The sequence below is a fragment of the Spinacia oleracea genome, chromosome 6 (assembly GCF_020520425.1).
Source record: "Spinacia oleracea cultivar Varoflay chromosome 6, BTI_SOV_V1, whole genome shotgun sequence".
NCBI lineage: Eukaryota > Viridiplantae > Streptophyta > Magnoliopsida > Caryophyllales > Amaranthaceae > Spinacia > Spinacia oleracea.
The window spans coordinates 67,687,513-67,831,691 of NC_079492.1; the positions used below are offsets into that span (position 1 = coordinate 67,687,513).

Below are 144,179 nucleotides of genomic sequence, written 5' to 3' on the forward strand. Positions count from 1 at the left end.
TTAGTGCGACTTTAAACTCCCCCTCTCCGGCAAGCAGTTCCCCCACGACGGAAGTCACTGGAAATAACATCCACATCTTCGTAACTAACTTCGCTTTCACCCGTAAAGGGAAATACTATAAATAGGGATTAGTGAATTCAAGAAACAAACATCATAATATTTTCTACTTTTTATTAATTTAGCATAGGCGCATAGAATATTTTGGAAATTCTTGTTGAGAAAAAAGAGTGAAAAGTTTAAAGTGAAAAACGTCCCCCATTGGTAGAATATCAAATCATTTATTTATTTATAAATTGGGGTATGGGTATACTTCTTGTAAAATAAATAAGTAGGAAGGGTTGGTGGACATTCTCAATCGCGCGCGCAGGTGAATCCGATTTGGGCGCAGGCCTTGGATGCCTGGGTGGGATTGTGGGATCCAAATATGTAATTAGAATGAAAAACAATTTTTCCCCCTAAAAGTGAAGTAAAAACAAATTAAAGTAAATTCCATTAAACCAAAAGTAAATAACAAAATGTGCAATTTCTTATACTTAAAATTATCAACTTTTAAGGAAGAAAACATAAAGTATCAGCATGACCAACTAATTTTTCAATCTTTTTCTCATAAAATGTCATTTTGGATAAGTTTTTGTTAACTTTATAGTAAAAGTAAATTCAAAACTAATAAAAGTAAATAAAATTAGTCAAAAGTTCAATGAAATTTCATTAAAAGTAAAGGAACTGAGAACTAGTTTGAAAAGTTGCATAAATACAAAAATTTCAATATTAACGACACGGAAATCTTTTGGACCATCCGATTTTGATGATCTAAGAGTCCATATTGGTTCTTAGTTATCATTTTAGGGCGTGCTTCTAACCAGAACCTAATCCTATATTTATAAGTATTAAGGCCGGAAACACGTTGCATATAAGCATTTTATGTTTAAAATATTACATATTTATATACTCCCTAATTCTTGTGTTCCTTCTGGTTAAAAAAATTATTTCGTAGTTTCAGAACCTGCATGTGTACCGATATACTCCCTAAATTTTTTTAATTCATCGCTTGATCCTTATAGATGTTTATTTCAAATGCATCAATTCAATATTTGATATATTTTTACCATATTTTATTATGGAGTACTTATTTCTCTTTCTTTAATAATCACTCACCATATTTTGTTGTTTTATTCAGTTGAAGATCTTTAACTGTTTTACAAAGAGGGCAAGTAGAAGAATTAAACAATATAGTAGGTGATATATACAATTACATTAAAATTATAGGGGGGAACTAAAAACACACTACGGGAATTTTTGTTGGGGGGCGAGCCCACCACGACAATCAAGAAGGTTCGTCCTTGTTTTTATTATCTCTCTCTACCGAATTAAATAATTTGAAAATAGCTTCTCTCACACATGTTATCTATATTATTGTCCCCGGCCCGTTTTTGTTTTACTAGAATAAATAAATCACGTAAGCCATTTTTTGAATTTTGGTAGTGCATATATTTTGTTTTCTACTCATTAATCTTTTGCCAATGAAAAAGATAACAAAACATCTTGTACGCACAAGGTGTATAATAAATTTATTGTACATCACCCTGTCATCAAGATAGCTTTTACCTAGTTGTTTTGTAACTTTTAATATGTTTTGATTACCTTTTATATAAAAAATATTGATAAATCAATATTTTCGAATGTTATATGATTAATTTTACAGTTATTTTAATACATTGTTATTGATATTGAATAAATAATTTTTATTAAACTGAAAATTTTTATCACTACAAATTAAAATAGATAACTTTTACATATATCAGGGTAAAATTTACACATTTTGAATTAACATTTACCTCAGAGAAAAATATTCATTGCATACCGCTTGTAAATAAGAATTTGTGAAAAGATAAGGACAAACCTCAACAAATCTCTCCTTTGAGTAACTTCAATTTTGGTATAAGATATTCTTAGTATTACTAATAATATACTCCATATAATAAGTAAAGAAAAAGTAGCATCAAACTTACACTAAGAATCGAAGCTTATTTTTATACCAAAGAATATTTATAGAAATGGAAGGATAATAATAGTGGATACTTCTTTTTCCAACCAAAGGAATATTTATAGAAATGGTGTATGTATAGAATATATCTTGCCATCAGATATTGAAATTATTAACTAAAAAAATAATGGAAAATAGAAAAAAGGATGCAAACAAATTGCGAAAGTACTAGACACGTTAGAGTTGTTACAACTGAAGATTGTACACATGTATGTAGGTTATCATAGGTTCGAATCTCCTCTTCCATTTGTACTCCCTCCGTCCCTTAATACTCGCACCGGTTTAACCGGTGCGGAGTTTAAGACACTTGAATTGACTTATTAATTTAATAGGTGTTAGTTGATAGTGAGGTATTTTTTATTAATATAGTTAGTGGGAAATGTGTCAGGAGTGGGGAATGGTGAATTGGGGGTGTGAATTTTTAAATGATTTTTTGCAGGGAGTAGGGGTGTAGGTGGGTTAGTAGGTAAGTGTGAAAAATAATATAATATTGCTAAAAATTTCCATTTATAGTAGCGGTTCAAGTGTTAAGGGACAACCCGAAAATGAAAGCGGTGCGAGTATTGGATTTGTACCTCACTCGACCAGAAAAACATATTTATAGAGATATAAGAAACATACTTGTGCCTACATATATACCTATCCATTTTTCCATTTAACAATAATTTTGCAGGAGCCTCCTATAACCATGTAACATGAGAAATGCATTTAAAAAACCAGAGGGAGTATAAGTCTAGTTAATAGAGGAAATAGCCAAAACAAAAATTAGAGAAAATTTAAAGATGAAGAATTGTCACAATATTTTCTCAAGAAGTCAAGAACAAATTATACACAATATTTGTCAAGGATTGATGAAAATGCAAACTAGTTGATATAAAATATATTGATGAGCATCTTGGTATTATGCATGCAAATGCATAACAGAATAAATGGAATGGGACCTTGTTCTTATCTGAATGCATATATAAAGTATGCATACACATGACGAATAAATAAGTGGTGGGCATGACGGACCACCAGAATATGTTCGTGTGTGGTGAGTTGGTGATTCAAATGTGTGTATATATATGAAGATATCTGGCCTCCTCAATTACAACACACAACAACTTAGTTCCTACTTACTTGTACCACGTACTAATACAGAAGCATCAATCTCACCTTTTCAAACTCAAGAAAATGGCTCAACTTGCCGCTCAGGTATCGTATTCAATCACTTACTAGAGTTTAGAAACTAAAAAAATATTCTTTGTACGACAAAACTAGGATTAGGATAAAGAAATATGTACACGACGATCCGAAACAGTTAGGTTGATTTTTAAATTTTTTTTATCTATCCCAATATAAAAATGATGCACCTTATTCTACAACATAAAATTCAAATAAAATTAGTGGATAGTATTAATAAACTTTCCCTTGTAAATACATAGATTTTAATCAATTTCACCCCTCATAGTTAAGTATTCTGTATCTAATTGTATGCCATTAAGTTTTACTCAATTTGTTTTGATTTACACGGAGTTAGGGTGTTGAGAAATACGGGCCTTATGGGTGTCAGACTGGGCAACCATGGTCTATGATGCTTGAACCATGTGAAAGTTTATGTGAATTAATCATAAAACTGGTGCTGTTGTTGATTCAATTACGTTTTTCACCACAAAGTGTCGTCAAAAGTTTGGCGGTAATGGCGGAAATGCTGAACACAAGGTCACATTTTCTCTTCACTTTCATTATTATATTCACTACCTAATTCATATACTCGTTTTATCTTATTTAACATGTATGCAATAATTTATTGGGACATTTAATTAATCTAGTTATAATTGAGACATTTAATTTATACAGGTTACACTCCAATGTGGCGAACATGTAACCAATATAAGTGGGGCTATTGGGGAATGGCACAAAATGTTGACGTAACCAAGTTAAAGATTCATACTAACTTGTGTAAGGATGGTTATGGACCTTATGGAGGTGGACCATACACCAAGTATTTGTATGATTTTAGCTCAGAAGTACCATCAAATGGACGTGTTGTCGGATTCTTCGGAACATTGGAAAACAACTACGTTCAGTCCATTGGACTCTACGTCAAAAATGTACATTATTGATACACAAACTATTTTATTTTTTATTTCCATTCCGAATAAGTTAGTTTTCAAATGAAAGTAACTGCCTTGTCCATAACCATAAACAGTATCGACCACGAAATGGAGGATAAAGTATTTCATATTTACTTAAGGGTTTTTTTTCCAACAACTATCGCCCCTATTTTGTAGCTAATATATATTTTTTGGTTTTCATGTTCAATATTTGACCAGGAGTGCTAATGCTCTAAACTTCTTGCGGATGTTGCTCAAGTCTTTGGCTACCTTAAAAGCCATATGCTTTCTGCAAAAATACAATAGTCCGCATGTACTACGTACTACCTAATGTACTACTAATAATTTATGTACTGCTTTATTAATTAGCTTCTACGATGATCAATATGTATGTTCCGTGGAATTTCTTTGCTTTCAATAAGCCACATATCATGTACACTACAAAGTGGCATCTCTCCTCAAGTGTGGTTGTTTCTAATCGCGAACATGAGTGAGTGTGTTGCATCTGTATCGTTTCAGTTATAATATAATATTAGCTTTTCTTTACGTGATGTGGCGATGTCGCTATGGAATTTAGAATTAAAATAAGCCAACTTTAAACTCCCCCTCTCCGGCAAGCAGTTTCCCCACGACGGAAGTTACAGGAAATAACATTCACATCTTCGTAACTAACTTCGCTTTCACCCGTAAAGGGAAATACTATAAATAGCTATTAGTGAATTCAAGAAACAAACCTCATAATATTTTCTACTTTTTACTAATTTAGCATAGGCGCATAGAATATGTTGGAAATTTCGTGTTGAGAAAAATGAGTGAAAAGTTTTAAGTGAAAAACGTCCCACATTGGTAGAATATAAAATCATTTCTTTATTTAAATTGGGGTATGGGTATACATCTTGTAAAATAAATAAGTAGGAAGGGTTGGTGGACATTCTCAAACGCGCGCGCAGGTTGATCCGGTTTGGGCGCAGGGCTTGGATGCCTGGGTGGGATTGTGGGATCCAAATATGTAATTAGAATGAAAAATAATTTTGCCCCCTAAAGTAAAGTAAAAACACATTAAAGTAAATTCCATTGAACTAAAAGTAAATAACAAAATGTGCAATTTCTTATACTTAAAATTATCAACTTTTAAGGAAGAAAACATAAAGTATCAGCATGACCAACTAATTTTTCAATCTTTTTCTCATAAAATGTCATTTTGGATAAGTTTTCGTTAATTTTATAGTAAAAGTAAATTCAAAACTACTAAAAGTAAATAAAATTAGTCAAAAGTCAATGAAATTTCATTAAAAGTTCCTCATTGTTATTAATTTCCATTTATAACCGAACTTCCTTGTGTTTGGCCGAACTACCCCAAAAAGTTGCTCATTGTATGCTTGGGATTCTCCCTAATCTTGGATTTCTGATTTTATTGTCATTAATTTCTGATTTTTCTTACTTTTGTCTCTTATTTTCTCATTAATAAAAAACCCCCAAAAATAGGCACTTTTATATTTTTCCTTCCTACTTGTTTGATTATTTAGCTTTTCCTAATCCTTTATGATTAGAATTATTAGCTTCTTTGCTATTCTTTTAAGATTTGGTGATTTTGATTGTATTGTTGATGATGGTTTTGCTTATAGATTTTATTGCCATGATGAAATTAGGTTAAACTATTTGGTTAGAGACTTTTGCCTTGATTATTCAGAAATGCAAACTCCTATTGAATATATCATGTTGAAATTTATGGTCAATTCCATGAGTGAGTAATCTTCATCTAGGTGTTTGGGTGTAGCCTAGGGTTTCCATGTATGGGGATTTAAGGTAGGATTTATTAGTTTTTGCAATTAAATGCATAACTTGGGGTGTTCCTTGTTGCTTGCTTGGTTAGACGTAACTTCGCTTGATCAATGGAATACGATGCATTGATTTGGCAAGGGATTGTGAGTCATTGCGTTGTATGATTTCGATCGGATTTATTTTGATTGATTCTTAGCCCTTGGGTTGATGCGGAAGCACGATTCATTGTTTTAGAGTATTAAAGATCGATTCCCCTTTTCAATTTGTCTTTGCAAGTCTAGTTAATCCCCAAATCCTTAATCCCCTATTGCATGTACCACTTGGTGAACCCCAATTCCCTAGTGTTTTTAATCCTTGTTTATCATTCTAATCGTTTAGTTTGAATTTTCTTTATCAACAACCAAACCCATTTCGAACTAGCTTATATTAGCATTTCTATCGACGAAACTTGAAATTCTCTGTGGATATCGACCCTTTGCTTGCCACTCTACTTGGTTCTAGTGGTTAGTTTAGGTATTCGGATTGATTTAGGTGTAAGACTAGCAACGACCTAGTTTTTCCCTTTATCAAATTGGCGCTGTTGCCGGGGAGGTGCGGCTAAGTTTAGTAGCTTTTAGTGTATGAGTCTAGTTCTTTTAATTTCTTTTCTTTTCTTTATTTTTTTTTATTGTCAATGCTAATGTTTGCTTGAGTGTGCATGCCAAGAATTCCTAGAGCCTCTCCCCTCATTCCTCAAGATCCAGAAATTGAGCGGACATTTCGTGTTAGGCGACGAAGCATGCAACGAGCATCTAACAACATTGATCATCAAGAGGAACACGATTTTCCTTTTGTGCACGAAGAACTAGAAGATTTGGACGGAGAAACGGAAAGTCTCCGATCTTTCAAAAGTAGTTCAAGTGATATATTTCTAATGGCGCATGATTTGAGGAGTTATGGTGCCCCCGGGGCCTATGAGGCAAAAAGTTCCATCTCACTTCCGGCCTTAGAGGCTACCGACTTTGAGTTACGGTCGGCACTTATTGGGATGGTTCAAATGAGCCAATTTACCGGGTCGAGACTTGAGATTCCTAGGGAGCATCTAAAGACTTTTGTCGATTATTGCTCCACGGTGAAACACAATGGGGTAACCCAAGAATACATACGCATGGCACTCTTCAAGTTCTCCTTGATCGGTAATGCAAGAAAATGGCTCGATGTCCTCAAGGAAAACTCCTTAACCTCTTGGAATGAGGTGACGGAGGCATTCATCAACAAATACAGTATCCCCGCGCAAACCGCAAACTACCTCTCCAAGATGATGACATTCAAGGAAAGGACTGATGAAACCCTTCAAGAGTCGTGGGAAAGATTCAATGAGCTTCTTCGCCAATGCCCACATCAGTGCATAGAGATGGGGGTGCTTCTCCATTGCTCCTACCATGGGATTTCTAAGGCCTCTAGGATGGCCCTAGATGCGGGAGCCGGGGGGCCAATCATGAAGAAGAGCTTGGAAGAGGTTTTTGACATCATTGATGATGTGGTCTGAAATTGTGAAGATTGGAACGATGATAGAAGAGAATGTGACAAGAAAGGAGGAAGGTACGACCTTGAGCCTTGAGCTCCAAGTTTGATGCTCTCATCACACAACTTCAAAGGTCCAATTGTATCCCTCCTTGTCCTTCTACTCCCCAATCCCCTTCTAGTGTCATGTCTTGTGCTTTGTCTTGTGATTATTGTGGTTTATTTGAGCATCCCTCTTCATATTGCTATCCTTTCGACCAACCCATGGAAAAAGTTAATGCTTTCAATAATGCAAGCAACCAACGGTTTGATCCCTATTCTAACACCTATAACCCCGGTTGGAGGCACAACCCAAGGTTTAGTTGGAAGGATGATCAAACCCAAGGTCAAAACCAATATCAAAACCATGGGAATGGTCGAAATCAAGGCAACTATGAGGGAGGAAGTTCAAACTATTATGGGGGTCCAAGGAATCAAAACTATGCCCAAAATTTTCAAAATCTAGGCCAATCCTCAAACTTCCAAAGACCACCACCACCACAAAGCTATCAAAGTCAAGGGAGTTACCAAGGTCAATCTTCCTCTTCTTCTCAATTTCAAAAACCGCCTCCACCACAAAGCTTTCAAAATCCCCATCCCGGTTTTCAAAGACCACTCCTCAATGCTCCACCTCCTCAAGAGTCCAATATTGAAACAATGTTGAAAAAATTCATGACTCAAGTCAACCAAAAGTTTGATTCCATGGCCACCCATAATAAAATACTTGAAACACAAATTGTGCAATTGTCATCCTCTAATGCTTCAAGAGTCCCCGGTTCTTACATCCTCAAGGGGTAAGTCCCAGTGAGACCCATCAAGCTAATGCTATTGTGACAAGAAGTGGGAAAAACCTTGTGAATCCAACTACTAAGAGTCCAACTCAAGGAGAGAGTGAGCCCGTTGATGAGAGTGAGCCCGTTGATGAGAGTGAGCCTATTGTTGATACCACCATAGATGAGGAAGAGGTTGTGGTGAGTGAGCCAATGGTTGTTGAAGTTCAAAAGAGAGTGGTCCCTCCTTACAAGCCCAAATTTCCTTTCCTATCTCGTTTTTCCGGAGCTAACCTTGATGACCAATTTGCAAAATTTCAAGAAGTACTCAAGAACCTCTATGTGAACATTCCTTTTGCCGAAGCCCTTAGGATAATGCCTACATATGCTAAGTTTTTGAAGGAGATCCTAACCAAGAAGAGGGTTGTGGATGTGGTTGAGACCATTAGCCTACCCGAAAGTTGTAGTGCCATTATCCAAAACAAGTTGTCCACCAAATTGAAAGATCTCGGGAGTTTTTCCATCCCTTGTGAAACTGGGAAACTTGTCATAGATAAATCCCTATGTGACTTGGGAGCAAGTGTGAGTGTAATTCCATTCTCTATTTTTCAAAGGTTGAATGTGGGAGAGTTGAAGCCTACCCAAGTGTCCCTCCAATTAGCCGACCGTTCGGTGAAGCTTCCATTGGGAAAGGTAGAGGGTGTGCCTATGAGGATCAGGAAGTTCTTTATTCCCGTAGATTTTGTGGTCTTAGAAATGGAGGAGGACCCTAATGTCCCAATCATCTTAGGAAGACCTTTTCTTGCCACCGCGGGAGCAATCATAGATGTGAGAGGTGATAGACTATCCCTTAGTGTGGGGGATGAGAAAATTGAGTTTTAACTTAACCAAATCATGAGATGCCCCTCCCATATGGAGGATTGTAAAAGGATTGATATCCTTGATGAGATTGTCAATGTGTCTATAAGCATGCATATGCATTCTACTAACGATGTTCTTGAGTATGTTCTTGTGCATGATCCCAATGAATGCAATGCCACCATGGAGACTCAAGAGATGCTTTTAGCTATGGATTGTGAAGAATCCTTGGTGTCCGTTGAGACCACCAAGGAAGTAAGCAAGCTTGAACTCAAACCCCTCCCCTCTACTCTCAAATATGCTTACCTTGATGATGCGAGTCCGGTAATTGTCAATGCTAAACTCAACGATGAAGAGCTTTCCAAACTCTTGAATGTTTTAAAAAAACATAAAAAGTCCATTGGGTATAGCATTGGTGATTTGGAAGGGATTAGCCCGGAATTTTGCATGCATCGAGTTGTTCTTGAAGAAGGTCATAAACCTTCTATTGAGCCTCAAAGGAGATTGAATCCCAATATGAGGGAAGTGGTATGGAAGGAAGTGGTAAAATTATTGGATTAAGGAATTATTTATCCGATTTCGGATAGGAAGTGGGTTTCCCCCGTCCAAGTAGTACCCAAAAGGGGGGAATAACCATCATTAAGACCAATAATGATGAGTTGATCCCCACTAGGGTTGTGACCGGTTGGCGCATGTGCATAGATTATCGCAAACTAAACACCGCCACCCGAAAAGAACACTTCCCTCTACCCTTCATAGATCAAAGGTTGGAAAGGCTTGCCAAGCACAAATACTTTTGTTTCTTGGATGGATATTCGGGATTCTTCCAAATTCCCATCCATCCAAGTGATCAAGAAAAGACAACATTCACATGCCCAATTGACACCTTTGCATATCGAAGGATGACGTTTGGGTTGTGCAGTGCTCCGACAACCTTCCAACGATGCATGATGGCAATATTTTCGGAATTTCATGAGAAAATCATGGAAGTATTCATGGAAGACTATAGTGTCTATGGAGAAGACTATGATTCATGCCTAGTCAATCTAGGAAATGTATTGAAAAGATGTGAAGATGTGAACCTTGTTTTGAATTGGGAAAAATGTCATTTTATGGTAGAGGAAGTCGTTGTCCTTGGTCATGTGATTTCAAGCAAGGGAATCCAAGTTGACAAGGCCAAAATAGAATTGATTGAGCAATTTCCTCCCCCAATCAATGTCAAGGGGATTCGTAGTTTCCTTGGTCACGCCGGTTTCTACCGGCGGTTTATCAAGGATTTCTCAAAAATTGCTAAACCACTATCTAGTTTGCTTGTTTTTACTAATGAATGCCTTGAGTCTTTGAATAGGATCAAACAAGCTCTCGTCACGGCACCTATTATTCAACCCCCCAATTGGGAGCTACCCTTCGAGATCATGTGTGACGCTAGCGATTATTTTTCCATTGGGGTGGTGCTTGGGCAAAGAGATGGTAGGGACCTTCATGCAATTTCTTATGCAAGCAAGACTCTTGATGACACGCAAGCGAACTATGCCACTACGAAAAAGAGCTTCTTGCGGTTGTCTATGCCTTGAAAAAGTTCCGTCCTTACCTTCTCGGTTCCAAAATTGTCATTTACACAGATCATTCGGCCTTGAAGTACCTTCTTACCAAGAAGGACGCCAAGCCAAGACTTATTCGTTGGATCCTTCTCCTTCAAGAATTTGATATCGAGATCAGTGATAAGAAGGGAACCGGGAATCTAGTGGCGGATCACTTGTGTAGGTTGGAAGTGAAGGGAAGTGGTGAAAATCTCCCCATTGATGAGACTTTTGCGGATGATCACCTCTGTGCTATTCAAACCAAGGCCACTCCTTGGTATGCCGATATTGTGAATTTTCTAGCTTGTGGGGCGATTCCTCCGGACTTCACCCCCCAACAACGGAGGAAGTTGAGGCATGATTGCATGCACTATATTTGGGATGATCCGTGTCTATTGAAACGAGGTGTTGATGATCTCTTGAGGAAGTGTGTTCCGGATGATGAAATTCAAGGTGTTCTTCATATGTGTCGTTCGTCACCTAGTGGTGGTCACATGGGTGCCTCCAAAACCGCGGCAAAGGTTTTGCAATCTCTTCTATGGTGGCCATCTCTTTTCAAGGATGCTTGTTTTTGTGAAGACTTGTGATAGGTGTCAACGAGATGGGAATATCTCCAAGAGGGATGAAATGTCTCAAAATCCCACCCTTGAGCTTGAAATTTTCGATGTATGGGCTATTGACTTCATGGGGCCTTTAATATCTTCGCAATGGAACACTTAAATACTTCTAGCGGTTGATTACGTGTACAAGTGGATTGAGGCCATTGCCACCCCTACAAATGATGCTAAAGTGGTCATCCAATTCTTCCAGAAGGTGATATTTCCTAGGTTTGGGATGCCCAAGGCAATTATTAGTGATGGTGGGTCTCATTTCAATGGTCTCAAACCTTCTCTCCAAATATGGTGTCATCCAAAGGCGAGGCTTATCTTACCATCCTATGACAAGTGGTCTTGCGGAGGTCTCCAACCGCGAGATAAAACTCATTCTTAAGAAAACGGTAGCCTCGAACAGCAAGGATTGGGCTTGGAAGCTTGATGATGCCCTATGGGCCTATAGAACGGCCTACAAGACTCCCATTGGAACAACGCCCTATAAGCTTGTATCTGGGAAGAGTTGCTACCTTCCGGTAGAGATGGAATTCAAGGCCTCAACTGCCATCAAGCATATAAACTTTGATCTAAAGAGTGCGGTGGAGAAGAGGCTCCTAGACTTGCATGAGCTAGAGGAATTGTGCATGAACGCATATGATTCGGCAAGTATCTACAAGGCCAAGTCTAAGGAATATAATGACCGGAAAATCACAAAGAAGGACTTTCAAGAAGGTGAGAAAGTCCTATTCTTCAACTCGAAGTTCAAGCTTTTTCCTGGAAAACTCAAATCCCGGTGGAGCGGCCCCTTTGAGGTAAAGAAAGTGTTGCCTTATGGTTCATTGGAGCTTTGGAACAAAGATAAGTGCGACTTCTTCAAGGTTAACGGTCATAGAGTGAAAAAGTATTTCGAAGGAGCCCACATTAGGACGGTTTGCACAACACATCTCCAAGCAATCACTTGATCTTCTCCGTGAAGATACGCCAAGCTAGTGACGTTAAAACAGCGCTTTCAAGGAGGCAACCCGTGATCTCTAACCCTTGTCCTTTAATTTTTTCTTTCATTTCTTTACTTTTCGGTATTTTTGGTGTTTGGTGAGCTGTTGTTAGTCATCAGTTTTTGAGTATATGATGCATGGCATAAATTGAGAAGGGAAGGGGAAATTTTTTTGTGATCCAGGTCAAGTTCGGCCAAACCATGGAGTAGTTCGGCCGAACCAGTCAAAAAGTTCGGTCGGACCACCTCATGGTTCGACCGAACTAGGTGGGAATCAGGAACCCCAAAAATATGGGTTCGGCCGAACTTTTCCTTAGGTTCGACCGAACTTGAAGAAAAGTTCGACCGAACTCCATCTTGTTCGGCTGAACATTCAAGAGGATCAGGAACTCCAAAAAAGTGGGTTCGGCCAAACTTTTCCTTAGGTTCGACCGAACTTGAAGAAACGTTCGGCCGAACTTCATCTTGTTCAACCGAACTTTAAGGAGAATCAGTAGCTCAACAATTATGAGTTCAGCCGAACTTTGCCCAAGGTTCAACCGAACTTTGAGCAAGTTCGACCGAACTACGTCAATTGTTCGGCCGAACTTATCGGGAATCAGAAGCCCTCATTTTGCCAGTTCGACCGAACTTCACAGAAGGTTCGACCGAACCTTAAGGAGTTCGGCCGAACTCTCTTAATGTTCGGCCGAACCGGCTGCGAATTTCGGCCTCTTTATTTATTTTGTGCCCGATTCTCTCTCCTCACCTTCAAAAATTTCGACCCCTCTTTTCTCTCCACTACACCACAATAAGCTTTTAATAGCGTTTTTTTCAATGAAAGACAGCGCTTTAAAAGCGCTGTTAATTAGCAGCGCTGTTAAAAGAATAACAACGCTTTTAAAAAGCGTTGTAATATTGCCTAATTTAGCAGCGTTCAATATATAAGCGCTATTGAAGCTCTAGTTGTTAGGTTATGATACATATGACAAAACATAAATCATGTGGAAAACCTTAATGCCAGAAAAATATTATTTACACATAATCATTTAGCATAATTCAGATGCATACACTTTGTAGCGTGCCCTCCCTAGCTGCGCCCGAACCGAACAAGAACAAGTCTTTAGGACTCCAAGTGTCATCCCTCCGTAGATAGTCCACAGCACGTCCGGATTCGCCTTAAGATTGACCAACTAGAATCGCCCTTAAGGTACTATAAATTTCGGCTATTATGGGGCAAGAAAGTGACTGATTTTTCTGCTCAAAAATCACTGTTTTATTGTATGAATACTTATTGAAAACTCGTGCCTAAAATTATGACCCTAGGCATATATTTATAGGACTATGGAAAAGGAATTCGAATCCTGTTAGAATACTAATTTATTAATTAGAATCCTATTAGATCTCTAAATAACAAAATTAATCTTTTAGGATTAGGATTTAATCAATGCACGAATTCCGATAGCATTAGGATTCGTCACGCACACGAGCAGCGCACAAGCACCGCACGCCCGCACGCAAGCCTTGCGGCCCACGCCGAGCGCACAGCGCTGAGGCCCATTCTCGCAGCCCATCGCTGAGCTTGTCGCGCGCCAAGGCTTGGCTGGGCCTGGCCTTGCGCTGGGTCTGGTCGAGCACTTGGCGTGTTGGATGCGTGTAGCTTGCTGGGCGTCGGCCTGGCTTCGTGTTGGGCATTCGTCTAGCAAGCCTCGTCCGATGCTAATTCGTACGATACGCTTTCCGATTAAATTCCCGATTCCGGAATTCATTTCCGATACGAACAATATTTAACATTTCCGATTGCGGAATTAATTTCCGTTTCGCACAAATATTTAATATTTCCGTTTCCGGAATTATTTTCTGATTCCGATAATATTTCCGATTCTGACAATATTTCCGTTTCCGGCAATATTTCCGATTCCGGTAATATTTCTATTTCCGATAATATTTTCCGATACGTACCATGTTTCCGTTTCCGGCAACATCTACGACTTGGATAATATTTATATTTCCGATACGATTTATATTTCCGTTTCCGGCAATATCATCGTTTCCGGAGTATTCATTTCTTGCCTTTGACGATCTCAGTTCCCACTGAAACCAAGATCCGTCGATTTCGAATATTCATAGATGGAGTATTTAATGCCATTAAATACTTGATCCGTTTACGTACTATTTGTGTGACCCTACGGGTTCAGTCAAGAGTAAGTTGTGGATTAATATCATTAATTCCACTTGAACTGAAGCGGCCTCTAGCTAGGCATTCAGCTCACTTGATCTCACTGAATTATTAACTTGTCAATTAATACTGAACCGCATTTATTAGACTTATCATTAAATGCATACTTGGACCAAGGGCATTATTTCCTTCGGTCTCCCACTTGTCCTAAGGGACAAGTGTGCATTTCCTAATTCCTTTGTCGCTCGATGCTTGCTTTTGAACATAAGGTAAGAGTTGTCATCCTTATTACGTCCAGAGGTGTTTCTCGGTTTCAGAGTTCAACTGATCAAATAAACAGATAATCATAGCCTATGATTCATCTGAGCACGGCCATGCATTTTACAGTTTCTAGCTCTCCGAGTGGCCTTGTACAACTTTTAACCATCTCATCCCGATTTATGGGAGGACAATCCCAATCTTGCGATCTTGAGATTAGACTTCGTTTGATAGGTGATTACCTGAGCGTTGCCTTTATAGCCTCCTTTTACGGTGCGATGGTTAGTCAACGTCAAAGTAAGCAGTTCTCAAACAAGTAATCTCAAATCACTCAGGTATTGAGGATTAGTGTCTAATAATTTTAATGAAATTTACTTATGACAGATTTTCATCTCTTATAGTAAAGTTTCATAGGTCTGTCCGATACTAGTCTTCCCAAAGTAAGTATCTATGCAAATGATTACGACATTTCCATGTCCACATAATTCAAGAAACAGAACTACTAGTCATCTTGCAATTTAGTCGTCTAACGTTTTCTATGCGTCCATCTTTATAGAAAACTCCGACCAGGGATCATTTTCAACTTTTGACATTCAAGTTCACTTGATAGACATTTCTTAGTCACAGGACTGGTCCTGACAGTCTATCTTGAATGTTTTGTCAAATTGAAGGGACTCATCATTTAATACTAAACCAAGATTAAACGGAATATGAAAATACGTTTCATATATGATAAATGTTCAACCCCAATGTTTTACAACCATGGGCCTCAAACCCATTTTTATAACAGTTCATGGAATTTAAAGCTATGCTTGATTTCCAGTGCTACAATGTGAGTGTTGCCTCTCACTTGTTGCATAGGTTTAGTTATCATGATTTGCTAATCTTAATATAATTTTCATCGAATGTTCTTTGAGATAGGATGATAAGAGAGTTTGTTTATTGTGTGATCTAGTCTTTCTTACTTCAATAGTGGTTCTACGCATTTTGCAATAAAGAACCATTAAGTCAACAGACATGTGATCTACCCAAGTTCAGTGAAGAACTCTTTATGTAAACAATTTTGTTTCATTGCTTCTTAGGCAATAAGTACTTTTACTTCAATTGTATAGGTTGCCAGTGATGCTTTGTTTGGATTTACCTATCCAAGCAGTTCACGGAGATGTGGAAGACTTTCCAGCTGTATCTTAGAACATAGAAATTATTATTTTAATTTCCCACGCAACAACTCATGGTCTCCAATCCATGTTGCCATTTCAAAACACGATGCTCTATAGCTCGTCCTTGCCAATGGTTAACTCCAAAGGGATCTTGCTTGATCCTTTGCCAGTGTTTATGCGTGTAGCATCAATATTTAGCATATCTTTATTTCCTTAAATCAAGAGCTACTCTTATGTACCTTTTCAAGTACCATGAGTTTTTCTTGATCTCAATCTAGTTGATCTTTACTTAGATCAATAGAGACTGGTATATGTTCGTCATGCCTAAAGCCATACGACACATTTTTGGCGATCCTCATATTATATCACACATGATAAATTCGTTTGCAGAATAATTCCCAATTGAATTCTATTCATGTACCTTTAGCTCATTCTAGTTTCAGTAGATACTAAATCCAGCTAAATTCTTTGACATATAATATAGGTGAAGAATCTCATTTATACTCTTTGATGTTTAACTTAGTAAATGCTTATACATAGTTCAAACATACATTACTTAGATTTATTCATATGGGGTCGAATGTCTCCAATGGAGTCTTTCGTGTTTAATTTAGTAAATGCCATTACTTAATCCAGAACAATATTATAAGATATTTGTGAATGGATATTAATACCCATTATGCACTAAGTTTCGCCTTGGTCCGTCATTGATGGATAATTTTCAAATCTAAGTCATTAGCATTTGAATGTTATTTCATAATAGAGAGATATGTGTATGCCACACATAGGACCAATTAAGTTTTATGTACTCCCACCAAAATTCTTATATATCTATAAGAATCATGTCCATTTTCTGAAACTAAAATACTTATTAGCTTCACTAAAATACAATTCCAATTCCCAATTGCTTGCTTAAATCTGTACTTAGATTTCATAAGCCAGCATTCATTTCAAGCATTATTTGAATCCACAAATCCTATGACATGCCATGTACATAGTTTTCTTCCAACATTTGATTGAGGAATACGTTTTGTCATCCAATTGCCATATATACCAATATGCAATCATTGCTTGAATTATAGACTTAGTCATTACGATTTTGCATGAGGTTTCAACACAATCCACACCGTGAATTTTCTTGTAACCTTTAGCAACTAATCTAGCTTTGTGTGTGAACACAATTTCATGTTTGATGGTTTTTATCCTTAAAACAAACTTGCAACCAATAGGTGTGAAACTATTCTTGCAAATCAACAAAATTTCAATTTTGTCATCAAAACATTGAGTATATTTTATGGCCTCTAACCATTTAAAACATTTGAGTCTATATATGGCCTCTAACCATTTTAGGGAATCTGGGTTTCGTCATAGCTTTCTTACAGGTCACAAACTCATTAATCTACATGATAATAGTTTGACTGCAAGTTGTAGGTTTCTTTACTATCTAATAGAAGAATCGCATTGTTTCAGTGACCTGAACTCCATGTTTCTTCACTATCTAATAGAAGAATCTCATAGTTTCAGTGACTTGAATTCTATGCCTACTTGGGTATAGAACATCAAACAATAGAATATCAATAGCCACTTGAAAGTCCTTTGAATATTATGTTCTCCTTGAAGCCCTTGTAAAGTCTTCTAAGAGATGTCTATTCTTTAAAGCCACTTCTAAAGTCCTTAAGAATAAGTGTTCGGATTTTCTGAAGAACTTCAAAAAGCCTCCGGAATGTCCGTTTATGTTTGTTGTTCGCCTCGAAGACTTTCGAGGTCTATTTTCTCCCACTTGTCATTTTGGAAACGAATCTCCAAAAGGACATCATTTCGAGCAAACAAACATTATGTTCTCAAAAATTCGTGGTAGAAAAAAATACCCTTGTGTCTCATTTGAATAAATCACAATGAAACATATATCTATACTTGGGCCTTAGTTTGTTGAATAACAAACACGAAGCTCCCACTGAGTTTAGCAACTCTTTAGATATATAATTATGAAAAGATATTCTGAAATTACTTTTCAATAGCTTTGACAAATTTGGTTTAGTTTGGTGGTAGTTGAGCATTTTGTTTTAGAAATTATAGGAAAAGTTTTTATGATTCATCATTGATCGAATCAAGTACTAATTGACTTCGATCATTCCACTTAGATATGCCATATCTCATGGAGCTAGATTGTGAAATTACAACACACAATCATTGATGATCATTTTTGGTCTGAAGCAATCATTAACATGATCTATCCTAGATTTTTGTGATTTCTTACCAAGTGGGATTTATACTTCTGAATCTTTGGGCTAGCCAAACAGATTCAAACTTATATCACATTGAGTAAATAAACCTATATTCACTCAAATCTATGTGAAATAATAAAGTCATAAAACCTTTCTTTAGCTTTGAACTCTATCGTCTAGGCGTTTTAACAATAGTTCATATCTTTTGTTACTTTCAACAAGTAAGACTAGCTTGTCTTGAATTGATCTAGAAATCAATCAACTTTCAAAAGTCCATCAAAATAGAGCTTATGAATGTTAACTTGTTGATATGGTCTAAGCAACAATGCCAAAGATTAGTGGAACTCAAATCAAGGGTTTGATTTGAACCTAGTAAAGTTTTTATTGTTAAAGAGTTGTTTGTTTTAATCAAGCATATTGACTCATCCCGTTAATGACCATTTCATTCAAATAAACAAAAAAACATTGTTTTTGTTCTTCTGAATGCGAGTCTTTCTGTGTTTGAAAACAGAAATTTAGGTATGCTGATTGTGGAACAAAATAGCCATTAACTTCCAGCCTTTGAAAGGACCTAAAACAAACTAGATGACCCTACAACTAATGTAGCATTGCCATGCTTTATTTCCCACTTGTAGGTCAATAGTGTAGCCTAGATTCCATTGTTTGAGTTATTATCGAAGTAAAAACCTCAAGCGGTATATGATACCAAGGAAGTTTGAATGCTAGGTCACTTCTCTTTAAACATAAACTTATAGGTAGAAACAGAATCGTAAATTCCTTTCATTTGTTCCTTGTTTTCCTATTTCTTGTACCCTTTCTTATAGTCTTAAGAATTGAATTCTGTAGTGTTGACTTTTATACTTTGTTAGACATGTCCAATGTCACTCCAACAAGGTTCTTACCATTTTATGTTGAATATTAAGTTTCAACTAGATGATCTTACCAGAAACTTCTAAAGTTCTCTAAGCATCGATCTATTCGAATGTCTAGGGACTATACTCATTTGAGAATTAAATGGACAAAGATATTAGGTTGTTAACCATTGGTTAAGCTGAGCGTTTAAACTCAATGCTTTATGATCTCAAAACTACATTGTATTTTTGAATTCACAAGAACCAATCGGTTTGCCATTCGACTTTGATACTCGAAAACAACCATAAAAGTCTCTAAAAGAAACGTACATTTTATATTTCTCATTTTCTCTCATTTCCGTGAATCGTTCCTGGATTCACTACCAATCGAGGAAATTTACTATTACTTTTCTAAAAGGATTTATTGCAGTGCAAGATATTTAATTATAACCAATAATTAAAACATACATTGAAGCATGCAAAGTCTAAACATTTATCATGAGTAATAACTTGAAAATTAAAGCATTCATGCAATTTAAACAAGTCATTAGCATTTTATTCGAATTTATTGTTCCGACGGGTGTGAATAAAATGATTCCAAGACCCTAAAATCATTGAAGAATTAAGCATATTATGTATTTTGACTCAATTCTAAAATATTTTAGGTAAGCAAAAGCCTTTTGCTAATAGTCTAGAAACTACTCTTGGTTGATAGGTACGTCTAAGAACTTATTAGGTAAACCTATCGAATTTGCCACGACATAAAAGGACTCCTTACTTATATCGTTGAGTTTCACCAAAACTAACATGTACTCACAATTATTTGTGTACCTTACCCCTTTAGGATCAATAAGTAACACCTCGCTGAGCGTAAAACTATTACTAGATTGATGTAAAGGTTATCCAAGTAAGTGTTATTTTGGCATGACACCTTTTAACTCAATTTTTAAAGTTTGGAACTTAAGGCTCTTACTATGTTGGTTAGATTTTAAGTAAACTAAAATCCTTAATCATGCAACATAATCAAGCCACAATCTCATGCATAATTAAGACATATTTAAGAGCAATAAATAACTTAAAGCATGCATAAGAAAAATGTGATCTAGTATGGCCCGACTTCATCTTGAAGCTTCAACTTCAAAGTCCATCTTGAAAATGGATTGGAAACTCCGTCTCGAATTTCACCATGGGAGGCGCCATTTTCTTCAAATAGGATAAGCTATAATTAACCTAATTACAACTATTTGATGGTACGCAAACCATATTTGAATTTAAAAACAAACTTTGGTGCATCAGACCAATTACATTCAAATTAATGGCGCAGACCATATTTTCTATCCTATTTGGGCCATACTAGTCACTTCATAACCTGCAAAACAGTACATATCAATATATACCATTCACCCATTCATTATCATGAATGGCCCACATAGCTAGCTGGTAGTAAAACACATGTTATGCATCACATAAATATTTGCAGCAATTAATCAAGGGCACCAATAATCTATCAATTATTCAGTCCTTATTAATTCTAATCAAGTTGTTTTGACCTTAAAGGATTTGTAGACCTAATCAAGAGTTTTATGACTAAAATTGCTCCGACTTAAACCAATAACTTTATATGCTTTACTAATTTTAAACATAAAAATGTATTTCTAGTCTAACCGGAAACATATAAGTTTAATTAAAATTTAAAGCTCATATAAAATTATAATCGAATCCATTTATTTAATTTATTTTTCAGTTGAATTAAATGAATTTAAATTAATTCAAGGTTTAATTTTAGTAAAATAATTAGTATAAATTAAAATTTATAATAATTATAATATTCAAAATTAAAATCCGAGAAAACAATTTAAATTATTAATTTTAAAATTAATTAAAATTATTTCCAAACTGAAAATTCAAATTAAAATTCAGAACGACTCAATCGTAACACGACGAGCACTAAGGCTTGCGCCCAAGCCCCATCGAGTGCACGACCGACCGCACGTCCATGGCACATCGCAGCAGCAGCCACACGCAAACGCAGCAAGCCAAGCCACGCTTGCGCGAAGCCTGCTCGCCCGCATGCATCCCAGCAGCTACCGAAGGAGTGCTCGCTCGCTAGGCGCAAGCAAGCCCTCGTGGCGAGGCAGCGCTCGTTGGTGCGCAGAGCAGCTATCGCTGGGCGACCCAGCTCTCGCCCTCGCGCGCGCGCCTCTTCATGTGCCACGCCCATCGCCCTTCGCCCATAGCACATAGCACACACGCCCAAGCTCCCTTGCCTCGTGCGCGCGCCATATGCTTGGTTGCTCTCTCCATTCGTACCGCACGGGCGACGAGCTCCCTTGCTCGTCGTCGCGTGCCCGCACTATACAACACCCCTTAAGGGTAACACGTAGCTTCCATTGCTTTGTGCGTGCAACATTTATGGGCGTTTTTCAAAAAAATTTAAATTTTTAATTCAAAATTAATGACAAATTAATAAAACATATTAATTTCATAATTTTAGGGCGAAAAATCGAAAATTTATTAATCAATTAATTTCCGATTAACATGGATTCAAATCTAGGTCATAAAAATTTAAAATTTAACATAAATTAACAATTTTTATGGTGGTTTTTAATCATGGATACCTAATTAAATTATTAATTAATTATGAAAAACAAATCAATTCTAAATTATTCGAATTTTAACAAATTAATCATAATTACAAATTAGGTTGTATAATTAACAAGTCTAGGCATTCAAATTTGTTAAACATATACAGTAGGTCAATAAAAAATTTAATATTTATCAACAAGAATCGCAAATATTCAATTTAACATCTTAAATTTACAAACTTTTGCGTTCGAACAACTAAAACCTCCGAAAAGTCATAGTTAGGCTACGAAATTTTAGAATGCCTTTTACATGCGGAATTGACACAAAAATCACTCGATTTGGATGAGTAACGAAGAAACTGCCGAAAAACTGCGTGCATATAATTAAATAAATGCAATTTGCAATTAATTAACAATTACGAAAATTAATCACCCCTTTTAATTCTTTGCAAATTTGTAAAATTTAACCATGTCATGCAATTTAGATTATGAAAATAATAAGAGGCTCTGATACCACTGTTAGGTTATGATACATATGACAAAACATAAATCATGCGGAAAACCTTAATGCCAGGAAACATATTATTTACACATAATCATTTAGCATAATTCAGAAGCATACACTTTGTAGCGTGCCCTCCCTAGCTACGCCCGAACCGAACAAGAACAAATCTTTAGGACTCCAAGTGTCGTCCCTCCGTAGATAGTCCACAGCACGTCCGAATCCGCCTTAAGATTGACCAACTAGAATCGCCCTTAAGGTACTATAAATTTCGGCTATTATGGGGAAAGAAAGTGACTGATTTTTCTGCTCAAAAATCACTGTTTTATTGTATGAATACTTATTGAAAACTCGTGCCTAAAATTATGACCCTAGGCATATATTTATAGGACTATGGAAAAGGAATTCGAATCCTGTTAGAATACTAATTTATTAATTAGAATCCTATTAGAACTCTAAATAATAAATTTAATCTTTTAGGATTAGGATTTAATCAATGCATGAATTCCGATAGCATTAGGATTCGTCACGCACACGAGCAACGCACAAGCACCGCACGCCCGCACGCAAGCCTTGCGGCCCACGCCGAGCGCACAGCGCTGAGGCCCATGCTCGCAGCCCATCGCTGAGCTTGTCGCGCGCCAAGGCTTGGCTGGGCCTGGCCTTGCGCTGGGCCTGGTCGAGCACTTGGCTGGGCGTCGGCCTGGCTTCGTGCTGGGCCTTCGTCTTGCAAGCCTCGTCCGATGCTAATTCGTACGATACGCTTTCCGATTAAATTCCCGATTCCGGAATTCATTTCCGATACGAACAATATTTAACATTTCCGATTGCGGAATTAATTTACGTTTCGCACAAATATTTAATATTTCCGTTTCCGGAATTATTTTCCGATTCCGATAATATTTCCGATTCTGACAATATTTCCGTTTCCGGCAATATTTCCGATTCCGGTAATATTTCCATTTCCGATAATATTTTCCGATACGTACCATGTTTCCGTTTCCGGCATTATCTACGACTTGGATAATATTTATATTTCCGATACGATCCATATTTCCGTTTCCGGCAATATCATCGTTTCCGGAGTATTCATTTCTTGCCTTTGACGATCTCAGCTCCCACTGAAACCAAGATCCGTCGATTCCAAATATTCATAGATGGAGTATTTAATGCCATTAAATACTTGATCCGTTTACGTATTTTTTGTGTGACCCTACGGGTTCAGTCAAGAGTAAGCTGTGGATTAGTATCATTAATTCCACTTGAACTGAAGCGGCCTCTAGCTAGGCATTCAGCTCACTTGATCTTACTGAATTATTAACTTGTCAATTAATACTGAACCGCATTTATTAGACTTATCATTAAATGCATACTTGGACCAAGGGAATTATTTCCTTCACTAGTATTGCAGAAAATTTTGTGCACCCAAAAACTAATATAATTTTAATTAATTACTAGCATTTAACTGAAAAGCGCAGCTATTAGAGAAGGTTTTTAATTTTTTCTAAGTTTTTTTTTAAAATTTTTTAATTATTAAATACCTGTAATAAATAAATAAAAACATTTTAAAGCCTATAGTATAATGTAAGAGTTGAATATTATGTCGCTCCCCAACAAAAAAATAAGAAAAAAATTGAATAATATGATCCAATTTAATTTCTATCATATCAAATAAACTTGTCGATGTCTCATAACTTAAAAGCATATACAATGTTGCCTAAATTAAACACACAAGAAAAAAATTACTATAAAAAGAAATAATTATCCTTCTTTTAATTTCAAATCAATACACTAAATTAGAACGTTGTAAACAATTTTCAGTCCAAAAATATAATTAATCCATCACAATAGTCACACGAGAAGAACATGAGGCGTCCTTTGAACTTTGACTTCATCAATTTGTTCTTGATTATAAGCCGGTATGAGCAGGGTTGTTGTAGGTGCACCAAAGGGGAAACGTCGCAACACCAACAGTGCTGATACACTAATGTAATGCACTAAACAATACTTGTATGTTCTACGGAAGAGCATGCATGCAAGAGCTTGTCCTTCTTAGCAAGGAATATCTGTGATTGGAAAAAATAAGCAGGTAATGATACTAAAAGCCAAGGCTCCAAGAAAATCGTGAGGGGCCATGTGAATAAAACCTGGTCAGAAACTTTATAATGACAACCAAATGTGGCTATTAGATATCAACTTTGCAGTGCCAAACCACACCAATGAACACTAACCAGGGTTGTTGTAAGTTCTTAACGAGATAAAACATTATACTAGAAATATCTTATCTATAAATTAAGAAGCATATAATCAAAAACCGTAACATAACCTGCACAGAATTCTGGAGGATAGCAGAAACATTATACACACAATTACAGAGAAAACACAAATATTGTCCTTTCTTCATCAAGTCCTTTGCCCAAAAATAATATTACGACAACCCTCTGAACCACAAAAAATGATAACAATATGAAAACATATGTTCTACAAGGCTGCATAGAAGTGACGGGACGCAAGAGATATGGAGCTGACCATATCTCTTTCCTATTTCTGAAAATGCAACCATCTCAAAACATCTATGATGCTGTATCGTTATTAATTAGCTAGAAGGGAACATGTTCTATACGTAAAACATGATCATAAAAACCAACATAGAAACCTCCAAAACAAGAGGTCACCATTTAGAATTTCCCAAAAAGGAAATGTATACCATAATTTTACTTCTAAACTTAAACACCCGTGAACATAAACACCCGTGTTGTTTGTTTTGTGGCTTTCGCTTTTTCCCTCGTTTGTTTTTCTTATGGTGATTCTCTTTCATTGCCAAATAAATATTAGACACATATCCTCTACTTGTATTTTTTTTCCTGCACAATACTCATTCTTGGAATAAACTACGCCCATTTCCCTTTCATTTATGGCTATAGGATAGATATTTAGATAACCATTTCTTCCTGGATTTTTCCTCTGTTAGGTCGTGAGGTCAAACAAAACCGCGAATAACACATTGGCCACAACAAACTTATATTTTTTGTAAGTCTATTTATAAAGTCTAATAAAGGAAGAAGAATGGGAAGAGACTGCATTTGCATAAGAAAAGTCATCCATAAAACAAGAACCCAACAATAATATACAAAACACACCTTGCTTTAGAAACATGAACGCGAAAATGATTCCGGCCAAGAGAAAGGAAAGACCTATAGGAACTTACTACAATAAGAAAAGCCATCAGATCATTACAGTTTAATGGACTGTGTCTGACAAAAGGTTAAAAAAGTGGGAAGAGGCACATAGGGAGAAAATGTAGCAATTGAATTCTAGCGATAAAGTCGTAGCAATCACTCACAGTTATAGCCTCAAGGCATCCTTTTAGAGGTAGTGTGGTCATATCTCGACTTACGGAAGCAATAAAATGTCCGTGCACCATATCAATAGCATCCTGCAAACATGACAACAACAATTAAGGGATCCAGTTTAAGGAATGTTTTACATGAGCATAAGAAATCAGAAAATGAAAAGAATTGATATGCAACTTCAAAACATGAGATATGATGATGTTGGATAGTTAAATGAAAAAGAGACAGCAGGAACTAACGGATACAACCAAACTTATTTAAACTGAAATGAATGACATATTATTGAGTACAAAGAAAAAGATTTCAAGAGAATATATCATGTATAAAGAATTTATTTATTTATTTTTTGAAAAGAAGGCAGAAATAGTACCACTCGATAATGCGCATAGTGATATATACTTAAATGTACTACCCAAAAATTATCAAATACAACTGTAGAAGGCAACTGAACTACTGATGAACAGTATGCATTAGCTTATACTCCTTAATACATCAATTATTTAATAGATCTTAACCTGCTTTAATTTCAAATTTGTCTAATCCTCAGTAGTTGTCCACTTTTCTTTTAGAGCAACATGCTACTCATTTCTTATCAAATCAAACTCAAAATCACACCAAAAAACTCACTTCTATAAAAGGAAAATTATTTATGCAGGAAGAATGCAGGACACACATCTAACATATATTACGTATCAATTGATTAGATACTCAACGAGCTACAAGGAAATGTATTACACCTGTTTTGTTCCATCCAAAAAGCCATTGAGTTTCCAAGAAGAAGAGAGAAAAAAGCCAGGTGACTTGGTTCTATGGGATCCCTAGAAAGTTTTGGTGCATCCCCTCAAAGAATTTACCAATTAAGTTAGCTTAGATGAACAATCACATATAGCAGCATAAAGCCTAGTTTGAGAGATTATCACTACATATAGAGACAATTACAGATACCAACATTGAAATAAATATCAAAGTGAACCCCATGTTGAAAGTATTACATGAGAAGGGAATAGACAATCACCTGACAGTCTGGTCAGTATGGATTCCAACAAGAAAATCTCGTAGTTTCCGAGCAAGCCGTAATACCTATGAGTCAAAGAATGAGCACTATTCAAGTAAGCATATAAAATCCAAATGTATACAACAACAAACTAAAGAATGCAAACTGGAATAACAATGTACTCTATTCAACTTAATGTGATGGACTCGACTAACCCATGAACTATTCCCATTGTCTACCGTAGGAGGCCCAAAAAGACTGGCCCATATGTTACACCAACTCAAGGACATGAAGGAAAGCAGACAGCAGAGAAGACTACAGCACTAAAGCAGACAACAACACCAACATCACCAAGTGAATCCGTTGCCACTACCTGACAAAGAAAAGCAGTTGCAGCAATTAATGGTTGTACTTGCAAGGAGAGAGAACAGTAGTATAAGTAAAGAAGGAGAGGAAAGAGAAAAGTGTGCATTTTTAGTATGTATTAAGAGTTGTGACCTAAAGTCACTAGCCTAAGAGATTGGTATAACCTCAAGTTACTGCCTTTGTATTCAGCCACTTTGAGTATCAATTCCAGAAAAGTTTTCTTCTTCCATATTTGTTGTGTTTGGCCTTGCTGTTATTGTTGTGTGTAGCGGGTGCATTACAATTAATTTGTCCTATTTAGATCATTTCAGTTTGGTTTCGCAGTATCTAGTTTAATTTAGCATATTCAGTAGCGTGTATGAGTCATACAAGTCACAGGGTACAATATCTAAATCCAGTTGCACATATTAGTCTTTTAAATCATATAAGTCATTCGATACAATAATCAAATTCAGTTGCACATAAATAAGCTTAGAAAGTCTGGACCTCAAAATAAGTCATAATTCAGTTGCAAGTATAAGCTTAGAAATTACATATGCAAGTGAGACAAGTTAAATACAAATACCACCAAACAACTTAAAATCAAGTTAAGTAATCATTCGATGAATCGACAATCATAATCTACTGATACACAACAATACTCAATCTTATTTTTTGCCCCAATTTCTTCCTTAAATCGTAGATCAAGACTTTTTTCTAATGAAGAAATACCAAAGAAAAGTACAGAATTAATTAACATGCCTTCCTAAATTTAGCATCACAGGAAAAAGAAAAAAGGAAAAACAATCTAATCATTATATACAAGAATGTTGTAGTCGCATAAAAATGGAAGCTCTGAAACGTAGTTCTTACCTTGTGCAGGACACTCGATTAAGAAGGTCTGAGATGCTGAACAAACTCCTAAAACGGTAATAGTGGGAAACCCTAATGAACAAAATGAACATAATTTGAGAATAGTCCGGTACAGATTAGTTCAAACCCTAAATAACGCAAATAAAAGTTGGGGGAAAACCGCAAAGAACAGTAAGAAACCTTAAACAATTGATAATTCAAACTCACAATTGATAATTCAACTACGCGCAGCTGGGAAATATCTTCGTCAGATAATAATCGTTGTCGATAAACCTTCACCGGAGAAGAAGCTAAATACCAAAATATTTGGATTCGGATTGAAGGGAAATCTGTAAATTTGGATTTGAGAAATTTCGGCTTGAGTTAACTTGGATTGGGATTTAACTTTTGAATTCAAACTGGGATTGAACTCTTGAATTTGATTGGGAACTCGATCCTTAACCGTGTAAATCGTGGTGGGAGAAGGAAGGGAGATGGAGAAGGTGGGAAAAATTTTAGGTGGTGCTGATCCTAAAATGTGGAACGGTTTTGGTTTTAGCGACAGGTGAAAAATATTAAAATATCTATTGCGGAGCATTTTTGATAAATACTATAGTTATTAATCACAGCATAAAGAAAAGTGCTTTATTATATTAAGTTAAAAGTCAGATTGCTTTCTTTAACAGCAATGTAAAAGAAAGTGTTGTTAATTCATACAATTAATAGCGCTTTTTGATAAACGCTAATAAATAGGCGCTGTTAATTAATGCTTTTGTTGTAGTGCTCCTCTCTCATTTCCTCTCATCCTCCTACTCCATTACAACTCCAATCCAACTCTTCTCCATACTCCATCACAAATCCTTCTCCTTCCACTCACAAATGAACTCCACAACAACAAAATCTACATTCAAATACCCAAAATCTTCAAAAAATTTGATCTTTTTCTCAACATTGCTAGTTTGGGGGAATTCATCAATGTGCTCAAATTCTTCAAATTGGTTGCAAGTAAGGTTGTTTTATTGTCTTATTCATCTCTCTAATGATTTTGAGTAGTCTAATTTGCATCATATTACTTGTTCTCATGCTTTAATTTCCGAAATTCATATGTTAGGGTTTGAGAAATTGTTGATTGTGAATTGAGAAGTTATTGATTTTTACTTGCTTTATTGATGGATTATGTGTTATTGGTGGTTTGTATGTGTTGTTGATGGATTATTGTGTTTTTATGGATTGTGTTTCTACAGATGTGGTTGTAGTATTTGGAGGTTGAGTTGAATTTTGTTGTGGGTGTGTTCTTAGAGTTGATAGTTGGTTCTATTATTGGGGATTTGTTGTTGTTGTTATTGGTAAACCATTAGGACTTTGTGGAGTAACCTTTGAAACCTCTACCGAACCTTTGAACACATTATGCCTCCTAAGCCATCAAAGAAGAGAAGGGGAGGAGATGTTGGTTCTTCCTCACAAATCACCCCACCCACCAATGTTACAACCTATCGCATCATATTTGAGTCCCAAAAGCATTGGGACAACTTTGAGCAGCTCTCCTCTCGAAAATTCCGACCCACAAAATTCTATCATAAGCCTACTCTCGTTTCACTTGGGCTTAAAGAAGAAGTGTTGTTATTGGTTGAGAACTTTGGATTGAAGGAGTTCATAAAGCTCAATTGTGGGACCTATCCTAGGCTCACTTTAGAGTTCCTCTCCTCGATAGAGACAACTTCATCGGATGATGGGTTGCAAGTGCAATTCCGGCTATTCAACGAACCCCATGAGATAAGCTCCATCGAGTTGGGTGCACTATTTTGTTTCCCCCAAGATGGTGATGCCCACACCAACTTAGCCACCACTTTAGTAGCCAATGGTCTTGCATACAATGAGAGCGATTAGTGGAGCCAAATCACCGAACATGCCCACTTCCAAACCAATCAATCAAAGGCTTCGGAAATCATCCACCTAGCCCTCCGGTATTTCTCCCGCATGCTTTCCTATTCCATCTTCTTCAAGGCAAGTTTAGGAGTCATGATTAAGGATGAGGTTGCTAGTCTATGGTTGGCCGACAAACCACGGCCACATTTCCGCTATGATTGTGTAGCATCATTCATCAACCGATGCTTGGGGACTAGGGATGAGACCTTGAAAGGAGAAATCCACATGGGAGGCATGGTGACCCTCATTGCCAAGATAATGAACAAAGGGAAACTTGCGGGGAGGTTGAATGGTCTTGTTAGCATTGGCACCTCGGATGACAAGTTTCTCAACATCACGGCCCTCCAAAGCCAAAGGTTCATCAACTACACCAAAAGGAAGGATGCTAGGTGGATTGCCGTGGTATACAAGGAGCAAGAATGGTATGTCCTCCCCATCTACAACCTCACAAAGATGGACCGCAACAAGCCTCGCCCATGGGCCATCGAGCCACAAGACATCCCGGATGGTCTAAGCTTGGTGGTAACCGACCCACCACAACAAAGGGTGATAGTGTCCCGCCAACAAGCTCCCCAAGTGGAGCAAGGTATGTCATCTTCCTCTACCCCCTCCCCATTTAGTTTTGAGGGTATTAAAAGTACCCTTAGTGATATCTTTCAAGGGCAAGATCATTGGGGGTACTATGCACGGGCGAACTATGATGTGAATGTGAGGAACAACCTTATTGACCCGTACTTGAACTACCCTAACCACCCGCCCCAAGAAGGGACAATTCCTCGTTAGGGGGGAGATGGCACACCACTCTCCTATCCATACTATAGTGGCCATGTTCCCCCCGAGAAGAGAATTGCCCCTCCCCCTCCATATGATTGGACTAGGTCGGGCGGGGCGGACTTTGCGTATGATCCAGCATGTCCCGATGTTTACCCTCCCCGTTCTGAAAATTGGGGGGCATGTTGGGGGAAATACCAAGCACCATCCATGTTGGTTTTCCCCACCGCCCCTAGGTATGATTGGCCACCCTACACCGCCACCTCCGGGCCCGATGTGGATGGCTAATACAACTTCTCCCCGACCCCGTCCGAATATGTTAGTCCATACGATCCATCGGGCATCTATTATCCCTACCAACCTCCTCAAGAGGAAGGTGATGATCGTATGGACGATGCTTGAGTCATTTGCCCCCTATTTGTGCCTTGATTAGATTATGTTGCTGGAGGACGAGCAAAGGGTTAGCTTGGGGGAAGCTTTTAGCTAGCTTGGGGAGATGTTAATTTGGGAGCATGTGGTGGGTTGGAAGGGGCAGGGGTAGCTTTTGGTAGTTGTTGCTTGTTGGTTGTTGGTTGTTGGTTGTTGGTTGTTGGTTGTTGGTGTTGCTCGTTTGGAGTTGTTTGGTGGTCGGTCTTGCTTGATTGATTGATTTTGCTTGTCGTTTGCTTGTCATGAGTATGGTTGGTATATGTTCGTGGTGATTGGTTTGTGCTTGATTGGTATCCTTGGTGGATGATCGCTCCCAATTCTCAAAATCCAAAATGGCTAACAATTTTTCTCATTTGAGTTTTCTTTTCTGAATTTTTGTTATTTTCTTTTCACTTTCTTTTCTTAATTTTTGTTAATTTATTTTCTTAATTTCTAAAAATTAAAATTATAAAAAGATTTTCATTTACTATTTTTGTTTTCCCTTTTTATTCAACTTTCGAAATTTCTTTTTTGTAAATAAAAAAAATAAAAAATAAAAAATTAAACGTCTTTTTTTGTTACTTAATAAACGGTAAAAAATGCCCAAGGACGATGCCCAAATGATGAAATCTAATGTGGTTCCCTTTTTAGGCCTTTGTGGTAATTTGTAGGAGTTGTCCTCGGAAAAATGTATGTTAGAGTTAGGGTGTTCTAGGAGTCGCTTAATCTCTATTGCTCCTTGTACCACTAAAGTTAGTCTTCAACCATGCAATTGCCATCTAGCTTGAAAATTTGTCTAATTTGCTCATCATTGAATAAAAGTAGCCCAATTTGTGGTCCCTTGAGCCCCTAAGTGTACCCTTATTCCCTCCAAAGCGAAACTCTACAAAAGACTTAGTTCTACCTTCGTATCATTCAATAAGTGGCATCATAAGCCACAAGTGTATTTTTCATTTTCTTTGTTCAAATAAAGTTATTCTTGTAAAGAGAAATTCCTATAATAAGGGGAAAAAAGCCAAAAACAGTTAAAAAAGGCGTGAAAAAAAGAAAAAGAGAAAAAAAAAAAGTCTAATAAGAGGTCAATTTGTGGATGTCTCCCACGCTTAGTGTAGGGGGTGTTTTTGAGTTCGCATCGCAAGTATGCTCTTTCCCTACAAGGGGGCGGTTTTTTAGAAAACCATTGTATTTTTGTACCTTGAAGGAATCGCCACCAAACGTATTTTAAAGTCTCGTTTGGAAACAGCGCAAGTGACTCTATTTTGGATAAGGCTTTGAATCCTCGAAACGGATGGGTGAGTTCCGGGCACGGGAACGAGATGCTTATTCCGCGAGCTTTAGAAATTATTCGAGTACGTGACATAGCATTTTTGAAAATATACCCTAGATTAGACTATGTGGGTTTGAAATTTAGGGCAAATAGAATCTCTAATTGTATGGTGGTCACTTTGCTTTAAAGATAATTTAAGGGAACCTAAGATCGGTTTGTCCAAGAAATTATCTTTGTTAAGCGTGATGTAACCTTGCATTTTGTTGTATTTAGCATGTATGGTGATGAAAGCAATAAAGCAACATCACAATTTTAAATGAGTGCGGAATTAGTAAATACAAGACCCCCTAGAAACGGACTAGGGAATAGGTCCACATTGCCTAGAGGGACTAGGCAAGTAAAGGTGCGGAATTGAAATGCGGAATTGAAAGTGCGATATTGAAATTGCGGAATTGAAAATGCGATATTGAAATTGCGGTATTGAATGGTGCATAATTGAAATTGCAATATTGAAAGGTGCATAATTGAAATTGCGGTATTGAAATTTGTACTTGGGCACATGAGATTCGAACGCCAAACGACTCCTTAAAAATAAGTGCACCCGACACGAATTCAAAGACAAAAATATCAACTTGGGAGAAGTTGCTCATCTTAAAGTATCCTAGATTTTGCATATAGAACTTGAACTTGAAAGTTTGAATCTTGAAATATTGAACTTGAAATAATTGAACTTGAACTTGAAATATTGAACTTGTACTTGAAATATTGAAATTTAAGAGACTTGAATCTCAAAGATCGGGCCTTTTAATGTTGAAAAGGTTAGATCTTTGATGTGCTCTTACTTTGAAAGGATCCTAGTTTAGGGAAGTAGTCATGAGCAACCCTAAACATTGTGGGATCTTGAACTTGTATATATTGAAAAATGGAGTCTTGAATCTCAAAAGATTAAACCTTTAGAAGCTAAAAAGGTGTCATTTTGATTACTCCATAATTGAAAGAGATTATAGTTCAAAGAAGTGATTGCAAACAACTTTGAACATACTTGAATCTTGAAAGTTTGCATTTTTGTATTTTGAAAAGTTTGGATTTTGAAAAGATGTATGATTGTTGCAAGTGACATTTTTAGTAGTAAAAATGCCAACTTGCTAATAATTTTTGAAATAGGAAAATCAAAGAAACATGATTGAATATTGTGGGATTCGGAATTACCTATTTAGGTTTAGGCAAGAATTCTTTTTAAGAGCTCCCAATTGCTTAGAACTTGAAGTTTGTATGTGTTTTTGAAGGATTTTTGGACTTGAATATGAGGCGTAATTTTTGTATTACGACGTTGTATATTGAAGTTGCCTACCTAAATGCTGAAAATTAGGGGGTATTTATAGGAAAAATGGCTGGAAACCGCCAGCCAGTGCCAGCGCAGCACGCCAAACCAGCGCTGGGAACTGGTGATGTGGCATGCGTGCTGCCAAAATCAAGGACACGGGCTCCGACCTTGATTTGTCTTGTATTGATGGACCTTCGTACGAATAGTACGATTCTTGGCACGTAGTGCTTTCTTGGAGGTTAAGACTTGATTTTGCGTAAAAAAACAAGCCGTTGCGGGTTTTGAATTTCGGTTGTACGGACGGGGCCCGGCTTGCTCGGTTTTGTGGGTCGGCACCTGAATTTGACTTGTCTTATATGATTTGAGTGGAAAAGTCCTAGTAAAACCAATGGAATAGTCTACTAGATGAGATTGTACTTGGATTTTGAAATTGTTTATTGAGAGTTGTATTTTGTACCGAGTTCCGGGAGGGGAACGGTCTCGGGGATTGGATTTTGGATCTTGTATTTTGGAGATGTTCTTAGCAATTTGGATTTCTGCACAGAGTTATTCCAACCGCCTAGTAAGGATAATGGTATCGTCATCATCCCAGAGGGGAGACACAAATTTGGTGTCTACAGAAGCCCCCACTTTGACTGAGCGTTCGGTTAGGAAAGCGCAAGTCAAAGTATTTCAAAATGGACGGAGAATGATCAATATGTTCTGCAATCAAGACCATTCTTTGTACGCCGGTACCTGCACAAAACAGGCGTTAGAAAAATAAGATAGAGTCTACCTCTGTTCGGCTGTGACGACTCCGGTTTGTACTTGTACTGTTCTTCCACCATCGGTTCGGACGGAGCTTGGCATCAAAAAATTTAAATCTTGAATTTTTGAATTTTGAATACCCGGAGTTGATCCGTTGGGGATGTGCTTTGCTGGGGATAAGAGCTTTTTACTGGCTCTTAAGATTTTAAAATTTCGGCTGACTTTCCTGGAGCTTGGGTCCGTTAGGAGTCGAACGCCTGAGTCGTTGTATTTTTTGGACTTTGTATACTTGAAATATTTATTTGTTTGTACTTAGAGATACGGGTGTATACCCGCATTTTCAATGGATGGCCTGATGCGACGTTTGATGCTTGGTACGGAAGACCGTAGCAGTAAAGGACGTGCAATCAGCACAGGAGACCGCGCGCGGCAGAATCTGCGCATGCAGCAGGCTGCGTCCAGGGCGGGGCTGTGCTATAAAAGCACCCCTTGCCGTGCCATTTTTGAGGCACATTCCCTTGAAATTTCTTGCTCTTTCTCTCAAAGGTTGATCAAGCTCTTCCCTTGGTCTTGGTCTTGCCTTGTCCATGTAAGTATTTCATGTTTTTGCTTATGAAATAACTCTAGGATTGCATGTAGTTTTGATTTTCTTGCACTTTGAAATGATGTTTACATGATAGTAGGCTTCTTGAATCTTGTAGAAAATTGTTTGATAGCCACTCGAACTTCAACTGTTGGAACTTGTAAACACGAATTTTTTTGAAAAAATTCTTGAATGTTATACCTGGTATTTGTAGATCTTGGTCTCACTGGTGACCTTGCGGGGTCTCAGGTAGAGAATAGGCTAGGATACCTAAATGTTGTTTGTAGAGTTTTAGAATGCGGGCTTCGGCATGGGTAGCCTAGGCGTTGATGTTGAACTTGTATACCTGCTTCGGCGTGGATAGCCTAGGCGTTGGTGTAGAACTTGTATACTTGCTTCGGCGTGGATAGCATAGGCGTTGGTGTAGAACTTGTATACCTGCTTCAGCGTGAATAGCCTAGGCGTTGGTGTAGAACTCGAATTTTGAACTAGAGGCCCCTGGCTGGATTAGCACTGGGGATTTTTGAATTTTTGACTTTGTATAGGCTAGGATAGGATAGCCTTTTGAATTTCGATTTTGCATGGGCTAGTATAGGATAGCCCCCAGTTTAGAATTTTGACATTTTGTACTCCACTTGATTTAGTATGCCTCGTTACACTCGGAGGAAGCTCGCCGAATGTTCGATGGTTCGAGCTGCTGAGGAGGATGCTTCGGATGATGAAGTTGCTGCGATAAATGCGCCGGATGGGGGTATGATTCCCCGGGGTACACCTGTTTTTGTTGTTACTGGGTGGAGTCCTTCCGACCGGGTATTTCGACCGGAGTTCCACTTGTCTCAGCGGCCTCGCGCTGGCTTGGTGAGTCTTGTACTTATGTTTTGAATTTGTATTTTGTACTTGTATAGGTTTTGAGCTGACTCGTTCACCTGTAGGCCGATGGAAAGTCGTTTCGCACTTTCTGGTCCTTGGCGGAGGTTCCGAAGGCCTTTAAAGCCCTTCGTGCTGATGAGGAGTGTGAGGGGGTCGAAAAAGCACGAGGCTAATGCGTGACCTCGTCCCTCGTGGGTGTGACGATTCTTTTTATTCAATCAAGTGTAATTGGATTTCCTGTGAGTTTACACCCAATTGACTAGTAATATAGGAGTCGCCATTCAGTTTTTAACGATAATGAGAAAAACTGACAAAACCCGGTTATCGTGACATAAAGGGAGTGCAATTATGTTTGACCACGACGGCCGTAGGTTCCCTTGTGATCCCTGGTGTGGGGATCTCTCAACATACACCCGCAAGGTAAAGATTGAGGGTTCGGGGGACTGTAACTACCGAGAGGAGTACTTCGCTCGTCGATAACTCCAGAGGCAGGATATCCTTACTAGCTCAGCATAAATAATTGAAGGGACATGCGTTAACTATTAAACTAATCTGAGTTGATTTTAGCAATATGCAACATATAATACTAATTCGATCGTGATTATCTGATTTAAGTAGCATTAAGGGACCTAACATGATAATCCGATTTCCCAAAAATATTATATTTATTAGGCGTGATAGAACAATCAGATTTAGTTAGTTTAACAGTTCATAAAAAGGGCCAGGAAAGCAGTTAAATCATCGAAAAGGGACACATTACGACGCACCCTTGAGAGGTGCGTCACGGTTCTCAGAAAACTAACCACTTTGACTTTTCTATTTCTCCTTTTTATTTAACGAATCTCAATTATGGGACAGGATACGTTCTGTTTGATTTATGGATCGATTGCGACAGAACGCGTGAACAGTTTTGCAGCGTGAGGCTTAGGCTAAGGGCTGGAGTCAATACTCAGAATATAATCGTGTGTTGTGTGTGTTCTTTTCACGTCGAATTTAGGGGTCTATTTATAGGGAAGAGTTCGTGGAAAGATAGAATTGCAGAGTTCTAATCCACAAAGAATTAGGAAAAAACACGTACCCAGGTATTTTCAGCGCCCAGGCCTGGGCGCCGAAGATTTCGGCGCCCAGAGCCAGGCGTTGAAAATAGGGTCTGGGCTGTTTTCTTTAGTCAGATTCGGATTCCTGAAATCCGTAGAGTTTGAGATTAATTCGAGTCTTTTAGCGCATATCAATTTTATGACGGAATGCGTCTGGGCCCGTTACGAACTCTAGGCTCGTTAGGATTTTAATTAATACGTAACTCTTATTTCCGAATCATATTAGGAATAGGATTCTTGCAGTTTTCTATTTCATTTAGGATTTATGTTGGAATGCAACACCTAATTCTGACAGGTTTCTATCCTTTATGATTTGCCACTTTCAGAAGCTACCTTTTACGGCAGTTACTATTTTTAGCAGGTTCCCATAAATAGCAGGTTTCGGGTGAAATGAAATGGGGAATCGAGATTCGTTTATTTTATAGGAGATGCGTTGTCAAGTGGAGATTTATGCTTTCATCATCGAACCTTTCCCTTTCGGGAATGGGAACAAAAGTGGAGATTCGTTTATTTTAGTGCAATATGCCTTACTCCATTTTTAGACTTGTACCGTGGGACGGTTGAACTTATGGTGCGACGTAGGCTTGTGTGGCCTAACGGCGTGTCTTAGAACATTCCTCCAAGTGTTGGGATATAACATTATTATTTTTTGCATTGGAGTACTTCATCACGCCTCGTTCAGGTGTTCGAACAAGCGTAGCACCTTCTGCGTGGGTTTGCACGGCTTATTACTTCGTTCGATGCGAGATTTCATAGGTGTTTCTTTCTTATTTTTATATCTGGGCAAAACTTGGCTAGCAGAAAGATTCAGCGCCCAGGCTGGGGCGTTAAAGATATCGGCGCCCAGCTCTGGGCGTTGATAATTATTTCTGGGTATATTTTGACAGTTCTTATCCTTGATTTTTTTCTTTCGCTTTTGCTTTGGAACGAGGTAGACTGTGTAACGGGCGCTTGTAGGGCGAGCATTATGTGCAGTAGTTTGATCGGAGTTTTGGTGACTCGCGATTTTCAGTTACCCTTGTTAGTGGGGTGACTTTATATATTCTAAGTAGTGCTTAGAATTTGGGAGGGGTTGTAGCCATTCTAAGGTTCTTTTTACACGATCAAACCTTATGATTGTGCCCCTATGATGTATGTATAGCATTAGGGTCGAGAATTTGCGATAAAATCGTCATTTCGAGCATTTTTAGAGTGTTTTTCTCAAGCCCCCAATTGTAGCTACGGGATTGGCTTGGTGCTATAATGCTTGGCATACGTTTTTATGCATTGATGGTGACATGGATCATGAATAGTTTGAACCAGACTCGTTTAGTGCGAGGTACGTTCGAGTAGTGATTTGCTACTTCTTTTGTAAATGTCGTATTGTGCGACATTGCCATGGTCAAGGTAGTCACATGTTGAAGTGTGCCTTGACCAAAAGCTAGGTGCCTTTCTTTACCCATAATCGTATATAGAAAATTTTTGACTCACTTGTAACATCGAGATAAACACATACTTAGATTAAACCAACGACTCTTTATTATGTTCGAAGAAGTCTTTTGAAAATTATTTGAAATCCGGGTCCTACTGTATACAATCCGAGGTGTCCTAAGTAAGTTTGACTTATAGAAGGGTTCGTACATGCGTGAATCAAGATACTGTTATGATTTTTGGAATGCTGTCTAAGGATTTGCTGGAAGCCAGGGTGCAGGCGTCAAGATATTACTTGTGCCCGTTCGGCATATGCTTTAGGCTTTTAGGGCCATCTTTTCCAGAGTTGCGGGAATATAAACCGTTTTCAAATTGACTTAGATTTACTTGGTGTATGTCTGTACAAAAGGTCAAGGTATATTTAGTTCTTCCCTTAGCTCTTCCATTTCAATTTTTAGCCCCCAGTTGCTATTATGTCTTCCCATTAATGATGCTTTTAGATTTCGATTTTTAGATGTCCGTGTCATATGTCTGAGTATGGTGAGCCTTGGTTAAGTGCCAAGTCCTATTGACAATGTCTGTTTTTTTTTTCAAAGGGGATTCGCAAACATTTGAATTACCATGAACGGGTGCCCTGATTTCGAAGGAACGATGGGGCAATGCCGTAGAACAATTCTCTTTTTTGCAAGCATACTGCCTTTACTACTTGTCGGCGACTATGACTGTGTCTAGGGGTGAAAGAAGGTCTTTAAGCGTACGACTATGTCTAGTGGTGAAAGAAGGTCTTTAAGTGAGTTAGTTCTCTTTAGGGAGGGTCAAGTCGAGTACTTTAGGGGTCATGGACGCTTGCGCTAGCCCCCATTCAATTGAGGCAAAGCGATCTTTTGAGTCTTGGCTAAGTGCCTAGGAGTGTGAGTGCTCCTTCTGGCAAGGGTACATGCACTTATTATTTTTCGATGTGTGCTCATTTTGGCATCTTGATGACTTGGATTCTTCCTTTGATTTAAATTTTTCTTTCGACTTGGATTGCAAGTAATTAAATTTCAATAAGGGACTTCTATTTTTTATTCTTGTTTTTCTATAGGCTTTGATATTTTTGTAAATTGGTTGGACCGAATCATGGATTGCCTACGTATCCGCCTTAAATAGATTTAATTTGGAATCAGGTCTTGCGTAGTTCTTAGCCTAGAAAATGGTTTCTTAGAATGCCGATTTTAAACAAGTATGTTATAAGGTGGAAACATATTATTTGAAACGGTAGAATAAGTGAAGTTTATTATTATTTTAATCTACTGCTTTGCCGTAAGCCAAAAATTAATTTTATATATTTTTTGAGTACATGTATTTTTTGGTGGTACGTATGTCTGAATACGTGTCGTACCCCTCCAAGTGTTCGTTATTTTTCCGTGCATGTGCGGATAAAATGACGAGCACTTCTGGACAAAATTTTAGCAAGCAGAGAGATTCAGCGCCCAGGCAAGGGCGCTAAAGATTTCGGCGCCCAGCTGTGGGCGCTGAAAATTATTTCTGGGCGGATCTTTTTTTGGTGCGCTAAATGCTTCTTTATTTTTCTTTTTAGACTAACTTTAGAGGCGCTTTTGCAAAGTTTCTTTTTTATTATTCACATTTTATTTTTTATTTTGCACTTTTCATTTGTTTCCATTTTTTTTGTTTGTGACCCAAGACGGCTTGAAAAATGGGTTGAATAAGATAGGAGAATTTGTATAGGTGTTGGTCAAGCATGAGGATTATATCTGCTAGGGCTCACAATTTGCAGCTTCGTGCTAGTGTCACAACTTTACATCAACCAAGGCCAATGAGTAGCATGGGGACGGCTCAAGGGTATATCAACAGGATGTATCCACACAAGTTATATGGTCATTATGCTAATGGTCGTATAAGAGCAGGTTTTGGAAATAATGGGTATGACGCACGTGTCAATGGCCGTGCGTGGTTTGCGGTTGATAACAAGTTCAAAAAACAAGAGTTGAGGTAATGGTTTCTTGGGTTATGGCAATGAGAACATGGATGGGTTAAATGAGCTAAACAGGGACCCCGGAGCGAAGGCGTCTAAGAGCATAAGGATTGGAAAGGGTAGACATCGTAGAATTTTATGATTTGGATTCGTTGACTCAATTCTTTTCCTTCGTTTTACTTGTGTAAATTTCGCACTTTGGGAGGTACGGGCTAAGTATTTCATGGCTCGCTCTTTTCTCTCTCCCTTTTCTCTTTCTCTTTTTTTTTTGCTTGGGATTTCTCCTCAACATAAATCCTTCAATCAATTTGGGCTAAAAGGTAGATGGTTGTGGTCTTTGAGTCACGAGGCGAGACTGAGTGAGCCTCGTTTGGTAGGCCTATAGTGGACCTTTAATTTTAGTAGGCCTAGGGCGGACCTTTAATTTTTGTTGGCCTAGGGTGGACCTTTAAATTGTCTTACTTTGCAAGCGTATTTAGTCGTTTCTTAAAATGTGCAAATAACATAGATTCAAAATGTTATTTTTACCTTATTGAAATTTAACGAAAGAATTACATCGAAGATAATTTTTTGCTTCTTTTCAGATTCCGGTTTCCGGGATTTAAGTGGAAGTTGTGATTTAGACTCAAACTTTCATTAATCTTTCTGGTTATAACCCGTGTATGAATACAAGGAGGTGGCCTAGACTCAAAATAATGACGTGGCGTAAGCCTATAATACTTGACCAAGCGACTCTCAGACTTAGGCTAATTGGACTCAGACTTTCGTTGGTTGACACTTTAGATTTTAACCCTTGGGTGTTCATTTGTCATGCGCCATTTTGCTTAATGTTGGCAAGGTGGTTAATTGGGGAGATCGAATTTTCATTTTTGCAAGACTAGAATCATTAGTGCGGCTTCTCTCTTAGTGTGTGTTGCTTTTACCCCAATGGTAGCCTTATGGTATGCCGATTTGGGTATTTTCATGGTTGGTCATGTAGCATTCATGGAAAATCTTTTAGTCCGTACTTAGTAGTATTTCAAGGAGGGAGTGACTCGAGAGGACTATGATAGTCGTGACCCAATGTGATCCTAAGCCTTGAGGCTATTAATTTTTTGCTAACGGTATTGACACCTTAGGTTCACTTTAGGGTTTGTGCGACTATGGGGGAATGATTTTCAGAATGTGACCGTTTCCATTTTGCAAATACTTGAATTAAATAATATGTTCTTTTTATTGGTGAGAGAGAGTATTGAGGCCGTAGACTCTTAGCAAGGGATGACAATTACATATGGGTGCTTATTGATTTAAATGTTAGGAAGGGAGACTCAACATGGTTTAACCTTTTAACGTGCAGAACGACACCAAGCATTAGGACCGATTCTATGGATAAGACAACTAAGACTTAGGATTTGGATTGTATTTTGGCATAGCCTAGTCTAGACTCGGATTTATTTGAACATTTATTTTTTTTCTTGAAGACTTTATTCGAACATTATTTTTTTGAATATTTTGCCTATGTGACATTCAAGGTCGTTTAATTAGCATGCTCGGTTTTGGTGCCGAGCATTGTCGTCGTACGAGGCCTAACAACGACACAAAGAGTTATTTGTTTTTTTATTTTTTAGTCGCTTTTAGAGTCAAGTGCCTTTTCATACGTCCCTGCAGCAATTTTTACGAAAAGTTTTTTTTTGCTACGTATATTTTTTTATGCGCGGGCACCGAGGCTGCTGTGCCTGACCAAAAGGCCAGGCAGCAACTTCAGCGCCCAGCAGTGGGCGTGAGAAATTTTGGCGCCCAGCCAGGGGCGTTGAAAATGCGTCCCTGGCTGGTTCTCGTTTTCTGTTTGCGCAAATTTTTTGTTTATGCGACTTGATTTTGCGCGCTTGCCTTATAACGTCCTTTACGCGTTGTACAACGTTTGTGGGATTCGTTATGGGCCACTCCAAGCGTCGCTTATTTTTGTGGCGATCGTTCGGGTTTGCGGAACGCGTATTTCGGTATAACTCTTTGGAGAATTGGTTTATGAATGTTTGGGCAATTTTTAAGGTCGTTGGTTTTTCTAGGACAGTTTGTCACACACAATCATATATTTCGCTACACATAACTACATTACAAACATGGATTTAAAAATTAAATATGTCACGTAGTTTATGATAGGCTTCTATGGGTAGTATTTGCGCCTGGCTTGGTACCGCTTCTATCGTAGATCCAACACATGCCCCGGTCGAGGTAGTGTCTTCAACAGACGAATTTCGCTCAAGAGGCCAACCCGCAAGTGCAAGCCAAGGGGGCATGCAGGCGAGAGGGACCTAATGAGCGAGTGATTGGGTTCGGGATAGGTGTACTACCTGTACAAGTACCGAGTGGGCAACATGCGCGACGTATGCACCCCCCTATTGGCGAAAAAAGGTATCCTTAGTCCCAACTCCCGAGGGAGCCGAGATTCGCTATGTTGTTCTGCCCGTTCACATTAATACGCTGATTTTCAGGTCGTCCCAACTTGATGGGGAAATAAACGCGGGGTAGGATCGTTTCACCCTTCGGCTATTTTGATTACCTACAAGCACGAGTATTTCCTTCACTATCCCCAGTGGATTCGCCACTGTGAGGGGGTCGAAAAAGCACGAGGCTAATGCGTGACCTCGTCCCTCGTGGGTGTGACGATTCTTTTTATTCAATCAAGTGTAATTGAATTTCCTGTTAGTTTACACCCAATTGACTAGTAATATAGGAGTCGCCATTCAGTTTTTAACGACAATGAGAAAAACTGACAAAACCCGGTTATCGTGACATAAAGGGAGTGCAATTATGTTTGACCACGACGGCCGTAGGTTCCCTTGTGATCCCTGGTGTGGGGATCTCTCAACATACACCCGCAAGGTAGAGATTGAGGGTTCGGGGGACTGTAACTACCGAGAGGAGTACTTCGCTCGTCGATAACTCCAGAGGCAGGATATCCTTACTAGCTCAGCATAAATAATTGAAGGGACATGCGTTAACTATTAAACTAATCTGAGTTGATTTTAGCAATATGCAACATATAATACTAATTCGATCGTGATTATCTGATTTAAGTAGCATTAAGGGACCTAGCATGATAATCCGATTTCCCAAAAATATTATATTTGTTAGGCGTGATAGAACAATCAGATTTAGTTAGTTTAACAGTTCATAAAAAGGGCGAGGAAAGCAGTTAAATCATCGAAAAGGGACACATTACGACGCACCCTTGAGAGGTGCGTCACGGTTCTCAGAAAACTAACCACTTTGACTTTGCTATTTCTCCTTTTTATTTAACGAATCTCAATTATGGGACAGGATACGTTCTTTTCGATTTATGGATCGATTGCGACAGAACGCGTGAACAATTTCGCAGCGTGAGGCTTAGGCTAAGGGTTGGAGTCAATACTCATAATATAATCGTGTGTTGTGTGTTGTGTGTGTTCTTTTCACGTCGAATTTAAGGGTCTATTTATAGGGAAGAGTTCGTGGAAAGATAGAATTGCAGAGTTCTAATCCACAAAGAATTAGGAAAAAACACGTACCCAGGTATTTTCAGCGCCTAGGCCTGGGCGCCGAAGATTTCGGCGCCCAGAGCCAGGCGTTGAAAATAGGGTCTGGGCTGTTTTCTTTAGTCAGATTCGGATTCCTGAAATCCGTAGAGTTTGAGATTAATTCGAGTCTTTTAGCGCGTATCAATTTTATGACGGAATGCGTCTGGGCCCGTTACGAACTCTAGGATCGTTAGGATTTTATTTAATACGTAACCCTTATTTCCGAATCATATTAGGAATAGGATTCTCGCAGTTTTCTATCTCATTTAGGATTTATGTTGGAATGCAACACCTAATTCTGACAGGTTTCTATCCTTTATGATTTTCCACTTTCAGAAGCTACCTTTTACGGCAGTTACTATTTTTAGCAGGTTTCCATAAATAGCAGGTTTCGGGTGAACTGAAATGGGGAATCGAGATTCGTTTATTTTATAGGAGATGCGTTGTCAAGTGGAGATTTATGCTTTCATCATCGAACCTTTCCCTTTCGGGAATGGGGACAAAAGTAGGTGTCTACAAGGAGGCCATGGAGATCTGGTCACAGACGGGCCTGGCCGATTTCTGGCGTGCCATGGGAGGCACTTCGAGGAGAACGGGGATCAAACCCCGGCTATGGCCTTTGTTAGAGCGGTGGTGGGATACCAACAACACCTTCCACATGACCTGGGGGGAGATCACCATTACCCCCTTTGAGTTTGCTATGATTACGGGTCTTCCTTTTTTTGAGAGGAATGTGACCTTTAATTCGGAGCTGACGTGGCGCTCGGCCGCTGCCAGGGCCTTGCTCGGCCCTGTTGTCGACTTGTCAGAGGACGACACCCATGCTTCCGTGACAGTGATTGTGGATGCTATCTGTGGTGTGGGTGTGTCCAAGAGCAGAGGGTTAGGCTCTTTCTCTTGGCTCTGGTGAGTAGGGTTGTGGCCCCGAGCAGGAACAGTCGGGTGCACATTAGATTCCAGTCAGGTTTGCAGGACTTGAGGGTTGTTTCGAGCTACAACTGGGGTGGTTTGGCATATAGCCACCTCTTGTATGAAATGAAGTGGGCTTCTCGGACTGCGCCGGAGAGTGAGCCGAGCATGTCTGCCCTGTGGAGTGTGCTGGAGGTATTGAAGACTCCTTGTACTTTGTGCCTTGTACTTGTATGTTTGTATTTGAACTTGACTGATGTTTTGCTTGCTTTTTGAAAGATTTGGATATATTAGCACTTTCCGACTTTGGCGCCGGATCGTACTGGAGTTGGGGCTTACCCGTATGCTGCCTCTTGGATAGGAGCGGTGCGCAGGAGGGTGCCTCTGGCGGCCTCCCGCAGATCTTGGAGAGTTCTACCTGCTGATGAGGTAATCTTTTTGTACTGTTTGCTCTTCTTGTATCTGTATAGCTGCCTGAGTTGTCTGCTTTACTGGTGGTGTGGCGTCCTTTTCCCAACGCGCATGTACCTGCCTCTGCTGTTCGCGCCTATTTCTTGTCTGGACAGCGGGTTTTGCTCCCAGGGGTGTACCGCCATATGTGGTATTTGGGGGAGCGAGTGTCCCTTCAGCACCATTCGGGAACAGGTTTGTCCCCAAGGACCCGCCGGAGTCCATGCTGGCGCCGGATGAAGATCTTGCCCGGCACTATGTGAACGCTAGGGGCGATGCTGTTTGCCGCTCTTGGAGGGATTTTGTACAAAGGAAAGGTAGCTATGACGACTTCCTGAGGAGGCTGGCTCCACCAGTACGCTTCGTACTGCCGGTGAGCTTTTGAACTTTGCATCTTGTATTCTTGTATTCTTGTATTCTTGCATTCTTGTATGATTGTATGTAGGAGGAGGAGGTTGATCCTGAAGACATTCCTCATGCTGATAGGATCCTCCGCTATGAGAACTCGGACGGGGAAGAGGTGGAGGTAACCATTCCTGTAGCTTTTCCTCCGTACCGGAAATCGTATGATGCTGTACCTGAGCATTATGCCGTTGTAAGTACTGTTGCATTTTCTTGAAACTGATTGTAATCTTGTATCTGGAAATTGATCTTGAATTTTGTATGCAGGCGCCTCGGGCGAGAGTGCGTCGTTGGATGCTCTTGATTGATTCCTGGAAGAGGCATTGTGCCACGCTGACCCGGAAGCTTTCTGGCCGGGACAGAGAGGTGCTTTACTTGATTTGAAATTTGTATTCTGGAAATTCGAACTTGGATGTTGATTCTTGAAATTTTTATCTCGTATAGGAGCGTCGTCGAGATCGCAGAGGATCCATTGACAGGGAGCCCCACAGAGAGACTTTCTCGAGGAAGGATGGACTGAGCTTGGACCTAGGACAGGGGTCCGATGCTGGAGCTCACCAGAGGCATTCGGATGCTGATCAGCGGGCTGCCTCTTTTGTACATGTTGATCCTACTAGGCATTCGTTTGGAGGAGCAAGCAGCTCGAGGCCCTTTGTTTCTCTTCCCGGTTACTACTTCGGAGGGAGTGGTCCTCAGCCTTGGGGTGCAGATTCATGGGCTTACTATGCGGAGATGGAGAGGATGTGTCAGGCTCAGATGTTTTTGCCGTACCAGTACATGGCGATGCCGCCGCCTTATGAGTATCCTTCTCCTCAGCAGGGAGTTCATCCCTCTCCTGGCACTCTTCGTATCTCGGAGCAGGATCCTAGTACCCCTGGGACGGAGCTGTACCAGGATCTGGAGCGTCTTAGGAGGCGAAACAGGGACAAGGCGCCTGTGGTTGACGTCACCGCTGATAATGACTCAGACTAACCCTGCATGGTAGCGAGTTCCAGCTTGCCTGGGTTGATTTTGTATAGGCTTGAGTGTATCTGTATGGATTTGTATGGTTTGGAACTTGAATTTTTGTATGGTTGTATGGCTTTGAACTTGAATTGGTTTGGAAAAAAAAATTGAAGAATGGCTTTTGTATGTTTGAATGTTTGATCTTGTATGCGTTGTGTGTGCCTTGGAATTTGTAGCTATATGCATGTATGATAATTTTGCAAAAAAATTTGAAAAAATTGCCCATTTTTTCGGGTGTATATACCCACTATAAGCCCCCACTTTGACTGAGGTTTTTTGGTTAGGAAAAGCGCAAGTCAAAGTATATTCAACTTTTGTTATGCATATGCAGACTCGACTTAGGACGCCGATCTAGGACTAGAATGCTTGAATTTTGAATAGTTGAAACCGAAATCTGCCCGAAGAGTTGATCCGGACTGCTTGAATTTGCGGAGCTTGCGGCTTTGGAATCTTGAATAATGGAGGTTTGTACTATGATGCCCGAAACACTAAAGAGTGTGTACTCGGAGTCATAAAAGAGGATGGTGGCCTCGTCCTTTGTGCAGGCCCCTGCGCCTAGCGTAGGACATGGCCCCTGGCGCCAGTATGCTGTCGTGCAAGCCGACTCTTGTATAAATATGGAGTGTTTCGGATCATTTCTTGCATCAATCCTTCCTTGCTATTCCTTGTATACTGTGTCCTCGCGAAAAAAAAAAAGAGAGAACATGGCTATGTCCTTTGAAAATGCCTTGAACTCGTGGCTTGGTTCGCTAGGCAGATTGGAGAAAAGGGAGCTTGATGGCATACATCTTGGGGTGCTCGCCTCCTTCCGGTTTGTAAAGATGGATGTGCACTTCATTCTTGCTGCTTGAAGGCTTGGGATTCGGATCATCATGTCTTCCGCTTTAGGAATAATGAGGTATGTCCCCTCCCTGAAGAGTTTAGCGCCATATTGGGGTGGCCCATTATGCCGGAGCCATGCATGCCCAGTGTTGAAGAACACTTTTTCTTGAGTTTTGAAAGATATTTGGGCTTGAAGCCCCCACTTTTGAGTGTCATTGTATATGGCAGAGGGGTGGATTTGTCCCTCCTTGTCACCTACTTTGCTGGGCTTGATGTTCCCAAAATTTTCCGCTTGAGGGCCTTGAGTTTTTGTATCTTTGCTCGCTTCCTCTTTTCGAAACAGGGATTTGGCAATGGTGATGCCTCCCTAATAGAAATGGTAAAGCAGTTTGCTAATGGGCGGGACCCAATGCCGCTTGTGATTGGCGAAACATTGCTGGGCCTTGACTTGCTGAAGTCGGACCCCTCTTCTTTGCCATCGGGAAGTCCGGTATTACTCCAAGTAAGGGTCTGGAGCTTTCCTGTATTTTGAATTTGTACTTGTATTTGAATTTTGATTGTTGAAATGCATTTCTTGTATACTCCCCAAGGTTTGGCTTATGGAGAGGCTCATGCTGGTGGCACCACCGGAGAACATGGAGAGTTATAATAGAAAAGGGTTCACTGTGCGGCCCATGACATATGGCCGGCTTTCCTTGGACGAGTGGCGATGCGTACTCTCTGGAATTGGATTTTGTATAATGTGGGTAGTTCCTTGGTGGGGAATTGCTGCCAAGAGACATGTCCCTGATTCTACTGCTTTGAGGGTACCAAGCCTCACAATGCTGGTCTTCTACTCGCCTACTCGAGTGATGAGACAGTATGGCTTGAAACAGGAGATCCCAGACTGTGCTGAAGAGAACCAGAAATCCGTGGCGCTGAATGCCAGTGGACTTGAAGTTTGGAGGCGGTATTGGATCGCCAAACCATTCCTGAGTATCTAGTTTCCACCTGAGTCAGTTACTCTGTCTGCGGGGTACATTGTATGGATGAGAGGCCTAAGCCAAAGGGACGTTTCTCTTTCCGGGCCAGCTAGACTCCGGGGTTCTAGAGCTAGATGTCCTGCATCAACTGACTTTGAGGAAGGTGACGGAAGCGTGGCCCATCCGGTGCTTGACCGTTCGGAGTCCAAAGGAGGTTCGTCGTCCTCCCGTCTTGGAAGGCTAGAAAGTTCCTTCTCCCACCGCTTGGGCAAGGGGAAGATTGATGATTGATTGCGGGAGGAGTCAGGGGATAGTACTCAAGGTCTTTGTATAGTCGCCCGACCCTAGATCTTTGTAGGCAAAATGTGTTTGAAATTGTATTGGAAGAAATTGTGTTTAGAATGTGTTTGGAAAATGTGTTTAGAAAATGTGTTTAGGAAGTGAAAAGGCTTTGACCTTTGCTTCACTTGATCCTGACTTTGTATTTGAATTAGCTTTGAAGGCCTTAGAGCCAAATAAAGATTTATTGTGTCAAATTCCGTTTGAATACGCTTTGCTTTGAATTGGCATATTTGGAATAAAGACAACAACAATTGAGTTTTGAAATTTGATTTGATTTTTAGGATGCCCTTAATTGAGGAAATTTTGAATTTTTTTGTATTAAAGTGGTCGGGCCTCGAAATGAGGTTGCCTACGTGTCCCGTTAAGGAATCAGGTCGGACGTAGTTCTGACTACCTTACAGGACTTTGAATTGGATTCTTGAATTTGAACATGGAACTTAGACATAGAACTTCTTGAGTTGATCGAGGTTGGTCAGAAATCTGAATTCTGTTCCATCGACGTCTGTTAGTTCGACTGCTCCCCCGGAGAGGATCTTCTTGACAATGTATGGGCCTGCCCAGTTGGGTTTGAATTTTCCCCTTGGGTCCATGGTGCTTTTGCGAAGGGCTTTCAGGACAAGCTCGCCTTCTTTGATGTTTCGGGTTCTGACCCTTTTGGTGAAATGTCTGGCCACTCGGCGCTGATAGACTTGTACATGGTGAGCGGCTTGAAGCCGACGCTCATCGAGCATGACTAGCTCGTCATATCTTGCTTGTACCCATGCAGCTTCTGGGATTTTGCTTTCGAGGACTATCCTTAGAGAAGGTATCTCCAGCTCGATAGGTTGTGCTGCTTCCATTCCATAGACCAATGAAAATGGAGTTGCACCAGTTGAAGTGCGAATTGAAGTTCGATACCCCCACAATGCGAAATGCAGCTTCTGGGGCCAGTCCTTGTAATTGGTAGCCATTTTCGTGATGATGGTCTTGACATTCTTGTTGGCTGCTTTGATTGCCCCATTGGTTTATGGGCGATAAGGCGAAGAGCGATGATGTTGAGTCTTGTACTCGGTGAATAGATCTTCACACTCTCCTTGAAAATGGGTTCCCTGGGCACTGATGAACTCGTGAGGAACGCCGTATCTGCATATGATGTTTTCTTGTATGAACTGGGCCACTTGCTTGGAACCCAACAGTTTGAATGATCTGGCCTCGACCCATTTGGTGAAGTAGTCGATAGCAACTAGTATGAACTCATGACCCCCGGTGCCCGTTGGAGTGACTTTGTCGATGATGTCGATACCCCAGGCTGAGAATGGCCATGGTGATGACTGAGAGTATAGCAATGATGAAGGAATGTGCTTCAGATTCGCACACTTTTGGCAGGCAGGACATTTCTTGACAAAGAAGTAGCAATCCCATTCGAGGGTAGTCCAGTAGTATCGAGCCCTGATGATCTTGAGGGCTAGCATCTTCCCGTTCATGTGGGTGCCACAGACTCCAGCATGTATGTTGTCCATGACTCTTTGAGCTTCGTGCTTGTCAACACATCGGAGGTTAGGACCGCCAAGGGACCTTTTGTATAGAATGTCGCCTTCTATGAGGAAGTTGGCTGACTGTAGTCGTAGAGCCCTTTGATTCTTACTTGAAAAGTGCGGGGGATACTCTGAATTTTGTAGATATCTTTGAATGTCTGTAAACCAAGGTTCGTCTCCGTCTTGCTCGACGTCGTCAATAGCATGGACATATGCTGCTTCTTGACGTGTTTCAATTGTAAGTGGCATTTCGGCCATGCCATTTGGGATGTTGATCATTGAGGCCATCTTTGCCAGTGCATCGACGAATTGGTTTTCCTCTCTCGGGAGGCATGTATAGAGAAGCTCTTCTATTTCCTCAGACAGCTGCTCAAGGTAGGACTGGTATGGAGCCAAGCTCTCGCTCCTTACTTTCCATTTGCCGGAAATTTGATTGATGATTAGGGAAGAATCCCCGTACATTCGAAGTTTCTGGACACCCTATGCTAAGGCGGCTTCCAGGCCCATTATGCATGCTTCATATTCTGCTGCATTGTTTGTGACGTTGAATTGCAGTTTTGCTGATATATAAATGTGAGTGCCATATGGGGCTACTAGAATTACTCCAACACCACACCCGTTCTGATTCGAAGCACCGTCGAAATGCATTGACCAACTGTCATCACTGGTCATTAAGATTCGCTCGTCGGATAAGTAGTTATCCTCCTCTTCTGCCTCGACAGGATAGTCGGCTAGGAAGTCTGAGACTGTTGAACCCTTGATAGAATTCTGCGGGATGTATTTGAGATCGAATTCTGCTAACATGACCAACCACCTGGACAACCGTCCGTTGAGAGCTGGTTTTTCGAATAGATATTTGAGAGTATCGGCTTTGCTAATCACATGTACTGTATGGGAGAGCATGTAGTGCCGTAGTTTCTTTGTGGCCCAAACCAAGGTGATGCTGAGTTTTTCGAGCTGAGTGTACTGGGTCTCGTACTCGATCAGTTTTTTGCTTATGTAGTATACGGCGTTCTCCTTGCCTTCAACTTCCTGGGCGAGCATAGCCCCTACTGCTGAATTTGTGGTTGTGAGGTAGAGCCTGAGGGGAATCCCTGGCATGGCTGGCTCTAGTACTGGTAGGTTGGAAAGGTAATCCTTGATAGTGTCAAATGCATGCTGACAGTCGTCATCACACATTTTGGGCTCGCTTTTTCGGAGCTTTCGAAATACCGGTTCACAAATCATCGTGAGTCTTGAAATGAACCTACTGATATATTGTAGTCTGCCGAGAAAACCCCGAATTTCCTTTTCATTTGTTGGTGGTTGCATCTCGAGATTTCCCTTGATTTTCGAACGATCGGGCTCTATGCCCCGAGAGCTGATAACATATCCGAGTAACTTGCCTGACGTTACCCCGAATGCACACTTTTGCGGATTGAGCCTCATGTTGTATTGCCTGAGCCTGTTGAAAAACTTTCGAAGTACTGAGGTATGCTCGTGTCGCTCTTTGGATTTAAAAATCATGTCGTCGACATATACCTCAATTTCCCTGTGAATCATATCGCTCATGATAGTTGTGGCTGTTCTTTGATAGGTTGCTCTTGCGTTCTTCAGTCCGAACGGCATAACTGTATAGCAATATGTCCCCCACTGAGTGATGAAGGTTGTCTTCTCCATGTCCTCCTCTGCCATGGGAATTTGATTGTAGCCTACATACCCGTCCATAAAAGAGAGTAAGGCATGATTTGCGGTGTTGTCGACCAGGATGTCGATGTGGGGTAATGGAAAACCGTCTTTAGGGCTAGCCCTGTTAAGATCTCTGTAGTCCACACACATTCGTACTTTACCATCCTTCTTTGGAACTGGGACGACATTTGCAATCCATTATGGATACTTTGCTTCTCGAGTAAACCCGGCCTCTAGCTGCTTGGAGACCTCTTCTTGAATTTTGAAGGAAACGTCTGGCTTCATGCGACGGAGCTTCTGCTTGATGGGCTTTGAACCTGGAATAACGGGAATTGTATGCTGGCTGATGCTTGGATCAACCCCTAGCATATCATGATAGGACCATGCGAAGACGTCTATGTACTCTGAAAGTAGCTTGATAAGATCATCCCGCTCTGCTTGAGATAGAGTTAAACCAATCTGAACTAGTTTTGAATCACTGTTGTTAGAAAGGTTGATTTTTTCTGTTTCCTCAATTATGGGCGTCCTATTTTCATGATTTTTGATAGCTTTTAGAATTTCAAAGTCATTTTCTTGTGAAGCAAAGTTGTTTGGATTATGATTGTGTTTTGAATTAGAACTCGAAGAGTAAGTAGAAATTGAAGTGTTATTGAAATCAGCAATCATTACATCGACTGTTTTGACTTGAAGCTCGGCCTTTAGAGGCTTTTGGTTGATGCAAGACTCTAGTTCTAGACTCTTAGACTCATTGCTAGACTCGAAAATTGAAAGACAGACTCTGGATTTGGACAAAGGCACTAATCGTAAAGATAGTTCTCAGGGTATTCCCAGATATCCACATCATTGTCATAATCATCGTAGACGGGGCTACATGCATAGATCTTCAAGGCTTGATCCCAGACCTGGTCCAACGTGCTGTAAGAAAATGCGGCGAAGCTGCCCTTGCATGAAGTGTTGAGCCCCAGAAGGAACATTCTCACCATTTTTCCCTCTGGCAGCTCGGGCTTGATTGTACGAGCGAAGGTTGCCCATCTGTAGTAGTATTCTTGAATGCACTCATCTTTTTCCTGGTGTACAGCCGGATTTTATTTGATGGAAGTGTCTCGGAAGCTGGAACCTTTGAGGGTGAGGCAGGCAGGGCCATCCAATATTTCCTCGAACCACGGTTCTCCGAATAGTAGGTCGAAGTTGGCAGATACATCGACAACTAGGAATTTAGCATTGCTATGATAAGTATCGAAGGAGAAGACTTGTTCGAGGACTCCCAGGACCTTTTATGTGCCCTCCTGGAGTTTGACAGTTTGTTGAGCATTCAGCATGAGATCGTACTCAGAGAACCCCAAATCCTTCAAGGTGGCGAGAGGGCAGATGTTCTCTTGAATGTCGGTGGTTACCCTCGGTTCGGGGATCACCCAGTTTTGAGTACTTGGAAGGAGATGGCAAAAGCTTGGGACCATCAATTCGTAACCTGGCTTATTTATTGTAGAGATCAAATTGCATGGAAATTCCTCCTATTCATCTTCACAGTCACAGGAGATGGCTTGGACCGAAGGAGTTTGTTTGGCTCCGGGAGGTAGGGGTAAGGTCTTGTTGTCGACCATGCACTAGTGGAAAAAATACCTGTTGAGGGGGGCATTTTGGGTTTATTGAGGCGAACAAGGCCCGCTGCGACAGACGTAGCTTCAACAGCTCAGTGATCTGTTGAGGCGGGCTTTGTTCGCCTCAACAGGTGATCTGTTGTGGGGGGCTTTCAAAAGCCCGCCTCAACAACCTCTACAAAAACGCGAAAAATAAGGACCTGTTGAGGGGGGCATTTAAGAAGCCCGCCTCAACAGCCTCCTCTGTTGAGGATCACTTCTTAAATGCCCCCCTCAACAGGTCCTTATTTTTGCGCCATAAAATTGTTGAGGCGTACATTAAAAGCCCCCTTCAACAACATTAATTTTTTTTTTCCCAAATTCTTTTAAAATATAAAATAGGTGGAAATAACCAAATCTATATATATACACCATTGAGTATTGAAACATGTACACCAATCAACACCAGAATAGCAAAGGTATGAATCTGCTTATTTTTTATTAATAAATCATTAAATTAACTTCATTTATATTAACCCAATAGAGAAAAGCGTATAGTACGTACGTTTACAATTTTTAAACACCTAGCTAGCTAGTCTAACAAATTAAAACTAATATTAACAAATAAAGACAAAAGGCTAGAGAGCTAGTCTAACAAATTTCTCTAATCTGGCCACTTAGCTCCCTTTAGATCATGCATTACAAACCTTAATTAAGGCCGTGTTGACTTTCTTCCAATCGACTCGATCCCTGCAAGATGGAAGGAAAATATATGAGTACCAAAGTTTACACTAACGATATTATCTTTACATTCCATTGGATCATAAAAAGATATAGTTGCAGACTATAGAGATAATTAAATTGTTCAAAACCATGCAGCTAAACTGTACTTGTAATTGCTCTGTGAGCATTAAAGTGTCCACGAAAGCTGATGCCTGTCAAACCATGATTAGTTGGTTAATTTGAATATGTCGTGGTTTGTAAATCTAGGGCCCCCAAGTGAAGCCCTTCCTTAACGTAGACGGCAAACAAATAATACTGCTAGCTTCCTGATACTATTACGTTTAAAGGTCTCATTCATTCGAGGTTCGTACATTCAGAAAACTTAAAGTGACTAACAGATAATCTATCAACCAAAATTTGATGATGATATATATGAAACCCGAAGTTTCTCATACTTCCTTGGACTGACTGTGCTGTGAAATCGCTGTCAGTATTAGATAAAAAATCTGAACACAATTAGTTATTCAGAAACATACATGATCAGTAGATCAATGATTTTGGCGGAAACTGTCTTCATACCTAATCCAAATTATTGGAAGAGTATGAGAATACTAATCTTTATATAAATGTATATTTGATTACAAAGTGAGAGTGTACTGACAGCTAATCAGAATACTAATTTGTATTAAACAACTAATCAGAGTGTACTGTTAGGAGAATGTTGTTTTCAGAGATAAGTTCCAACATTAGTTTCTAGTCTAATAAACTACTCTAGATGGATTCTGCACTTAGCTAGCTGAATACAGTAATCCTGCAGACCAATGTCCAATAGTTCGACATCGGATACGTGTACGTGTTCTACTGTTAAGCATGGAAAATGACAGCAATTTCAATGAGATTTATGACCTAAGAGTGCATGTTATAGCATCAGCTGAAAGATTATGTGAATTCATGGAAAATAGGAAAGCGAGGAAGAGAATAGAGTTAATTACATGAAATAGTGGAAGAAAAGAACATATATAAAATATTACCGTTATTGTGCCCCCCACATAACATTTTCATCTATTTTCCTATTTTCCAGGTGGTAAAAAACAATTTTTTTAAAAAAATTAGGTGGTAAAATACAAGTTTTAGTTTTTTAGGTGGTAAAAAACAATTTATCCAAGACAATAACGAGCTAAGTAAATAGATTCCCCACTGTAACAACAATATGTTCTAGCTAGTTCTAATCAGGAAGCTAAAGTGTCCTTACCTTGATGTCTGGATGAGTTAAAATATACACTCCAAGAGATGGATCTAGAGTGAAACCATTAACACCGCTTCCAGTACTCAAAACAAGCTGTAAAAACAACAAAAACTGCCATGTTTTAACCACCTCAATTTAAACAAAGAAATAAATGAGAAAAAGAAAGAAAACAGGAGGAGGCTGCCATATAATTTGATTTCTACAATTTTGCAAATTCAAACAGATAAAACAATTCAACACAATGACGGACCAAGCAAGTACGAAGGAAACAGTTAGCACACAAAATGATAATATTTTTTTTCCTTGCTTTGCTGCTATAGTTTACCAATCTGCTATACTTAGCACCAGAATACGTGGGCATCACCGGCAGTATATCTTGAGATCAGCTGAGGCAACATAACCTCACTCACAATAGACAACATTAATGTCCTAAATCACAGGTTTCGATTAGAAAGAACTAGCTGTTTACTGCAAAGGAAACTTCAACAAACACACAGAATAATTTCCTTCAATAAATGTAAGAGCAAACCCATTTTCTGCACTATAGTTCTCAAGCAGCAGAAAACACTAGCGCTCTGAAATACACAAGTCCAACATGAATACACTTAATCACATCATACAAATAACGATCTGCTTTCTGCAATACGTCCAAAGTTTTAACAAAACCTAGAAAACGGATCGAAGAAGAAACTACTTCGATTTTATCAGATCGAAACAACAGCAACACATCATCATATACCATCCCAAAGAAACCCCTTGACGTCTTTCCACATCATACACCATTCAGACTTCAATACCAGCATTATTAAGGCAGAACCTTGATAAATAATGCTATTCAGGAATATAAATAAGGCAAAATGAAAGAGCACGTTTATACATCACTGCTCAATCTGAACTTATCGAAAAATGGGTTATAGTAGTGTTAAGTTAAACTGAACTTATTGGAATTCAACTGAGAAAAAGTGAAATTCTAAAGAAAAATAAATAAAAATAAAACATGGGATAACATTATTATTGGTGACATTAAGATTTCATTAAATTGTTACATTTAGTTCCTGTGAATATATATTAGTAGGAGTAGTACTGTAGTAATATATAGGTCTCTAGTCTCTAGTAGTATATTAGTAGGAATAGTACTGTAGTAATATTTAGATTTAATTAAATTGTTCATTTGGCCAGAGACACGACTCTGATTTGTAAACAATAGCAAAAGGCTAGACCTTGCAGTATCTCGTCCTCACTCCTCAGCCTATCAAGTCTAAATCAGAAACCTTAAATCAACAAAATAAGGCCAGTGTAAACATATAATTCCATCTGGAAGAAGCATGTTAATTAGAAGATTAAAGAATATCCTTAACCAAACACAAGAATGCAAACATAGAGGCAATTTTGAAGATCTTCACAACCATCGGTGATACCCTCCCCGCCTGAACCAAATAGAAAAAGGACTCAACGACCAGACAACCCATAATAGTATAATACTCAATGTGAGCACGACAAATAGAACAACCTAGTAATGGCTATGAAAGCTGCAACATACATGAATCTCTAAAAAGCAGTAATGGCTATGAAAAGGACTAACTTGAAATTCGGGATTGAAGCCTATACCAATCAACAACAACTTCTGGTCAAATCTGTTCAAAAGAGTAACTTATCATATGTGCCAACTAGAACTTGATGCATTGGAGCAACTATAAGTTCAAACGTGAAAGCAACAAAATATGTATTGCTAGAAACAATAGGCTAGTAAAACACTCAACAGACCACCAAATATATAAGGAACAAACTCGCAATTTGTAACAAAAAGTTAAAACGGACAAAAATAAAAAAAACAAGATAAAACCATGGATTCAAATTTCAAAATGGGCAAGTCGACAAGAAATTCCAAGTTAATATCCAATATTGATCAATGTCACACACACGAACAACAAAAGTCTAATCTCACACAAGTTGACAACTCCACAACCAGGATTACAAAAAACAATCAGATAATCTACATAACGTACCTCAGAGCCATGCTCCATATGGAACGTCTCTTGTACTCCACCAGGCACTATGATACAACTGTAACCTGAAGCCAGACGAGATTTAAAATTCTTTCTAGTTGCTGGAGATAGACCCAACCATGTCCATATATGCCTCAAAAAAGGAGTGTAGAATATCTAGCCATCAGAAAGAGGTAAGACTAATGATAAGAGAGAAAAATAGGAGGTCAGAAAATTTAGGACTTAGGCATGTAGGACTTACAACAGTACTAGCAAAGACGTTAATTTTCGAGAAAGGAAGAAAAACTGTAAGATCAGCAAGAGAAACAACACCAATTGGCAACACCGAATGAGGCTCATAGCCAAAAACTGCATATAGCAAGGCACATAACTTTAGTTTAGTGCCTTAAAAAGGATAACTGTGTTGCACATGCAATCAACCTCAATCCAGCAATACAGCATACCTAATATCCCGAATGGACCATAACAACCATCTTAAAGTGTACATAAGTGGTTAAGGAACAAAATCAATGAAAAGTCAAAACCTTCTCTTTTCTGTATGAAATCTAATATACTCTAGACTGGTAGGATTACAAAACTTTCCTGGCAGCATCAGTTCTAGTCAATGATCACCTTATTCTGAACATATACAAGCACATAAGTTCATAACCACTAAGAATGACTTTGTTTGTCAACGCGGGTCACGCAAGTGAAATTCATATCCGATAATGATCAATCTCACGCAAACGAACAACAAAACCGCTAACTCGCTGACACAAACTATCAAATACTCATCAGACAGATTAACATCAAAACAACAATCCTAAACCCAAAATAATGGACAAACAAAGTTTGAAATAGAAGATTGAAACAAGTAGAGTAGTTTGAGGAGTGTTACCCAAAGGGAGACGATAGTATCAAGAACCCAACCGAGTTGGCCAATGAAAGTAAGATAAGTCAATCCCACAACTACCATCATCTCATCATACAAAAAAAGCAGTAATAAAAGAAGACCCCATCCACCCAATCCCCATCCCCGGCCAGAACAAAAACAAAAAAGAATCAATTATAAACTAACAATTGAACTAGAAAACCACAAATATCAAACCCTAATTTGTAAATTCATCCAATATTGGAACATTAGCCTAAACTTTCTGCATAATCAACTCATTATGCTCAACTAATTGAAGGGAAACTGAATTTTAAGACCAAGCAAAACAAGAATCAATTAAAAGCTCACCTTGACAGATTGCGTCACTGTGTGAAACAGAGTCAACCGAGATAGGGAAGACGACGGTCGGGGGCGACTACTATGGAAGAGGAGGCGAGGAAGGTGGTGGTGGTGGTGGAGGCGCGCGGTGAGGAGCGGTGCGAACTCGCCTGCAGATTGCACTAGAAGCGTACTTGCTTTGTTTGAATATAGAGATTTGAAGGGATTGTTTTATCGGTTTGGCGATGAGAAGCTATGTTTTTATTGTTTTAAATTTCGTGAATATCGGTTGAAGAGAACAAAACAAAGCCCGCCCCTTTAGACTAGTATCTATTGAGGCGGGCAATATAAAGCCCCCTCCAACAAGTTCTATTGAAGCGAACTCTAAAAAAGCCCGCCCCAACCTGTTAGTAAATTTTTTGACCCGTGTTGACTAAGTGGTTGTTGAGGCCCACTTATATATGCCCCCCTCAACAAGGGGGCTACAACAGGGGTTTTTTCCACTAGTGATGTTCTGGATCAAGTGCTTAAGCTTGTAGCAGTCTTCAATGTCATGACCTTTCCCTTGATGGTACTTGCAATGGGCGTCCGGATCCCGCTCTGATAGGACCATGCGAAGACGTCTATGTACTCTGAAAGTAGCTTGATAAGATCATCCCGCTCTGCTTGAGATAGAGTTAAACCAATCTGAACTAGTTTTGAATCACTGTTGTTAGAAAGGTTGATTTTTTCTGTTTCCTCAATTATGGGCGTCCTATTTTCATGATTTTTGATAGCTTTTAGAATTTCAAAGTCATTTTCTTGTGAAGCAAAGTTGTTTGGATTATGATTGTGTTTTGAATTAGAACTCGAAGAGTAAGTAGAAATTGAAGTGTTATTGAAATCAGCAATCATTACATCGACTGTTTTGACTTGAAGCTCGGCCTTTAGAGGCTTTTGGTTGATGCAAGACTCTAGTTCTAGACTCTTAGACTCATTGCTAGACTCGAAAATTGAAAGACAGACTCTGGATTTGGACAAAGGCACTAATCGTAAAGATAGTTCTCAGGGTATTCCCAGATATCCACATCATTGTCATAATCATCGTAGACGGGGCTACATGCATAGATCTTCAAGGCTTGATCCCAGACCTGGTCCAACGTGCTGTAAGAAAATGCGGCGAAGCTGCCCTTGCATGAAGTGTTGAGCCCCAGAAGGAACATTCTCACCATTTTTCCCTCTGGCAGCTCGGGCTTGATTGTACGAGCGAAGGTTGCCCATCTGTAGTAGTATTCTTGAATGCACTCATCTTTTTCCTGGTGTACAGCCGGATTTTATTTGATGGAAGTGTCTCGGAAGCTGGAACCTTTGAGGGTGAGGCAGGCAGGGCCATCCAATATTTCCTCGAACCACGGTTCTCCGAATAGTAGGTCGAAGTTGGCAGATACATCGACAACTAGGAATTTAGCATTGCTATGATAAGTATCGAAGGAGAAGACTTGTTCGAGGACTCCCAGGACCTTTTATGTGCCCTCCTGGAGTTTGACAGCTTGTTGAGCACTCAGCATGAGATCGTACTCAGAGAACCCCAAATCCTTCAAGGTGGCGAGAGGGCAGATGTTCTCTTGAATGTCGGTGGTTACCCTCGGTTCGGGGATCACCCAGTTTTGAGTACTTGGAAGGAGATGGCAAAAGCTTGGGACCATCAATTCGTAACCTGGCTTGTTTATTGTAGAGATCAAATTGCATGGAAATTCCTCCTATTCATCTTCACAGTCACAGGAGATGGCTTGGACCGAAGGAGTTTGTTTGGCTCCGGGAGGTAGGGGTAAGGTCTTGTTGTCGACCATGTTCTGGATCAAGTGCTTAAGCTTGTAGCAGTCTTCAATGTCATGACCTTTCCCTTGATGGTACTTGCAATGGGCGTCCGGATCCCAGCTTTTGGACCTCTTGTCGACTGGAGGATCGGGTGTTGGGCCGATTGGTGTTATGACTTGTTTCTCAACCAACCAATCGAATGCCTCGCTGTAGGACATCCCGAGGCTTGTAAAGACCCTTTGTGGTCTGCCTTGATAGTTGCGTTGGTTAGCATTGTTCTTGAAATTGTTTGACTTTGGACCTTGAGGAGCCTCTAGGGCATTGACCTAATGAACTTTGTGTGTTGCTTCAGGTCTCTTGCCCTTCCACTTTTCAGCTTGTAGAGCCGGGGCTGCTGGTGCCTTCATCAGGTCATCTTCTATGTCGACCCCGATGTCGTAAGTTCTCTTAAAGCTTTCCAAGCCTAGGTACTTCATGTGAGTATTGTATTTCGGAAGAAGACCAGCGATAAAGATCTTGACTAGTTCTCTCTCGGAGGGTCGAGTCATCATCTGGGATGCCATTTCTCTCCACCGGTTGAGGTAGGTAGTGAAGCCTTCCTGAGGCCCTTGCCTGAGAACCTCTAGCTCCCTTAGAGTGGTTTGAAGTTGAATGTTGGGTTGATATTGCTCCATGAATGCTCGAGCGACTGCTTCCCATGTACATGTTTGATGTTCCTTGAGTGAATAGTACCATTTCTGGCAGACTGGTTCCAGAGACATGGGGAATACCACAGGATATAGCTCAAGTTCGACCCCCTTGATGGCCATTATAGCTCTAAAGTTCTTGAGGTGGTATTTAGGATTGTCGGTGGATTTGAACTTTGGAATATCATTGGCGAAGAATTTTTCCGGCAGATTCGCCCTCCCCTTGAGTTTGTCTTCCATTGAGGTGTCAAACTAGTTCTCTTGATTAGTGACCTTACTGACCAGACTCTTGATCTTCTTGGTTAAGTCATCAGTAGGCGCGCCCTGCTCCACAACACCCAGTCGGTTGCTTATGTTTTCCACATTGGCGCTGAGGCTGGTGAAAGCTGCTAGGAGTTGAGTGAGTTGATCAGAGGTAGAAATTTGGACTGATTCTTGAAAGGGACTGGAAGTTTGATTTGTAGGAGATGAACTGGCTGTTCGTTCGTTGCCGGCTATGAGGGAGGCTAGGGCTGATGGATTTCTTTTCAACCTCTCTCCTCTTCGGTGAACCCACAGGATCCTCGGACTCCTATTTGGGACACACCACATGATTTAGAACTTGGACTTCCCGACACATGATATGATATGCATGCAATGAATGAGACCTAGACTTGACTCTAAGTTCCACTCCGAAGATTCGAGATTTTGGATTTTTGTACTTGTATTCGGGATTTGCAACCCGTTGGAAGTGTTTGAGAGGAGCCTTCATTCTTTTGTGGAAGTTGACTCTTTGTACTAGAATTTGGAATGTCGAAAAAGAATATTTCGACCTTTTTGGAAATTGAACTATTTTAGGGGAATTTCAACCCATTGAGAATTTCGAAATTGGACTCGTACTAGGAGATTGAATTTTGTATTATTTCAAGGGAATTTTAACCCGTCAATATTTTAGGGGAATTTCAACCCGTCGGATTTGGAATATTTGAAGGGAATTTCAACCCGATACAAAGGGAATTGATTTTTTATTATTTCGAGGGAATTTCAACCCGCCAATATTTTAGGGGAATTTCAACCCGTGGATAGGACTTGGAATATTTTAGGGGAGTTTCAACCCGGGAATAGGATGCGAAATTTGAACTTGTACTATTTCAGGGGATTTTCAACCCATTGGAAAAAGAAGGTTTTGAACTTGTATTATTTCAGGGGATTTTCAACCCATTTGAGAATTGGACTTGTATTATTTCAGGGGATTTTCAACCCATTTGACAATTGGACTTGTATTATTTCTGGGGATTTTCAACCCATTGATAGAATGTGGAATTTGAATTTGTACTATTTCAGGGGATTTTCAACCCATTGGAAGTGTTTTGAGGGATCGAATTTGTATTATTTCAGGGGAGTTTCAACCCATGAATAGAACTTGGAATATTTTAGGGGAGTTTCAACCCAGTGGAAATGTTTGGAATTTTGAATTTGAGAGCAATGGAAGGCAAGGATTTGCAGCTCGAAAATGAGTTTGAAGTTTTAATTTGATTCGAAGTTTGAACTTTGAACTGGAAAGGACGCACTTTTGCATATGGAATGTGAGGCTTTTAATATGGAAAATCCGGCATTACGCCGCCATGAATTTGAGACCTTGAATTTGGGAATTTGAAAGTCCGGCATTATGCCGCCGTAGACTTGGAATTTTGAAGTGTTTGAAAATGAGATTGAATGAGGGCGATTATGCCATCATGGATTTGGAATCGGAAGCTTCGAATATAGGACTTGAGATTTGAAGGTTTGGAATTTTTGAACTTCGAACTTGAGGTTTGAAATGTGGAATGGAAAAGTAGGCATTACGACGGTATGAATTTGGAACTTGAAACTTTGAGCATAGGACTTGAAACTCGAAAGATTGACATGGGTTTAGAGGTTTGAAAGTTGGAGTTGAAAAGGTTGGCATTACGCCGGTCATGAGCTTAGACATTTGAACTTGAGGTTTGGAGACTTGAATGTTTGAACTAGAGAATCCGGCATGACGCCGTTGGATTTGAGCTTTGAACTTGAAATAGGAGTTTTGACTAGAAAATCCGGCATTATGGCGCCGTTAGATTGCGTCTTGACTTGAAACTCGAAATTCGAAATTTGAATTGGAAAAAATCCGGCAGTATGACGCCGTTGGATTTGGATTTGGAAATTGAGGTTTGGACTAGAAACTCGAAATTTGAACTAGAAAATCCTGCATTATGACGCCGTTGGACTTGAACTTGAATTTGAAATTTGAGGTTTTGAAATGGAAAAAATCCGGCATTATGACGCCGTTGGATTTGAACTTGAATTTGAAACTTGAGATTTGAAATGGAAAATCCGGCATTATGACGCCGTTGGATTTGAACTTGAATTTGAAACTTGAGATTTGAAATGGAAAATCCAGCATTATGACGCCGTTGGATTGCATTTTGAATTTGGAACTTGGAATTTGGACTCGAAAATCCGGCATTATGACGCCGTTGGATTGAATTTTGAATTTGACATTTGTGCGTGAGGCGTGTTTAAGGGTTTTGAATCAAATGGAGTGGCACTCCTAAAAGACCTTTAATCGGCGATTTAAGATGCATATGAGGTTTGAATGATGCTCCTAGGGGTTTGGTTTCCTAGTTGGAGGCTAATTGGTTTTGGCAAGCTAGAACTCGAGGTTAGTCATTCACGCGTGCAAAGACGCCCACACACTGCACAAATAGCACGTTGTCACACTAACATGAATATGAATGCGACATGAAAAGTTCTCAACCTAAGGTCGGTCTAAGTTTTGTATGATGCAAGTGGTCGGCTTAGGGTGTCAAAAAGGTACTTGACTAAGAGACGGATCCGGCGACAACTTGCACATCCGCCTAAGGGACGTTTGTGTCGGCAGACGGCATCCATACTTGACATCGGGAATGTCAAGCAAATGCCAAGTTTCGGTAGGCGCGGAAATGGTCACACACATTGGTCGGGAACCGTATGGAGAGTCACCATTTCGTTGCCCCCGGGGCTAGCCCGAATGTAGAACACATCCGTTTGGGCAAGGTAGAAATTCATTTTGCACAAATATGGTTTTCGACAAATGCATGAAATGCCTAGAAATTGAAAATTGAAATCGTACTCAAATTTATATTTGTAAATCTCGTTTTTCGACATTCGTTCACGAGGTTTGGGAGCGTCCTTCCAGATTCAAAAATAGACTAACTCCCAACACAAAAAGTTGAGCAAAAGTGGGCCACGAGCCACTGTGAGCCACTGTCCTGGATGCAGGCAGCGGCGTTGGGCGCAGGTGGCTGCGCCTGGCGCCAGTGCTGGCATCCAGTACTTAAGCAGATCAGTGGCTTTTGCTTGAAATCTGCTCGCATTTCCGAAATTGAAATTAGAAATTCCCCAGTGGAGTCGCCAGAATTGTAGGGGGTGTTTTTGAGTTTGCATCGCAGGTATGCTCTTTCCCCTACAAGGGGGCGGTTTTTTAGAAAACCATTGTATTTTTGTACCTCGAAGGAGTCGCCACCAAACGTTATTTAGAGTCTCGTTTGGAAAGACCGCAAGTGACTCTATTTTGGATAAGGCTTTGAATCCTCGAAACGGATGGGTGAGATCCGGGCACGGGATAGAGATGCTTATTCCGCGAGCTTTAGAAATTATTCGAGTAAGTGACATAGCATTTTCGAAAATATACCCTAGATTAGACTATGTGGGTTTGAAATTTAGAGCAAATAGAATATCTAATTGTATGGTGGTCAATTTACTTTAAAGGTAATTTAAGGGAACCTAAGATCGGTTTGTCCAAGAAATTATCTTTGTTAAGCGTGATGTAACCTTGCATTTTGTTGTATTTAGCATGTATGGTGATGAAAGCAATAAAGCAAATAAAGCAACATCACACTTGTAAATGAGTGCGGAATTAGTAAATACAAGACCCCCTATAAACGGACTAGGGAGTAGGTCCACATTGCCTAGAGGGACTAGGCAAGTAAAGGTGCGGAATTGAAAGTGCGATATTGAAATTGCGGAATTGAAAATACGATATTGAAATTGCGGTATTGAAAGGTGCATAATTGAAATTGCAATATTGAAAGGTGCATAATCGAAATTGCGGTATTGAAATTTGTACTTGGGCACATGAGATTCGAACGCCAAGCGGCTCCTTTAAAATAAGTGCGCCCGACACGAATTCAAAGCCAAAAATCTCAACTTGGGAGAAGTTGCTCATCCCAAAGTATCCTAGCTTTTGCATATAGAACTTGAACTTGAAAGTTTGAATCTTGAAATATTGAACTTGAAATAATTGAACTTGAAATATTGAACTTGTGCTTGAAATTTTGAAATTTAAGAGACTTGAATCTCAAAGATCGGGCCTTTTAATGTTGAAAAGGTTAGATCTTTGATGTGCTCTTACTTTGAAAGGATCCTAGTTTAGGGAAGTAGTCATGAGCAACCCTAAACATTGTGGGATCTTTAACCTGTATATATTGAAAAATGGAGTCTTGAATCTCAAAAGATTAAACCTTTAGAAGCTAAAATGGTGTCATCTTTGATTACTCCATACTTGAAAGTGATTCTAGTTCAAAGAAGTGATTGCAAACAACTTTGAACATCCTTGAATCTTGAAAGTTTGCATTTTTGTATTTTGAAAAGTTTGGATTTTAAAAAGATGTATGATTGTTGCAAGTGACATTTTTAGTAGTAAAAATTCCAACTTTCTAATCATTTTTGAAATAGGAAAATCAAAGAAACATGATTGAATATTCTGGGATTCGGATTACCTATTTAGGTTTAGGCAAGAATTCCTTTTAGAGCTCCCGATTGCTTAGAACTTGAAGTTTGTATGTGTTTTTGAAGGATTTTTGGACTTGAATTTGAGGCGTAATTTTTGTATTACGACGTTGTATATTGAAGTTGCCTCCCTAAATGCTGAAAATTGGGGGGTATTTATAGGAAAAATGGCTGGAAACCGCCAGCCTGTGCCAGCGCAGCACGCCAAACCAGCGCTGGGCGCTGGTGACGTGGCATGCGTGCTGCCAAAATCAAGGACGCGGGCTCCGTCCTTGATTTGTCTTGTATTGATGTACCTTCGTACGAATAGTACAATGCTTGGCACGTAGTGCTTTCTTGGAGGTTAAGACTTGATTTTGCGTAAAAAAACAAGCCGTTGCGGGTTTTGAATTCCGGTTCTACGGGACGGGGCCCGGCTTGCTCGGTTTTGTGGGTCGGCGCCCGAATGTGACTTGCCTTATATGATTTTGAGTGGAAAAGGCCTAGTAAAACCAAATGAATGGTCTACTATATGAGATTGTACTTGGATTTTGAAATTTGTTTTTGAGAGTTGTATTTTGTACCGAGTTCCGTGAGGGGAACGGTCTCGGGGATTGGATTTCGGATCTTGTATTTTGGAGATGTTCTTAGAAATTGGGATTTCCGCACGGAGTTATTCCAACCGCCTAGTGAGGATAATGGTATCGTCATCATCCCAGAGGGGAGACACAAATTAGGTGTCTACACTTAGTTTTCACTCGTTCATGTCTTGAGTAGAGGGAAGCAAAAGGGGGTCTAATAGTGCATTTGGGGGAGGTGGATCATTATTCTTGGATTCTTTTAGCCCAGTAGAGCTTATGAAACCTTTTGAATAGCTAGATGTGCTCTAGCAATTTAGATTAGTCCTCACATTTACCCCTAACCTTGGCATACATTTGGAAGAAGCTTTTCCGAGAAGTCACTCAATTGTCTTAATTTATGGACCACTTCTGTGATGGGTTGACTTGGGCATGACCGTGTAGTTAATTTTCTTTATTTCTCTTTTCATTTGAGTTATGGGTAAAACTCGAGGAAAACCCTTGCGAGATCTCACTCGCCCTCTAGAATGACTTAGGGATTTAAAGAGCTTATTGCATGTGCTTAAATGCAATCGTGATTCCTACGACAGTGAGTTAGTGTATATTCTCACCCCCATTTTTCCTTTTTGTTTTGTTTGAATAAAATCTTGTCTTTCCTTCGTTCTTCTCTTGTTTTGCTTGAGGGCAAGCAAAAGTCTAGCTTGGGGGAGTTTGATGAGTGACATTTATGTTACTCTTAGGATAGTACTTTGCCTCTTTTTTTTCTTGTTTTTGTTCGTTTTCTTCCCCTTGTATGCTTATTTTAGTCCCTTTTACTTTTACTTGCTTAGTTGACTCGGTTTTTCCTAATTACCGTCCCTTCGCCTTGTTTTTATTTTCTTTTGTCAAGCTTTTTCTTTTCACGGGTTTGTTAATGTGTAGGAAAACAAGTAAAACGGGAAAAGTCAAAGGAAGTCAATGGTATCCCAAGGAAAGGTCGAAGTGGAAAAAGGCAGTCAAGGAATCAAGGACTCAAGATGTTTGGCCGAACTTCAGAAGTGTTCGGCCGAACCGAAGCAGAAATGCCTGAAGCATACAAGCCCAGAGTTCGGCCGAACAATTCTGAAGGTTCGGGCGAACTTCCTTGTGTTCGGCCGAACTTCCCCAAAAAGTTCGGCCGAACCTCTCTCTGAGCAGTTCCTGTTTCCCCTCAAGTTCGGCCAAACAACAAAGAAGTTCGGTCGAACCTGCCTCTTAGTTCGGCCGAACTTCTTTGTTGTTCGGCTGAACCTGTTGCCAGCGCTGAACCGTTTTTTCGGGACTATTTAAAGCATTTTGGGAACTTTTAGAATACCTAGGTTTTTACAAAAGTAGTCAGAAATTTATTTTAGAGATAGAAAGGAAGAGAACTTCATTCATTGCTCATTGTATGCTTGGGATTCTCCCTAATCTTGGATTTAAAACTTCATTGTAAAATTCTCAACTCTTATTTCCATTTATTGTCATTAATTTCTTATTTTTCTTACTTTTGTCTCTTATTTTCTCATTAATCAAAAACCCCCAAAAATAGGCACTTTTATATTTTTCCTTCCTACTTGTTTGATTATTTAGCTTTTCCTAATCCTTTATGATTAGACTTATTAGCTTCTTTGCTAATCTTTTAAGATTTGGTATTTTTATTGTATTGTTGATGATGGTTTTTCTTATAGATTTTATTGCCATGATGAAATTAGCTTAAACTATTTGGTTAGAGACTTTTGCCTTGATTATTCGGAAATGCATACTCCTATTGAATATATCATGTTGAAATTTGTAATCAATTCCATGAGTGAGTAATCTTCATCTAGGGGTTTGGGTGTAGCCTAGGGTTTCCATGTATGGGGTTTTATGGTAGGATTTATTAGTTTTTGCAATTAAATGCATAAGTTGGGGGGTTCCTTGTTCCTTGCTTGGTTAGACGTAACTTTGCTTGGTCAATGGAATACGATGCATTGATTTGGCAAGGGATTGTGAGTCATTGCGTTGTATGATTTCAATCGGATTTATTTTGATTGATTCTTAGCCCTTGGGTTGATGCGGAAGCATGATTCATTGTTTGAGAATATTAAAGATCGATTCCCCTTTTCAATTTGTCTTTGCAAGCCTAGTTAATCCCCAAATCCTTAATCCCCTATTGCATGTATCCCTTGGTGAACCCCAATTCCCTAGTGTCTTTAATCCTTGTTTATAATTCCAATCGTTTAGTTTGAATTTTCTTTTTCAACAACCAACCCCATTTCGAACTAGCTTATATTAGCATTTCTAGCTACGAAACTTGCAATTCTCTGTGGATATCGACCCTTTGCTTGCCACTCTACTTGATTCTAGTGGTTAGTTTAGGTATTTGGATTGATTTAGGTGTAACACTAGCAACGACCTAGTTTTTCCCTATATCAGGAGTACTTATTTCTTTTTCTTTAATAATCACTCACCATATTTTGTTGTTTTATTCAGTTGAAGATCTTTAAGCGTTTTACAAGGGGGACCGGTAGAAGAATTAAACAATATAGTAGGTGATATATACAATTATATTAAAATTATAGGGGGGGAACTCAAACACACTTTGGGAATTTTTGTTGGGCGGGCGAGCCCACCACGACGATCAAGAAGGTTCGTCCCTGTTTTTATTATCTCTCTCTACCTAATTAAATAATTTTAAAATACCATCTCTCACACATGTTATCTATATTACAGTCCCCGTTTTTGTTTTACTAGAATAAATAAATCACGTAAGCCATTTTTTGAATTTTGGTGGTGCATATATTTTGTTTTCTATTCATTAATCTTTTGTAGATGAAAAAGATAACAAAAGATCTTATACGCACAAGGTGTATAATAAATTTATTGTACATCACCCTGTCATCAAGATAACTTTTACCTAGTTGTTTTGTAACTTTTAATATGTTTTGATTACCTTTTATATAAAAAATGTTGATAAATAAACATTTTCGAATGTTAAATGATTAATTTTACAATTATTTTAATACATTGTTATTGATATTGAATAAATAATTTTTATTAAAATAAAAAAATTTATCACTACAAATTAAAATACATAACTTTTACATATATCAGGGTAAATTTTAAACATTTTGAATTAACATTTACCTCAGAGAACAATATTCATTGCAGACCGATTGTAAATAAGAATTTGTGAAAAGATAAGGACAAACCTCAACAAATCTCTCCTTTAAAAAACTTCAATTTTGGTATAAGATATTCTTAGTATGACTAATCATATACTCCATATAATGAGTAAAGAAAAAGTAGCATCAAACTTACACTAAGAATCGAAACTTATTTTTATACCAAAGAATATTTATAGAAATGGAAGGATAATAATAGTGGATGCTTCTTTTTCCAACCAAAGGAATATTTATAGAAATGGTGTATGTAGAGAATATATCATGCCATAAAATGTTGAAATTATTAACTAAATAAATAATGGAAAATAGAAAAAAGGATGCAAACAAATTGCGAAAGTACTAGACACGTTAGAGTTGTTACAACTGAGGATTGTACACATGTATGTAGGTTATCATAGGTTCGAATCTCCTCTTCAATTTGTACTACCTCCGTCCCTTAACACTCGCACCGGTTTGACCGGTGCGGAGTTTAAGACACTTGAATTGACTTATTAATTTAATAGGTGTTAGTTGATAGAGGGGTATTTTTTTTAATATAGTTAGTGAGAAATGTGTCAGGAGTGGGGAGTGGTGAGTTGGGGGTGTGAATTTTTAAATTATTTTTTGTAGGGAGTAGGGGTGTAGGTGGGTTAGTAGGTAAGTGTGAAAAATAATATAATATTGCTAAAAATTTCCATTTATAGTAGCGGTGCAAGTATTAAGGGACAACCCGAAAAGGAAAGCGGTGCGAGTATTAAGGGACAGAGGGAGTATTTTTTTGTATTGCATTTGAACCTCACTCGTACCAGAAAAACATATTTATAGAGGTATAAGAAACATACTTGTGCCTACATATATATTATCCATTTTCTCCATTTAATAATAATTTTGCAGGTGCCTCCTATAACCATGTAACATAAAAAATGCATTTAAAAAACCAGAGGGAGTATAAGTCTAGTTAAGAGAGAAAATAGCCAAAACAAAAACTAAAGAAAATTTTAAGATGAAGAATTGTCACAATATTTTCTCAAGAAGTCAAGAAGAAATTATACACAATATTTGTCAAGAATAGATGAAAATGCATACTAGTTGATATAAAATATATTGATGAGCATCTTGGTATTATGCATGCAAATGCACAACAGAATAAATGGAATGGGACCTTGTTCTTATCTGAATGCATAAATAAATTATGCATACACATGACAAATAAATAAGTGGTGGGCATGACGGACCACCAGAATATGTTCGTGTGTGGTGAGTTGGTGATTCAAATGTGTGTATATATATGAAGATATATGGCCTCCTCAATTACAACACACAACAACTTAGTTCCTACTTACTTGTACCACGTACTAATACTGAAGCATCAATCTCACCTTTTCAAGCTCAAGAAAATGGCTCAACTGCCGCTCGGGTATCGTATTCAATCACTTACTAAAGTTTAGAAACTCAAAAGTTTTTTTGTCTTTGTATGACAAAACTAGGATTAGGATGAAGATATATGTACACGACGATCCCAAATAGTTAGGTTGATTTTTAAATTTGTTTTATCTATCCCAATATAAAAATGATGCACCTTATTCTACAACCTAAAATTAAAATAAAATTAGTGGATAGGATTAATAGTCTTTCCCTTTGTAAATACATAGATTTTAATCAATTTCACCCCTCATAGTTAAGTATTCCGTATCTAATTGTATGCCATTAAGTTTTACTCAATTTATTTTGATTTACACAGAGTCAGGGTGTTGAGAAATACGGGCCTTATGGGTGTCAGACTGGGCAACCATGGTCTATGATGCTTGAACCATGTGAAAGTTTATGTGAATTAATCATAAAAACTGGTGCTGTTATTGATTCAATTACGTTTTTCACCACAAAGTGTCGTCAGAAGTTTGGCGGTAATGGCGGAAATGCTGAACACAAGGTCACATTTTCTCTTCACTTTCATAATTATATTCACTACCTAATTCATATACTCGTTTTATCTTATTTAACATGTATGCAAAAATTTATTGGGACATTTAATTAATCTAGTTATAATTGAGACATTTAATTTATACAGGTTACACTCCAATGTGGCGAATATGTAACCAATATAAGTGGGGCTATTGGAGAATGGCACGAAAATGTTGACGTTACCAAGTTAAAGATTCATACTAACTTGTGTAAGGATGGTTATGGACCTTATGGAGGTGGACCGTACACCAAGTATTTGTATGATTTTAGCTCAGAAGTACCATCAAATGGTCGTGTTTTCGATTCTTCGGAACATTGGAAAACAACTACGTTCAGTCCATTGGACTCTACGTCAAAAAGGTACATTATTAATACACAAACTATTTTCTTTTTTATTTCCATTCCGAACTTCTAACTGCCTTGTCCATAACCATAAACAATATCGAGCACGAAATGGAGGATAAAGTTTTTCATATTTACTTAAGGGTTTTTTTTCCAACAACTATCGCCCCCATTTTGTAGCTAATATATATTTTTTGGTTTTCATGTTCAATATTTGACCAGGAGTACAATTTTATTGAAGAAATGCATAAAATTCCTTTCGCGATAATTGCTCAAAGATAGTATAGACTTAGAATTAAGGATATAAGAAGGAATTCTAGATTTTATTACTTCAATGGAAAAAGATGATACATCCTTTGGATCGTACTTTATTCGGAAACCACAAAACTGAACTACTAAAACCATGAATAGTAGTGTACTACTTTATTGCTTCACTAAACCTAGGCACTAGCTATTACAAAAGCTTAAAATGCTACTCTACTATCCAACCACCTCTACAAACTGGTGAAGAGTGCTCATGGTCTTTAAAGTCATCAAAGTCTTCCTCCGGATCAGACTCATACTCCATATCCTCATTGTTTTGCTGTAGCACACTGTTCACTTCATCATTGTTGATTTCAGGCTCAATTTCTGTGTCACTGGAGATCTCAATAGTGGGTTCAGGAATGATAGGATTAGGGTTCTCAATCTCAACAACATCATCATCACTATCCTCATCCATCTGAGTCTCTATATCATGGTCTAACCCCGTAAGGTTCATGTTCTCTATAGTCTTACCATCATCAAAGCATTCCTCCGCAAGTTCTATAATTGTAGTCATAATCTCCAAATCGTACCTCCATCTACCATCTGGAGTACCATACTTGTAGTAATTAGGAATACCATTTTCCATATGCATGTCCCGAAATTGGTTCTTAAGCTCTATGTATGGGTTCTTGGAAGGTAAGCAATGAATAACCATCTCTGCCATAACATCTTTCTTCCTTAATTCAGGTAGGTTCTGCACTGTAGCAAAGTAATTGCAGGCAAACTCAATCTTCTTGACATAAATGTGTGAGGTCTCACAGTCTAGCTTCTCTAGGTTCCCTAGATTTGCGTACTTTGAAATCAACATCTTAATCCTGAAAGTCAACAACTACAAAGTCTTACTAAAGTGTTCCAAAAACAAAGTAAGTTCGTTGAGTCATACAATTTCAATGCACAAGTACATGCTTAATCATGAATCGTGATGCAATTAATCACATAAAGCAAAACAAAACATGATCAAACTTTAATTAAAAGATCACAAAAATCAAGGCATGATCACATAAACACTTGATTAGAAAGGCATACTTACACAACACATACTTAGACTAATTATACCCTTCTTATTCTACTCGTTCCTCACTTAGAGAAGAAATAAAAAATTTCGAATTTAAATAAATAACTTCAAATATACGCGAAATTGTTAAATTAAAATCGAAAATAATTAATCGAATAATTTAATTAATTCGATTATTTTCAAAAATAATTAAAGGAATTAAATAAATATATAAATAAATAATTCGGAATTTTCGAAAAAATAATTTTTTTTTTTTTTTTTGAAAAATTCGGAAAATCCGAAAATAATTAAAAGATTTTTTTTTTTTTTTTTTGAAAAATCCGAAAATATTTCGGAATTTCGAAAAAAAATTCGAACTTTAAAAATAATTTTCAAATGCTTGAAATAATTGGTATTTGGCTTTTCAAAATTTTGAGTACTCAAAAACAACATTTTGACTTTAGGAAAATAGTTTTCGAAAATCCTAAAGTTCCGCAATCGTAGTTTAAGGATTTACCACTTTGCACTATTAATTAATGCAAAGCAGCTCTCAAACTAGAGCTCTGCAAATACCACTTTGTAACACCCTAATAATTCCTTGCTTTTTATAAAACATTTTCCAACTTAAAACACAGGAATTATCAAGATATTACCGCTACCGTGATAACGGCTAAGGCTATTTACCAGAATTACGCAGCGGAATTAACTAACTTTCAAACACATTAAATAAATAGTTAATGGTCATTAAAACAAGTTGGAACCGTTGAGGCCCAAACTAAAACAAACCGTTGGAAATCCATTAACTGAAATAGTAGTAGAAACGATAGTCATGACTAAATAAAAATAATAGAGTTTATAAAGTACGGAAGAATAAACTCTCAACACCAATCCCATGATAACTTCTCCCGCAAGTTATCTCTACAAACCTGCTTTATTAAAAATCTACTCCCCAACAACGCAAATGCAATTGATGGATCATCATAGGGTCATTAAGGCAAAGGCCATGACCAGAAGACATGAAGCACGAAGTCAGCAAAAGTTGAGTACGAACAAGCTAGAATAACATTCTATCCTAACATGCTTCACTCGACAGTTTAAATAATCCACATGCAAAAGCCATATAATAAACAAGTAAACATGGAGACAAGACTCGACACTTGACGCGACTCTTGACTCACAGTTTAATAGAAAGTAGCTTCGAACGGGTAAAGTAAAGTATCCTCAAAAGGAAAGAAAAGGGTGATGGGAGCCAACCATACACCAAAAATAAGTCGGGCTACTACCGACAGTCGGGCCATACCGACAGGAATTCCAATGCACAACGGCATAAAAGAGAATGAAACAACGTCTTGTATCATTCCAGGAGTACAAGTTTTCCGGCAAGACTCCCCCCATTGTTCATACTCAAGGTATATACGTTCCAAGAGTTTTGAAGCTCTTTGGGTTACACTTTACGTTAATTAGTATATTCTGTTCAAGGCGACTCAAGACTCTACTCAAGACACAACATACAAACAATTAAACAATTAAACAATTCAATCAATGACACTTCATTATTTTACTTCTTTAGGACTTGTGATCAAACATAGACTCAAGTGAAATTACTCCCATTGTTCCTTCTCAAAACACTGTTTGAGATAACCCGACATTGCCTATTAACAAGCGGGGTGTGCCCTTAGCACGAGTTGTCCTTAATTCAATTCACATAGACTCTCTAACATATTCTACCCCTTTTGTAGAATATATATTGCTCACTGGAAATATTTGACAGGCTCAATAATTATGCTAGACATCCTGTACGATAGCATAATAATAATAACAACTTGCATGCGCACTACTCATACATGCAAACCAACTTGAACAATATGCTTGACATAATAACATGATAGTTCAATAGAATCTATAAAACATAATTCAATTCATAACATGCTCGTTCACATAGATTCAACAATAATAACAACATGCTCGTTCTCAACATTAAACATGAATTCATAATAACATATTCATTCCCAATCATCAAACATGAATTCATAACATCATATAAGTTAACATGATTCGCATTCAATACACTTCAAAAAGTCCTCGAGGGATGGGTGGTCACCCTAGTCTTGTACGTACCTGGAATACCTAAGTACGGGGGCCACTGTGCGAATCACGACTCACTAGAAATCAACTCCTATAAAACAAAATAAGAGAACAAAATTAGTATCCATGCTTACTAAATTTCCAGCAACTATTTAAGAAACTAAAGCTCTTAGTTTAATTAAAAATCATTCGTTAAATGGTAATTTAATAGTCTCAAATAGTCAACTCAAGTCCTAGCATAAAAACATTGACTTTTTCGCTTTAAAACCCTTAAAAACCAACCTTTTAAAGCTTATAAACATTCTGAAAATTTAGATTGATTCCCATAATTTAAATTGTCATTAAATTATGTAAATCAATTGCTCAATCAATTTGAAACCCAAACCCTAACAATGATTTAATCCGAAAACGTGTTTTGACTTCAAAATCCATACTTTATAAACATATAAAATCTTAAAATCATAATTTAAATCATCAAAACCAATTTCTTTAATTAAAACATGATACTAACCCAATACGGTGTTCATAACCGTTTTAATAAATCTAGACAATCCAATAATTAAATTAATCACAATAATTAAATCAATTTAAAACTGAAAATTAATATTTTTGAAAACAAAATTTGATCTTTCCAATTGGCAACACACACACACACAACAATTACTTGTGTTGTGTGCGTGTGTGTCGCACGAACAATGCAACAACAACACACGCAACACGCATCGCAAGCAACAGTGGCGCACGCGCAAGGGGCGAGAGGGGCGACGAGGGCGCTGGGCACAGCAAGGCACACACACGCGGCACAGCGTGCGCGCAAGGGATAGGCGAGAGGTGCTGGGCACAGGCGGGACACAGCGCGCGCACAAACAGCACTGCTGTTGTGCTGCAACGCGACGCGGGACGAGGGCGAGCAAGGGACGAGTGGGCGCGCAAGGGACGAGGGGCGCGCAGCAAGGCACCACCGCACGGCACGCAGGCACAATGTGCTACGCTGCGGCTACGGGAGGCGAGAGGGATGGCTGCCTTGCGCCGCAAGCAAGGGAGACGAAGAGAGGGAGTGTGGTTGAGTGTGCCGCAATGAGAGGGGAAGAGGAGAGAGAGAGATTTCTGAATTTTTGGTTGTGAGGGTTTGACATGAGGTCTTATTTATAGGTTACTCTCCATTGTGGGCTAGGTTAGGGTAATTTTGAGTTGGGCTTGCTTTCGGGCTTAGTTCATTAAATTCCTTGCAAGCTTTGTTGGGTTTAATTAAAACAAAACGACCGGGCTTTAAGTTTATTAAATTCGTTTTTGAAATACGACCCAACAATTCCCGACAAAATAAATTCCTTGAATTTATTTAATAAAAATACGGTTTTCGAAATAATTAATATTTAAATTAATTAAAAATAAAAGCGCATTTAATTCTCATTAAATGAAATTAATTTATAAAAATACAACGAAATGCTTTATAAATATAATAAAATATATTTATAATTATAGAAAAATACGAGGTATTACAATAAGCTTCCACGATGATCTATATGTATGTTCCGTGGAATTTCTTTGCTTTCAATAAGCCACATATCATGTATACTACAAAGTGGCCTCTCTCCTCAAGTGTGGTTGTTTCTAATCGCGAACATGAGTGAGTGTGTTGCGTCTTGTATCGTTTTCAGTTACAATATAATATTAGCTTTTGTGTACATGATTTGGCGATGTCGCTATGGAATTTAGAATTAAAATAAGCCAACTTTTACTTATTGTATTATTTAAATTAAAAATTTATTAGATAAATTAACCTTATTATTTTCTAGAAATTTTTCAAATGCAGTAATTATAGTACCTACTTTACAAATTACGTAGTATATCCTTAAAATTGAAATTGCAAATAGCAGCTTAAAAGTACACTCCCTCCGTTCTTAAATATTAGTCCTGTTTTGACTTTTCAACTCGGTTTAACTCAATATTTAAACGTAAATATCTCCAAATATGTATGTTAGAAAAATATAAAATTTTGATATCGTTAAACTACACATTAAGAGGAACAAAATAAGATCTTACATGAATATGTTTCGAAGTACGTATTGGAAAGAAATTAGAAGATTCTCTTAAATTGTGAATAGTGTCAGGATTTCAAAAGGGACTAATATTCAAGAGCAAAGGGAGTACTTATTTGTTAAATTTGACACTAACCATTTTAGGTAGGGGAGTACATGTGTGAAAATAGATATAATCGGTGTCGTCTCGATTTGTTATAACCTCAATTACCCATATCTGTTATAAGTATACGACATCAATTAACGAGATCTATTATAAGTGCACGACGTTTCCTTCAAATTAGGGGGCATTTGCTATTCACATTCTTAATTTTCCTTTACATAAGGCAAATGGAATCATTAAAAGGTCCATAAACGAAAGACCGCAGCCCAACTGCAGGTACAAGAATGTCTCAAACCAACAACAATCCAGAGGTGAAGATATAATCACTACAAGAAAAATGACTTTTACCAATAGGACAATATCTGTTGGTGTAAGCTGTAAATCTGTTGGTAAATGTTTTCACCAACAGATAAAGTTTTGTTGGTAGAGTGTTGGTAAAACTATTCCCAACAAACATTGGTGATCTGTTGCTATTACGCATTAATACCAACAAATTTACATCTATTGGTGATACGTATACCAACAGATAGTGTTTTGTTGGTAGTACATATACCAACAGTTAATAATTTTGTTGTAAAACGTATACCAACAGTTAATAACTTTTGTTGGTAGTACATATACCAACGGATTATGCTCTATTGGTGATACATTTCCAACAAAATATTTCTATTGGTAACATGTTTTTCACCAACAAATAATGTAATTAACTATTTTAACCAACAATTTAATGTACCATGGAAATTACATATATATTAACAAATTTTCCATGGTCATTGCATAATGTTAATTGTTATAAATGTATTATACAACTCAAAAGTCATTATAAACTATTAGTCTTTAACATCCACAAAATAATAATACAACCAACTAATGGATCTTTGTTTCACATCAAAAGAGCTTAGGACATTCTTGTTTCACAACACAAGGAACCAAAAGTGTCATAACATCAAAATAACACAAGTAAGAAGGTTACATCAATTCTTCATCTTCAAATAGTGCATTTTCACAGTCAAATTGACGTGATTCATTATACTCATTTTCAATATCCACATATTCTAAATTTTCCTCGTTGTGGTCCTCACTATGCACACTTTTCTCATGATCATCATCGTCATTTGACAAACAAATGTCATCTGAAATACCCTACAAATAAAATAATACACATTTGATAAATTGTGATAAGAATTCATCTAGATGGCCTACCCCAAATCATTCAAATTCAATAGAAAATATGATTTGTTTACAACTTGTTCGCCTTTTGGATTCGGTACTTATTGTCCAACAAAATATAATTCAAGAATGTAGAGCTAGTTACCTGAAGTTGTAGAAACTTTTTCATCAAATTTGTTGCTTTGTCAAGCTTCTTTACCAATTTTTCAACTTCTTTCTCACTTTTGATTCTTTTAGCTCTCTCCTCTTCTAAAGCACATCTTTTTGTACGAGAACGAGGAACCTTCACACCCAAACCAAAAGTCTTTGCATAACCATTTTTATCTTCTCCTACATGCTTCTTGAAAATTTTCATACGTTCCTCGTCATTACAAGTATTTTGTGGGAGGGAAGCCAAATCTTCTTCAATCAATTTCTAGTCATTGAGTCAAAGTAAGTAAAAAATTCTGCTACAGATCTACTGTAAATTCATATTGTTGACATAAATTCATAAACAACATACCTTTGTCATAGCTGAAGCATCATCAAGTCGAGAACCTTTTTTTGGTTGATGGGTATCAAGCCATACATCAAGAGCATCTGGCTCTTTTCCATCCTTTTCCTGGTTTAAAAAGAAAATTATAAATTAATAATTTGCATGAGTAATAAAGACATTAATGTAAAATGTAGCTTTTATATTCCGTACCCTCTTCTCTGCACGTCTACGTGCAAAACTCTTTGTCCCGGCATAATGACACATTGTTGACTTACTCTTGTTGTCTTTATTACGTTTACTCCTCTCCTGAAATTTTTGTTCTAATTTCATTGAAACTTCACTAAAATCATATAACACATGCATAATATTTATTCTATTGAAGTATAAGAACTACAAGTATAAAGTATAAAGTATAAACAATACTTACTTGGCCTTTTGGAGATTCCCAAAATTCCACCAGGTTTCTCCACATATCATCAGGAATGTGTGCAATGTGTGACCTTTGAGCTAGTGCATTATTGTGAGTTCTTCCATCAAAATACTTTATCTTCAGTTCACATTTTTCTAATCTCCATGCGGCATTCATCGTCTTCATAGCCCAATCGTAAGGCTCTCGTTCTTCAGGGAACTTGTATGATTGCTATTAGAGAGATAAGTAGCTTCAAACACAATATTATGTCTATATATATAAAAAAAAAGTAACCAACAAGTTATTTTTGTACCTTTACTTCTTCCCACAAACGATCTTTTTTGTCTTGACTAATATATCTCCAGTCCCAACAATCTAATGGCAATCTTCTCGGGTCACGTGCAAGACAACCAATTAGTGAAGACAGTGGCCTCTCAGAATCACCAATAGGTTGTCCATGTTCATTCACATCAACAACTATAGGTTGTTTTAGAACTTTTGTTTTGTTGGCACCATGACCCTTCATATTCTTTGGTTTACTTGCATTAACTCTCCTCCTATTTGTGCAATTATAGCCTCTTGTGAAGTCAAGGGAGTTAAAATCTGATTTTGTTCATCTTCTCGCGACCTTTCATTTGAAATTTCATGCCCATCATTCTCTTCTAACATACTTGAAGTGTTCATAATCCTAGAACTTCTTTGCAAGCCTTAAAACAGTTTATATGCAAATAGTTAACATTCTCAACAAAAAAGGTCAAAATTTAAAATAGTTATAAGTTACAATTGCACTTACATTGAGAGTCAGACTGCGATTTTCTTAGTTGACTATCCACTTGTGAGTTAATTAAGCCGGTGACTGCATAAAAACACCATGCATCTTATATTATATATATAATAAAAAGAGATAAAATAATGGTGAGATATATCTGGAGTAGATATATTACCGGTCTCCTCATTATTCAACAAGTCGTTTCTCCTTTGTGGTTGGCTAAAAGTACCAGAGCATGAGACATTAAGTTGTAAATTCTGATTTCTTCGTTGTACTGTAAAATATGAATGTTGAAATAAGTTAAAATAATATGCATAAATTATATCTACTTTATCTAATAATGTGTGTTAATTTAAAACTTAAAAGACTTACCCATGCTGTTAAGAAGCATGGACCACCGCATAATGGCCATTTTTTCTGAATTTTTTTTACATATATATAGCCTTATGAGATATGTAGCTTTAATTAATATCGTTTAATAGAATGGTGATTACTTCATATTACCTGATTGTGATGTTGGCACATTTCCTTCCTTATCAGATACATAAGTTGTCTTTTGTGTAGGCACATTCTGTTCCTTATTAGATACAAAAGTTTCCTTTTGTACAGGGAATAATGATCGTCGTATTCTTGAAGGAGCCAAAGTTGTAGGCGTAATGCTTGTGTTGCTTTTTTCATTCCTAGGGCTACGCCTTAACTTTTGATTCAAATTCATATTTTTTCCACTCATCTTCTACATAAAAAAAAATTAACAAGTCTGAAAATATATACATAAATCAAGAAACACAGAAAATGGGAGGAAAAAAACGTACTAGTAAGCTGTCTGTGGTAATCATCTTCCTTTTCAATGATTCTTTTTCCATGGATGTCAATTAATCTGCACACAAACAATAAAAAAAAATAAGTTTTATATGTTAAAAAAATTATTAAAAAAAATACATATAATTTAAGCATATAAAAATTAATAGACAAATAAACCAAATGATAAAAATAAATAAGTCGTTTTTAACTTCTCAAAATCACTATTGCAAAAGTCTACATTAGAGTTCATTTTCCAACAACACATAAAGCTACTCATAATCATATAACGTGTCGTCATCCTCATCGCTTGCGTTGCTATCATAGTCTGAGTTCATTTCATCTCCATTGTTGTCTCCGGGCACACTATCCAAGTGCTCATCAACAAATTCACCTGGAACATCTTTCCTAACTTTGCTGAATTTATCTATATTCAAATTAGATAAATCAGCTTGCAAGCTCTCCACTTCAGGTATTATGTCTTCCTCCATTTCAAACAAATCTCTTGGTTTAGTTACAATCGCAACATGCCAATTTCTTTCTTTAGACTCTGCAACGTAAAACACTTGTAATGCTTGAGAAGCAAGGACAAATGGCTCATCAGTTTTTAAAATTGCCTTATGGTTCACAAGCGTAAATAATCCCAACTCATCTTTTTTCACCCCTTTTATTGGGTCTACCCAATCACATCGAAACAACACCACACTCCTGCCATGTGGATACATCATTTCCACAATTTCAGTTAAAATTCCATAATATGCCAATTCTCCTATATTTGTCTTGGCATTCACAAGAACTCCCGAATTTTGTGTCACGCACCCTTTGTCAATTTTCTTAATACGCCATCTATAACCATTACATGTGACCTTAGTCATTATATTCATCCACATGCTCGGGAACATACTAAGATACTTCAAATCATTAGCTGTACAACTGTCACTTGGTAGATGTTTCGCAACCTGAGAAATCATAATTTAACATAAGTAAGATGTAAAATCATAACATAACATAAACGCACGTAAATGTATTACGTACATTATCGGCGAACCATTTCGGAAATTCTTTTCTATGAGCATCATCAATAATCTCTGGTGTATTGCGATATATGTCACTAACAATCTGGTAATGTTCCCTGATTAAAAATTTAAATTAGTAGTATACTAAATAGATTTCTAAGAAAAAAAATGTAAAACTTAAGAACGTGTAAAGTAACTTACTGAGCATAAACTTGTACTTCCTCGCAATTTGATAATATGTAACTATGTGCTTGCTCGATTACATAGTAATCAGGCCTAAACTCTCTTTTCTTTGACATCGCACGACATTTCAAAGAGAAAATGGACAAACCTCCAACCACTACATCATCAGTATCATCATTATTTCTCGATGATCTATTTTCTCTTAATTGCACATCTTGAAGATATCTCGAGCAAAAACCAAGACATTCTTCGGCAAGAGCTCCCTCAGCAATAGATGCTTCAGGTTGGCTTTTATTTCCAACATAAGATTCCAACTTTCTCGTGTACCTAAAAATCAGAAAATTGATTGCGTAAAATTAAAAAATATATTTAAGATAACTTAAAATTAAATCAACCAAACATATTAACATACCTTTCCACCGGGTACATCCAACGTTGAAAAACTGGACCAAGTATCTTTGCTTCATAAGGTAAATGCACAGGCAAGTGGACCATAATGTCAAAGAAAGATGGCAAAAATATTCGCTCTAGGTGACAAAGTATAACAACAATGCGCTTCTCTAGCTTCTCAAAATCCTCGGGTGTTGCCACTTTTGAACATAATTCCTTAAAAAAGTTGCACAACTCAATCAGAACGTAACTCACATCCTTATTTTTCATTTTTCTCAAAGCCAACGGTAACAATTGTTGCATCAAGATATGGTGGTCATGGCTTTTTAAGTTTCGAATTTCACCGTCAATAATCCGCCTTCTAATATTTGCTGCATATCCATCAGGCACTCTAACAGAAGCCAATATACCCAACATTTCTTCTTTTTCTTTCTTGCTTAATGTGAAACATGCAGGAGGTATATATGTCTTATTATTAAGTGTAACGGGATGGAGATCAGGCCTTATGTTCATTCTTTCTAAATCAATACGTGATTTCTTAGTATCTTTTGTTTTACCGTCAATCCCAAAAAGTGTCCCTATTATCTTCTCAGATACATTTTTTTCCACGTGCATGACATCCAAATTGTGGCGCACTAGAAGATGCTCCCAATATTCAAGTCTAAAAAATAAACTCTTTTTTTTCCAAGGTACTTCCTCAACAAAGTCATCTTCCCTCTTTCTCTTTCGTGTTTCTTTATTCAACTTATGAATACTAGGGTGTTTTCCATATACAACATCGACATTTTCCATTTGCTGTAACAACTCCGATCCTGTCCATAATTTAGGAGGAGGACGCAATTCTACTTGACCATTAAATGACCTACTGTCATGGCGAAAACTGTGATCATCATCCAACAGACGTCGATGATACAAATAACACAATTTTTTACTCCCTTCAAGATAAAACGAGCACGAATCAATATTACAATAAGGGCATGCACATTTTCCTTTAGTTTTCCAACCAGATAGATTGCCGTATGCAGGAAAGTCATTTATTGTCCAAAGCAGTGCTCCGTATAATCTAAAGGTTTCACCTTTTGAAGCATCAAAAGTATCTACGCCAACCTCCCATAACAATTGTAACTCATCAATTAAAGGTTCTAAAAATACATCAATATCATTACCAGGGCCCTTTGGTCCAGGTATAATTAATGAAAGCATGAAATAAGATTGCTTCATACATAACCAAGGGGGTAAATTATAAGCCATCAAAACAACTGGTCATATGCTATATTGACTACTCATCATTCCAAATGGATTAAATCCATCACTACTCAAACCAAGCCTAACATTACGTGCATCACTGGCAAAAGTAGGATACCTTTCATCAAAACATTTCCAAGCAGTAGAGTCTGCTGGATGCCTCAACTTACCATCATCTTCTCGCTCGTCAGCATGCCATCTCATTAAATGGGCAGTTTTTTATGACATAAACAGTCTTTTCAACCTGGGTATCAAAGGAAAATGACGCAACACCTTTTTTGGCACCTTTTGACCACTAGCTAATTTAATTACTGAACCGTCATCTGTTGTCTTCCATCGCAATTCATCACAAACAGGACACTTATCTAAACCAATTTTTTCTTTCCAAAAAAGAACACAATCGTTTGGACACACATCAATCTTTCTATAATCCAAACCAAGTTTCTTAATGATAGTTTGCATCTGATTGAAAGAATTTGGCAATGTGGAATCTTTAGGAAGAGCTCTTTTAAATAATTTTACGAATGCATCAAAACCCACATTAGATACTCCATACAAACATTTCAAATGATACATTTCAACAGTGAAGGAAAGCTTGGAAAATTCTTCACAACCAGGGTATAAAGGTTGCTTAGCATCATCAATTAACTTAAAAAATGTTTTTGCTTCATCATTCATACTTGGTGTACTGCTACTTGATGGTTCATGAAATTCGAAAGCATCTTCCACCATTCTAAGAATATCATTGTTACATGAATTATTTGGCACATCAGTAGAGTTGTTGTATAAAAAATTATCATCATCACAAACCCTAGGTTCTCCATCAAATACCCAAATACATTTCTGATAATCAATATCCATCCCTTTCATGATCATGTGTTTCATAACTAATTCTCTTTCATGATAAAAGCGATTGGCACAATTTCCACATGGACAAGCAATCTTGTTCTCTACAGCAGAAGTAGCAAATGCATGATCCAAAAAAGTAACTAAAGCATTCCTATACTCTTCTCGAGCTCTATTTAATTTCACCCAACTCTTGTCCAGAAACAAATCCATGAGAATCCTACATTATTAATCAATCTTAAAAATATCAACACACCAACCCAAGAAACTAACAAATATTAAAAAAAAAAGAAAAATAAATTAATATATGGTCAATCTAAGTTTATGATAACAAACATTTTATTATTTTAATTAGTATGAAACATCAAGTGTATATAAATGCCACATAAATAAATAAATAAATAAACAAATAAATAAATAAATAAATAAATAAAGGGAGAAGAACATTACCCGAATACAAACTTCAATGTATAGTTGTAAATCTTTCAATCGCCAACTGTCTGTCTATTATACCACCTTAAAAACACCTATGACAAATACATGAATTAAAATCAAGAAACAAAATATAAGTTAACGAAAAAAATACCTCGCTATTAAACCTTTAAAAAAAGTGAAAGAAGTGGAGAAAACAATAAGCGACAGAGGGAGTCTATCAATTTTTAAACAAATAGCCCCCTTGATTAACATAAAAATCAATGTATATTATACTATCATCTAAAAGGCTCCTGTTATTTCCCACGATTAATGATGATCTTGTAGTGAGTGGAAATATGTATAAAAATCGCATTCTCACACCCGCAAGTTATGGTTTCATTTATAGCCTCTACTTTCCTTTTCATTTCCTTTATTTCTACAATATTAAAAGTTCAAATTCTCACTTTTTTATATAGTGACACAAGTTTCTTTTGAGCATGGGGGATGTATTTGTGTATTTTATATTTGTTTATTTTATTGTTTTGATAAGCATTATTTTTTTAAAAAAAAATTATAAAGAAAGAACTAGAGCAACTTCAAATAAGCATCATATATGTACGTCAAGTGACCATTGAAGGTACTTTAAAAATGGGTTGAATACAAAGTATGAAAAATGCATTTTCAATTCAAACGGTCAATCTCATGAATAGTTGGTGTAAAGTTGTTCTTTTTTAAATTACTCTAAATGTCAAAATCAAACAATATATTATGTAAAGATGGTGAACTTAAAGAGTTGAAGTTGTGAACCAGACAGAACAATGAAAAAAAACAAAGACCTAGAGAAAAGGTGGAACCTTGTTAACTTGAGAAAGATTTATCAAGCCTCTTTTACTTAATCTAAAGAAATAAATAAGATTTATGGTTTCTATAATCTTGAACGTCTGTATCTTAATATCCTAATTTGATGGTTAGCATCACTTTTATATATATATATATATATATATATATATATATATATATATATATATATCACTACAACATATAAGACCAAAGAGGGCGAAATAAGTCGCCCTCTTTGATCAAAATATCGCCTTGTTAAGCTACAAAGGCGACCCTATGATCGCCCTCAACATCGCCCTGTTACAACCGTCGTATTAGCTTTCCAGGGCAAATAACAATAAGCGCCCTCTTTGGTTAAGATCTAATAGGGCAGTTTATGTCGCCCTGGTTGTTACATTCAAGAAAGGCATCTGGCTTCGCCCTCTTTGCTTGGAATCAAGGACGGCATAACACATTTGCTCGCCCTTTTAAATCATGTCAACAAGGGCAAGTGTTTCGCCCTCTTTGTTCAAAATCAAATACAACAACCTGATATCGCCCTCTTTGATAATAATTTTATTTTTAAAAAAACAATTTGATGGCTAGGCGGGAACCTGACATAGAAATAATTCATTCCATAAACTATTTCAAATATTGCACATTGCTTTCGAAAGTTTCTTTTACAGCCTCCAAAAAGATGAATTTCCTGACTGCAGCAAGCAATGACTTTACATCCTAATTACAAAATAGTTCTTACAACTTCATAAAGCTCCTAAGCATAACTGAGTATGTGAAGTTAGCAGGAAAACCAACTTCTCATGCAACAAAAGATGGACTCCGAAAGAAGATGTACCGATCAGCAAACTCGTCAAGGCCAAAAAAACCATATTTCCTGTAAGCAAAATATAGAGAAATTAGAACTTCTCAAATTAGCTAATAACTAAGACTAATTTAACTAGGGAAATACCTATCTGTCATAAAAGACAACAACCAAGAGTTGGCATTAGAGAATAGAGTGTGCTGGACTATCAGGCTTCTTTACAGAAACAAAATTAGCTAACTTGATAATATATGTACATCACCACACATATAACTTTATGCCTACCATACCAGAAATCCCTAAGCCTACATTGCCTGAAATGCCAAAGCTCGAGGTACCATAAGATTGGCTATTGACCAGCATGAAATCCACCAACTTCCCCAAAACCAGCAATTCAATAAACTATAATCCTCCATTTTCAACCAAAAATCTCAACTTTCTTATTGCATATCCCAATATTGTCAAAACCCAGAAATACCCTTCACTAATTTTAGCTCTTTGTTCAAGAACACCACACACCCACAATTAGAGTGACAACACAATTGGTGAAAATTCTAATTCAAAATCCAATGCTGAATTTGGTTCTAATTCAAGTGAGATGGACAAACAAAAAACCCAAGTCACTGTAACTGCAACACACTGCAACACAATTAGTATGTACGGATTATAAATATATGATACCGATGTACGTAACTTTTCCTTTTGTTTCAAAATACCAAGTCACTGTAACTGCAACACACTGCCACAAAGAACCAACAAACACCACACATCTAACTGTAACTGCAAAACTACCTACCCTCCCTGACTTCCTGCAATCAGCCGCCCCAACACAACACCCACATCCTAATTTCGGCAGCATCTCCCCATAAAATGATTGCATTTACCCCCCCCCCCCCCCCCCCCTTTCCCATGAGTTTATATTCAAAATAATTTCACTTTAATATTAAAACTTACCTTATTTATGTCAAGCCAATCTTGTCCATGATTAACTGAAGCTTTTGTTCTAATTCTTGCTGTTTCTTCTTAGCCTCCAGTTTATGAGACTCAAATTCTGCTCTGATCATGCTATTTTCATTCTGCAGATGCTCCACATTAGCTTCTAGCTCTGCTCTTCCTTTCTTCCCATCCTTGGATAACACAGGGTGACCTTTACCTAACCCACGTGCATAACCCGAACGATATCCAAGCACTTCTTTGTAGGCAATATCCAAAATAAGATTGTCAGCTCCTTTCTCTCTGACTTCTTTTTCATGTAACTCTTTAAATGCCTTGTACTTGATTTCGGCCTCATCGTCAAACTTCCCATTTTTATGCCTATGGTGATAAAACTAAGAAGATAAAAATTTGCAATAAGAGAAAAAATGATGCACTGGATATAAATAATCCAATTACCTCTTTGACTTTTCCCATAGCTTCAAATATATAGGATCACCATTAGTTTCATTGACCTCCTGCTCATCTTCATTGACCTCCTGCTCATTTTCTGCCTCAAGTTCCTAGGAAAAGTAAATTGATAGTATTCAAACTAGAAACTTAAAGTACACAAATGAGTAAACAAACCAGAGAGGATTTCGAATTTGAAATTAAGACTTCCAGAAGCTCACCAATTCATAAATTATCCTAGCGGTTGATTTGGCACCACATGCGGACTTGATCTTCTTTGAAAGAGCATTCGCCCGATTCTTTTCACTCTTTTCCTTAAATTTACAACATTAACATATTAGATTAATAAAGTTATTATAAGGCTAATAGTATAAGAATATTCACTATACTTACCCTCTGTTTAGGATTGCCCCAATAATTATATATAAGCCACCTCCATTGGGTAAGGTCTATAGTTGCTGGACAAGCACGTTCTGCTTCTTTCAAAGTTTTGCACTTTGTAAAATGGTCAGCCTTCAACCTTTCTCTCCAATGCCTATAAAGGTTAGAGCACTGAATGTGTATCGCTTTTGGAATGTGTGCACCTTCACCGAAGTCAAACTTTGCCTACAAAAAAGTCAGTAGAAAAATATCAGCTGCTAACAAGACAATAACTTGAACTTAATGAGAATCAACAAAAATTTTGGGGGTTTTCATACATGAATCCTACTATACAACCGATCTATTGCGTCTTCAGGCATATCATTCCAGCTTTGAACATTAAGAGGGCATATTTCCTTCACCCAATCAGCACATTCACCCACAAATTGGTTTGCATTCTTACCCACAGCAGCTCCCAATGAGGATGGAATATGAACCTTAACCTTTCCTGGTTCGGTACTTCTCAGTTTTTTATATTTAAGTGCTCTACTTGGACCTCGAAAAGGACCTAAGCAAAAAAGAACACAAATAAAATAAGTCAGGGGCAGCCATATCAGAACCTGTCTACTCCTATGCGATAACATAAAGCAACTTTCTTGCAGACTCAAGCTTAGTTACTGCGGCATCAACTAGCACAATACATATAGTCTATTAGTCTATCTACTACAACTACGAATGAAAGTCCTAGTCTAGTCTAGCAACTTCACCCTGCATGTAACCTACTGATCTAATTAACTAAACTTATGTTGGGAACAAAAAGATATGCTAGCTCTTACCCCTGCATCCTCAGGACATGGAACTTCCAACATGTGTTCCGGGATCCAATGATTTAGGAAAGAAAACAAATAAGTGAAGAAATGAATAACTTATAGCAGATGTCTCTGGGTAACAACTCTTTTGTAAACAAGCACGACAGATTGAAGGTTGAAGAATATTTTCTGTTACCGAGGCAAGTTCCAATCCTCGGACAATATATTATGTACTACTTGACATGGATTTATGCAATTAGCATTGGTTGAAACCTAGTTCCTTTGTTAGGTAATTTAATTATACTTCTAACCCTGGTTCATTGGAATGAGTTATATTCTTTGTTTGTTTTTCAAATAGGAAAAAGTAAGGTTTGTCATATCTGAAGTCCACTTGAGAGAACACCATTCAAATTTCCTAAACACTTACAAATCCCAGAACTTTGATAGACCTTGACTCCATGACCATGGAAGAGGCAGTACAATTTTTAAGACTTTATTAAGTAATCCAATATTAAGGATATTAAGTTTAGGATCGTCCAAATATAGAAAACGGAAGTGCATGCATCCAGATAGATTTTATAAACTTTATCATCCATGGCTCTTAATTTCCAGATATAGAGAGCAACTGTAAATACAGAGATATGGCATAACTGACCTTAAAGTGACTCAAAATCTGTCTAGATATGTCTGCAGGCTTACGATATCAAACATGAGAGTAATAACAATACTTATATACCTTGTCTTTTTTTCTTAGGTTGTTGAGTGGTAGAGTCTAGTTGCGATAATAATGATTGAGTGTCTAGATTGATTGTTCTTTCTCCTGCAAAATCAGAAATCGATATCAAAAGCTCCACAGAATGTGGTTAGTTTACAGATTCTAATAACAATGCTAGAAACCAATCATATATACTCACCTTCGGGCAAATTTCTTGAGCTAGAAGCCATCAAATCAACTCCTGAAAACAACGGAACAAGACCTATAAATTAGAAATTTATGTAATATTAAGGTCAAAACCAGATGCAAACAACTAAACCAGAAAGTAAAGGAGGGGCAGATATTAAGGTCAAAACAAGATGCAAACAGATTGAAATTAGGAACAAGACTTATAAATTAGGAATTTATGTAATGGACAAACAATAAGAAATATTAAGTTCCATTAAAGATTAACCAATTCAAATTAGGTCCTGAATACATATAACTAGTAGCATAAATGAGAAACAAAAAAGCTCCTTAGCAGCAAGCCGATGAGTTATTCACTGTCCAAGTCATACAAGCCCCCAGGGATTTCTTCTTCTTCTTCTTCTTCTTCTTCATCGTCTAGCTCACGTTGCTCATCTTGCTCACTATCTTCTTCTTCTTCTTCCTCTTCATTCACAACCTCATTTTCCAACTCAAAATCACTTGCATTCACCAACTCTGGAGGAACATCATTTCTTGGTAAGAGAACATCATCATCATCATCATCATCTCCATCATCTCCATCACCTTCCACTGAATTTGGTACTTCAAAGTCCAATCCAACGTCGTCATGATCATCATCGGAGCCATCTACCTCAACAATAGGGAAATTGTAGAAATTACGAGGGACAGTCTTAATAACAATTCTCCAATCTGGCTCATTATGTGCCCTAACATAATAAACTTTCCCTACTTGAGATGCCATAGCAAATGGCTCATTGGTCCCTAAGAACTTTTTGAAATTGAGACTTACGCCGCCAAACTTATCTCTTTTTATCCCTCGCCGATAAACATCAAACCAAACACATCGAAATAACACCACAATAGGTTCTGTATCCCCACTATTTGGTGCATCATATTCAAGTTCTATGACTTCTTTCAAAACCCCGAAGAAGTCCTTTTCTCCACTCTCTGCATCTCCTTTAACAATTACTCCACTATTTTGCGTCTTTCGCCTTCTTTGACGCTTCTTAGTGTGAAAGCGATACCCATTTACATAGTATCCTTGATAGCTTTTCACACTCTTACTCGGGCCTCGTGACAATGATAGTAACTCAGTTGTTACTCTTGGATCCCCCTCCGTGTAAAGCTTCCAAATCTATGAAAATGAATTTCTTAAGTAGCTTAAATCATAATATATAAATTGGAAATTAATGAACTACACTCGGTTCACTTACCTGAGATCGAAACCAATCAACTAGACTTGGTTTTGGCCCATGTATAGTGGTGTACTCTCTGTACAACATACAAGTGTTAGTGCACTTCTTGACACTTGTAATAAAATAGTTATAGAAAAGATGATAGCTTACCCTATAAATGGTTGTACTTCTTGACAATTCATCAGAACATACAATTGAGCTTGCTTCCAATCCAAAAAGCTCAATTGCTTAAATGTTCTTTTGCCTAGTGGATTCCCCTTCTTTTGGAAAACTGATAACTTAAACAACAGAGATTCTTGCCTATCCATGTCATTTCTACTCATGCGATTGAACTTGGTCTCAATCCCATTTAGATATCTAGATATAAAGGAAAGACATTCTTCCATTATGCGTGCATTAGCTATCGAGCCTTCTGGTTGTGCTTTGTTACTCACAGTAGGTTTCATTGTGTGCATTTCCCTACAAGCGGTAACCATTACACAACATGTTGCAATGAAAAAATAACTTCACATATTAATATAAAAGGAATAACTTGTTACCTTTCAAACCGATATTGCCAACGATACTGCACTGGGCCAGCTATCTTGGCCTCATTGGCCAAGTGGATTGGAAGGTGGACCATAATATCAAAGAAAGCCGGAACAAATACCTTTTCAAGCTTGCAAAGAGTAATTGCAATACTCTTTTCCATCTTCTCCAACACATCAATTTTTAGATTTTTAGAACACAATTGCTTAAAAAATAAGCTAAGCTCAACCAAAGGTTCTAGCACCTCCTTAGGTAAGATACCTTGAAATGCCGGTTTAAGCAAATCTTGCAAGAACACATGACAATCATGACTTTTCATGTTTGAGATTTTTCCATCTTCCATACTTGCACATCGAGCTATGTTAGAAGAGTAACCATCTGGCACTTTAACCTTGGACAAGAACTCCAATACTTTACGCCTCTCTATAGATGTCAACTGATATGGTGCTCTAGGGATGGCATATTTATCACCTATCTTAATAGGAATTAAATTATGATGCACATTCATCTCCTTCAAATCCTTTCGAGCTTTCAAGGTGTCTTTTGTCTTGTTAGGAATATCAAGTATTGTTCCTAATATACTGTCACAAATGTTCTTTTCAATATGCATGACATCTAAGTTGTGTCTTATCAAAAGCTTACTCCAATAAGGAAGTCTAAAGAAGATGCTCAACTTCTTCCATTGGTCAAACAAGTATCGATCGGTTCTCTTTCGCTTCTTCCCAAAAATCACATTGGGGACACCATCAAATGCCTCTAATATCTCATCCCCTGACAAAGGAATAGGAGGTGGTCGTCTCTCCTTTTCCCCATCAAAAGATTTCTTGTCATTTCTCCACCTATGATCGGGTTCCAAGAACATACGAGTACCTTTAAAGCATTCTTTCGATCCATGCTTTAACCGCTTGTGCCAAGTATGCTTATGACATGTTGGGCAAGCAAGTTTACCACAAGTACTCCAACCAGACAGATTCCCGTAAGCAGGAAAATCACTCATTGTCCACAATAGCGCTGCCTTCATATTAAAATTTTGGCGACTATGTGAATCATAAGTTTTCACCCCAACTTCCCATAACTCTTGAAGTTCATCGATCAACGGCTCCAAGAACACATCTATATCATTTCCGGGGGACTTTGGACCAGGAATTAAGAGTGATAGCATGATGTAAGGACTTGTCATACACATCCATGGTGGGAGATTATATGGCACTAAAAAGACTGGCCATATACTGTACTTAGTGCCTAAATGTGCACCAGGATTGAAACCATCAGTTGAAAGACCTAATCTCACATTACGTGGATCTGCTGCAAAATCAGGAAATGAATCATCGAGCTTCTCCCATGCCTTTGAATCAGATGGATGCCTTAATACGTCCTTATCAACTCGCTTCCTATCCTTATGCCATCTCATGTGCTTAGCAATTTTTGAAGACATAAAAAGCCTTTGAAGCCTAGGGACTAAAGGAAAATGACGAAGAACTAGACGAGGTATTCTAGGAATCCGTTGTGAGGTCCCTTGAGATTCCGAAAATGTGACACTATCATCAAATTCACCACTACCTTCTTTCCATCTGGACTCCTCACAAGTAGGGCATGAATCGGCATTTTCATACTCCTTTCTATAAAGAATGCAATGATTCACACAAGCATGGATCTTCACATAATTCAACCCAAGATCTTTTGTGTACTTCTGGGCTTCACGGGAGCTCTTTGGAAATTTTGGATCATAATTGAAGGCCTTTTGTAATTCATTAAGGAGCAGACTAAATGACTTCTCAGGCCAATGTCCACTAACCTTAATATGTAAGAGAGTTACGATGAACTCCAACCTTGAAAAGGTTGTACAACCCGAGAATAATTCTTCTTCTGCATCTTTCATCAACCTATGAAATTTATCAGGAATCTCAGCACGATCCTCTTCTTCTTCCTCATTCAAATTCTCGGGCACTACATTTGTGGCATCATGCACCAAAGCTGCCATCTCCTCTGATACGAGAGGATCTTCATCATCAAACCAATCGCCTTCCTCCTCGGACATTTCCATGTTTCCCATGTCTAGGGATTGTTCTTCTCCATGGAATATCCAAGGATTGTAGTCAGGCTCTATTCCTACTCGGAAAAGATGGGCACACATTGTCTCTCTATCATGGTCGATATAATTTCGACACTTCAAACAAGGACACCTTTTCTTAGCCCCAGTATTAAGGATTGTGTCCTTGAAAGCAAATTCGAGAAAACTTTTAACACCATTTCGGTAAGTTGGTTGTAGCCGATTGCTCAACCCTTGAATATGCATCCAACTCCTATCATTATCCATGCTATCTAGCAAAAGATTGGAAATAATTATAGGGGTGGGGAGGCACAATCATTCATATTTTAACACGAAAATGGTAGCAGTTCCCAACATGCAGTTAATGCAGCAGCAGAATAGCAGTAACAACAGTTAACAGTTAGCAGTTAGCAGCCACAGCAGTTAGAAGCAACAACAGTTAGCTAGCAGTTAATGCAGCAACAGTTAGCAGCAAAAGAAGTTAGCAACTGACCCTGAACTTAATGTAGCAGGCATCAACATCAATCATCATTTTTAATATTGATTGACCCTATAATTTCAGACATGGCCCTGAACTTTACTGCCCCAACCCAAGACATATTTCCACCATTTGCAATTTTCCTTGATTTGTGTTCTAAACACTTGCAACAAGCATTAAAAATGGCGGTATCAAGTTTCTCCCATGTACCAACCCTAAACCACACGGCATCATTGGACAAGAAATAACCAGAAAGTCAGATTAAAGGGATGTTATTGGTGGTAGTAATTTCCTTAATTCTACGACGCTTAAGAATGAACAAGCAAACAAACAACAATGACATCTCTAAAAGTCATGTCTCATTGCTCATCCAACTGATACGACGAGTGACTGTTAACTAAGGCCTACTGAATAACACACCAGGTAACAAATATGAATACCGTACTGAAGAACAAACCAGATAACAGATAATCATGTAGTGCCAAAAGATCAACTGCACTTGTAGCAAAACCCCATCATATTCCTCGAGTTCTACTGAACTTTACACACATGATGATAACAGAAGGAAATGGTGGAACACTATCATAAACAACTAATATACCATGTATTACTGAAGGGAATCCAATTGTAAATACAACTGATATTTGTTTTTTTTTTAGTGAAAACGACTGATATTATTGTGGGTGTATTCGTTGCTTGCTTTTGATGACTCATGCCGTAGGTTCTGAATTGCTGGTGTTTTATGATGTGTTGTTCTGTCTAGTATGAACTGTTTGTATTGATATTTTGATTGGTTTTGCCCATTGTCCATCTCTTTCCTCTGTCAGATATATATTTTGTGGGATTTCGACTGTTTCTCTGAAGCCAATGGATTTTACACAAACACATACACATTTTAATAGAAGTTGGTAGTTATTTCAAACTCTTTTCTGATTTTGTATCTTGTGTGCCATAAATTAATTTACATGCTTCTGTGAACCATAATCACAAATTCACAATCACAGCCATGAACCCGTTTTATGCAGATCACTCCTTCAAATGCCAGTATTAAATTGTCAAGTACTCCATATTAACTAGATAAGTACACACTGAAAAAAATTCAAAGCTTATTTTGTACGTCACCAAAACTCCAGCACAACTACTATCTCCTCCCAAGGATATGCCACACTGAAGTCCTCAAGGCTCAAATAAATTGCACAAAAAACAAGTATTACATGCGTGTGAACCAATAAATAGCAATGCTCTCATTATTGTTTGAATACTCCACAATCTAATGCATATTCGAAAAAATCAATAGCGACATGCCAAAACCAAACTAATTTAAGGACCAAAAAACCAGCAGCGCTGAAATTATGGCATCAACCACTGAAGTTGCAGCAATAACCCCCTAAAAAATTGGTTTACAAAAAATTGAAATTGAAATTGCAAAAAACCGCCATACATCTCAAAAATTGCAGAAAATTGAAATTGAAATCTGACAAAGTAGATGATACCAGTAAGCAGAAATCGGTCTCCTCTCGAACAAATCTCAGCAACAATCGTTCTCAGCAGAAGATCACAAGTTCGAACAAAACCCCCGAGGTTACGAACTAAGCTTAAACAAGTTGAGAAATTCAATTACTTTCGACTAAATTAGGATAATCTATGAAGAAATTAGGGAGAGAATCAGAAGCTACGAAATATCTTAGCATTTATTGATTTATTTTTTAGGGAAAACGAATTTGGGATTTTAGGGAAAATGAAGAACACTGGCTCCTGGAAGGCTGGAAGGAATTTGGGGAAAACTCTTGAAGTTTCTTTTTTATGTTTTCTTATTTTCGTATAGCTGAACGAGTTGAACTCTCATGTTTTACTATTTTCGTATAGTTATTTGATCAACCAGGGCGACTTTTAAAACTTGCCCTTGTATTATTACCAAGAAGGGCAACCTCAAACAAGTCGCCCTATTTGTTCATATATGAGACAGCGACAAGAACTCGCCCTAATTGCTTGTTCATTTAAAGGCGACTACAAATTCGCCCTCTTTGCTCAAATAATATCGCCCTGGTTGCTCTTTGTTTTTGTAGTGTATATATATATATATAATATATATATAGAGAGAGAGAGAGAGAGATGGAGGGCAAGGATCAGGTTAAATGCACCTATGGCGAGAAGCGTGAAAAATTTAGGTACATCAGAAATATAATATAGGTACATAGATTGAGGATCATGATATGACAAAGTTTCCAAACTAACTCCCTTCCAAAAAGATATTCGCAAACCAATCCACCATAAACCTAACAACTTAGTAAACATGAGAGTCCTTCTACTTGCATACATAAGGACCTTATTCCATCATAAACAAATTGGAGCCACAACACATTTGCAAAATCACGTCCACAATCTGTACAATGTCACACACTAAGTCACTTTGTCAATCTCGTAACTCTATCTGAACCAAGGCCGTGGTAAATATTTTGGAGGCCTTGTTCTAATCTTAAAATAAGGGGCCCTTAATATACGCAAATTTGCGATTTTGATACAGAGTAATACATGTAAGAAGTTGTTTCAAAATATTTATTATGCATACGAGTAGTACGAAGTATTAAGAGTATGATTTTATTCTTACAAATTAATTTTAAGCGCAAAAAACACAAACTATTTTATTTTAAAAAAAATCCAGAAAAACATCAAGATATTGTCAACTTATTGGTACTAAGTTTTTTTAGCTCAAACGGCTACAGTAGCTAACTCATAATCGCAGCCTTAGAAAAACGAAAATAAAATAAAAATCATACTCCCAACCATCACAAAATATTATTATATATCATAACACTTGTTATTGGAAATAACACTGACAAAAATAAATCACGTACGACCTCCACGTAAACCCACAAACGAGGATATGACTGTAAACCCACAAACGAGGATATGACTAGGGAGTTGAGACGGTGACACACATACACCTACACTTCAAGCCATACGACCCATATAAAAACTTATAAGAACGACCTCACATAAGTATACCTACATATACACAAACGAAGTACATGTTTTACCAAATTAATTCTTTACTTTACAAATTATAAAAGTTGTTACATTGTATTATCTACTGTAAGTCAGACCTATTTTAGATGCAAAAAGTTATAGAGCAACATCACTGAAATGCAAGAATGAGAAATAGATAGTGGTATATGCTCCAACCGCTCGATCAATAAAAGTTAGGGTGAGCCTTCCAATTTTAGGGGCAGGAGCACATCACTGATTAAAATAAAAAATGGTATCCAAAAGGGTTCTACAGATCCACAAGTATCTTTTATTAAAAAAAATCACAGAACAATAAACAGAAAATGTTGCGTTGCTAAAAAGAACAACATTGGTTGATATTACTCTAAATTCATCATCATTGCCTCTGATTATATAAGAGTCACTAAACTATAACATGGGGGAATAAAAGTAAATACTACCCACCTGGACTCATGCTACAAAGTACAAACCCCCCCCCCCCCCTTGTCTTGCGAATGTCTGTAGAGACCAACAGGGTATTTGGGTGCAAGAAATCTTAAATTTTATGCCCATTCAGCCAATACTATAAACCCCTCAATTTACAAAATGATACTTAACCAAACAATAAATATAAAGCTTGGTAGTTAGTGTAGTTGTAACTTGCAGCTTAAAAACAAATTTATAGTGCAGCTTGTACCACCTTGATGATGGTTTCCTCATTGCGTGCAAAAAGGAAGTGTGAGTGAGAGAAAAGTTCCATTATGGACCCTGGTGAAGCCAGATCTGTAATTTCACATCGTGGATTCTTGTTTCGTATTATTAGTGTTCTATTCTACTCGGCTGATTACTTAACAATTGTTGGACAATGCTTTACCGACTGGTGGACTACTAGACAAAATATATGAAATTCTGCCAGGTGACCTTTGTCATCAAAGGTCGCATAAAACATCAAATTTCATTCAATTATACGACATCAAAACCAAGCATCATAAATCGCAACTAAACATATCAAAATATTCAGGTTGCTGATCCAATGAATACTCAATCGCTTACTTATAATTCAATTAAACTAGAATCAATTTACCTAATTATAAATTGGTTTTACCTGAAAAAATTTATAGTCGATTGGAAACGCTTTGCTCTTAAATTACTGAGGCTGCCTCTCCAATTCAGTTTCCTTAATCACGAAAGAAGGATATCAATCCAAAACCCAATCCTAAAAGAAGCAAGGGACAAAACCTCCTTGTTAATTGAAGTATAAAAAACACTAAGAAATCATAAAATGAAAGACAACTTAAACTGCAACAAGAAAATACAGAAAATTGAAACTAAAGAAGGGAAAAATTGGAAAGGAAAATAGGTTGAATCACCGAAAATCGAAGGCGTCGGAAGATTGCGTTCAGAACTAGGGTTTGCCGATTTAACCAAAGCCTTGTTTATAATTTGTTTTAGCAAAATAATGAAAAATAGGAAAGGAAATAGATGAATTCAATGTGAATTTTCCATGCCGATGGCTAAAAAATCAGAGAACTGAGGCAAAGAGGAAGAAGAAGAAGAAGAAGAAGAAGAAGAAGAAGAAGAAGAAGAAGAAGAAGGGTTTTGGTGTAATTGAAATTGGAAATGCCAGTATAGTTCTAGAAAGTTGAAATTGGTGTAACCATCCTAATAAAAAATGGATTTTTTATTCTTTCAAATCCTAGGATATTGTGCTGGAGCGGGACATTTGGAAATTTTGAGCGGGTTGTGAAATTTGCAAAAGTGCAAAACAATATTACCAACAATCTAATGTGTTGGTGAAAATTTTGTTGGTACACATTTTTTTCTACCAACGGATAAGAGGTTTTTGTTGGTAAAAAAATCAGGTTTTGTAGGACCTCATTTGTTGAAGCCAACAGACATAATATCTATTGGTAATACTAACTATTACCAACAAATAAATTATTTATTGGTAGATTTCTGTTGGTAAAAGTCATTTTTTTTGTAGTGAATAAGTACATGTTTAAAGACTTACTAGGCTTGCAAAAATGGAGCGTCGAAAAGTGAAATCGGTAGAAGCATTTAGTGCGACTTTAAATTCCCCCTCTCCGATAAGCAGTTCCCCCACGACGGAAGTCACAGGAAATAACATCCACATCTTCGTAACTAACTTCGCTTTCACCCGTAAAGGGAAATACTATAAATAGCGATTAGTGAATTCAAGAAACAAACATCATAATATTTTCTACTTTTTATTAATTTAGCATAGGCGCATAGAATATGTTGGAAATTCTTGTTGAGAAAAAAGAGTAAAAAGTGTAAAGTGAAAAACGTCCCACATTGGTAGAATATCAAATCATTTCTTTATTTATTAATTGGGGTATGGGTATACATCTTTTAAAATAAATAAGTAGGGAGGGTTGGTGGACATTTTCAAACGCGCGTGCAGGTGGATCCGGTTTGGGCTCATGCCTTGGATGCCTGGGTGGGATTGTGGGATCCAAATATGTAATTAGAATGAAAAACAATTTTTCCCCCTAAAAGTAAAGTAAAAACACATTAAAGTAAATTCCATTGAACCAAAAGTAAATAATAAAATGTGCAATTTCTTATATTTAAAATTTTTCATCTTTTAAGGAAGAAAACATAAAGTATCAGCATGACCAACAAATTTTTCAATCTTTTTCTCATAAAATGTCATTTTGGATAAGTTTTCTTTAATTTTATAGTAAAAGTAAATTCAAAACTAGTAAAAGTAAATAAAATTATTCAAAAGTCTATGAAATTTCATTAAAAGTAAAGGACCTGTGAACTAGTTTGAAAAGTTGCATAAATACGAAAATGTCAATATTAATGACTCTGAAATATTTTAGACCATCCGATTTTGATGATCTAAGAGTCCATATTGGTTCTTATGGAGTACTTATTTCTCTTTCATTAATAATCACTCAACGTATTTTATTGTTTTATACAGTTGAAGATCTTTAACCGTTTTACAAGGGGGACCAGTAGAAGAATTAAACAATATAGTAGGTGATATATACAATTATATTAAAATTTTAGGGGGGAACTAAAAACACACTATGGGAATTTTTATTGAGGGGCTGGCCCACCACGACCATCAAGAAGGCCCGTCCCTGTTTTTATTATCTCTCTCCACCTAATTAAATAATTTGAAAATACCATCTCTCACACATGTTATCCATATTAGAGTCCCCGTTTTTATTTTACTAGAATAAATAAATCACGTAAGCCATTTTTTGAATTTTGGTATTGCATATATTCTGTTTTCCATTCATTAATCTTTTGTCAATAAAAAAAGATAACAAAAGATCTTGTACGCACAAGGTGTATAATAAACTTATTATACATCACCCTGTCATCATGATAACTTTTACCTAGTTGTTTTGTAACTTTTAATATGTTTTGATTACCTTTTATAAAAAAAATGTTAATAAATAAACATTTTCGAATGTTAAATGATTAATTTTTCAGTTATTTTAATACATTGTTATTGATATTGAATAAATAATTTTTATTAAAATGAAATTTTTTATCACTACAAATTAAAATAGATAACTTTTACAAATATCAGGGTAAATTTTAAACATTTTGAATTAATATTTACCTCAGTGAACAATATTCATTGCAGAGCGCTTGTAAATAAGAATTTGTGAAAAGATAAGGACAAACCTCAACAAATCTCTCCTTTGAGTAAATTTTGGCATAAGATATGCTTTAAAAGTATGACTAATCATATACTCCATATAATGAGTAAAGAAAAAGTAGCATCAAACTTACACTAAGAATCGAAGCTTATTTTTATACAAAAGAATATTTATAGAAATGGAAGGATAATAATAGTGGATGTTTCTTTTTCCAACCAAAAGAATATTTATAGAAATGGTGTATGTATAGAATATATATCTTGCCATCAAATGTTGAAATTATTAACTAAATAAATAATGAAAAATAGGAAAAAGGAAAGGATTAAGTTTTAGGTTGTACTACGTAATTAATAAAAATGAAAGTTCAAGGTTGTACCCCGTAAAGTGGGATGTTTTTAAGGCAAATTTCCAGTAATTTTCTCTAAAGTTTCGTAGAATGGACGCAATCTTAACAATCAACCACATCCAATGACCTAAGTTTTCTTTATATTTTTTTGAACAATCTTTTTTTTATATATAGAATAAGTTGAGTTTAACCAATAATCATCTTTTCAAGCAAATATCTATACACGGGCACTACCACTATTATGTACGTAGTATATTATGTTGCTAGTTTGCTGCAAATTTGCAAGCGGCTAATTAATGACTATTCTTTGAGGAAAGAATATGAAACAAATCATCAAACTAATTAAAAGAGATTAGAATTTGAGAAATTGTGGAAAGAATAAGAAACAAATCATCAAACTAATTAAAAGAGATTAAAATTTGACAATATTTGTTGTTAGTTTAAAAATAAAAGAATGGTTAATTTGTGATCATTAGAATATTTGATATAGTAAATGGTTAAGATTGCACACGATTATAAGGAACTTTAAGGAAAATTACTTTAGATGATTTAGACCAGATACTTTGTTAGTTGTGACTTGAAATCGAATATAACAAAGAGGGAGTTCGATCTAAACCCTTCTATAAATGGTTCCAATAATGTACTAAGCTAAGCTTGTCTCAAATAGCCAATTCTCTCTTTCTTGCTCATACTTTCACCCTTTCTCTTGATCACAGTTAATAAGGTAACACTACAAAAATTTGTATCACTGATGACAATCCAATAACGACAGGTCGAAAATTCCGTTCAAAATCCTAATGCGACGGGGCTAATAACCAAAGGCGGGAACAACCGTCGCAAATGCATTTTACAACGGACTAATGACATGACTTTACATCAACGACGACCCCCTTTTGCGACGGGTTGGCGACATAAAATCCCTAGTGGCCTTTAGCGACGGGATTTTCCGTCATTAATGATACTATTTCTTATGGTGTAAAGATCCTTAGCTCACAACAAAGTTATTTTACCAAACCAAAACTATATCCAATATACAAATGCCCAATAATATACTACCTCCATTTCATTAAGTTATTTACGCTTTGAAAAATGTGTCCAATAATCAAAACTTTGATCATAAATTCTCACTATTATATCTATCAAAAATTATCATGAGATATGTTGTTAGATTTGTCTTATAATGTATTTTATAAATATCAAATTTTTATAATTTTTTGTCGTACAGCTAGAATTGGATATATTAACGGTCAAACATTTTATCGGTATCCATGCAAATAGTAAGTGAAAAGATATTTTTGAAATCAGTATATGTTTAACGTGTTTAGTGAAACATGTGTTATAAACAGCGATAATAAAACAATGCGTTATCCATATTGCACCAAACGACTTTAATGCGGTTTAGTTTGATTTGGTTTGACAAAACAACGAACAATAATTCTCAAATCGGACCGTGTTCACCCCTAAAAGACCGCATGAGGCATTTGTACGATATGTCATATATTTGAACCAATCTCCCTCTTTGTAATATAGGGGACTCAAGGGAAATTAATATAGGAGAAAAATGTTTCGATCGTTATTTACTTGGACAAAGAAATTTGTTTTAATTTTTGTATCGTAGCTAATTTTGAACCATTTATGCAGATACGAAAAACTAACATGACATTAGTGAAACCATGCATGACATTAGTGATTCGTGGTTGCTCATGACTGGAAGGGTCGTACGTGTTTGCGAGTCTGCGTATCCGGTGATCGTATATAGCGAATGGGAAATGGGGTGCCTTCCTACATGTTCAATACTATAATAACGATCGAGAAGGAATCTAGAGTTGCTATTGCATGTTTATTCTGCTATCAACAATCTAGGCGGCATCGAACGACACTGGTTCATGGGTTTTCACTTTTCAGAACTCAACTCAGGGTGCCTATAATAAGCTTAGGTATCCTTCTCACTCTACGTGTCACCTCTTTAATGTCCTTAATATATGCCATGATTCATCATTTTGATTTTTTACATTATTCATAAATTAATTTTGATCATGTTTTAATACTTGTACATAAAAATAAATGGGGTTATTTTAGCTGTTGTGAAGTTAATTTCAATATATATGTTTTCATATCCGTACGTGTTATGTGTATTTATTTTGAGCCATTATCACCCTACCTGGCAAAATTTAATAAAGTTTACATGTTAGCCAAAAATAAAGTAACCATTATCAAAAGAACACCGAAAAATGTTCATCTTCTTTGCAACTACTGCCCCACCACCGTATATATATATAAGTAGAGTGGACTTATTCTCGACATTATCCCACTGCAAAAGTCTAAATAAACAGAAAAGATTATTGTTTTCAACAATTAAGCCTCGACTAAACAAATGCAGAGAATTTCACGTAAGGTCATTGTTTACACCTACTTTCTCTTTCAGGTCACTAAGTAATTCACTACTATTAACAGAGGTCTAGTCGACTATTAAGGAAGCTTTCACCTGAAATGAAGAAAATCTCCCTGACCCTGCAGAGAGAAAAATCAAAAATAGAACAGGCTAGGCACCAGCTATGCAAAGAAGAAGCCAAAACAGATAGAGTTAGACATTCTAAAACCACGTCATTAACAAAAATTCACAACAGCTGAAAGTTCTTGAATGCTATTAATGAACTCCGCACATTTAAATAAGCAAGAAAAGGGAGTTTAAGCAGGTTGGTTATATTTGCAGTATCATTTTGGATTATACCCCAAATAATGTCAAGGCTTTGTTTAGACGAGCCTCAGCTGCAATTGCAATTGAACTGGGTAGATGTGACTTTGCATATTGGGACCTATTAACAGCTCATAAAATTGATCCTACAAATCATGAGATAGCCAAGAAAGTTGAGCAGGTTCGGTCATATAAAGATGAAAGGGTGCAAAAAACTCATGCACACAATGCAATTCCAGTTGGACTAGGAGTTGGTTTGTCTTCCCCTAAGAAAAAGTATAAGGTAACTGAGATAAGAGACTCCAATAATAATCAAATGGATAAGGGTGATATGGGTACAATTTCGAATATGGAGATGATGAGTAGTGAGCAAGACATGTCAAGTGTGGAGGATAGGTTATCAAAAGTTTGTTCAGATGACAAAGTCCAATTAAGCGAAAAGTGTGGGAGGAAATGAGGATAAAGAGGGGGTTATGTGTTGTTCTAGTAAGGAGTGTCCTGCTACTTCTAACATCAAAATAGACTTGGAAGATTGTTCTTGCACAGGGAAAAATAGTTCTTTAAGTAATAATGTAGATGTGGTTGTTGATGAAGCAATGGAGATTGATGAAGTAATGGAGGACGATGCTTGTTCTTCTAATGTGCAAAATTCTGGTCTAGCGGAGTCTAGATATCGGTTTGTTAACCGACGGAGGGCAGACTCCTTTCTTTCAATTTCTAAGAAGGATTACCGAAAGCTTGTTGCAGGAAAGTCTATCTCATATGTTAACTCAAGATTTGGTTCCCCTATGGTCATTCGTATAATGCCTACACCAAGGAATTCTTCATCTAAAGATGTAAAAGTTGATGCAGAAGGTTTCAATGAGACCCCCATTCCTCTTATGAAAGAGTGTAATCAAGATGATGTTGATAGTTCTCTAATGGGAGGAGTTGAAGATAGTGTGGAAGAGATAGCTGACAATACTTCGTTAAGCTGCCTGGTAGATAATCATACATGTCATGCCTTGCCAAGCTCTCCAGAATATGATAGCAAATCTCCATCTCCCATATTTCAGCAAGGTCGAAGATATGCTCCAACAGTTATGGGAAAAGGAAAGAAGTCTGGACTTCAAGAGAAGAGTACTGCTTTGAGGAGGAGATTGAAGGCCTGGAAGCGTGGCTCAAGGGATCAATCTCATTCTGTTTTTGATTGCAGGTACCGTTCCAGAATGAAGAGGAAGGCTTCTGCACCTGCTTTGGAGTTTTCTGATCAACCAAGCAAGAGGGTTATGTCTTGTATTAGCGTGCAGTCATGTTCTAGATCGTGTTCAGCTAGTGTGGAGTCTAGTAGTAGTTCTAGTTTAGTTCATGGTGTGTCGTGTTCTACCCACGACTGGGCAAAGGCTATGTGCTCTGGGTAGCTGTCTTTTTCTTGTTTTTTTGCCTGTTTGTAATTCCTGCCAAAAAAAAATAATGTCCAAATTGTTTAGTCTTTCCAAAATAAAGTTGTTTATTCTATTCAACCTTAGAAATGGGTTCAAACAGAGACTTTCAGAAAACTACTCACAAATGTATTATTGAATTTGGAAAACAGACATGGTATCCATACTTTGATATCACGTTGTTCATCGAAGGAAGAGCTACACCTTCTGCAATGCCAAGCATAGCTAGCATGGCAAGCAGAGCCCAAAGAGACTTTTCAGCTGCCCAGGGAGTAAGAAACGTAGTAAAGGACCACAAAGCAACACCCCATAATGATCTACTATGGAGCAAGGTAAACCCAATACGCAAAAGAACACAAGAAAAAAATACAAAGTACTTCGTATATAAGATTGTTCCGAGTGTGGAACTGGAAGGACGTTCCGAAGTGCCTTGGCCCTGTCAAGCAGAGCAAACGTGAGCTAACCTCGGGGGTTTAACCGAGGAAACCCCCTCCGATGCCTAAGTCAGCAAATGGATAAGAAGTCTTTAGAGAGGGAATATAGAGAGAAGGTGGAGCAAGTACCGTGTGTAAGAATGTGTCCCATCATGAATGATGTGGGTGCTATTTATAGGCGTACTATTCTGTACTTTGGCCTACTTAGATGCCGCCACGTGTATGACGGCGATGTACTTTATTCCTTGTCGTTGTCGTTTAGCCTGCAGGTCCCTTCTTGGACTGATGCAGCTCTGCTCTGTGTCTTTACACGTGATCTGGGGAGGTTTGATCTGCCTGGGCTGCATATGCTTGGCTTGGGGTTTAGAGTCTTTCTTTGACTTGGGTGTGCCCTGGGTGTCAGGGTTTGCTCTGTCATTGATGTTCTGTCCTCTCTGGATATGATCCCGTACTAGTCCCTCAAGAGTAGAGCTGACCTTTTAAGTCAGGTCTGCTCTTCTGTCCTTGATCTGGATATGACCCCGTACAACTAGTCCCTCAAGAGTAGAGCTGACCTTTTAAGTCAGGTCTGCTCTTCTGTCCTTGATCTGGATATGACCCCGTACAACTAGTCCCTCAAGAGTAGAGCTGACCTTTTAAGTCAGGTCTGCTCTTCTGTCCTTGATCTGGACTCTTTAGGGCTGCAATGCTTGTTTTGTTGGCTTTTTGCTTTTGTCCTGGCTGTGTATTTTCTTGCTACCAGTCCCTCCAGAGTAGATCTAATTTTTTTTTTTTTTTTTGGGCGGCCTTTCTTTGAGGTGAATGGTAAGAAATCTTTGGGGATTTTAACCGGCTTTTCCTCGTGCCACGCGTTGCCCATCCGAAGAGTCAATTGGAATCGTCGCTCAATCTGGACCGTCCTTCATCATGATTAAGTTTGGTTGAATTGAGGTCTACACGTGTCCTTCATCCTGCTTGTGCAACTGTATCGTTGCTCGCATCCTAGCCGTTCTTCTTTGGCTTTTAAAAAGAAAAGGTAACTTCCTTCCTTCTTCATCTTCATTTCTTACCTTCTCTCTCCTTGGTGTTTCTGAGAAAAACACTCGAGTGCTCTCATTTTCGGTTGCTTGTTATTTGCAAAAGTCTTCTCAAAATTCGATCTTTTGCACATTTTTGTGTTTGTCGTCACTTTTCCGGTCGATTGCTAGTGTTCTTGTTGCTTGTGGTGGTCATTTGCCCCTCGTGTTTTCGTTTGCCATTTCGCGAAGGGAGGTTTCCGTTGCTGTGTTCCTTTTGATTCTAACCCTATCTTCTTTTTCCGGTAAGTTTCTATTTTTTGCTGTTTTTCCGATTCTTTTGCACGACTTTTGTTTGTTGTTCGCTTGATTTTAGTGTCTCTGGAGGTTTTTTGGGTTTCAATTTCTGGTATTTTTCGCCATTGTTAAGTCGTTTTTGAACTTCCGCCATTGTTGAGTAGCTTTTCCCTTTTTTTTCTTTTTTTTTTTTTTTTGTTATTTACCTTTGTGCCCTTTTCCCTTGTCTTGTGACTTTCAGTTCATAATGTCTGATGCATCTGATAGCCAAAACCTTAGTAGCTCAGACGCTAAAAGCGTTTCCTCTGCTTCCTATGTTACCTCTTCTCCCTCCTCTGTCTCTTTATCTTCTGATGAGGAGACTCGGGCTTCTGCTGAGCACAGAACCAAATCAATGCATGATGTTTTGTCTCGCTCTGTGCCTGCTGTGATTCCTTTGTCCTCTGACGATGAATCCTCTGGGGAGGAGCCGCCCCCCAGATGCGGGTGGTTCTGGGTGTCCTGACTCTACAGCCGACCTGTCCCCATCTTTACGTCAAACTCTTAGGGAGATGCGCCATGACTATCTGTCGCGGATAGTTAGGATAAATCCGCCGTCCAATGTCCCCCCAGGGCTTGATGTTCAGCCTCTGTCTGAACAGGCCTGGTTAGATGATTTTGAGCAGCTTGCTGGAGCTAATGAGTCTGAACTGTCTTTGCGTGTTTACAGACGCCGGGAATCTATTTTTCGTTCTATGATGGCCAACCATGTCACTATTTCTGTGGGTGGGCAAGCTGGTGGGGAAGATATTTTGGCCCAGGTGAATGAGATGAGGCCTTTTCCGAACTACGTGGAAGAGAATGTCGTTCCTGGGGATTCGACGCCCTTCCTTTCTGAGGCCTCTGCTTTTGGTCCCTTACACGCGAAGCTGAACGCTAAGTGGACTGATGATGCGCGAAAAGAGAATCACGCTGTTGTTGGTAAAGAGTTTTATGGTCTGCCTGATGGTTATCGACTCATCGTGCAAGACGACGATGCTCGGATTACTCATCCACCAGAGGGGTGCATAGGCGTTTATGCCTATAGTCTGGATTTTGGTTTGCGCTTTCCTCTGGATCCTACCTTGGTGAAGATTCTTCGTGCGTTTAACGTTTGCTTAGCTCAGCTCCATCCCTTCGCTGTTCGTACTTTGATCAGCTATATTTGGGTCTGTCGGTTTTTGGAGTTTCCTGAGACCCTTTCTCTTTGTAAGCGAGTCCATCATCTGCGCAACAGCGGTACTGGGAACAAGATTGGTTGGTTTTCCATCTATTGCAATCGTGGAAGATTGACCTGCCATGGGATGCCTACCGGTCAAAAGGAGTGGAAGGATAGGTTTTACTGGCTCGCTGTCCCTGCTGACTTTCCTGTTGCTCGGGGTTTTGTTCGACCTCGGACTCGGCTAGAGGGAGTCGAGATTTTAGATGGTGCTGTCTTGGAGGAGAGGGCTTTTGAGCATTTTTCATCTGAGCCCAAGTTTAATGCTGCTGGTAAAGAGGTTGGGCGGTTGCCTCGTGTTTGGCTTCCGCATTCAAGTTATGTTCTGCGGAATGACGTGCTGTCCGCTATGTTTCTTTGTTCTACTCACCCTCAAGGTTAGTTCTGTGTTACTTTCTCACTTCGTGTTTTCTTTTCTCTTTGTGCGAGTTGTTTTTCTCTTCCTTACGTTTTTTTTTTTTATTTTCAGGTCGTCGATTCTGGAATCTTGAGAAATTGGGTGTTCGGGCTGATGGTTCTTTCATCTGCGCTGCTCCCCCCGATCCCGCTGCGAATGGGTATCAAATTTTGGCTGACCAAATAGAGGGCAGCAGGAGAAGTTCTACACGCCGATCTGGTCGGGGTGGCGGTTCTGGGATCGTTCCCAGAGTGTCTCGGGTGGTCTCCTCTACAAACACTGGCTCTGCGAGCACTCCTATTCGCCGAGGGCAGACCTCTCGCGGAGCTTCCCATCGCGGTGCCCTGTCAGGCTCTCGTTGTGACCGAGCTGATTTCGAGGCTGGGCTCGAAGCTCCGACAGAGGATGCAGGTCATGATTTTGGGGAAGTGGCTGATGAGGTATGTGACCAGCCAGGTCGTTCGGGCTCTGCGTCGGATCCTGTGGACATCGAAGCTGAAGAGCCGCCTTTTGTTCAGCGTCCTGGGAAACAACCCAGGCTTGATAGTGGGGCTGAGCTACTCCGAGCCTCCCCTTCTGCGGCTGATCCCCATCGTAGCAACAATTCTGGTAGCTCTCTTCGACAGTTTTTGGAGCAAGAGCTTCAAGGAAATGATCTGGCTGCTGATGATCTTGACCTGCATATCACAGGTCGGCATAAGGAGTTTGTTGAGAAAGAATTTCTCGACATTCGTCCCCAGGCCGACCCTGAGCTGGCTGCTATCTTCTCTGGTCCTTCTGCTTCGGATCGTACTTTTGTCCCGCGCTGGGACGTGTCCGAATCAGAAAGCTTATATGGGAACTACCTTGAGAAAGGCGGGACGCTTGCCCTGAGGATGTTGAGAGGTCTGCAGTTGCCCAGCGACCTGCCCAAAGAGCGTTTGTATACTCCTGGGGCGAATGCTTGCCAGAAGTTCATGGAGGTATACTTGGTTTATTTCTCTTCTCCTTTGGTACATTGGTTCGTTTCTTTTGTTATGCACTAACTTACAATGCTTGCCTCTTTTTCTATGTTCTTAGTGTGGCAACGCTGTTCGTGAGTTGACAGAAGTTTTCATAGTTTACCAGAAACGACTTGCTGCCAACGTTGCTCATATAGAGGCCCAAAAGAAGAGAATTGAGGAGCTAACTGCTGATCTGGAGCTATCTTCGACCTGTCTCACTTCGGCCAATGATCAATTGAAGCTTGTTACTGAAGAGCGTGATCAGCTGCAGGCTAGCTTTTCCCAGGCCCAAATTGATCTGGTTACCGGACAGCAGAAAATTGAGACTCTTCAGCAAGACTTTCTCTTTGTTGAGCAATCTCATGACAATGAGATGGCCCAACTGCAGAACTCCATCGAAGATCAACTTGCGGCTGCCATTCGCGACTTTCGTCGGTCAGATGAGCTACTTGCTCTGCGCACTCAGAGCTATGATGGCGGGTGGAAGGCTGCTTCGCTAATAGTGCAAGAAAAGCATCCTGATCTTGACTGGTCTCCTATCGAAGCTGCTTGGTTGGCTGGGCTCCATGTTGAGCTTCTGAGAAAGAAGAGGGAGGCCGAGCAAGCGTCTTTGGCTGCAGGCGGTGCGGTGCCAGAGGATGATGGGGTGCCTGATCATTGTGTTGAAAATGTTCACCCTGGGGAATTGCCTCTGTTTGATGCTGAAGTTGATGCTGGGCAATAATGGCACAGGCGGCTGTCCCCATGTTCATCTTGCACTACCTCGCCAATGCATAGTTTATTTCTTCTGGTTGTTTTTGTCCTCCCTGCGTGGAGAGTAAGAATTTGTTTCTGGAAATAATATTTATCGTTTTTAGTTTTGATCAACAGTGGCCATTTTGTAGGGCTGTACATTGCATAAGTTTTTGAGGTATAGCCGCCGGTCCCATTGTTTGTTAACTCGTCGTGCTTATGTTGCGTTTTACCTTGTTTTTTGCTTGCTATTTTTTATTGTTTTGTTTCCCCCATATTTCCTTTTGACCCGCTTTGCATGCTTGATTGTCCTGGCTTTGGCCAGGGCAAAACTCAAAAAGTATTTCTATATTCACTTCGACCTGTTTTGGACAGCGTATTGTTGAATTGTCCTGGCTTTGGCCAGGACAAAAACCGAGAAGTGTTTTCGCATTTGCTCCAGCCTACTTTGGGCTGCGTATCATTGAATTGTCCTGGCTTTGGCCAGGACAAAACTCGAGAAGTGTTTTCGTATTTACTTCAGCCTACTTTGGCTGCGCATTATTGAATTGTCCTGGCTTTGGCCAGGACAAAACTCGAGAAGTGTTTTCGTATTTACTTCAGCCTATTTTGGGCTGAGTATGATTGAATTGTCCTGGCTTTGGCCAGGACAAAGCTCAAGAAGTGTCTTCGTATTTATTCCAGCCTACTTTGGCTGCGTATTATTGAATTGTCCTGGCTTTGGCCAGGACAAAACTCGAGAAACGTTTTCGCTTAAATCTCGTTGAGAAAAAACTTACCCAATAACTTGGTTGATCAAACCAAGTTAATTGTGGGTAGCGTTTCTCTCCTTTTTTTTTACGAGCTTTAGCCGTTCACCTTTTACTTTTCCAAGAGACCTGACGCGCTTTCTTCTTATCGAAGGTAGCTGGGCCAATTTTTATTATGCTTGTAAGCGTGGAAAATTACAAAAGTAAAGAGATCTACTCTGGCTTCTATTGCCTTGTTATAGTATTAACTTCTTGTGTCTATACATAGTATTTCTTTAGCATGTTGGCGTTCCAGCTGTTCTTCAATTCTCTTCCTTCCATCGTCATTAGATGGTACGAGCCTGGGGCTACTTCTTTTGTGATCTGGTAAGGTCCTTCCCAATTGGCAGTGAATTTTCCTTCTGCCTTTCCCTTTCTAATGGCAGCTGTTCTTCTGAGGACCAGGTCCCCCACCTGCATAGGTCTGTGCTTTACCCTCTTGTTGTATGCCCTGCTCATTTTTTCTTTGTTTGCTGCCAACTTGAGCTCTGCTTGCAGCCTGACTTCCGGTAAGAGATCTAATGCTTCCCTCATACGCTGCTCATTAGTGCCTTCCTCATAGTACTGCACTCTAAAGCTAGGTAGACCCACTTCGACAGGCAGGACGGCCTCAGCCCCAAAAGCTAGTTTGTAAGGACTTTCTCCTGTTGCTTCTTTTTCAGTGGTCCTGTTGGACCACAAGATCTCTGGAATAAGGTCGGCCCATGCACCCTTAAAATCTTCTACCTTCTTTCGCAGTGCTCCCAGGATTTGTTTATTTGCTGCCTCTGCCTGACCATTGCTCTGGGGATGGCACACAGATGCGTATGCGAATTTTATTCTTAGTTCAGCGCAGTAATCCTTTATAGGAGTGCAGTCGAACTGTGTTCCATGATCGAAGACTAAACTTTCTGGGATGCCGAACCTTGTCACAATGTTCTTCCAGATGAAATCCTTCATCCGCTTGGCTGTTATGCTTTTAGTGGGCTCTGCCTCAATCCACTTAGTAAAATAGTCAACTGCTACGATCAGAAATTTTCTTCCCCCGCTTGCTGCTGTGAATGGTCCCAGAATATCCATTCCCCACTGGGCGAATGGTATGGGGTTGATGATTGGCTGTAAGTCATTAGAGGGTTGGTTGATCACTGGGGCGAATTTCTGGCACTTGTCGCACTTTTTAACATATGCTTGAGAATCACTTACCATGGTTGGCCAATAATATCCTGCTCTGAGAGCTTTCAAGGCTAATGTCCTGCCACCTATGTGGTTTTCACATATTCCCTCGTGTATTTCCTCAATGACTCGTTGTGACTCCTCTGTTGATATACACCTCAGCAGAGGCAACGAAAAGGATTTCTTGTACAGTTTACCCTGGTAAATGACGAACCAATGCTCGTTTCGTTTTACTTTTTTCTGCTCTTGCTCTGCTGTGGGAAGGCCCCTTCCCAGCTTGTATGAGACTATACTGTCATACCACTGTGGCTCAGTGTCAATGAAGTTGACTGCAGGCTTTTTATCAATGCTCTTTTCTTCCTGGACCTCTACCATCACTGTTCTTTCCAAGTCCTGTAGCGTCGAACTTGCTAATTTGGATAGGGCGTCTGCTTGACTGTTCTCTTCCCTGGGAACAAGTTGAATCTCAAAGCTTTCTAGCTGGGCTACTGCTTCTTTCATCAAGGCCAAGTACCTCTGCATAGATGGTTCTCTGGCTTCATATTCACCTCTATATTGGCTGGCCACCAGCTGTGAATCGGTTTTGAGCACTATTTTCTTAGCATCTGCTGCTTTGCACATCTGGATTCCTGCGATTGCCGTCTCATACTCTGCTTCGTTATTTGAAGCTTTGAATTTGAATTTTATAGCATATTCGAAAACGTTGCCTTCTGGTGACACCATTATGATACCTGCACCCGACCCTGTGACTGCAGCGGAGCCGTCTACTGAGATCTGCCAAGTCCCCAATGGCTCTTCCTCCTCCTCGTATGATGCCTCTGCTATGAAAACTGCCAGTGCCTGTGCTTTTATGGCGGTTCTGGGTTTGTACTCGATGTCATATTCTGAGAGTTCCACTGCCCATTTCAGGAGTCTACCAGAGGTATCTAACCTTTGCAATGATTTCTCTAAAGGTTGATTAGTTAACACTTGCACTTTATGTGCGTCAAAGTATGGTTTCAATTTCCTGGCAGCTATCATGATGGCAAAGGCCATTTTTTCAATCAGGGGGTACCTCTGTTCTGCTGGGTTGAGGATGTGGCTGACAAAGTAGACTGGCTGCTGGATTTTATCTTTCTCGACTACCAAAGCTGCTGCTACAGTTTTCTTGGAGGCAGAGATGTATAGCTGTAATATGTCCCCCACTTCTGGTCTGGCTATGGTTGGGAGGCTTTTCAAGTGGTTCTTCACCTCCTTGAATGCTTTCTCTTGCTCTTCTCCCCATTTAAATGTTTTGTTTCCCTTTAGCACCTGGAAAAAGGGGAGAGACTTATCCGCGAACTTGCTGATGAACCTGGTGAGTGCTGCCATTTTCCCAGTCAACCTCTGGATGTCTCGTATGTTTCTTGGTTCTGGTAGGTTGAGTATGGCCTCTACTTTTTCTGGATTGGCATCAATTCCTCTTTCACTGACCAGGAACCCCAAAAATTTTCCGGACTTAACACCGAACACGCATTTTTTTGGGTTTAACTTCATACCAAATTGCCTCAATGTTGCAAAAGTTTCCTTCAGATCCTTAATGTGATCACCCTCCTTTTTGCTCTTGACTATGGAGTCATCTACATACACCTCCACGTTTCGGCCTTTTTGTCCTGCGAATGTTTTTTCTACCAGTTTCTGGTATGTGGCCCCTGCATTCTTTAGACCAAACGGCATAGCCCTGTAGTTGTAAACTCCAGCGTCTGTAATGAAGGCGGCTTTTTTCCGGTCTGATTCTAACAAACTGATCTGGTGATAGCCCGAAAAGGCATCCATGAAACTCAGCAGGGCATGCCCGCTGGTGGAATCCACCAGTTGATCTATCCTGGGTAGCGGGTAACAATCTTTCGGACAAGCCCTGTTTAGGTCTGTAAAGTCTACGCACATCCTCCATTGACCATTTGCTTTCTTTACCATCACGACATTAGCCAACCATTCTGGGTAGTCACACTCTTCTATGAATTTGGCTGCTAACAGTTTGCTGATCTCTTCCTGGATGGCTACATTCTTCTCTGTCGAAAAAGTTCTCTTCTTCTGTTTTACCGGTCTGACTTCTCTGTTAACATTCAACCTGTGGACCATGACGTTGGGATCAATCCCTGGCATTTCGTCGGCAGAGAAAGCAAATATGTCCGCGTGCTCTCGCAACAGATCGATGATATTTACCCTCAGGGAAAAGTCTACATTTGTGCCAATTCGGACTGTTCTGTCCTCTACTCCTTCTTCCAGCTCTATCTCCTCTGTTTCTTCTGCTGGGGCTGGTTTTAACAGTCCTTCTTCACGATGCTCAAAATTCTCCATGTCCAATAGTGCGTCTTTTTACGCTCTGCTCTCTTTCTCTTTCTGGACAAGGGAATGTCTGCCTCTGCCAGGGGTGGGGGTCTGGGTGGCTGTTTCAGGGCTGTGTGGTAGCATCTCTTAGCCTGCTCTTGGTTTCCCTTGACCTTAGCTGATCTGTTATCATTCGTTGTGTACATCATGGTGAGGTGATAAGTAGAATGGCGTTGTATGCTGCGGGTACTTTCACTATCATGAAATCAACCATGACATCCTTGATATCTTTCCCCTGCCCAATTTGGACAGGTAAGCTGACTATTCGTTCTGGTATCACCGTTGCCCCTGTGAAATCAATTACTGGGTAGCTAACTGGTTTTACGTGCTTTTCTTCAATCTGCAGCTCTTGGAAAGCTGGCCAGAATAGAATGTTTGCAGAGCTACCTCCGTCTATCAGGATTCGATGGATTTTTCTGTTAGCCACATCCAGAGCTAACACCATTGGGTCATCATGGGGATAAATTATGCCCTTACAATCATCTTCTGTAAAGGTGCACTGTGGGATTTTTGGAGGGGCAGGCCATTTTCCTGAGTTATGGTAATTAACCTGGTGTTTAAATTCGCTCACACTGGCCTTAGCACCGCTGGCTGTAGTACCAGCGTAAACTGGTCCTCCTGTTATGACCAGTATATCATTCGACCTCTTCTGATCTGCTGGGTGGTTCTGCTTTTGCTCTGTCTTTCTGTTATCAAATCGACCCTCATCATCCCTGTTTTCGTAGGTCCTGCTATATGAGCTCTTTGCCTTAAATTGTGTTAGGTACCCCCTTCGGATCAGGTCCTCAATGTTATCTTTCAGGTGAGTGCATTCCTCTGTGAGATGACCATGATCCTTGTGAAAATCACAGTACTTCTTCGTGTCCCTGTATTTGTTGTACATTTTCGGTGGTCTCTGCCATTTCTCATCCTCCTTGCTGATAGCAAAAATCTGGGTTCTGGATGCAACCAGAGGAGTGTATTCGTTGAATTTGCCTCGCTTTTCAGTTTTGAACTCACTACCTCTTCCTCTGACCTGCCCGTGCCAATCTTTTCTGGGCTGCTGATTTTCTCTTTTGTCTGGGTATTCTTTTTTGTACGGCTCTTTTTTGCTCTGACTACCGTAATTGTTCTCACTTGCCACATATCGTCGTGAGGTTGCTCTGCCAATCTCTTCACTTTTTATAAATTCATTTGCCTTCCCCAGTACCTCTGCCAGGGTTGTGAATGACTTTCTGCCCAGATAGCTCTTGAATTCTCCATCCCGCAGACCAGTCATCATAGCCAGGACTGCTACCTCTTGCTGTAACTTGGGTATATTCGATGCCTCCATATTGAATCTGGATATGTACTCCCTCAGAGATTCCTGAGGTCCTTGGATGACTGACATCAGCTCCCCTGTCATCCTTTCTCTGGCAATGTTTGCCACATATTGGGTGCGAAACAAGATGGCTAACTGCCGGAAAGAGGTTATGGTGCCCTTGGGTATTTTACCGAACCAGCTCTGTGCTATCCCCTCCAGAGTGGAAGGGAAGACCTTACACCACATAGAGTCTGTATTGGTATATAGCATCATGTGTCCTCCAAAGGCAGAGAGGTGATTCGTTGGGTCTGACTTTCCGGAATATTTGCAGGTGGGCATTTTTATCTTTTCCATTTTTTCCGAGAGTATCTCATCACAGAAGGGGGAATTATCAGGTTTAACTATTGCTCGGGAGGGATTTGGCATACCTGACCCGGAGTGGTGCCTCTGGCTGGGTGCTTGTTCGGTCCTTGCTCTGGGTTGAGCTCTGCTAGGCGTGATACTTTCTGCCTCATATTCTTGGCTGTCAGCCCCTTCCATCTCCTGCTGCAGATTCCTCCTCCAGACGTTCGGACTGTTTTGGGGTCTGGGACGTTTTCTCCTCTGCTCAACCTCAACCTCTGGGGCTGTCCTCATGACCTGGGCTTGTGGTGTTGTCTGAGTAAGGAAGGTCAGGACTTCTATGGCTGTGCGAATCTGGTCGGGTGAGAACTGTGCCCCCAATCGTGCTAGTGAGGCACTGGTTGGAACTGGGATGCCCTGGCCCTGGCTAGGGGTTGCCATAGCTCTGGGTTGTGGTGTCTCTCTTGGCGGACCAAGACTCTGAGGCATGCCGAACAAAGGTACTTTTGTGGTTCTCTGGTTGTTTCTTGAGGTGGGTTCTATCTGCTGGATTATCGGTTCGCTTGACTCAGTCATTTTGTGAGAGGGTAGGTCTTTTAGAGGCAAGGTCTGGGAAGTCCCCTCCTTCTAGCGCCATTTGTTCCGAGTGTGGAACTGGGAGGACGTTCCGAAGTGCCTTGGCCCTGTCAAGCAGAGCAAACGTGAGCTAACCTCGGGGGTTTAACCGAGGAAACCCCCTCCGATGCCTAAGTCAGCAAATGGATAAGAAATCTTTAGAGAGGGAATATAGAGAGAAGGTGGAGCAAGTACCGTGTGTAAGAATGTGTCCCATCATGAATGATGTGGGTGCTATTTATAGGCGTACTATTCTGTACTTTGGCCTACTTAGATGCCGCCACGTGTATGACGGCGATGTACTTTATTCCTTGTCGTTGTCTAGCCTGCAGGTCCCTTCTTGGACTGATGCAGCTTTGCCTAGCTCTGCTCTGTGTCTTTACACGTGATCTGGGGAGGTTTGATCTGCCTGGGCTGCATATGCTTGGCTTGGGGTTTAGAGTCTTTCTTTGACTTGGGTGTGCCCTGGGTGTCAGGGTTTGCTCTGTCATTGATGTTCTGTCCTCTCTGGATATGATCCCGTACAAAGATCAACATCACTATGAATCGTGACAAGCTGCTTAATGGCAATTGTCAGCATTGTGGCTAATCATATTTTACAATAGTCAAAAGAAAAAGAAAATGGAAACAGCAACCTGCAGCAGCAATGCAGCATATCTGTCTGATTGTCCAAAACAGCTTCATTTATCACCCATCATCTTCCAATGCGGTTAATACCAGAGCTTCCAAAACCCTTCAGGAAGTAATATAATGAAATGAAAAAACCAAAAGTCGGAAAATAAAAGTCTGAAAGCATGTCTGCAAACTTCCAACTGCACTTGAACGTGCCAAAGTCTAACTGAGCATACATTTTTAATATCTCTGGGATCTGTCCCATATGAAAGTATTCATTGGCGAATTGCACGAAGATTAAGGAGAGGAAATAGTAGATATATAGGATGTATAGTTAAACATAGGACAGACATTTCTGGCAATATTATCATTGAAATAGTGACCATTATCAGGAAAATGGTAGGAAAATGAACATATAATCTTATAAATATAAGGAAATATAATCATGCAAATCGATTCCAATAACTTACCGTCTACATCCTAATTTGGTTTCTTTGAAATATAATCATACCGTCTACATCCTAATTCCTTTGAACAAATTACCAGAAATGGCCTTTGTTTCAGATGAATTTGGCAGTGCAGCAATACGTACATCCTAATTTGGTTCCTTTGAAATATAATCATGCAAATTGATTCCAATAACTTACCGTGCATTTGATTTCTTTGTTCACGGATTTGGCTATGATTACCAGAAATGGCCTTTGTTTCAGATGAATTTGGCAGTGCAGCAATGTTGACATTTCCTAGTGGCTCTGGCTCCTTACTGCATATATCAAAAACAAGGATAAGTTATACTTCATGGAAGGCCAAATGATATATTCTTGGTTCATGCAGCTGAATCTATAATTTAGGGAATATGTCTTTGTTGTTCTTGATGTGAGAAGGAATTAGACAAAAGAGCTTGGCCAACATCACACAGTCCACATGTCTAATTATAAGTATCAATTACAGAGGTTAGTGACTTACTTCCAGAAAACTAATAAAAAGATTCCTAGGTGCCCAAAGCTATGCAGTGCTCTCAATGAGTCAATGCTTCTAAAAGTTATCCAAGGAAAAACAAAGATATTTTAATTATTAAATTTCTTGTACAGTATAGTAACTCTAGTTCCATGTGAATAATTTGAGCCTTAACTAAGTGTCCCATTCTTGTTTTCCTTATTGGTAGGGAAGGAGGAAAGAGGCAGGATACCATCATCATGAGCAGTTGAGCACCATACCCACTAAGAAAATCAACGGACATGTACTCAAACACAATCAAACGGACGACTGGGAATTGATCTCTCTTTCATATAAGTGTTTTTTAATTTTTAACTTTAAATTATCACATCCACAAGGCTAATATAATTATGCAATCCTCGAAAAGCCAATTTTTCTACTCATGTCATAATCATTATCGTTATCATTACCCCATTGCCTCAAAGAGACTCCCGCAAGAAGCGGGGTAAGGGGGGTCGAGTCTACCCAACCTTACCCCTGCAATTGCAGAGAGGTTGTTTCCAATTGACCCAAAAGCGATAACGGGACGACCATCTTCTACTTTATGGAAAGGAAGCGAAGAGGTTTTAAAAGCTATTTTGATTTAGTCCATTACATCACACAGCCGAAAGAACAAATAAATCTTTTGCTCTATCGAAAATGTACATAATTAAAAAAAATCTACTCATGTATGAAAAAATGAATTTTTTTACTCATGTATGAACATTTAATGCCACCTAGATAATAAGTAAACTCCTTATTCAACTATCTGACATATACAACCTAAATAAATAAAAAATCACAAAAATGCAACATAAGAGCATGTGTGTCTATGTGTTTACAGCACAGAAACACTATGTAAAGAAGATAGATAAGCTAGATAGGAGAGGTGGAGATGGAGTATTAATTTACCGTTTATTTTTCTTGTGTGTCTTACGACTACCTAGAACAAGACTTTCCACTAGCACTGTTGCTGCAAAAGGATAGAAATTACCACTGATCTCTACACTCTCTGCTGTCTGACTTTGCAAATCAAACCAAATAAGCTTTCGACGATCTTGTTCAAGGAGTACCCTAGAACCATCCTTGGAGTAGACAATAGGCCTCACATATTCAAAAGATCCAATCATATCTGGTTGTGCAACTGTGAACAACTTGATCCAAGATTCCTCCACACCATACTCCTTCATGACCCACACCTCACTCCGAATGGTGGGGTACTTGATTAGTAAACATAAGCACTGTCCCAAGACTTCGACAGTCAAATGGACTTCACCAGCTGAATATTTTGGCAGCAGCACAGCCTTATAAACTTCAGAACATAAATCAAATGACACAATCAATTTGGACTCATCAGGTTTCAAGGTTGCCATCCAATTTAGACATCCATTGACATAAACCCCCCATCTCCTTCTGTAACAAAGAAGATATTCTCGAGGGAAGTCCTGAACTTTTCTCCAAGAGCTCGCCTTCAGACTAAAAACCTTGACTTCACTATCATAAGAGTCAGGACGATTAGTAGAATATTGAATAACCCTAACCACCTTACAATCATCGTTAACCAAGTCATAACCAAAGCCATATATCAAGTGTTCATAGCCATATGGGATTTTAATCTTCGAAGCAGGCACTTGCCTGGACTTTCTGGTTACTGGATTGTAGACAACCGTGCCATTAATTCCATGCTTTTCCCCATTTGACAAACAGAGCAGTCCATTGCAAGAACCCAAAACCTCGGTTCCCATATCATAAGACTTCAAGGGATGGTCTATTATGATGGCTTCATCGAGTGCAGGAAATTCCACCGAATAAAGATAGGAGCTTCTGATAACCACGGCAAGATTAGTGGTGTTCTCCAAGGAGTGTTGTAGATGGAGCTTGATGAAATGAGAGTCGTCAATTAAGTACTTCCATGTTTTTGATACACAACGAAACCGTAAAAGGTCCTTAACTGGAAGTCTAGACAGTATATCCATGATCAAAGGCATTGGAAGTTCCATCATTTTCACACACCAAAGCAAGAGTTCAACTGAAAGAATAAACAAACAAAACCAACTCAACTGTAAAAACCATATAGAAAAACACCAAACATCTTGAAACCCGAAAACTCGAATTTTAGTTCATTTCACCATTGCCTCTTGAAAAAAACACCTTCGACATCCAAACGAAACTTAATCACAACAAAGCAGTCCATAAGAATCCATTACAAAAGAGGAAATGCATAGCAAGTGATTCAACAAATACCACAATAAACATCACTCTCTAGTCTCAAATACCAAAGATGTGCGGGGAAATTATGCCTTATCATCTCCTCCTACTAGTATTTCAGAACAACCCCACTAATATTAGGGGAAAAACAAAGCCAACGCAACTGTTAAAACCCTATACAATCTTGAAACCCCGAAAACTCCAATTTTAGTTCATTTCATCACTCGCTCTTGAAAAAACCACATTCGACATCGAAACAAAGCTTAATCACAACAAAACAGTCTAATAAGAAACGCAATTACACAAGAAAAAGAGGAAATGCATAGGAAGTGATTCAACAAATATCACAAACATGTAGGGAAAAATTATGCCCTGATTATCCTACTAGCATTTCGGAACAACTCAACAAATTTTAGGGAAGAAACAATTGATTTTCAATAAATAGACCAACTAAAGACTCAATCTTTCAGGTAAAAAACATTGATAAAATGGGTCACCAACACATCGTAAATAGAAACTACAGTATAAAAAAAAACTCCGAAATTGGGGTTGGGGAAGAGTGGAAGGATGAGAACTGGGAAGTACCTAAATTGCAAGTGTAGCGTGCCGGAGACTCATGGTGGAGCTCTGCAATAGGGGTTGGGAAGAGTGGAAGACTTTCGAAATGTGGAGATTTTAGGATTTTTAGGGCATTTCTATTTATACGTTGACATAATATATATTTCATTTTCTCTTTACAAAAGGGCCAAAATCTATAACCAATTCTTAAAGGGACTTGGTCCACACTAAATTTATTGTGGGCCATGTCTTAAAATAAAGTTAACAACTTGTTTCTAATTTATTTTGGTATTTTATTTGGATTATTATGAAAAAAATAGCAAATTAGTGTCGTTGATACATATTGTGCTTGAGTAATGTGATTTTAAGTCACAATTTGCTTTTAAAAACATAGGGTTACTATGCTTCAAAAAATGGTTACTATATCTAAGAATTTTGTTGTTTAATTTTTTATAGTTACTATATGAATAATAAAGGTCACTATAAGTGTAAAAATGGTACTAGAGAAAATATAATGGTACTAGAGAAAAATATTGATTTTGGGTACACACTAATATTATTGTGGACCAGGTCCACGCAAGAATAATCCAAATCTAGAGGTAGCAAAGGAATTATTCGGAATTGGATTTTGGTTAAACGCAAAGGGGCTTAAATATATAAAATGGTCACTTGAATCGGATTCGAAATTGTTATGTCTGATAAATGGTCAAAAATCGATCTCGTTGCTTAAATGGGTACCCAATTTTCTGATAGTATAATTTAAAATCTACGATTTTCTTTCGGTAGTTCTTCTTATCTTTTAAAAAAAATCGAACTTGTTTGATTGACGGACTCGAATATGATTATAATCGGACCTGGGTAATCCCAACCTAATTCTTTCCAAACTTGAACAAAATTTGATGATGACATAATCCAAATATAAGTATATAACTTATTCAAGTTCAACCCGATCCATCAATTGAGGTTGACACGAGTGGTTAAAGGTCGCTTGTTCCTTAACTAAGGTATCGGGTTTGAACTTTGGGTATGAAAAAAACCTCAACTGGGAGGGATGCTGCCCATCGAGATACCCATACAAACTCCCGTAGAAGATTAGTCCACTCATCGAATACGGTGGAAACTCATCATAGTAAAACCCAAAAAAAAAAGTTCAACTCGATCCTTACCCAAGTTAATTAGCACAAACCTATCGTTAATCAAACTCAATACTGGTTTGTCCCCGGACATACAATAATAACGACCCAACTCATTGTTTTTTTGGTGTTAGCACCGGTTTATCTTTAAGGCTAATCCGGATTCGGAACGAGTTATGAGTAAATAAGTTCCAGTCCCCTCCCAATTGTTGTTGCGGGGAATCGAACACGAGTTCTCCCTACCAAGTTCAGCCCCAATCACCCCTAAATTAACAGACAATTGGTACGACCCAACTCATTGTGGCATATGAGTTTAACATTGTCAATTTGAGGGAAATATAGTGCGATCAAAAAAAATTTGCCACCTTTAACAAATTAATTTGTCATTATTTATTATTTGTTAAGGTAATTAGAATTAGGATATAACTCTAATATTAGAGTTAGTATTTCAGTCAGTTTATAATTCTAGTCTTGGGGTTATTATAACAGTCTACGTTATTTGGTTCTTATAGTAAAATTGGCATTATCTATGTACTATATATTTGATGATCGTATTCGTAACACAAGATACTCAAGTTTTTAGTCTCACATTAATATTTTTACATGGTACCAGTACCACAGCTATAATGTAAGCAAAACAATTTTTCATTTATCTTTCCGTATGTCAGGCGGTGAAGAAACCCCACCTGGCCACCTCCTTCGTCCACAATAATAGCCGCATATTCGCGACAAGTTGTTGACTCCTAGTCCTCTCCTCCATGTTCCAAAATTGCTTAGTGGGCCAAGCCCCAGCTCTTCAGCGCAGACTAATGGAAGGCTTAGGTATGCCTTCTTGGTACCACAAACGTCCCCGATCATCGTTTTTAGGAAAATTTGCAAATTACTACCTAGTTTATTTGAGAGTTTGTGAATTACTACCTATATCTTTAAAAGTTGTGAATTACTACCTACATCTTTAATTATTAATATCAATTACTACCCATTTTTCATTTAATTTACCTAGTTTATTTGAGAGTTTGTGAATTACTACCTATATCTTTAAAAGTTGTGAATTACTACCCATTTTTCATTTAATCTATTTTCTCACTAATTAATCAACTAATAAGAATATAATCACCCTAAATATGAATTATTTAAATTAAATTAAAATTAAATCACCCAAAACAAAAAAACCCCCACAAATTAAAAAATTGACCCACCAAAAACAAAACAAAAAAGACTTGATTATGTGTTCTTCCCATTCTTCCTCTCTGGGTTCATCTTCCGTAAGAACACTTCTCTGCTCTTGAATTATGCTTTTCAATTCTACACTTCAATTCTCTTCTCTCTGATATTAATTTCCTTGACACACTTTTCTGACTTGTCCTTCTCTTCTACAGTTGTTATTGCACCGATGTGTTTCATATCGTCCCATACTCCCCTCCATCTATACCTCTAAACAATTTTAAACATTAAAAATTTACCATTTACATTTAACAAATTTATTTAAACAAATAAAAAATAAATTACCTCGTAATTGTAAATGGAGGTCCTATGACCAAAAGTATCCGAAATCTTCTTAATACTACTATTATTATCATAATCTACCTCAACTATTGATTTTTCTTCACTTTGTGGAACCACAGTAAGCGATTAAGTCCCGCCATTGTTGCTGTTGTAATTGCTGTTGGTAGACATGGTAGTGGTGTAACTCGGGACCAACTCGGTCTGAGTCGACTCAATCGAATGGCCCAAAACTCAGCACCACATCCACCGCACCCAAGACGAGTCGCCGCTGAGTCATCCACCTCAAAGCCGGAGTTCGCAGAGAACGCAACGTGAAATCCGGCTGAAGACAATGGCGGGACTTAATCTGAAATCCGGTTTCAGATCTTCTTGTTGATGTATTTTTTTTCAATTTTTTTCAATTTAAGGTGATTTTAAATTTAATTTATTACTTAAATAAATTAATACTGCGTACGAACTATATAATTAAGGTCATTACGGTGTTATTATTTCACTAATTCGTGAGAAAATAGATTAAATGACAAATAGGTAGTAATTTGCATCAATAATTAAAGAGATAGGTAGTAATTCACAACTTTTAGAGATGTAGGTAGTAATTTATAAAGTCACAAACAACCTAGGTAGTAATTTACAAATTCTCCTCGTTTTTATGATAAGTTTAATACCAATTTTTGGATCATTGACACCGTAGCAACGAATTATGTCACAGGTGATAAAACTTTGTTATTTAATATTTCGGATATTTATGATTGCCCTGTCGCACTTCCCAACGGCAAATTGGAGTATGCTACTCAAGAAGCGATTATCAAAAAATATCTTTTACTTTATGCTAAAACAAACACCAGAAATGACACAGGTCACTTGTGTAAAATTTTCCCGCCTAAAACATTGTCCTAAAATAAATATTTTTTATTTTATTTGTATTCTCTACCTTTTTATAAACTATCTATGTATGGAAAAAATATTAGTTTATAAATCATGACAATAATAGATACTCCCTCCGTATTTATTTAAGGGATACACTTGTCTTTTCCTGCCGTATTTATTTAAGAGATACACTTGCCATTTTTAGTAACTTATCAACCCCGCCATCTAATTAAATAATACATCTAATATACCCTATCGCCCACCATCCTATTAAACAAATATTTTCATAAACCCACCCCACCTTCCACCCGGCCACCAAAATGACATGGTCCCCACATATTTAATTATTAAAATATTTATCCAACCCCACTTGCTTTATTATTTTATTTCATTCAATTATTCTTCTTAATACCCGTGCCCGACCAAGTGTATCTCTTAAAAAAATACGGAGGGAGTACCAGGTAATAATAACTTTGCTAAATACCTTTTTGACAAAATTTTAGTCAAATCGGTACATTAATAACTCAATATGTTGGTCAAATTAGCATATTGCACATATAATAATATGCATATTAGATAAATAAATTTAAATTAGTATATTCAGAATTTTTATAATTATGCAATATTTTTGGGATGTATAGTTAAATATTTTTTAAAAAAAATGATTATAATTCGTGCGTGTATGGGATTTAATCTAGTTGTTGTAAAAAAATATCCTTTATGTTCCCCCAATTTAGCTGCAATTTACTTTCAGTTTCTCAATTAAATGATGATTTACAGACCGTTGTCAAATTTAATTCCTCCATGTGTTTATACAGGACCAAACGGGGAGCTGATCGATTGTGCTTAAACAATAATCGTGCTTAAATATTCAAAACTTTTGGTTAGTGTAATATTGCCTGATTTGCCTCACCATACTCACCTGCCATCACTCTGTACCACTACCACCTCACACAGTTCCTTTCCTCTCACATACTAGCCAATTAAGCTAGATTCATAAACCAGATATACCAAACCCGAGACTATTTCAGGCCAAATTCATAAACCAGATAGGCCAAACCCGAGATTAAAATCCCCTATAATAAACTGATTAACCCAATTACACCAAATACAGACCAAAGCAGCATACAGAAACAGGCCAAAGTACGACCAACACATACTAAACGAGGCTTACATTGGGCACAATTCAGTAAAAACTAACTTAAAACCAAGCGGGTAACATAAGGTAAGATCCAAGCCATCCTTATTAGATCCACATTCCTTTGTCGCTTAGTGTTACTTACTGAACATAAGGTAAGATCCAAGCCATCCTTTTTAGATCCAGAAGTGTTTCTCGGATTACAGAGTTCAACTGTCAAACTTTTGCAGAAGGTTAAGCCTAACCATTCTGAGCACGGCCATGCATTTTACAGTATCTAACTCTCCGAGAGGCCTTGTTACACAACAACACCATATCCTATCAAAGATAGGAGGACAATCCATTCTTGCAATCTATGAACACTCACTTTGATTCATAGTACGCCCAATAACTGCTTTTATAGCCTCCTTTTACGGTGCGACGTTTAGCTAGTATCAAAGCAAACTAATTCTCAAACGAGTAGACATAATCGCTCATGTTCTGAGGAACGGTTTCTAATCACCATTAATGAGAACTACCTATGACATGAGTTTAATCTCTTAAAGCGTTCTCATGGTCAATCCGATACAAGATCCAATAAGTATCTATGCAAAAGATTCTGACATCCAGTCACTCTAGTTCAAGAAACAGAACTAAGTAATCTACTTGCAATCTAATCTTCATTAGTCATTGGTCGTCCACCTTTCAATGACCTGGATTAGGGATCCTTTGTGACTTCAATATTCAAGTTCACTTATGGGTGTTTCTTTGTCAAAGAATCCATCTTGACATCCCATTTGAATGATTTGAATCACATGGACTTATCATTTAATTCTAAACCACAATTAAATGAATATGAAATAAATAAATTTCATAAATATGAAATGGTTAAACCAATTGTTTTAAACATAGATCTAACAGATGTTCTAAAACAATACTTAGAAAATCAAAGCCATTCTCCAACATGCTTGATTCCCATGGTTGCTACATGTGCGTTGTGTTTCACTTGTGGCAACGGTTTAGTCAATGGACCGCGACGTTGTCGTCAGTTCCAACCTTGCAAATCTCGATTTCCTTTCTTTCAACGATCTCTCGAAGTATATGAAATCGCCGCAGTACGTGCTTGGACTTCTGGTGGATCCTAGGCTCCGTTGCCTGGGCAATGGCTCCGCTATTGTCGCAATACAAAGCCACTGGTCCTTTAATGGAGGGGACAACACCAAGTTCTTCGATGAACTTCTAAATCCAAACAGCTTCCTTTTTTGCTTCTGAGGGAGCAATGTACTCGGCTTCAGTTGTAGAATCCGCAATAGTGCTTTGCTTAGCACTTTTCCAGCTTACTGCTCCGCCATTGAGGCATAACACAAACCCAGACTATGATCTGAAATCATCTCTGTCGGTTTGAAATCTTGCGTCCGTATAGCCCTTAACAATCAACTCATCTGTACCACCATAAACCAGAAACTGATCCTTAGTCCTTTTCAGGTACTTTAGGATGTTCTTGGCAGTCCAATGCGCCTCACCTGGTTCTTACTGGTACCTGCTCGTTACACTGAGTGCGAACGAAACATCCGGCCTTGTACAAATCCTAGCATACATGATGGATCCAATAGCCGAAGCGTATGGAATCCCACTCATCTTTCTACGCTCATCAGATGTTTTGGGACACTGATTCTTGCTTAGATATATGCTATGTGACATGGGTAGATGGCCTCTCTTGGCTTCCATCATATTGAACCTAGCTAGCACTTTGTCAATGTAAGTGCTTTGGCTTAGTCCAATCATCCTCTTAGATCTATCCCTATAGATCTTGATGCCCAAAATGTACTGTGCCTCTTCTAAGTCCTTCATTAAGAAACACTTCCCGAGCCAAGTCTTTACAGACTCCAACATAGGAATGTCGTTTCCAATAAGTAGTATGTCGTCAACATACAAGACTAGGAATGCAATTTTACTCCCACTGACCTTCTTGTATACACAAGATTCATCCTGATTCTTGATGAAGCCAAACTTATTGACTGCTTCATCAAATCGTTTATTCCAACTCCTTCATGCCTGCTTTAGTCCGTAGATGGACTTCTTAAGCTTGCATACCTTTCCTTGGTTCTTTTGATCGACAAAACCCTCCGGCTGTGTCATGAACACAGTCTCTTCAAGAACACCGTTCAAGAAGGCAGTTTTGACATCCATTTGCCATATTTCATAGTCATGAAAAGCGGCAATCGCAAGGATTATCCGAATAGACTTAAGCATCGCGACTGGAGAAAAGGTTTCATCGTAGTCAACGCCGTGAACTTGCCTGTAACCTTTTTCTACCAATCTAGCCTTGTATATGTATACAATTCCATCTTTGTCTTTCTTCAACTTGAAGACCCATTTGCATCCGATAGGTGTGAACCCATCCGGCAAATCAACCAAATCCTAGACTTGATTTTCAGACATGGAGTCTATTTCAGATTGCATGGCCTCTAACCATTTAATGGAGCTTGGGCTCGTCATAGCTTGCTTGTAAGTCAAAGGTTCATCACTATCCAATATGAGAACGTCTAAGTTTTCAGTCAAGAGGACGCCTGTCCATCTGTCCGGCTGAAAAATAGTTCTATTTGACCTACGAGGGGCAACAACGTTTTGAGGAACTACTCCTACTGGCTCTTATAAAGACCTTGGAGGTGAAGGAAATAATGCCCTTGGTCCAAATATGCATTCAATGTTAAGTCTAATAAATGTGGTTCAGTATTAATTAAGAAGTTAATAATTCAGTGAGATCAAGTGAGCTGAATGCCTAGCTAGAGGCCGCTTCAGTTCAAGTGGAATTAATGATATTAATCCACAGCTTAATCTTGACTGAACCCGTAGGGTCACACAAATAGTACGTAAACGGATCAAGTATTGAATGGCATTAAATACTATATCTATGGATATTCGGAATCGACGGATCTTGGTTTCAGTGGGAGCTGAGATCGTCACAAGCAAGAAATGAATATTCCGGAAACGATGATATTGCCGGAAACGGAAATATGGATCGTATCGGAAATATAAATATTATCCAAGTCGTAGATGTTGTCGGAAACGGAAACATGGTACGTATCGGAAAATATTATCGAAAATGGAAATATTGCCGGAATCGGAAATATTGCCGGAAACGAAAATATTGTCAGAATCGGAAATATTATCGGAATCGGAAAATAATTCCGGAAACGGAAATATTAAATATTTGTTCGAAACGGAAATTAATTCCGGAATCGGAAATATTAAATATTGTTCATATCGGAAATGAATTCCGGAATCGTGAATTTAATCGGAAGCGTATCGTACGAATTAGCATCGGACGAGGCCCGCTAGACGAAGGCCCAGCACGAAGCCAGGCCATCGCCCAGCGAGCCGCACGCAGCAACGCACGCCTCGACCAGGCCCAGCGCAAGGCCAGGCCCAGCCAAGGGCGCGCGCGCGCGCAGCACAGCAACATGGGCTGTGCGCCTGTCGTGGGCCGCAAGGCCTGCGCGGGTGCACGGCTTGTACGATGCGTGTGCGGGAAATCCTAATCCTATTAGGATTTGTGCAAAGATTAAAATCCTAATCCTATTAGATTTGCTTTGTTATTTAGAGTCCTAATAAAGTTCTAATTAGCAAATCCACATCCTAGTAGGATTACAATTCCTTTTCCATACTCCTATAAATAAGTGCCTAGGGTCACAATTTATGGGTACGATTGAAGTATTCAAAGGGTAAGTTTTTGAAAGAAAAATCAGCCATACACTTGCAAACACATAGCCGAAATTCCTAGTAACCTTAAGGGCGATTCTAGTTGGTCTAACTTGAGGCGGATCCGGACGTACTGTGGACTATCTACGGAGGGACGACATTTGGAGTCCTAAAGACTTGTTCTTGTTCGGTTCGGGCGCAGCTAGGGAAGGCACGCTACAACATGTATGCATCTATTCTATGCTAAATGATTATGTGTAAATAATATGCTTTCCTGGCTTTATGGTTTTTCCGCATGATTTATGAATTGTCATATGTATCATAACCTAACAGTGGTATCACGAGCCTCTTATTATTTTCATAATCTAAATTGCATGAACATGGTTAAATATTACAAATTTGCAAGAATTAAAAGGGGTGATTAATTTTCGTAATTGTTAATTAATTGCAAATTGCGTTTATTTAATTATACGTACGCAGTTTTTCGGCAGTTTCTTCGTTACTCATCCAAATCGAGTGATTTTTGTGTCAATTCCGCATGTAAAAGGCATTCTAAAATTTTGACAAAAATAATAATTTTCGGCCGAACCCAGAATTCTCAAATTCGAAGCCTAACTATGAATTTTCGGAGGTTTTAGTTTTTCGAATGAAAAATTTCGTAAATTTAAGATGTTAAATTAAATAGTTGCGATTCTTGTTGATAAATCTTGAATTTTTTATTGACCTACTGTATATGTTTAACAAGTTTGAATGCCTAGCCTTGTTAATTATGCAATCTAATTTGTAATTATGATTAATTTGTTGAAAATTGGAATAATTTAGAATTAATTTGATTTTCATAATTAGTTATAATTTAATTAGATACCTATGATTAAAAACCACCATAAAAATTGTAAATTTATGTTAAATTTTAAATTTTTATGACCTAGACTTGAATCCATGTTAATCGGAAATCAATTAAATAATAAATTTTTGACTTTTCGCCCTAAAATTATGAAATTAATATTATTTATTAATTTGTCATTAATTTTGAATATAAATTTTTAATTTTTATGCGATTCGCTCATATAACTTGCACGCACAAAGCAATGGACGCTACGTGTTACCCTTAATGGATGTTGTATAGTGCGGGCATGCGACGACGAGCAAGGAGCTCGTCGCCCATGCGGTACGAATGCAGCGAGCAAGGGCATGGTGCACGAGCACAAGGCAGCAGCCCTGCCTTGTGTCGTGGGCTATGAGCAATGGGCGCATGGGCAAGGGCGAGAGCAAGGCACGAGCAGTCGCGTGTGGGCAGCAAGCGTGCGGAGCCTCGCGCGCAGTGAGCGCTAGTGTGCGTGCGACGAGCGCTGCGCCCAGCGATGGCGAGCAGCGTGCTTGTTGCGACGTGCGACGAGCGCTGCGCCCAGCGATGGGCTGCGGCAGCATGCTTGTTGCGACGAGCGCTGGCGCGCGCCTTGCAATGGGGAGCAGCAGCGATGCGACGCAGCGCATGGGCTGCGCGCACATGGCCAGCGATGGCTGTGTGCGTGTGGCCCATGGGCGTGCGTTGCGTGGGGTTGTTGCGTTGCGATTAGATCGTTTTAAAATTTTAATTTGAAATTTTCAGTTTACGTAATTTTAATTAATTTTAAAATTAATAATTTAAATTATTTTCTTGGATTTTAATTTTGAATATTGTAATTATAATAAATTTTATTTATTCTAATTATTTTACTAAAATGAAAATCATGAATTAATTTAAATACGACTGAAATTAAATTAAATTTATGGATTCAATTATAAATTTATATGAGCTTTAAATTTTAATTAAATTTGTATGTTTCCGGTTAGACTAGAAATACATTTTTATGTTTAAAATTAGTAAAGCATATGAATTTATTGGTTTAAGTGGGAGCCCTTTTAGTCATATACTCTTGATTAGGTCTACAAATCCTTAAGGTTAAAACAACTTGATTAGAATTAATAAGGACTGAATAATTTGTAGATTATTGGTGCCCTTGATTAATCGCTGCAAATGTTTATGTGATGCATAATGTGTTTTACTAACCAGCTATGTGGGCCATTCATGTTAATGAATGGGTGAATGGTATATATTGTACCATCAAATAGTTGTAATTAGTTTAATTATAGCTTATCCTATTTGAAGAAAATGGTGCCTCCCACGGAGATTTTCAAGACGGACTTTGAAGTTAAAAGCTTCAAGATGAAGTCGGGCCATACTAGATCACATTTATCTTATGCATGTTTTAAGTTATTTATTGCTTTTAAATATGTCTTAAAATGCATGAGATCATGGCTTGATTATGTTGCATGATTAAGGATTTTAGTTCACTTAAAATCTAACCAACATAGTAAGAGCCTTAAGTTCCAAACTTAAAAAATTGAGTTAAAAGGTGCCATGCCAAAATATACACTTGCTTGGATATCCTTTACATCAATCTAGTAATAGTTTTCGCTCAGCGAGGTGTTACTTATTGGTCCTAAAGGGGCAAGGTACACAAATAATTGTGAGTACATGTTAGTTTTGGTGAAACTCAACGATATAAGTAAGGAGTCCTTTTATGTCGTGGCGAAATCGATAGGTTTACCTAATAAAGTTCTTAGACGTACCTATCAACCAAGAGTAGTTTCTAGACTATTAGCAAAAGGCTTTTGCTTACCTAAAATGTTTTAGAATTGAGTCGACAAACTGTGCTTAATTCTTCAATGGTTTTAGGGTCTTGGAATCATTTTATTCACACCTGCCGGAACACATAATTCGAATAAAATGCTAATGACTTGTTTAAATTGCATGATTGCTTTAATTTTCAAGTTATTACTCATGATAAATGTTTAGACTTTGCATGCTTCAATGTATGTTTTAATTATTGTTTATATTAAATATCTTGCACTGCAATAAATCCTTTTAGAAAGGTAACAGTAAATTTCCTCGATTGGTAGTGAATCCAAGAACGATTCACGGAAATGAGAGAAAATGAGCAATTTAAAATGTACGCTTCTTATAGCGACTTTTATGGTTGTTTTCGAGTATCAAAATCGAATGGCAAACCGATTGGTGCTTGTCAATTCAAAATACAATGTAGTTTTGAGATCATAAAGCATTGAGTTTAAACACTCAGCTTTACCAATGGTTAACAACCTAATATCTTTGTCCATTTATTTCTCGAATGAGTCTAGTCCCTAGACATTCAAATAGATTGATGCTTAGAGAACTTTAGAAGCTTCTGGTAAGATCATCTAGTTGAAACAGAATATTCAACATAAATGGTAAGAACTTTGTTGGAGTGACATTGGACATGTCTAAACAAAGTACAAAAGTCAATACTAGAGAATTCAATTCTTAAGGCTATTAGAAAGGGTACAAGAAATAGGAAAACAAAGGAACAAATGAAAGGAATTTACAATTCTGTTTCTACCTATAAGTTTATGTTTAAAGAGCAGTGACCTAGCAATCAAACTTCCTTGGTATCATATACCGCTTGAGGTTCTTACTTCAGTAAAACTCAAACAATGGAAGCTAGGATACACTAATGACCTACAAGTGGGAAATGAAGCATGGCAATGCTACATTAGTTGTAGGGTCATCTAGTTTGTTTTAAGTCCTTTCAAAGGCTGGAACTTAATGGCTATTTTGTTCCATAATCAGCATACCTAAATTTCTGTTTTCAGACACAGAAAGACTCACATTCGGAAGAACAAAAACAATGTTTGTTTGTTTATTTGAATGAAATGGTCATTTACGGTTTGAGTCAATATGCTTGATTAAAACAAACAACTCTTTAAACAAAAAGAACTTTACTAGGTTCAAATCAACCCCTTGATTTGAGTTCCACTAATCTTTGGCATTGTTGCTTAGACCATATCAACAAGTTAACATTCAAAAGCTCTATTTTGATGGACTTTTGAAAGTTCATTGATTTCTAGATCAATTTAAGACAACTAGTCTTACTTGTTGAAAGTAACAAAAGATATGAACTATTGTTAGAATGCCTAGACGATAGAGTTCAAAGCTAAAGAAAGGTTTTATGACTTTATTATTTCACACAGATTTGAGTGAATATAGGTTTATTTACTCAATGTGATATAAGTTTGAATCTGTTTGGCTAGTTCAAAGATTCAGAAGTATAAATCCCACTTGGCAAGAAATCATAAAGATCTAGGTTAAATCATGTTGATGATTACTTAAGTCAAGAATGATTGTGTGTAGTAAAATTCACAATCTAGCTCCATAAGATATGACATATCTAAGTTGGAATGATCGAAGTCAATTAGTACTTGATTCGATCAATGATGAATCATAAAGACTTTTCCTATAATTTCTAAAACAAAATGCTCAACTACCACCAAACTAAACCAAATTCGTCAAAGCTATTGAAAAGTAATTTCAGAATATCTTTTCATAATATATCTAAAGAGTTCCTAAACTCAGTGGGAGCTTAGTGTTTGTTATTCGACAAACTAAGGCCCAAGTATAGATATATGTTTCATTGTGATTTATTCAAATGAGACACAAGGGTATTGTTTCTACCACGAATTTTTGAGAACATAATGTTTGTTTGCTCGAAATAATGTCCTTTTAGAGATTCGTTTCCAAAATGACAAGTGGGAGAAAATAGACCTCGAAAGTTTTCGAGGCGATCAACAAACATAAACGGACATTCCGGAGGCTTTTCGAAGTGCTTCAGAAAATCCGAACTTATTCTTTAAAGACTTTAGAAGTGGCTTTAAAGAAGAGACATCTCTTAGAAGACTTTACAAGTGCTTTAAGGAGAACAGAATATTCAAAGGACTTTCAAGTAGCTATTGATATTCTATTTGTTTGATGTTCTATACCCAAAGTAGGCATAGAGTTCAAGTCACTGGAACTATGATATTCTTCTATTGGATAGTGAAGAAACATGGAGTTCAGGTCACTAAAGCTATGCGATTCTTCTATTAGACAGTGAAGAAACCTACAACTTGCAGTCAAACTATTATCATATAGATTAATGAGTTTATAACCTGTGAGAAAGCTATGACGAAACCCAGATTCCCTAAAATGGTTAGAGGGCATATATAGACTCAAATGTTTTAAATAGTTAGAGGCCATAAAACATACTCAATGTTTAGATGACAAAATTGAAATTTTGTTGATTTGCAAGAATAGTTTCACACCTATTGGTTGCAAGTTTGTTTTAACGATAAAAACCATCAAACATGAAATTGTGTTCACACACAAAGCTAGATTAGTTGCTAAAGGTTACAAGCAAATTCACGGCGTGGATTGTGTTGAAACCTCATGCATAATCGTAATGCTCAAGTCTATAAATCAAGCAATGATCGCATATTGGTACATATGGCAATTGGATGACAAAAAAATTCCTCAATAAAATGTTGGAATAAACTATGTACATGGTATATCATAGGATTTGTGGATCCAAATAAATGCTTGAAAAAGAAAGCTAGCTTATGAAATCTAAGTACAGATTTAAGCAAGCAATTGGGAATTAGAAATGTATTTTAGTGAAGCTAATAAGTATTTTAGTTTCATAAAATGTACATGATTCTTATAGATATATAAGAAGTTTAGTGGGAGTACATAAAAACTTAACTGGTCCTGTGTGTATCACACACATATCTCTCTATTGTAAAATAACATTCAAATGCTAATGACTTAGATTTGAAATTATTCATCAATGATGGACCAAGGCGAAACTTAGTACATACTGGGTATTAAGATCTATTTACAAAGATCTTATATTAATGTTTTGGATTAAGTAATGGCATTTACTAAATCAAACACGGATGACCCCATTGGAGATATTCGACCCATGTGAATAAATCTAAGTAAAGAATGTTTGAACTATGTATAAGCATTTACTAAGTTAAACATCAAAGGATCTAAATAAGATTCTTCACCTATATTATATGTCAAAGAATTTAGCTGGATTCAGTATCTACTGAAATTGAATGAGCTAAAGTTACATGAATAGAATTCAATTGGGAGTTATTCTGCAAAAGAATTTATCATGTATGATATAATATAAGGATCGCCAAAAATGTATCGTATGACTTTAGGCATGACGAACATATACCAATCTCTATTGACCTAAGTGAAGATCAACTAGATTGAGATCAAGAAAAACTTATGGTACTTGAAAAGGTACATAGGAATAGTTCTTGACTCAAGGAAATAAAGATATGCTAAATATTGATGCTACACGCATAAACACTGGTAAAGGATCAAGCAAGATCCCTTTGGAGTTAACCATTGGCAAGGACGAGTTATAGAGCATCGTGTTTTGAAATGGCAACATGGATCGAAGACCATGAGTTGTTGCGTGGGAAATTAAAATATTAATTTCTATGTTCCAAAGATACAGCTGGAAAATATTCCACGTATCTATGAAACTGCTTGGATAAGTAATTCCAAACAAAGCATTACTAGCAACCTATAAAGTTGAAGTAAAAGTACTTATTGCCTAAGAAGCAATAAAACAGGGTTGTTTATGTTAAAGAGTTCTTCACTGAACTTGGGTAGATCACATGTCTGCTGGCTTGATGGTTCTTCATTGAAAAATGCGTAGAACCACTCTTGAAGCAAGAAGAGACTAGATCACAAAATAAACATACTCAAAAGATCTTATCATCTATCTCGAAGAACATTCGATGGAAAGGATATCAAGATTGGCAAAGCATTATAACTAAACCTATGTAACAAGTGAGAAGCAACACTCACATTTGTAGCACTGGAAATCAAGCATAGCTTTGAATTCCATGAAATGTTTTAAAGATGGGTTAGAGGCCCATGGTTGTAAAACGTTGGGGTTGAACATTTATCATATATGAAATGTATTTTTCATATTCCATTTAATCTTGGTTTAGTATTAAATGATGAGTCCCTTCAATTTGACGAAATATTCAAGATAGACTGTCAGGACCAGTTCTGTGACTAAGAAATGTCTATCAAGTGAACTTGAATGTCAAAGGTTGAGAATGGTCCCTGGTCGGAGTTTTCTATAAAATAGGACGCATAGAAAACGTTAGACGACTAGAGTGCAAGATGACTAGTAGTTCTGTTTCTTGAACTATGTGGACATGGCAATGTCATAATCATTTGCATAGATACTTACTTTGGGAAGACTAGTATCGGACAGACCTATGAAACTTTACTGTAAGAGATGAAAATCTGTCATAAGTAAATTTCATTAAAATTATTAGACACTAAATCCTCAATACCTGAGTGATTTGAGATTACTTGTTTGAGAACTGATTGCTTTGACGTTGACCAACCGTCTGAAGGAAATAATGCCCTTGGTCCAAGTATGCATTCTATGTTAAGTCTAATAAATGCGGTTCAGTATTAATTAACAAGTTAATAATTCAGTGAGATCAAGTGAGCTGAATGCCTAGCTAGAGGCCGCTTCAGTTCAAGTGGAATTAATGATATTAATCCACAGCTTACTCTTGACTGAACCCGTAGGGTCACACAAATAGTACGTAAACGGATCAAGTATTTAATGGCATTAAATACTCTATCTATGGATATTCGGAATCGACGGATCTTGGTTTCAATGGGAGCTGAGATCGTCACAGGCAAGAAATGAATACTCCGGAAACGATGATATTACCGGAAACGGAAATATGGATCGTATCGGAAATATAAATATTATCCAAGTCGTAGATGTTGCCGGAAACGGAAACATGGTACGTATCGGAAAATATTATCGGAAATGGAAATATTACCAGAATCGGAAATATTATCGGAAACGGAAATATTGTCAGAATCGGAAATATTACCGGAATCGGAAAATAATTCCGGAAACGGAAATATTAAATATTTGTTCGAAACGGAAATTAATTCCGGAATCGGAAATGTTAAATATTGTTCGTATCGGAAATGAATTTCGGAATCAGAAATTTAATCGGAAGCGTATCGTACGAATAAGCATCGGACGAGGCCTGCCGGACGAGGGCCCAGCACAAAGCCAGGCCATCGCCCAGCAAGCCAAGCGCGCCACACAAACAGCCACGCCAGGCCCAGCGCAAGGCCAGGCCCAGCAGGCCGTGGCAGCGCGCACAGCGCGCGCAGCGCGCGCGGGTGCTAGCGTGGGCTTGTGGCTCGCGCAGGCCTCGCTGCGTGGGCTGCTGCTCGCACGCACGCATGGGCGGCCCATCGTGGCTGCCGTGTGTGTGTGCGTAAGTGTTTGTGTTCGTGCACGTTTCCTAAAACGTGCAGAGTTCGGTTAATGATTAAATTCCTAATTCTATTTGATAAATTAATTAAATTAGAGTTCTTGTAGGATTCTAGGTTTAATTAATTTGTATCTGAATAGGATTCCAATTCCCTTTCCATAACCCTATAAATATGTGGCTTGGGTTCACAATTTACAACGAGTTTAAAAGTATTCAAAGTGAGTTTTTGAGAGAAAAATTCAGCCACACATCTTGCTCAAAAGTGCCGAAAATTCTAGTACCTTAAGGGCGATTCTAGTTGGTCAATCTTAAGGCGGATCCGGACGTGCTGTGGACTATCTACGGAGGGACGACACTTGGAGTCCTAAAGACTTGTTCTTGCTCGGTTCGGGCGCAGCTAGGGAGGGCACGCAACAAAGAGTATGCATCTAAATTATGCTATATGATTATGTGTAAATAATATGTAATCCTGGGTTAATGGTTGTTTCCGCATGATTTATGTAATATCATATGTATCATAACCTAACAGTGGTATCACGAGCCCCTTATTATTTTCATAATCTAAATTGCATAAACATGGTTAAATATTACAAATTTGCAAGAATTAAAAGGGGTGATTAATTTTCGTAATTGTTAATTAATTGCAAATTGCGTTTATTTAATTATACGTACGCAGTTTTTTCGGCAGTTTCTTCGTTACTCATCCAAATCGAGTGATTTTTGTGTCAATTCCGCATGTAAAAGGCATTCTAAAATTTTGACAAAAATAGTGTTTTTCTGCCGAACCCAGAATTCTCAAATACGAAGCCTAACTATGACTTTTCGAAGGTTTTAGTTTTTCGAATGCAAAATTTCGTAAATTTAAGATGTTAAATTAAATATTTGCGATTCTTGTTGATAAATCTTGAATTTTTGATTGACCTACTGCATATGTTTAACAAGTTTGAATGCCTAGTCTTGTTAATTATGCAATCTAATTTGTAATTATGATTAATTTGTTGAAAATTAGAATAATTTAGAATTAATTTGATTTTCATAATTAATTATAATTTAATTAGAAACCTATGATTAAAAACCACCATAAAAATTGTAAATTTATGATAAATTTTAAATTTTTATGACCTAGACTTGAATCCATAACAATCGGAAATCAATTGGATAATAAATTTTCGATTTTTCGCCCTAAAATTATGAAATTAATATTATTTATTAATTTGTCATTAATTTTAAATATAATTTCAAATTTTTATGTGATTCGTTCATAAACCTTGCACGCACGAAGCAATGGACGCTTCGTGTTACCCTTAAGGGGTGTTGTATAATGCGGGCATGCGACGACGAGCAAGGGAGCTCGTCGCCCGTGCGGCACGAATGCAATGAGCAAGGGCGTAGTGCACGAGCACAAGGCAGCAGCCCTGCCTTGTGTCGTGTGCCACGAGCAATGGACGAATGGGCATGGGCGAAGGGCGAGCCAAGGCAGTCACGTGTGGGCAGCAAGCGAGCTGCGCCACAGCGCGCGCTGCCTCGCGCGCAGCGAGCGCAAGCTCGCGTGCCACGAGCGCTGCGCCCAGCGTTGCTCGCGCGCACAGCGAGCGATGGCTCGCGCGCACAGCGAGCGATGTCGCGCGCCCAGCGAGCGATGGCTCACGCGCACAGCGAGCGATGTCGCGCGCCCAGCGAGCGATGGCTCGCGCGCCCAGCGAGCGATGTCGCGCGCCCAGCGAGCGATGGCTCACCCGCACTGCGAGCGATGGCTCGCGTGCGACGAGCGCTGGCGCGCGCGCAGCAAGCACCACAGCGTGCGATGACTTGCGATGGAGATGCAGCAGCTATGCGACGAGCGCATGGGCTGCGCGCATATGGCCAGCAATGGCTGTGTGCGTGCGGCCCATGGGCGTGCAATGCGTAGGGTGTTTGTGTTACGATTAGATCGTTTTGAATGTTTAATTTGAAAATTTCAGTTCATGTAATTTTAATTAGTTTTAAAATTAATAATTTAAATTATTTTCTTGGATTTTAATTTTGAATATTGTAATTATAATAAATGTTATTTATTCTAATTATTTTACTAAAATTAAAATCATGAATTAATTTAAATACGACTGAAATTAAATTAAACTTTTTGGATTCAATTATAAATTTATATGAGTTTTAAATTTTAATTAAATTTGTATGTTTCTGGTTAGACTAGAAATACATTTTTATGTTTAAAATTAGTAAAGCATATGAATTTATTGGTTTAAGTGGGAGCGCTTTTTAGTCATAAACTCTTGATTAGGTCTACAAATCCTTAAGGTTAAAACAACTTGATTAGAATTAATAAGGACTGAATAATTGGTAGATTATTGGTGCCCTTGATTAATTGCTGCAAATATTTACGTGATGCATAATGTGTTTTACTAACCAGCTATGTGGGCCATTCATGATAATGAATGGGTGAATGGTATATATATTGTATATGTACTGTTTTGCAGGTTATGAAGTGACTAGTATGGCCCAAATAGGATAGAAAATATGGTCTGCGTACCATTAATTTGAATGTAATTGGTCTAAAGTACCAAAGTTATTTTTCAATTCAAATATGGTCTGCGAACCATCAAATAGTTGTAATTAATTATAGCTTATCCTATTTGAAGAAAATGGTACCTCCCACGGAGATTTTCAAGACGGACTTTGAAGTTAAAGCTTCAAGATGAAGTCGGGCCATACTAGATCACAAATATCTTATGCATGTTTTAAGTTATTTATTGCTTTTAAATATGTCTTAAAATGCATGAGATCAAAAGCTTGATTATGTTGCATGATTAAGGATTTTAGTTCACTTAAAATCTAACCAACATAGTAAGAGCCTTAAGTTCCAAACTTAAAAATTGAGTTCAAAGGTGCCATGCCAAAATATACACTTGCTTGGATATCCTTTACATCAATCTAGTAATAGTTTTCGCTCAGTGAGGTGTTACTTATTGGTCCTAAAGGGGCAAGGTACACAAATAATTGTGAGTACATGTTAGTTTTGGTGAAACTCAACGATATAAGTAAGGAGTCCTTTTATGTCGTGGCAAAATCGATAGGTTTACCTAATAAGTTCTTAGACGTACCTATCAACCAAGAGTAGTTTCTAGACTATTAGCAAAAGGCTTTTGCTTACCTAAAATGTTTTAGGATTAAGTCGACAAACTGTGCTTAGTTCTTCAATGATTTTAGGGTCTTGGAATCATTTTATTCACACCTGCCGGAACACATAATTCGAATAAAATGCTAATAACTTGTTTGAATTGCATGGTTGCTTTAATTTCAAGTTATTATTCATGATAAATGTTTAGACTTTGCATGCTTCAATGTATGTTTTAATTATTGTTTATAATTAAATATCTTGCACTGCAATAAATCCTTTTAGAAAGGTAACAGTAAATTTCCTCGATTGGTAGTGAATCCAAGAACGATTCACGGAAATGAGAGAAAGTGAGCAATTTAAAATGTACGTTTCTTATATCGACTTTTATGGTTGTTTTCGAGTATCAAAGTCGAATGGCAAACCGATTGGTGCTTGTGAATTCAAAATATAATGTGGTTTTGAGATCATAAAGCATTGAGTTTAAACGCTCAGCTTTACCAATGGTTAACAACCTAAAATCCTTTTTCCATTTAATTCTCGAATGAGTCTAGTTCCTAGACATTCGAATAGATCGATGCTTAGAGAACTTTAGAAGCTTCTGGTAAGATCATCTAGTTGAAACAGAATATTCAACATAAATTAAAATGGTAAAGAACCTTGTTGGTGACATTGGACATGTCTAACAAAGTATAAAAGTCAACACTAAAGAATTCAATTCTTAAGACTATAAGAAAGGGTACAAGAAATAGGAAAACGAGGAACAAATGAAAGGAATTTACGATTCCGTTTCTACCTATAAGTTTATGTTTAAAGAGAAGTGACCTAGCAATCAAACTTCCTTGGTATCATATACCGCTTGAGGTTCTTACTTCGGTAATAACTCAAACAATGGAAGCTAGGATACACTAATGACCTACAAGTGGGAAATGAAGCATGGCAATGCTACATTAGTTGTAGGGTCATCTAGTTTGTTTTAAGTCCTTTCAAAGGCTGGAACTTAATGGCTATTTTGTTCCATAATCAAAATACCTAAATTTCTGTTTTCAAACACAGAAAGACTCACATTCAAGAAAAAACAAAGACAATGTTTGTTTGTTTATTTGAATGAAATGGTCAATTACAGGTTGAGTCAATATGCTTGATTAAAACAAACAACTCTTTAAAGAAGTTTACTAGGTTCAAATCAAACCCTTGATTTGAGTTCCATTAAATCTTTGGCATTGTTGCTTAGACCATATCAACAAGTTAACATTCATAAGCTCTATTTTGATGGACTTTTGAAAGTTGGTTGATTTCTAGATCAACTTAAGACAAGCTAGTCTTACTTGTTTAAAGTAACAAAGAATATGAACTATTGTTAGAACGCCTAGACGATAGAGTTCAAAGCTAAAGAAAGGTTTTATGACTTTATTATTTCACATGGATTTGAGTGAATATAGGTTTATTTACTCAAATGTGATATAAGTTGAATCTGTTTGGCTAGTTCAAAGATTCAGAAGTATAAAATCCACTCGGCAAGAAATCATAAAGATCTAGGTTAGATCATGTTGATGATTACTTGAGACCAAATATGATCATCAATGATTGTGTGTTGTAATTTCACAATCTAGCTCCATAAGATATGGCATATCTACGTTGGAATGATCGAAGTCAATTAGTACTTGATTCGATCAATGATGAATCATAAAGACTTTTCCTATAATTTCTAAAACAAAATGCTCAACTACCACCAAACTAAACCAAATTCGTCAAAGCTATTGAAAAGTAATTTCAGGATATCTTTTCAATTATATATATCTAAAGAGTTGCTAAACTCAGTGGGAGCTTAGTGTTTGTTATTCAACAAACTAAGGCCCAAGTCTAGATATATGTTTCATTGTGATTTATTCAAATGAGACACAAGGGTATTGTTTCTACCACGAATTTTTAAGAACATAATGTTTGTTTGCTCGAAATAATGTCCTTTTGGAGATTCGTTTCCAAAATGACAAGTGGGAGAAAATAGACCTCGAAAATCTTCGAGGCGAACAACAAACATAAACGGACATTCCGGAGGCTTTTCGAAGTGCTTCAGAAAATCCGAACTTATTCTGTAAGGACTTTACAAGTGGCTTTAAAGAATAAACATCTCTTAGAAGACTTTACAAGTGCTTCAAGGAGAACAGAATATTCAAAGGACTTTCAAGTGGCTATTGATATTCTATTGTTTGATGTTCTATACCCAAGTAGGCATAGAGTTCAACTCACTGAAACTATGCAATTCTTCTATTAGATAGTGAAGAAACCTACAACTTACAGTCAAACTATTATCATGTAGATTAATGAGTTTGTGACTTGTAAGAAAGCTATGACGAAACCCAGATTCCCTAAAATGGTTAGAGGCCATATATAGACTCAAATGTTTTAAATGGTTAGAGGCCATAAAACATACTCAATGTTTTGATGACAAAATTGAAATTTTGTTGATTTGCAAGAATAGTTTCACACCTATTGGTTGCAAGTTTATTTTAAGGATAAAAACCATCAAACATGGAATTGTGTTCACACACAAAGCTAGATTAGTTGCTAAAGGTTACAAGCAAATTCATGGCATGGATTGTGTTGAAACCTCATGCAAAATCGTAATGCTTAAGTCTATAATTCAAGCAATGATTGCATATTGGTACATATGACAATTGGATGACAAAACGTATTCCTCAATCAAATGATGGAATACAATATGTACATGGTATGTCATAGAGTTTGTGGATCCAAATAAATGCTTGAAAAGGAAAGCTAGCTTATAAAATCTAAGTACAGATTTAAGCAAGCAATTGGGAATTGGAACTGTATTTTAGTGAAACTAATAAGTATTTTAGTTTCATAAAAAATACATGATTCTTATAGATATATAAGAAGTTTAGTGGGAGTACTTAAAACTTAATTGGTCCTATGTGTATCACACACATATCTCTCTATTGTGAAATAACATTCAAATGCTAATGACTTAGATTTGAAATTATTCATCAATAATGGACCATGGCGAAACTTAGTACATACTGGGTATTAAGATCTATTTACAAACATCTTATGATATTATTTTGGATTAAGTAATGGCATTTACTAAATCAAACACGAAAGTCTCCATTGGAGATATTCGACCTATGTGAATAAATCTAAGTAAAGGATGTTTGAACTATGTATAAGCATTTACTAAGTTAACATCAAAGAATCTAATGAGATTCTTCACCTATATTATATGTCAAAGAATTTAGCTGGATTCAGTATCTACTGAAATTGAATGAGCTAAAGTTACATGAATAGAATTCAATTGGGAATTATTCTACAAAAGAATTTATCATGTATGATATAATATGAGGATCGCCAAAAACGTATCGTATGA

The 144,179-nt window shown here is 38.1% G+C and overlaps 4 protein-coding genes and 1 long non-coding RNA gene across 11 annotated transcripts; 1 reads left to right on the plus strand and 4 right to left on the minus strand.

Annotated features, from left to right (window-relative positions):
- The first annotated feature begins 2,995 nt into the window (after positions 1-2,995).
- LOC110799034 (uncharacterized) lies at positions 2,996-106,545 on the plus strand. 4 transcript variants are annotated; one of them, XM_056830592.1, is made up of 4 exons: positions 2,996-3,241; positions 70,963-71,151; positions 71,290-71,543; positions 102,749-106,545. In XM_056830592.1, the coding sequence occupies exon 4, from the start codon at positions 104,276-104,278 to the stop codon at positions 105,200-105,202; it is 927 nt and encodes a 308-aa protein (XP_056686570.1). In that variant the 5' UTR covers positions 2,996-3,241; positions 70,963-71,151; positions 71,290-71,543; positions 102,749-104,275; the 3' UTR covers positions 105,203-106,545. The 4 variants fall into 4 exon arrangements, 3 of the variants coding, with proteins under 3 accessions (XP_056686570.1, XP_056686572.1, XP_056686571.1); XM_056830594.1 differs by having other exon boundaries at positions 3,029-3,241; positions 102,749-104,870; XR_002536283.2 differs by lacking the exons at positions 70,963-71,151; positions 71,290-71,543; positions 102,749-106,545 and adding exons at positions 3,567-3,748; positions 3,887-4,140; positions 4,363-4,689 and having other exon boundaries at positions 3,049-3,241.
- On the minus strand, positions 53,599-58,774 carry LOC130462414 (uncharacterized). 2 transcript variants are annotated; one of them, XR_008922582.1, is made up of 5 exons: positions 58,302-58,774; positions 57,324-57,430; positions 57,083-57,238; positions 55,083-55,169; positions 53,599-53,857 (listed from the first exon to the last, which is right to left on the minus strand). It is a non-coding gene; the product is annotated as an uncharacterized lncRNA (long non-coding RNA). The 2 variants fall into 2 exon arrangements; XR_008922583.1 differs by lacking the exon at positions 57,324-57,430 and having other exon boundaries at positions 58,302-58,581.
- On the minus strand, positions 89,869-96,600 carry LOC130462413 (uncharacterized). Of its 2 annotated transcripts, none has more exons than XM_056830588.1 (5): positions 95,626-96,600; positions 91,616-93,922; positions 91,227-91,535; positions 91,095-91,152; positions 89,869-91,015 (listed from the first exon to the last, which is right to left on the minus strand). In XM_056830588.1, the coding sequence occupies exons 2-5, from the start codon at positions 93,919-93,921 to the stop codon at positions 90,209-90,211; spliced, it is 3,480 nt and encodes a 1,159-aa protein (XP_056686566.1). In that variant the 5' UTR covers position 93,922; positions 95,626-96,600; the 3' UTR covers positions 89,869-90,208. The 2 variants fall into 2 exon arrangements, with proteins under 2 accessions (XP_056686566.1, XP_056686565.1); XM_056830587.1 differs by having other exon boundaries at positions 91,616-93,926.
- An 8,187-nt stretch (positions 106,546-114,732) lies between the features above and the next one.
- Positions 114,733-116,787, minus strand: LOC130463234 (uncharacterized). The gene has a single exon (XM_056832306.1). The coding sequence runs from the start codon at positions 116,785-116,787 to the stop codon at positions 114,733-114,735; it is 2,055 nt and encodes a 684-aa protein (XP_056688284.1).
- LOC110804863 (F-box protein CPR1-like) lies at positions 116,761-121,300 on the minus strand. Of its 2 annotated transcripts, XM_056833924.1 has the most exons (4): positions 121,207-121,300; positions 119,326-120,442; positions 118,086-118,201; positions 116,761-117,559 (listed from the first exon to the last, which is right to left on the minus strand). In XM_056833924.1, the coding sequence occupies exons 2-4, from the start codon at positions 120,414-120,416 to the stop codon at positions 117,537-117,539; spliced, it is 1,230 nt and encodes a 409-aa protein (XP_056689902.1). In that variant the 5' UTR covers positions 120,417-120,442; positions 121,207-121,300; the 3' UTR covers positions 116,761-117,536. The 2 variants fall into 2 exon arrangements, with proteins under 2 accessions (XP_056689902.1, XP_056689901.1); XM_056833923.1 differs by lacking the exon at positions 116,761-117,559 and having other exon boundaries at positions 117,577-118,201.
- Positions 121,301-144,179: the final 22,879 nt, after the last annotated feature.

Coding starts and splice junctions, on each gene's coding strand:
- LOC130462413 (XM_056830588.1), bottom strand. CDS start 93,921: ATGGATAATGATAGGAGTTGGATGCATATTCAAGGGTTGAGCAATCGG. Junction 91,536..91,615: donor TGGCAATATCGGTTTGAAAG/GTAACAAGTTAT, acceptor TACCGCTTGTAG/GGAAATGCACACAATGAAAC. Junction 91,153..91,226: donor GAAGTACAACCATTTATAGG/GTAAGCTATCAT, acceptor TATGTTGTACAG/AGAGTACACCACTATACATG.
- LOC110799034 (XM_056830592.1), top strand. CDS start 104,276: ATGTGTTGTTCTAGTAAGGAGTGTCCTGCTACTTCTAACATCAAAATA.
- LOC130463234 (XM_056832306.1), bottom strand. CDS start 116,787: ATGACTGAGTCAAGCGAACCGATAATCCAGCAGATAGAACCCACCTCA.
- LOC110804863 (XM_056833923.1), bottom strand. CDS start 120,416: ATGATGGAACTTCCAATGCCTTTGATCATGGATATACTGTCTAGACTT. Junction 118,202..119,325: donor ACACACAAGAAAAATAAACG/GTAAATTAATAC, acceptor TGATATATGCAG/TAAGGAGCCAGAGCCACTAG.